A 144,179-nucleotide genomic window follows, 5' to 3' on the forward strand; every position below is an offset into this window, starting at 1 on the left:
TCACTGGCATTGAAAGCATCTTTGTAGGAGGTGTAGGTGGCTAATACATCTTTGTTTCTCCATGGTTCAAAAATTTACAGTAGAGCCATGTAGTACAGTTTTTTTGTGTTGAGGAGTTTTTAATGACAACTTCATCTGATTAATTAGGCTGTGTTTGGTAAGTTTCACCAGGCTGCCTTCACAACTTTCCACTCTGTATCTACCTTCTTCCTCATTTGGTTTAATGTTGTTTTTGTATGCAAAATGTTGGGCTATCTGGTACATGCACAAGTCTTCTAAAGTAATACACCTATTTGGGTAGTATGTGTCCAATAAGCTGTTCTTCAAAATATCCTGGCTGTTGGTAAAGCTTTTTGGTATTGCTTGTATGTCTTTCTATGATTTAAGTACTCTTTTTCTGGATGCTGCAGGACCAAGGCTTAGCCACACTATGTTGTCAGATTTCCCTTGCCAGGTAAATGGTCAGCGGCCTTATAGCTGCCACATTCTCTACGGGACAGCATTTTAATGCAAAAGCTGTACAATTTCTGTGCCATTGTTTTGTCAGAGGATATGTCAGAGGATATGTCCTCCCATAGGTCTTTGAGCTCTGTTTTCTCTGCTTTGGTTAAATGGGCGGTGACATATTGTGCAACTGCAGTGGAATTGTCTGCAATCAACTGCACATCAACATTGGCATTCCATAGGAGGGCAATAATGACATTGTAATCATTGATGTACCTTGATGCTTCACTCATTTTTATACAGTTTGTGTTCTTAGGAGATTTTCCTTTCACCCTGTATCGAACTGAAGACATGAAGCTGTTTTACTTGGCCTGTTGTTGAAAGTGGTCTAGGGAAACCAAAGCAGCATTTGGAGTAGTATTTGCCTCCGTTCTTATATTTGCGTCAACAATACTTGCCACACGTCTTTGGAATTCGAAAATCTGTGCTTGTAGGTCACTATGTATACTTTCTGAAGGAATTTCACAAATTACATATTTGTGAATGAACTGCAAAACAGTTTCATCACTCTCCTCACCAAATTTAGGAGCATTTATAATCCACAAAAGCATGTGGATGTGTGGTGCTCCTCTTGCTTGATATTATTTTCTCCAAAAGAAGTGTGCCACTTCTCTGAGGAGAGGAAGTGCTTTATTGCAAATGAACTGCAGCATGGCAAGTAAGCGATGATGAAAGTAGCATGAAACATTTACTGTATCGAGAGAGCAAAGCTCTCCTGGTGTTTTCATGTCTACACCTGTTTTGTTTTTGTTTGCTATGCGTAGGAAAGTGTGAAAGTCTTCCCATGCATACTTTGCACAACTTAAAGTGACAAACCATGTGGGTGGTCCAAGGTTAAGTAGCATACACCATACATCTGCGTGCCGTCAGAACCAGTACTCTTTCGTACCATGCATGTTTGCCTAGAGATTTGTCATACTTGACTGTAAAACTTTGTTCTTCTATTGCACCTTTTGAAGTAGCTGTGTAGCAGAGATGTTTTGAAAATGGGAATCTGTTTTTAATGTGTGGGCAACTCCATAACATAGCATTGCCAGTTCACTTTCAAAGAGCAGGTGGAATATGTATTCCATGTTTTGTCTAAATCAGGAATTAAGAATACATTCGTAAACAGCAGTATTATGATGCTGTTATTTGTGTGCCTCTTTCATCATATCTTCCACCTTTCAACCTTTTCCAGCTTGTGCTTCCACATTTTTTCCCATGTACTGATTGCCGCTCCTTTGGCTTGCTGCATTTGATATTTTTCAAGTGCATCGCCTATGGTGTCTTTGGAGTGCAGTGGGTGAATTGTGTAGTGGTCTAAACTATTGGAGGCTGCACTAGGAACGAGACATTCAAATTGGCCAGTTGTTGAGGAGTCCTGAATTATTTCAGGTGTTTGTCTCAGGTTTTCTTGAACATTTATTTCCTTGTAGTATTCATTGTTTTCTTTAAGGTATTGCAACGCGTCCCTAACTTTGGTTAAGTCCACTAGTTGCTGTCAATTTTTTTTGTCTTTTGTAGGTTCACCATTTACCAGGATAATCAAAGATTCTTGTATTGGCCTTTGCATTTGTAGAGTGTCTACATTTTCTTTGAGATCTAATGGTAAATAAACTACTTTATCACAAATGCCTCTCAGTAATTCCGTGGGAGGCAATTTTGCAGGTTTTGGTTGAAGTCGTATTTTTGCTTGCAATGGGTGGACTGTTTGGATTATAATGGTCTCATACAAAGTAAGCTGCTGCAGTGCGTTTGACAGTGGAAATAGTTGCAAATTATTACTAATTGCCCGTGAAGGTCTTTGCTTATTGTCAAGGTTTACAGTGTAGTATGTGCACATTATGGAGGTGTTCGTAATTTCCTATTTATTTTCAGCTATAAGGTAGAGAGGTATTTGAAACCATTGGGATTCCTCATTGCCTTCTATTTTCTGCATTATATATATAGTTTTAGTGCTTTTTCTATAAAAAGTTCTATGACACACACACATATTTGGTTTGGCATTTCAGCAGATGACATTTTGAAGTTTTGTATTTCTTTTCTGTATGTGTGATATAAAAAGTTGATAGCTGCACTGTTGTCTGAAAATGCTGGAGTTTGTAAGTGCTCTTCAGTTCCACAATATTTCCTTTGGATGTGCTCTATTTCATCGAGCACTTTTTGGCTGTACCATATAGGAGAATATCATTTAAATTTGGAGTGCTAAAGCTAGACTTTTTGCATAGTACAGTTTGAAAGGTGGGTTGCTAACATTTTGAAACAGTGGAAGGTGCTTTTACAAGCAGGTCCAGAAATACAGGCTAAGGAATGTCCTTGTATTCCAGTGTAGTTGCGCACTGGACAGGAGTCCATAGTTTGTAGTATTTTTATTTTTATTTTGTCATTGCCTTTGACATACTGATTGAGGAATTGCTGCAAAGATTTAATTAAGCATTGGCAAACGTTACACATTGATGTGCAAGGCCATTTGTAGGTGAGGTGTGTTGCTTTGGTGGAATGCAGAGTGACATGTAAGTTTGATGGGCATATTTCTGAAAGCAGTGTTTCACCCATTATGGTATTGTGTACCTTTTCATACCCCTGTCCACTCCAATTTAATGCAATTTGGCTTGTTTGTTCTTGTTTGTACGATTCTTCATTGAAGTATGGCTCTGTGCTGTTGGTGTGACTCCACTCACCTGTACAGATGTGGCCAAAGGTATCTATGCTGACACTGTGTTTGTTTTGAAGTAGTGCTTGCAATTTATCAATTAATCTTGTAAGTGGTTTCATTCTGTTTAAAATTACTATAAACAACTTCCGTTTCACGCTCATTGCACTGTCTACAAGAACTTCTATAATGTCTTTTCTTCGGTAGGTTTTGAGGGTTGAGCATGATTTCTGCCCTCTATTTATAAGGTTCTGAAGCACTCTGAGGTGGAACATTTTTTGTAAAATTACTTTTTAAGAATGCGTGCTTGTGGTTACATTACCATGTGTACGTGCTCTCTTAACAGTAGTGTGCGTTGCACTGTACTTAGTGGTTTTCTTTTTATTCTCACATTTTGATAGATAAACTACACTGTCTTTACTGGTAGATGCAACCATTTTCCTTAATAACTGTATTACCTCTTCTCCTTCAACTTTCTGTTCACGTTCAGCTTGCAGTGCATGGCTACTTTCTGTGCTTTTAGGTTGCGTGACTCTCTTTCTGTGTTGCTTTCTAAAGAGTTACAGTTTGGTAGGTATTGTGTGGTAGCTGTTGGCAAAGAAAGGGAAGTGTGGGTGTGCAAAAATTGAAATGTTTATGTGTGCATTGTGCAAGAGTGGGTCGATAGGAGGGTAGGCATTTAACTGGAAGTGTGTCACTGTGCAGTGGTGTCTAACTTTCAGTTGGGGACAGTATCTGTAGAGGTGTCATCAGTAACAATGAAGTACATACTGGTGGATGGCCGCACATCTATGTGCTAAAACACAACAATAGTGTATTCTTCGAGTAAGACATACACCATATGCTGGTATTGTACTTTGTTACTTGCTGAGTGTAGGTTTATTGCAGGCTGTATTTTGAAATGCACACTCCAGTGGCTTTCTGGAGAGAGGTGGGTACTTCACCTGTATAAGAAGATGGTAACAAAATATGTTGGCTAATGGCATAGTGCTTACATTTGTGTAATACATTCTTCAAACCTATAGAGGGATGTCTTGGCAGAAAGAGTAAGTGTGTGTGTGTATAAATGGAAGGCTTATGATATGAATGGGCACTTGGGAGCATAAGCATCTTTCTTAAGGGGTAGGTGGGTTATTTGGGAGTGTATTGTATGACTTGCTATGAAACACATATGTGTAGACCTATTTACTTTCAAAATGCAGTACTTCACATTGTGGAAGGATGACAAAAAGGTGTGGAAAGATGTACAGAGTGCAAAGCAGAATGTTTTTGTGTTTGCATTTGTATGTACTCTGCATATGTATGCTTGCTACATGAGTGCAGGCATTGCTTTTGGGCTTAATTTCCTTATGCATATTTATGAATATTACTGTTGTGAATGCACACATACATTTTTGTATTGCTTAACTACTGTTGTTATCTATGACTTACAACAGGAAACTGTTGTTATGCTTGCAATGTATGCACTTGGCTTAGTTTGGTGGGAAAGGCTGTTTGATCATTTTGTGTGCGATTTTTACAAATTTGATAGGAGGTGCGTTAATCACGGAAAGCATTGTAAAATTGACAAAACAAAAGAACAGAATAACCATTTTCATATATCGATGGGTGTTATGGGCAAATGGCAACTTTGCCACCACCTACCACTGTAGGAGCCATTTAATGGTAGGTGATTGGAGAAATAACAGAACAAATTTTGAGTATGTTATGGAGATTCACTGCTAGGTACCCTGTTGCTACTAACTTATAATACAGTTGCCACTGTACTGTACAAAAAATAGTAATACCTACTAGGTGTGGTGATGGGTAGCGATGCCGATGTATGTGGGTGCAGATCTCGTAGATCATTTTCCAGTACTTTCCTGTGCAGGTGCTTTTGATTTAAAGGACATTTGACCTCTGCGTGTTTACGGTTGGTATGGACTGTTCAATAGAAATGCTAGCGTTACATGCACAATTCTTGGATGTAATTGGTGGATGCGTAAGTAATAGTTTAACAGTAGCCAATCAGGGAGTGCTGGTAAAAGAGTACTAGAAAGGGAAGAAGGACTGGCACTGCTTTCCTGGGGATGCGGACCTCACATATTTGGGCAAAGCGCATGTGCTGCATGCTGTCCTTCTTAATGTGCTTGTCATGGAAATGGGACTAAGGATTATCGATTCTGGTGTATGTATGCTTTTCTGTTCAATGCTAGGATGTTCTTCTGTGCCCATGAGAACCGTAGTGCTTCTAGTCTGACGTTTGTCAGTGGCATTGATTTTTTTTTCCCCTATTGAAATTAGTCATCTGTTGCACTATGTACAATGTATGCTGCAGACACTTGTGAAGTAATGTAAGGAGGAAAAGCAGAGAGCAATCCCTAACAAGGAGATCACGAAAAGGTGTTTGTTTACACGTCGCTTTAGCAAAATTAGAACAAAACACTTTTCACAATTCCACCTACACGCCCATTTTCTATGATGCCTAAAAGGTGTTTGTGCAGCCCCCCACACAGGGCAATATGTTTGCGAAAGTCGCGCCATTTGGAGGTGCACACGTGCTACATCTGGGTCTTTTTAGGGTGGCTGCAATAGATATGGGACTGTGCAGAAGTTGGGATTGGTCAATATGATTTCCTGGGTGTGGTGTGTAGCAACAGATTGGGCTAGAAAGTGTGTTTGCAAATAGGAGTGGAGATGGCTATGGGTATGGTTGTGCCATTCAGTAGGCAGACTATATGGCTTTTGGGTGACTCCTGGATACTTTGGGTAAACGTTTATGCAGAACACTGTGCACTTGCAGCACACCTTGGGTTCCATAATGTTGACGTGCACTGGCATGGAATCTGTGGGATGAAGTGGGTCCATGTGGGTCTGGTTTGTGCCAGTTTGGTGACGCTCGCTCATTCAGACATTATTATTGTTCATTGTGGAGGGAATAGTTTAGTGCATGTTAGCAGCATTTCACTGCAGTTTGCAATGAAGGAGACATTTCAGCAACTCATGGAAATGTTTCCAAATTCACAAACCTTTTTTACTCATATTTCCCAGAGACAGATATGGCTGCGTTCTTCGTCTTGTGGGTCACAAATTGGGAAAGCGCGATGCAATGGGAACAAGGCTGTTTGTGCTTTTTTTTGGCATGTTCCCCTTCCACAATGAAAACGTTACGTTTCGTAGTACCAACATTTTTCGTTCAGATGGTGTCAGGGATGAGGGTAAACAAAGACAAGGACAAGGGAAACATAAAGGTATGGTGGGGGCTGTTATGCCTGGGTTTGCTTTAGGAACTTTATCCAAGAAGATGCAGCCTTATAAGAGACTGCTTTGCCCCTTGTGCAGGAAAGCAGCCTCTAAAAACTACATTGCCCAGTAGAAGGTGCTCCCTGGCTACAAGTCCCAGCATGCTCTCGGCCTATTTGGACCAATTGGGAGCCGAGCCGGGCATGGCACACAAAGGCTAATGCGCAAGCCCCGAGGCACGGGGCTTGTGCTTGAGACTTCACAGGGAGAGGATGTGCGGACCAGAGCTCCTGAGAAATCACTTGCGAGGGGCCCAGCCCCACCAGAGCAGCATCCCAACCCCTTGCCTTTGCAAGATAAGGGCCTTTCTATTCTGGAATCGGCGAGGGACCTGGGGAAATCGCAGGGGGCCATTGTTTACCCATCCAAAGCCCCTGTGCATCCAAATTGAGATAGCTGGACGTACTTTCAGTGCCACAGTACAGCGCTTACATTTTTGCTGGGAAATTGAAGTATACAACTTTCCATACAATCTTATGTGTGTTTCTGCCTCCTGGAACCTAAGGCCAAGGGGCACATGAGGCAAAAACACAGCTGATAGCATATGTCTGCGGGGGTCTGAAGAAAGACCGCTCATCGGAATTTAGTAGAAGTGGTCACGCCGCCTGGAGTCTGAGGAAAAGTTCACCTGTGGTGGATTTTGAACTTTGGTGCATGTTTTCTAACTTTGGCGCAACCATCCACGTGCGGTACCGCCCACGGATGGGAGAACATTGTATGCTATGTGTTGTATGTATGTGAGTGTGGCATGAGAATGAATGCTTACAAACTCTGAGGACATACACTAATATTTGTCCTTTCTTTTAGCTTGGACCAGCTGTTGAACTCTACGGACGTGCCATAGGACTTGACAGCCCTACCACGGACAGGACACTAAAAGCCAGAGCTAAATCTGCATGCTGAGTTGTAATGTTTACCTTGATTTAGACTGATCTGTGTGCAAATATGATGACTCAGGGTTAGCTAGTGAGGGTGCTATCTTTTATGCAATACGGTGCTAATGTGAAGCAGCTAACATTGTAACATTGTAACAAGTATACCCTGAACAAAAGTGTGCAACTATCAACCCTTCCCTAAATTCCACTGTCCTAACCACAACCTCTACCTCACCCTCAATCCAGTTTTCCTAACTTCCCTCTACCCATCCAACCATCGATACCCTAACCCTCCTTCCCTGCTCTGGTCAAGGAAGTCTGTGTAATCTCTGACTTGCAGACTCCACGACCACAGTGGGAGTGGTGGTATCGCGTCGCTCCTGCGCCTTGGACCCGTGCAGATGTAGTTTATCTGACTGGTGCTGGCAATGAGCTGTTTCTGCGTGATATCCAAAATGCAGTGCATCACTTCCTGCAAGTCTAGCACACATTTTCCCTGTGGTTGTTCACTACTTCCAATGTTGCAAACACAACCAGCACAAAAAGGCTCTTTTCAGAGCCACCACTTTGTTTTGTAAATGTGTACAAAGCTTTTCCCGGACACCCCCTGCCCATTGTTGCCATCTCTGTACGCGATGCTCATAGGCTGCGCCACCGCACGTATGCTTTACTTCAACAGTGCAAGGTGGCTCTGATAAGAGACTTTTTGTCCTCCCAACCCCCTTCTGACACGCCACAAAAGCCAGCAATAGAAGGGAGATTTGGCAAAAGGTACCTATCACAGGGGTAAGAACTCGTACATTGAGAGTAGAAGATGTGGGGTGCACCTCACTTGGCTAGGGGGCACTCTTTGTCCTGTTCCTGGACCAAAGCCTCAAAAGCACTTAGAAAATGTTCCCCCCTACATAGTACCGTGTTACAGTATATGCACAATACAGTGACCTTTTGAAAGGTACGGGGTTGTTGCAGTGCGTATGTCCTTCAAGGCTTCTTGTGGGACGTGGTGGCCCACTGGAGTGTCCCTTGGTGTGGCAGGAGCAAATGCAGAGGATGCTGTAGAGGAAACAACCCTCCAAACAGCTGCCTGGTGGTTCGTTTTCAGGTGCTGCCGCATGGAGGTGGTACCGTAGCTGCACAAACCAGGTTTTCCGTGACTGAGTACTATGCTGCACTCAGTACATTTTGCCTGGTTTGCATGTGATTTTGGCACATCTCCAATGGTGCTAAATAGTTTCTACACCCACGACTCTCGCTGGCTGCAGGCAATGGGGATTCCTTCTACTTTATTCTCGTTTCCTTTATGATGGCCTTCCACATTATGACCCCTGTTCCCTTGCTCAGGACCTTTGGAAGGAGGTGTTGGTGGTAAGGGTGTGGGTGCTCCTGAGTCAGAGGTAGTAGCAGAAGTCTGGTGGCCATTACTTGGAGAGGTACTTTGCAGGCACACTCTTTGTGAGAAAGCAATTTCTGCACGAACCAATGTCCACCACTGCTCTTCTCTGGAAATCCAAACAGGGATTGCAGCACACTTGTGGGGTGTGCCCTTTTACAGGAGTGTTGTGGAGCATGTGCCACCGCAAAGTGGGCCTAAGTGTTTCCCTACAATACCTACATGCAGAAGGAAGAGTGTAGGATCTCTATAAGGGTGCACTCTCTCTGTAACACTCCATACATTGGAGAAAATTGTCCTCTTCGATGTGCACAGATCTGGCTCATGTCCGCTAAATAAGAGACCACACGCAGCTTTGTTCCTTTACCATGGTGACATTGTCATTGTTCTCCATTTGGACGCCTGTCTGCGGATGTATTTTGGCTGTAATACATTGTGGCCATGGATACTCTTGCCATCCCCTGACTACTTAAATGTACGGCACACATGCATTGAATATTTATACATAATCTTGGTGTGAGCACCTTACAGTAGGTGGAATGTTTACGCGCAAAGGTACTCGCAGGTTGTGGGTGAGCGCTTCCACCTACAACAACTACATCACCGGTTTCTTTGCATATCATGACCAGGGACAGTGTTACCAGGCGTCACAGGACGAGATACGCATGTGCGCAGTCGTGTGATCGAGAAACATACAGTCCTTCAACTATTTACAGGAGGTTCTGTGCATTCAAACATGGGGCCCGTACTGGTGTCTTATGGATGCTTTCATTGTCAAAGCGCATAGGGCATCCAGGTGCAGCAGTCATACGTCTCCTCCATTTTCCTCACTTGCAATCATCCCCACTAGTGCTGTGCCCTTCACACTTACAATGGCCTTCTTAAAACAAAGGAAAAGGCACATATACAATCAGTACACATTTACATATCAATGTTTATTAGCAGACATTCATAGACACTATTCGAAAAGGGAAGGGGGACCAGAAACAGTTACATATACTGGGGATTTTGCTATTTCAACAAGCTGCTGGTGCAGGGAAGATGGGATTGAGGTCTCATTGGAGAATCTCTTATGACACGCAATTTGCAGGGATGGGGGGCTGGGAAATGGGGAAGGTGGGCATGTGCAAGTCGGGCAGCAGTATCTTATTTTCCCCATAATATGTTCTTCTACAAACATTTTCAAGGCGGCAAATTGGAGGAGCAATTCAACAATTTTGGCATCCAGGCGGTGTACTTTTATATGTCCAGCGTTTACTTCAGTTTAGGTGCCCATATGTTGCTGTGCAAAAGGTGCCGCTTCTGGTGTACTTGTTTGTATTCACATATGTTCTGTTAAAGGACAACAAATATGTGTAATTTACATGAAACACTACATTTTAATTGTCTTACTCTTGCCACCACGTCCCCTACCTGTGGGTTTACTATGCTCACTAATTTCATCATACCGGAAATTCTCCTCCAGCCATTCTTGGGTGCTTGCCCTTGAGTAACTCTTTCCCTTTTCACAGTGCGGCCGGTTCCAATGGGGCTATCGTCCTCACTCATTTCTTCATGAGGAAAATTCTCCTCCAGCCATTCTAGGGTGGTAGCCATTGCTGCACACAAACAGAAAGCATCATGCTTTCCTACTATTGAACACTACCGGGCCCAATTACAGGTCAGCAATATATAGTGGGCCAATGCTGAATACAACTGATCCCGGCAAACTTTTGACGGACTTGCCATTCCATCTCATAATGGACATGTGCAAGAGACTAGTGTCTCGCAGTGACATGCACTCACGGCAACGCTACAGGACAGCGGGCCGGTACATGCGCACTCGCCAGTCATAACAACACTACTCCTGATGCGCATGCGCACTCAGCACAGGCGTGTATAGCTCGGCTGATTTTAGTTCCCCAGCCTGAACGCAGCAATCCAGTCGCAAAATGCATACGCGGCCCTACACGCCAGCCTACAGTGAGCCCGGGACCTAAATACCAGGTAAATACTTTCCCCTACTTGGTCACACAATACAGACCCTTTCCTCACCAGTTAACCTAACGGGCGCACTCATCTCGTTTCTCTCATAGGACGACTACAGACAATAACGGAAACTATCACCCAGCCACCATTACGTGCTGGTCCACACTTTAGTGTACAGTTGCAAAACCAACCGGCACCCTGCGCACTTCCTGAGACTCTTCGCGCAGCTACAACCTAGCTAGGTGAGCACATGCCTTCCTGGTACACTTGGGTAAATATCTTTCTGTTATTGACCTCCACTAACAGTAATCTTACCCAGAACTACATGTTCTTTGATTCTTGCAGCCATCCACAGCCGGCTGCCAGAAGACCAAACCACTTAGCATCTCATGCCATTCATGTGCCACAGTAACTTCAGATCCTGACAGATCTGCACCCCCCAAGGTCAGTCCCGTGTCTTCCTTGTCCTTGATTTTATAGTGGTGTACCACACTCACGGAAAATATTATGTCTTGTTTTTTAAACAAAAGTTTTTAACTTTCCACTCAGTCACTAATGGAGTCCCCCTGTCTCTATTTTTAGGGAGACCTACCCCCAGGCCCTAGATGAAGGCTCTAAGCCGAAACGTCTCACCGACCAGTACCTCAATACTTCGCCTGGTCCCAACATCTTCTTTGATCTATATCTATACGTCGACCACTTGTTAGGTCACCCTCCAGCCTGGATACACATAACCCAAAGTTTTTCCATTTATTGCTTTTGTTTTGGTTGTTATGTATGTTCTACATGCTAATCACTTGTCACTTTAAGTGGTGGTTACACAGTGTTTCTTTTAAACTCTATCTTGTCTTGCAAAATTATTTTGCCATAAACAGCTGCTTGAGGAAAAGTTAAGACTAAGAATTAACCGTTTTGCAAACTCTGTATTTGTGATTGAACCTCTTGCAGTTTCTAACTGTTCTTTTCAACAAAATACCTTTTTTCTCAAAAAATTAATGATGCATGATTAATAAATGCATCCAGCAGCAAAATAAATTTAAAAAGCTGACAGATCGATATCTATTTGTGTCTGAAATTCCTTCCTGTGCGTTTTCACATTTAAAGTGTTTTTGTACCTCTCTTGACATAATAGAAATAACCTAGGCCTACTTTAGTCCAATAGTAGTCTCCAGAAAACGTTATACGTCAGAACAGACCCCCATTGTTGACCAAGCATTTCTAGCCCATTGTTCTGCTGTAGTCGGGCTATCCCTTCAGTTACCACCACCAATTACAACATAAACTTGCGTGTACTCACCACGTTGCAGTGACGTTCTGCTCTCGGTAGTGGATGTCTCAACCTCTGCCTGTTCGTCCTTTGTTCGATTGTGAATCAGGTGTGCGGTAACATTGATGAAGGCAAATGTCACTTCTGTTGTTGGTGCTTTCCATTATGCTACATACCCAATGCCTCTGCGCTCTTTTTTTTTGCGAAAGTACAGATTTTGTACAGCTACTGCATTTTCCCTTCCCATTCACGCACTTGCTGCTTTTTCTATATGTTTTTTTATATTTGCTGCATGTTACCACTTTTTATGACCACCCCTCACTTCCTCTGCACATTGGACTCCACCCGATGTCCGCAAACAAACGTAGTTTTCCCAACCACTGTGACTATTAGTATAGAGCCACCGGCTTCAGTATGCTGTACAGTACATCTATACAAACTAAGCGTATCTTGTTAAAAAGTAATGGAATTTAGTGAAAGAAACATTATTAAAGAGACCCTATGGTTTGGTTGCGCTACTAAAACCCTATCACCTTTTCTGAAAAAACTATGATAAAACAATATTATGGTTGAAGCTCTCTACTAAAAACCTATAGAATTCACTAACAAAAAAAAAATGTTAAAGGGATGTTATGGTTAAGTTGCACTGCTAAAAACATTTCCCCTTTATTGAAAAAACTAGCCTAAAGCAGCATTATGGTTAAAGTGCCCTACTAAAAACCTGTGAAATTCACTAAAAAAAGCCTTGTTAAAGGGACGTTATGGTTAAGTTGCACTACTAAAAAACCTATGAAATTCAATGGAAAAACATTGCTACAGGGACGTTATGGTTACAGGTAAAACCGAAAAACCCCAGAAATTTGCCAGTTATGGTAAGGTACGCAACCATAACTCGTGCTACCACTGTGCACTGCAAGGAGTAACACCCATGACCTCAAAGATGACATCACAAATGTCATTGTCAGTTTTCATCAAGACCACTCGGTTGCAAAGCTACTTGGAAAATGGTGTGTGCCATGATAATGTAATTTAAAGTTACGTATACATTTATTTTCAGTTGATTCTGCATGTAGAGTTTCATTTCAGTTAATGGTTCATGTAAACATCTGACTGGGACGCTTAGGATTGAAGAATTCCATTATCTCAGCACAGATGAACTTTATGGTCACCCAGAGTTCATGACAGTTCAGGGACCTCGTGGAAGCAAGTCACTCTGATGTATGGTTTCTGAAACTAGCTCTTCCCACCAGGTTACAACCTCCCAGAATTAACTGGCTAAGGTGATTTTCATTTCCTCTGAATGTATATAGATCTATTTGTTAGGTAATTTTCTCCTGATAAAAGTAAATATAGATGGGTGCATCTCGTTAATCACAGGCCTTTATCATCCAGATGACCACCTCATGAATATTTGTCCCTTGCCAGTTTTTGTTTTCCAATGCAATATGACCAACAATTACCTTGTCATGGGACTTCACTAAAAACTATTTTTGGCCAAGCCATTTTAGGACCATGCTATTTGTAATACAGATAAACCAAATGCATGTGCAATTTCTAACACTCTAACATTTATGTATGTGTACAGTAACAGTGCAATTTGGAAATCTACTGCTGTTGAAGAAAATAAAGTGCATTACCATTCAATTATTGCTGACACACACCCTGAATGAGATACACATTACAGAATTGAAACAGCGTTCATTTTCAAGTTATTTTTTTTTAAGATGCTAAGCATTCTGATTGAGTGGCATTAGATTGTCTTAATTTATATAAACAATGCTGAGATTTCATTTGAACTGCAAGGAAACATGTTCCAGATGATTGGCAGAACAAAACACCAGGCCCTGCTGTGTTTTTATCGGTTACACACCATTTTCCATTGAATTGTCTATCATAGTGTCAATCTGCACATCACATACTCTGCACTTCTTGTACATAAATGAGGAAAAAGTACACCATACATAAATACAAGCAGGCATTATTTCAGCTCTTCACGCTCTTATTCAGCTGAACTCTGTTTTTGTTGAATTTACCCCGACAAGGTCAATCTTCTGTACCATCTTGCCAAGGTGAGGAATTGAAAAGACAGCCGCCATGACATTTCATTAACATTATACAAATTTTTACAGTATCCCCACTACACATCTATTTTGAAACCCAAAACTATGGGTTAGGACCAACGTTTAGATTTGACGACATGAGTTTTCTGAGATTTTATCTGTACTGTCTGGCATCTGGCTTCTGGTGGTTTGTAAGTTCACATTAACACAGATATCCAAGGTGATTTTTCTGTTTGATTAACAGATATCATGACATTCCCTTATATGTCCACAAGCACATCTCCAAATGTTTTAGTTTTAGTTCTGCCTGCCACCCACTTGGCAGTCATTTAGGTTCATATGAATCATCTTCATCAAGCTAGAAGCCATCTAATATTTGACATGGAATTCAGAGCTGAAATAAATGAAGGAGCAGTTATTTTCTTCTACACTTTAAGCCAGTTGTTATGATGAACTTTTGATATCTTCAAGTAATCTCCTTACTGCAAAATAGCTAAGACTATATAACAAATCTGTGACCCTACTGGGTCTATGCCAACTCACCAGGAACGTGTTCACAGCAGTATGCAGAAGCATCAACACTTGGTCAATCACTTAAAATGTTTTTTAGCACGCCTTGGCATAATAAAGATATTTTTTATTGTGTCTTGGATTTCCGGAATCTTTTGGTGTACTAGATCCATACCCATGTCCATCCCTTCTCTGGTGGTCTGTACAAAGTAGGAGGTGTACAATACAATATCTTCTACAGTATACAATTTCTCCTTCAGCATGTTCAAGACATTTCAGGGTTCCTAGACATGAACGAGGCTCAATGGGGATGAGCAGTTCCCAGACATATACGGGCTCAAAAGGAGAGGAGCCTGTAGAGGCCTGTGGAGTATTCCTCACAGTAGACAAAGGCAAGGGAAGTATTCATCCTCATTCATATCTTCCTCCACCAACTTTCAGAAGAGGTACTTCAAAAGCTGTTTATTCTGTCAACTAATCCATACAACTGAGACCTGAGCATGGTCATGAGTTTTGCCATGAACCTGGACACATGTTCTGTAAGCATCTCTTCGTGAAACAAGGTACTTAAGTATTTTTGAGTAGTGTTATTGTACTGGGTAAAAACCTCTGATAGCAATGTGGACAATGTGTATCTAGTTCCCACTTTGAAAGATCTCTGTGGTTCCATAATGTCCATACCCAAGTGTTAGAATTGTAGTTCTGCAATGGGTTGATATTGTAAAGTGGTCCTCCTGTCTAAAGTCATGGACCTGAGTTTTTGGTGACAAGACTTCCCCGCCCACATCACATTATGTTCTGCTCTATAAAGGACACCCTTTCCATCAAAACAATAAGTGCTGGTCCGATTTTAGCCCTCTACCACATAGATTGTCTATTCAAAGGCATACCAAAGGGAGGGGGCATATAGTTAAAGTAGGGCAAATTCAGGGAAATGTGGAAAAGGAAATAAGGGTTCAAATTTGGGACTGAGTATAGGTCTAGAGTGAGATGACTTAAACCCCTTTTCTTCTTCCTCACTCTCTTCCAGCCCTGCAACCTTCTCTAAATCATTGCATGAAAATAAAATGAAGTGTTGCATAAAATGTTTCAAATTCCAATAACATAACATGTCACCATCTGTGCAAGCTTGTCTCCATCTTGTACCGCATACACTTCCTTTCCATGATTGAAGAACAATGCTTAAACAATAACCTGATAATGCTAATCAATCATACCATTTCCCATATCCATGCCATATTTTTGTCTAGTTCTGACTTTGCAACCCCTCTACACATTTCCTTAGGGAATAGTACACTTATACCAGAGGAAATGATTGCCCAGCCACTAGCCAGGAGATGGAAGATGAGGCTGTCTAGATTTAAATAGTCCAATCCTGCAGTGCCTTATAAAGCACACCTTCCATACTGTAGGCCTTGCCAGCAGAGGAATGCCAGCTAGTCTGTCATCAGTCTAAGTCCCAAAGGGCCTACCAGCACGCTGTCCTATTAGTCTGGCCTGTGATCTGGGTCTGGGGTCTTCCGTCTTCATCCTGTTTGGAAACCTGTCTCTGTTCCTCAACAGCTTCACTATATCTACTTCATAAATGCCTAATGGGGTGACTCTTGTAAATCCTAGATTCTCCCCTTCCCGCTTCCTCCTTTCTAGCTCCTTGATTCTCCACCACATGTATACACCTTCAATCATTCCTTACACACATCCCTCAGTGTGCAGGTTGTGTCAACTCCTAAGCCACCTTTCGGTTTTCAGTTATATGAAAATTGCCTGCAGGTAGCTTTTGCTGAGAAGTGTTTTCCTGCATCTAGTTTTTGGGCTGTTGCCAACTTTCTACCATGCCGTCAATCCCTCTGACCATGTTGTGCAAGGGACACCCCCACAATCCCCACCCATTGGCACCCAACCTGTCTCCACCCCAACCCCATTCTAACATTTTGCTGCTCCACCAAGCTCTTCCTGAATATGGCAAATGGGCATACAGCAATCCCAACAATGTGTGGTGCAACCAAAGTGGCCAGATGGGAAATTGCATGCATTTCTACTCCTCTGAGAGCCTCACTCTAATCTTTCCGATTTCCTTCACTATCTCCTCAACCCCCCTCTTCATTTGTTAACATCTCCCTGCCCCCTTCCTTACACTTTTCCAACCTCCAGAGTTATGCAGACGACACATACCTCTTCTTCAGACTCCCTGCTGACCCTCTTGCACCCTACCATCATCCCTCACTGCCTATCTGCCATCCAGTCCTGCTGCACCTCCAATTATCTCTGCCGCAATGCCTGTAACACTGAGATCCTTCTCATTGGGACCCCTGCTACTCCCTCTTCCCCTCACTCTGGCCTTCCTCCTTGGGCTCTCCCTGTGCCTTCCAACTGAAACCAGAAAACTTGGAGTCATCTTCAACACCTCTCTCTCCTTTCTCCCTCACACTCAGGACATTGCCAAGAAGTCCAACTATCAGCTCTTACTTCTCAAAGGAATTTTACCTTTTCTCACTTTCCCTCAGAGGCTCAATTTGACTCAAGCCTTGGTTCTCTCTAGACTTGACTGCTGTAACAGCTTCTTCATGAATCTTCCCTTTTCCACTCTGCAACCCCTCCATCTTATCCAGAATAGGGAAGTGAGACTTATCCTTGGCCGTAAGGCCAGGGGCCGCATCTCTCCTGCACTAAAAAGTCTTCACTGGCTCCCGGTTGCTGCACAGATTATATTCAAATCCCTCTGCATCATCCACAAGGCTGTATGGGCCCGGGGACCACACTATCTTCAACATTAGCTCACTAAATACTCTCCCTCTAGACCACTTCGCTCCTCTGGCCTCAACTCTTTGTGTGTGAAACATTTTGCTAAACAGAGGACAGGGGGCGCTCACTTTCCTCTGCGGGCTCCTTCCTTTGGAATAGCCTCCCCCTTCGCCTTGAGCAGAATCTTCTCAAATTCCAGAATCTCCTTAAGACTTTCCTCTTTTCCTCCTCGTTTCCTTCTTCTCCCCACTGCTAATCCCACAGTTGCTGAATCGGTGTCTTTGGCCCTTATGCCTCCTCGGGGCCTTGACCTTCCACAACAATTCTTCCTAGCTTCTGTCTATCCACAGCACAATACATCTGCACACCCCCCACTCTGGAGGCTCACACTTACACCTCCAGTGGCCCAGGCCATGTAGCACTCAACATCCCTAGCACTTCAGCTATGGCTCACCCACGAGCTCCGACTCACCAACACTTACCCCTTTTCCCTACCATTTCTGCACTTGCATATTCTGAATACTCACAAGGCATAGTAGGTTTTTCTCTCTTCCTCTTCCCCCTCAGATCTTAAATGTTGTGTTGTAATGTATTCCCCACCCTCACTCCCTCCCTGCCCTCTGGGTGCTTTGAAACAGTATTTTATTAATGTATAAGCGCCTAACAAGCAAACAATAAATACATACAAATAAATCACATCCTCTGGGCACTTTTCTCCTCTTGTGTTTTTCCACTTCTTCCAGGTGACCACCTCCTCCTTCATTTTAGTTACCACATTCCTTATCTTTGCCATCATCTACCAATCTCCTTCCCTTTGCAGCTGTTTTTTTTTCTCTAAACATGTTCACTATTGTCCTTTATTTTTCTATTTGTTATTAATATACTTATAGCCAATTTGACTTTGTATTTACATGTTTAACACACAAATGAATAAGCATAAGAACCATACAACAAAAATCTGTACAAAAGTCATTTATATCATTGTTTTAAACAGAACTAAAATCTCAAAATATGTCTAATAAAATGTAAACAATGGATACAACCACTACAGTTTCATTATTGTTTAAGGCAAAACATCTAAAACCTCCAAAAACCTTCTGGTAGAATTTGATCTAGTGAAAGATACAATTCATGTCATTACCTCCCATTAGCATATTACATAGACTTGGCATTCCTCTCCATGTAACATAGTATTATATGATTTGATGTACTGATTCCTAAGGGTACTCAAACTTACAGTCTTTCATAATATGCTCAGACGATTCAATGACCATTTCACCACATAGTCTACATGATCGATTAGACCATGCTATACCGAGTTTAGCACCTTCGATATCTAACACTCTAGAAACATTACATTTGAAAAGCAAATATTGACTAATGATAGTGCTACTCGGATATGCGTCTATGTAAATAGGCACCTGCTTCTGTACCATCCAGTAATGGATGAAAGAGCCACTGTTTACATTTGATGCCAGGAGTGCCATATTGTCATGATCTCTGCTTCCAAAAGATCAGGACTTGCCAGACTCCCTTGGAAGCAGACCCATGACCCCGGTTCCGAGTGCCAGCCAGTCCCAATTGGGACCTTTTGGACCCTTCCTGGCGCCAGTGGCACCAGGCTCATAAAGATGCCCAGTCCCAGCGCTGGAAGCGCCGGGCTCATAATGCTTGGGTGGACTTACCTGCAGCAGACCATGCTGCTTACTTACCTGCCAGTTGAACCCCTGATCCTCTTCTGTTTGGGACTACTTTTCCTGTTGGGTGGGGCAGGAGCCACTCCCTAGGTTCAGAACACTGGAACTCTTCTGGAAAGCAGGAACTCTTTTCTTAGGCGTGGCTGTGGAAGGAGACATCTAAGCACTACAGGAGGCTATTTAAACCACACCCGATGGATGAATCTTGCTTTGCGTTATTCTGCATTCTCTGCAGCAGAATGCTCATCGTGTCTTCTGCTTCTGATCCTGGGCCTAAGGGAACAAAGGCTTACCATCCTGGAATCCAGTCTTCAGCAGCACCTGTAAAGACAAAGAAAGAACAGGTTAGCACTACGGTCTTCAGTGGCAGCGCATCTCTTACCTGGTCCATCGGCTGTCACCAACGCCTCGCGCTGCATTCCGGCATCTGAAAGACAAAGGCTTACCTACTCTTTGCATGCTCCGGAGGCCTTCGGCGCTGCATCCCGCATCTGAAAGACAAAAGAAGGTGCGTTTAAAGACATTGGGCAACTTTATTACTCAAGTGCCATTACTCCTTCCCACGCCGAATCCAGTGGGTATTCCAGCACCCTTCAGCTTCTCTAAAGCTCCGAACTTGTACCTGCAAGATAAAAGGGACAGTTAGTGCGCATCGTGAAGCAGGCTACAAGCGCTTACTTACGTGCTTCCAGGCGCTTCTATTCCTCACGCGGGTTCGATCCTCAACTCTCATCAGCCCGCCATCCGCCGTCGCCGGAACCCTGCAAAACAAGAGATATCATTACAAAAGACTTTTAAGACATTTGAAGTGCCCAGAACTTACCGTTCGTGCAGTTAAAGACGGACAGCAGTCCTCTGAGGTCAAGAGGCCTGCACCCTTATCCAGTGAAGAAACTGGTTACGGCACCCTGCCCCGAGGCAGATTGAGAGCTCGGCGTTCACTTACCTAAGACATCTTACTCTTCGAGTCAGACATACAGTGCACAGAGGTCCAGCCCAAAGAGCCAACCGTGTGTTACACATCACCTTTGAAGATACGGCATTCACCCAGTCAAGACCGGCGCCTCTGCGGGAATCAGGTGAGCGTTACACATATTCACCTCTTTACTGTGTTCACTTAGTCGCCTCACCCATTTCTTTTGTGTTAACAGGGTAACTCTGTCTGTGGTTACTCCAAATTCAGCCACCAACCTTACATAATAGGTTAAAAGCTTCCCCATGAGCCCAGATCTTTCATAGTTATCTGTATTTCTAACTGCAGAGACATATTCAACCATTATGGTGTTATTGTTGAGGCACAACAATTTTCCTTAGCACATGACAGCTATGTTTTCCGATACTGCAATCACACTTACGTGGTCAAATTAACATCTATATATTCAACAGGTAATGAATTGGGCATTCTGAGAAACAGTCTCAGTATTTTGCCTATGAGAGTCTTCATGTGGGTCTCATATTGTTCGCCCCACTCCTCAACTCCATACAACATACATGGTACAATTAGCAGAATATAACAACATGATGGTCCTGATCAAACAACTAGCTTGCCTACCAATGAATTTACTTAGCACATGTGTAATTCTCATGCAACTGGCCTGCGTCTCCTTTCAGTGTGAAGCCCAGTTTAGCTTGTCATCGACTATGACACCCACATATTTGTAGGTATTAACCAAGTCCACAGGTTTGCTATCTATATGCTAACTCTTGGGTACTTTACTTTTTCTATTACCCGTGAATGTCATTATTTGGGTTTTACAAATATTGATGTGAGGGCAATTTGTCCTGGAGAAGGTGCTCAGCACAACCAGCATACGTTGTAATCCATGTGATGTGTGGTCTAATAATAGCAGGTTATGAGCATAGCTGAGGCAACCTATACTCATTGATCCGACTTTCACAGGGGTACCAGCACAGTTGTGAAAAGCTTCAGCTAGGTCAGCTAAATGAAGGTTAAATAAGGTGGATGCCAAAATGCAGCTCTGTTTGACATCGCTAAAAGTCGGGAGCAGACAGGATAGTCTACCTTGACCATTCAATCGGATTCTGCCACTTGTGTCACAACGCAGATTCATGATCATGGTTAACAGACCTTAAGAAATGTTCCATTCACCATTTGGTCCAGAGTCGATTCCTCATGACCATGTCAAATACTGCACTGACGTCTATATAATCTTCATATATTGGCAGGTGCCATTCAGACCATGCATATTGCAAAGCTGATACCAAAATCCAATTTGATTAGATGGTAGGATGTTAGCCTCTGCTATGCATTGGTTAAGCTCATTCATCAACACTCTTGCAAATATTTTTGCTTGGATATCCAGCATTGCAAGAATTCAATAGTTGCTTGGATCTTTCTAGCAGCCTTTCTTATAAACAGGTAAGATGTTACTTTCTCTCCATGTATTAGGCACTTGACGATATTTCCCAATATGTTCAAATAAGTAATACAGTGCCTGAGCCCAATGACCTGGCGACATCCTCTTACTAGACCATTACATGTTCCATCTGGTCCAGCAGCCTAAGAAGTGTGTACCTTCCCAAAGATCTTCGTAATATCTGCGACTGAGGATTTAAATTTCCATATTACCTTGATATTAGGATCAACAGAATCTATTGAAACTGTAAATCCCAGTATGTTCCCTAAATACCTCCTCAGACACGTTATTAATTGGGAGATCCTTCTTCACTGCCTCCATAATTACTTTCCAGATACCAGTGTTATTATTGTTTTTGGTATGCTTTGCTATTTGCATCCGAATATCATTTTCACAGTGTATGCAGTGCCCTCTCAGACATCTCCGATGTGCTGTTTTTTTTTTTTTGTATTTAATCAAAATTAGATTTTTACAAAAGTGGAAGAAGAGGAACTTTCTTTCTTTGTCATCAACTGAAGAGAAATAGTCTTCCGTCTCCTATGTAAGAAAAATGTTCAACAAACAACAACGTCATGTTGGTCGAAGGTTTCGAATTCATGGTTTTTCCGGATTTTCTCCAAGGCAATGGCTATTTGCATGGAGGCCGTTATTAGCCAGCTTGTTTTAGCACCCGTGATCAAACGGTTCCACCATACATTGTGATTGATGATATAGGAAGATGATTTGACTATGTGGCCAAGGTAGGCTTCTCTTTCGTGATTAATCGAAGGGCATGCCATCAGAAGATGTTTAATAGTTTCTATTGTTTTTGGGTCTTTACAAAGTCTGCAGGATTTTACCTTGGATGCGGTCCAAATTGCCAAAACTTCTTGTGTCGGGAGAACATTTACGCGGGCTTTAAGTAGGGTTCTCATAAGACTTTTGTTCGGATATCTCAGACAATAGTCCATAGATTGCTTTAGTTTGTTGCAAATTGGTGGCAGATGGATTAATAGCTTGTTAGCAATTGCACTGTCATTTGTTCTTATCCAATCCAACCATTCCATTTTTGATTTTATTCGCATGGGATTCCGAATTAATTCCTCTTCTGAGCAGGCTATTTCTTGTAGCATAAGTTTTTGTTTCTCTGCCCATTTGGTAAGGGATTTGTTGGTTCCCTTCGATATTTCTTCAGAAATCATTTTATAAATTTCCAGACTATCTTGATCCCGCAATTTTCTGTAGAGCTGAATCGTGCTCTGTGCAACAACCGCCTCCAAGGAGAGCAGCCCGAGTTCGCGCCTTATCGGCGCCACTGCTGTCGATTTGGGCAGTCCTAAAGATGTTCTCCAAATAAAACCTTCTAACTTCAACCAGAGGGTCGTTGGAATGGAAAGATTAGCGTCCATGCCGTATGTCAAGGCTGGCACTATTTTGGACCTGTAGAATTGAATTGCAGGAAGAAGACTGAATTTACCATACTTTCTATCTACTGCACATAGTTGTGCTGTCAGATTTTTGGTTTTAGACCACAACATTTTTTGCATGCTGAGAGATTTTTTTGAACTGTCAATGGTTATTCCCAGGTATTTAAAAGAGGGTACTGTTTCAATTTGTGATTGATTCAGAAACCACTTCGACGTATCCTTTTTCTTACGACCTAGCTTTTCGAGGGTCAAAATTTTCGTTTTAGAGTTGTTTATTTCCAAGTTATTTTCTTCCATGTATTTTTGCAGGTTGTCCAGTTGGCGTTGGAGACCCACCTGCGTCTGGTCTAGAATAATGAGGTTGCCTGCGTAGAAAAGTCTCGCAACCATAGTAGTTCCTATTTTTGGCGGAAACGATCTGATAGATTCTTGTGAGTTTTGAAAATCTCCGAGGAAAGAGATAAAAAGGGCTGGTGCCAGAGGGCAGCCTTGTTTGACTCCTCGATTTGAATTTATAGGCTTGGAGAGAAGGCCACTGTTGTTTAACCTGATCGATATTTGGGTGTCCGTATGCAAAGCCATGATGGGATCGAGGATCTGGCTAGGGCAATTCCACTTGTTCAGTTTGAGCCACAATTTGTCTCTGTCAACTCTGTCAAACGCTTGAGACAGATCGACAAAGGCAAGGTAGATTTTCGGTGAACCAAGCAGAACTTTTTCTTTTAAGATGTTAAGAATCATTAGATTGGCTGCAGTGCTGGTGTTTTTTTGGAAGACGGTTTGAAGTGGATCCATAGCTGGCGATGTTATTGTCCAGTTCCGAAAGTGTTTCAACAGAGAAGTGGCGAAGACTTTTCCAATAACATCTAGTAAAGCGATTGGGCGGTAATTAGATGGATCTTCCCTCGTACCCTTTTTAAATATCGGTACGATAATTGCTCGCGTCCAGGAACTTGGAATTATCCTTCGTTCCATACACTGATTGAAAATCAGGCTCAGGGCTGAAGACCATTCTTCTGGATGTTGCTTCAAGTCGGTATTTGCCAGCCCGTCCGGTCCCGGTGCACGTGAGGGTTTCAGTTTCATGATAATTTCCTTGATATCGTCAATATCGGATAAGTCCACCCAGTTGGCTTTGGCTTTAAGTGGTGGGTGTACCCTCTCAGTATCAGAAGGAGGATGATCAAATAGTTTGTGGAAATGGTTAAACCACCTGTCTTCCGACACGGCATTTGTCATTGAAGAAATCGAGTTAGATTTCGTATCGTTAATCAATTTCCAGAATTCCCTCGTTTTTTTGTTGGCCATGGTTGTGATCATGCTTTCCGCATCCGCTTGATAGAGTGACACTCTGTTACTTCTAAGCCACTGTTTATACGATCTGAGCTCCAATCGGTATGCTTCCCATATATTAGGAGAGTTCATCATAGATGCTTCTTTTTTTAGTTTCCTTAAATGGCGCCGTCTAAGCACTAGAGCCCGATTATAAATATGGGTAGAGTTCTCTGGTCGATTAGTCCCTCCTTTCCGAGGTTTTTTGTATTGCAGAAGTAAGGAGATGTAGCTGCTCTTATATGTTTCTTCTTTGGCTTTGGTATCCCTAGTGAGCGCTACATAATCTTTAGTCAAACATTTAACGTCGTTTGCAGTCATGCGCAAACGAGAGAGCTGGATGTTTGGCTCAACCTTTGAGTAGTAAAATTGCTGATCACATCTCTTCGTTCTGCATGTGAGATGTAGCAGGTTGTGGTCACTTTTTTCCGTTCTAGTTACTTCAAAGGAAACAATGGTCGAATAGATATTTTCTGCAACAAAAATATAATCCAAGGTTGCTGAAGATTGCTCCCGCTCCTATGTAGGAATAGTAGGATGGTTACACGAGTTCGCCACATTGCGTAAGTTTTTGGAGATCATTAGCTCGAGCCACGTTGTGCCTCTTTCAGATGAAGGCGTTGAGTCAGTTGTTTTTAGACAATTACAGTTCAGATCGCTGCAGATGAGAATATTCGAGGTTTTATATTCAATCATAATTTCATCGATGGTCTTTGTGGCTTCATCACAAAATTTAGCAGTAGACATTCTTTGAGGGTTCCAGTATGTATTAATAATTGCCCAGATCTCGGAGTCATTTTCGTAGGTTGTTCTTACAAGCACTCCCAAGAAGGCATAGGTAGCAACAACTGTCTTCAGTAGTTGGAGGGTGGCCCCAGACCGGAGGACGGTCTACCGAAAGGCCCTTGTAGCGCTGGCGAGATCGCAATAGTGTAGCCATCAAGTGCAGGTTTATTCAAAAGCCACGTTTCCTGAAGGCAAATAATGTCATGGATTCCCAAGTTGTAACTGCCAATTTTAGTAAGGTGCGTATGACCTCTCGTGTTCCATGATGCTATGGAGATTATAGCATTTGTTTGGACTTGATGTATAAGTTCGGGGCGCCGATGAAAAGAGGAGGCTCCCCTTGTTTGCTGCTATTTCTTTTGTCCCGGAGTAAAAGCATTACGAAGCCAGGACCACGTGTCCTTAGTCGATGTGCCATGTCGATGTGGAGCGGACTGGGCTGCATCTTGTTTGGGTCGTGGGGTATGTCTTGGAGAAGGACGTCGTTGGTTTAGGTAGCGCGCGGAGTCCGTTGGCGAAGATGATCTTCTGTAATCTTTCCAGTTTTTTATGTCCTTTCTGTCCATCTTTCTCTCTATTGCCTGGTGGTAAGGCCTTGAATGGGCAGATCTAGATTGTACTAACCCCGACGTTTTAGTTTCATAGGAGACTCATTTTTCCCAGCGCGACAGTGTTCTTTCCCGTCTTTTTGATCTGTATAAATCTTCAGTCTGTGATTTATATCTGTATTTTTTTTTTGCTGCCGGGGTTTTGTTACTTTCCAACTGGCTCTTGATGGTTTTTTGAGGTGTGATCTCTGTGAGGATGAAACCTTCTTGTGCCACTTTTGCGTAGGCTTCTTGAGGAACTGCTTGAAGCGCTGAGTTCCTAATATGAAGATAGGCCTTCGCTTGATTATTTCTGTGGTACGGCTCAATGAGCGTAAAATCGTCAGATTTAAGAGTGTTAAGTATGTCGACCCGTTTGAGGATTTTGAGGACGGATCTCCTATTCAAGATCATATAGTAGTCTTCAGCTGGTTTTTGTTCAATCTTGAAGAGTCGCACTGAATCGAGGATTTTTTCGTTGGCTCTTACAAAAGTTTCCTGTTGGTATTTAGGTTGAGCTAGTTTTTCCTTATTGGATGGTGATCTACTTGAGATGGGAGAGTTGGTGGATTTTAGTTTTTCGTAAAGTTGATCAATACTCAGATCCTTCGCCTGTTTGGGATCGTTCTTACCCTTGTCAACATGGCTAAGTATAGGCGTATTTCTTTCTTCTTTTTTTGATGAGGATTTGGTTTTATCGGAATGTCTGTTGAAGTCTCCCGTCGCGGTATCAGACTCAGTGATTTCTATTAAATCCTCATGTTGAGAGACATCTATCAGTGAACTTTGGCAAATGAACTCCTCGACAGAACGAGGCGATTGGATGGGCTGGTTTACGTCAATAGAGCCATTTTCGTGTTCCATTTCTTTATCTGTTGTGAGAATTTTTGTCTCTTTAGAGATTTCCTTGGAGGTAGATGGTTGCTCTATTGTTGATTCAAACTGTCTCTTGGCTGAGTCTGGTACTGAAGTTTTTGTTAACTTCAGTAGAGGTTGGTTAGAAGATGTAGATTGCGTTTTTTTGGAATTTATTTTTGTGAGCACAGTTTTAACAGACTCCGCTTTTCTATAAGGAGATTTAATTTTTTCGTTAAGAAAGAGCGGGGCTGTTTTTGTATGATGTATTTGCGCTGAGGTCGAGATTTCTTTCTCAGCCAGTGGACTTTTTCCAGGATTAGCCGTTTGTAACAGCCGTAGTTTTTCCTCGAGGATTGATAACTTCAGGTCCCAAGTTTCTCTGTGATTCTTATTAGTTTGCTCCAAGGCGGTGATAAATCCTTCTACGAAAATCAGTTTTGTGTGCATCATTGCCGACACCGTGATGCTGTCTTTTAATGAATCGTTAATGTTTTCGTAAAGTTTCCCAAAAGGAGCTAAGGATATTGTGATCGCCGACATAATGGTTGCTAGGTCATTTTTTTTTTAAGGGGAGTCTTTTGGGTTAGGAGGGATTATTTCACTAAGTCTCCTGTTCCTTAATGGCGAACGAGGACGTGGGGATGTGAATGAAGATTGTTCCTGAGAGAATATACATTCATCTGTTTGAGGGAGCTGTTCTTGATTTTTAGGTTTTTGTATTTGTTTCTCCCACGAGGATTGAGGCTCTGGTTGTAGCTCCGCCGGATGTTGGTTACTTAGATCTTGAGGACATTGTGGTACATTACCACTGTCAAGTTTTTTTTCCGGAGGTAGTACGATGGTTTGGGGCAGCAATCCACCAATTTGCTCTTTTCCTTTCGCAGATGTAGGAGGTTTGGTATTATTTCGAGCCTCCGTTGGGCCTAAGTTGATCAAACTTAGAGGCGATAATTGAACAGGTTTCCGTAAATCGGAGATAGGATTTTGGATGTTTTCGTTTAGAGTTGGTTGAGTATTTCTTACCTTGGTTATCGTAGGAGGAATTTCTTTATTTTGTGAATTGACTATGTCGGGATCCTTTTTGTTGGTGTCTACTGAATCCGTTGTTTTTTTAGCATATGGAGAGGTTTTTCTTGCTTTAGTTGCAGGCGGGAGGTCTTGTATAGCTTCCAAGATTTCTGCATCCGAGAGTTCGTTGACTTCATCCAGTTTTCTTTTGCATTGTTTTTTAAAGAAATCCTTTAGCGCTGAAGATAGCAATGGACGAGGTAGAGTTTTTTTCCCTGAGTCTTTTTTCTTATATTTCTTTTTAAGGTTTGATATTTTTTTAGGTTGGGCATCATGATTTGGGATTTTAGCAATTACTTTTGGTGCGGGAAATTCTGAGGCCATTTCTTCCGCTATTCCCTCGATGTGTTCCTTTGAAGTGATTGTATTGTCTACTTTAGGTGGTCCGGGCGCCGAGGGATTTTTGGGTCCTGGATAAGTACCCACGTTGTTTTTCCTTTGTGGGCTCTTTAAAGGGGAAAGTTCACTGTTGGCGTGGATTTGGGCTATAATTGAGACCGGCGACCGGTGTATATCGAGCGTTTTCATGGCTGTTGGCGGGCTCTTATAGGGCTCTGTTAAATCAATTGTGGGCTCCTTTACTATAACGGAAGATGTCGCTAATGAAGACAAGGCATTGCCATGAGGAGAAATCGTCGGAGGCCTACCTTGGGGCTGAGCCTCTGAGTCCGTGATGTCGCCTTCGGTGCCAGACTGGAAGATCTCATGTTGCCCCGCCCCCTCTCGACCGATCACCCAACCTGCGAGCACGGGTGTAGACGCCGGCGGTCCTCCGACCGCCGAATCGACTGCATCTCTAGCCACCGTCGGGGCCTGGCGGGAGGGCTGAACAGACTGGATGCCGATACAGGAAGAGGAGGAGGAAGTCGGGCCCCGCAGGGCCAAAGGCAAAGGGACTGGAAAGAGAGACACATCCTGGCGTCCCGACAAGTCCGCGGGGCCATCCACGCCACAACCCCCCACAGCTGGTGAGCCGCCAGAATCCAAGGTAAACGCGTCTTGGTTTATTGCGGGGTACTGAGGGGTCGGTAGAGAGTAGTCTGCTTCTGAAGTTTTTAAATCCTTGGTAGCACTGGAAGCCGGCTTCGTTGGTGAGCCAGAGGATACATGTGGCAAATGTGGCGAATATAACGAAAAGCTGCTCCCACTCCCGCTCCTGCTAAAGGGGTTTTTAAAATCGAAGCATATTTTCGAGGGTACCGTGGTGTCGCCAGGACTTTCACTAGCCACCGGTGTCAACGTAATAATCCTTGATGCCCTTGGTTTCATTCCAGATGGTTTCGCCGCCGCCGCCATCGCACCAGGAATTTTGAAGTTACTTCTAAGGAGTCTTTGCTCCGGAGTGGACTCTGAACTTACTTCTTGCAGTTCTTGGGGTTCTTGGAGTGTAGAGAGCGTAGGCTCTTCGCTGGATCCGAGAGGTTTCATCGTAGGTGGGTTGCGAACCGCGGACATGACCGCGGACTGCCTCTACCTCGCCTCTAGCTCCCCTCACCGCTCCGCTCAGATCACCGGTGTATGTGGGTCCACCCACTACTGAAAGAGTAGAGAGAGTAAAGAGACTGCCGATGACTGCCTCTATCTCGCCTCTAGCTCCGCTCGCCGCTCCGCTCAGATCACCGGTGTATGTGGGTCCACCCACTACTGAAAGAGTAGCAGTATTAGAGACGTTGCTTCTGCAAGCTTGTCTAAGTCTTGAAGAGGAAGTAGATGATTCTGCTCCAACCCCAGCCTTCTTAGGTCATGGAAGCAAATATGTAATGTTTTCAACATTTTAATTTGCTTAGCTATACCACAAGCGGTGTTTGCCCCCACTACAGCGGACTGTGCTTCTGTAATGTCATAACAAAGTCTCCTTTTGGCTACTTGTATTCTGTGGTCGTAGCCATGCCCTTTATCATGACCTTTACTCCATCATTCACATGGGCTCTTCCTCTTTCATGTTTGTTTGCTCACATCCTTAATATCGGAGCTTAATGCTGAAAAATCTTTTATCGGGTCAGGTCCGATATAATGCTGCATTGTTCACCATTGCTGGGTTAGTTCCCTTTCAGCCACCAGCCTTGCTTTATCTAAGTTTGTATTATGCCACTGCACTCGTTTTCACCATAGTTATGAACTATATCACCATTTTTATCATTTTGTTCACTTTGCAGCTTGGTGATTAACCTCACACAGATTGGCATGTGATCACTCTCTTCCCTTATGAGTATGGCCATATCTTCTGCAAGATACAATGCTTTCTGATTGGCAAATAGGTAATCAATAGTAGATGCTTTTTGAACATCTCCTGGCCTTTGTCCATTAAGCGTAGTGAGGTTATGAGCATATAAAATGCCTGCCCAGGCTTTGCCCTGCGGGTTAAAGGCAATATTATTATGTTCAGCAGACTCATGCAGATTTAGGAATCCTTCCAATGGTGTTCCCATCTTGGCGTTGAAATCACCAACCAACCAAATTGGAAGGCATTGATCAAGTTTTCTCAATATGCTTTTACTGCCGCAACATTGCACGTATTGGCCACTGCATTGGGTGGATCACAGATGTTAATAATGACCATCTCACTAATACTCGGGAAATCACAGGTAATCTTAACAAATTGTACCATGGGGTAGGCCCACTGGATTCGACTATTCTCCATGGATGCCAAACAGAGACAAGTAGCCCCCCTTTAGGTCTCCCAATAGGACCTTTTGGAGCCAGAATCTGTGACGTACTTCTATCATCTACCTCATATGTTTCTGTCATCCAAGTTTCTTGCAGCTCAACCATGCTAAAATAATGTATATTTGCATGATGTGTGAACCGCCCAGTATTGCATGAGCAAAACATTCTATTGTCACCGTAACGTTTGCAGAAAGTTAGCTTTAAAGACCTTTGGCAGCCACTGCCAGTACCCACCAGACTTCTCAACACCATTATGATTTAAATTATCATTCCATTCTCTACATCCACTTTGTGCTCTCTAAGATCTGACCTCAGAATGTGTATTGATGCCTTGCTTATTTCATGCTACTTCTCTTCAGACCGCATGCTGCTTTTCAGTGTTCATAGCTGTTATCTCACATGCATACCCGTATCTAAAGATGTAATTTTCATATTTCAGAATATATTTCAAGATGGTTTCAGGCATAAACCAAAAGATATTGTCATGCTTTCATCAAGTAATTGATCTACTATCCGTATATCCTCTCTGGTTATTCCTCTAAGCGGAAACACAATAGGTAACACTTTCAGCAAAGCCGCTCTGTTTAAGGGGGGATGCCATTCAGTTCCTCCAATGGCTGTCAATTGCAGCAGGTTTACCCTTTAACTAGAGCGTCCATAAATGCACAACCAATATTTTCATGTCTCATAGTGTCAACAAGCGTTTTGGCATGAGTTTGCCGGATATCGTCCTCAACTATCTCCACAATGTCACCATGGTCAATATGTGCACAATTTGTTTCCACCATACCATTTGGGTCCTGAAAGAGGCACTGTACATCCTCCAGGACACAGTATTTTACTCCAGGACAGGCTCTTTGTTTTTTTTTCTTTTTCCGTGCTTTGCACACAGCTACCAGGCTCTCTTTTTAGCCATTCTCACCCATTTTGCCACAATCATTGCCTGATCCAACCATATAATTTCGGATGGCATTGGATGATTGTGCTTCACACATCTAAATCACATCTTGTTGGTCTGCACAATGATGACTTTTTGTTGTTTGAGCATTTTGTTGCACACACCCTTTGTTTTTCATTTTAATCCTCCCTCCTTGGGCTTTTTTTCTGTCCCTCCCTTACTATTCCGATTGTGTGCACTACTCGCGTCTTCAAATTCAACATCAATTGGTGCCATATCACTCTCATACACAAAACACGCATTTTTGAACCTAGAGGTGGTCCAATTGGTACCATTACCACCTGTGACATTGTCTTTTTACCTTATTTCCCCGTTTCACAGCCCACTTTCCTCCCTAAGTCCATCATTTGAACAGGCTGGATATGTTTTGCTAGCTAAACCCCCCACCTCGCCACTTCTGGTGTTAAAGACAGTGCCTTCAGCCTGCTCAGACTCACTAGTTATTATTCCAACATTTACATTAGGTCTTGCGGTCCCTTGAACTCTAAGTGTCTTTCTTCCTATGTGAATGCTTTTGTGCAATAAGAATAACACAACATCTATCTTCTTCTCAAATCTCTCGCCTCTTTCGGGTAGTGTGGTGAGCAGGTTTTCAAACACGGCAAACATGGCCATGGAAGTGATGCTACTACCACTACGCCCATGACTAGTGTCCAGTTCATTTATGGTGATTATATTGGTCGCCACCGGCACCGCTCGAAATTCCAAGAGTGTCCGCTTTTCACAGGCTCCCTCACCCCCTCACCCACATAGTAAGGTGACAATAAATCCTTGCAGTAAAGAAGTCTGGGTTTCTTAGTGGATCTCTGCATCACATTCACATTGATACTGCTTGCTCACATGTTGTGCATCGTGCCTAAGCAGTGCAGTGGGTGCTAGTATTATTGTCGTTGGCAGGTTCTCCAGCACCCAGTCCACCAGACATTCGTCCACACACCTACTTCCAGTATGGCTAACATAGACCTGTTTCCTATCATTCAGATCCATAGAGGTTTAATCCAGAGCAACTCATGCCATTTAAATCTGTACTACTAGACAGTTTACTGATGTGTATCCATTCAATCTTGCGTCATTCATTATGCAGCCACCAATCGCACCAGTCGCATCAGCAACTGCTTGAACAGGGGTATCTTGCCTAAAATGCATGGCTATATCAGGCTCACTGTTGTCTGCTCCCACTTTATGTACTATCACCACGTCCTGTCTCTTCTACACACAGGTCTGACTTGATGGACATTCTAATTAAGTACCAGCTTTCTCAACAGCTCTATCACCACCTCATGTCTCTTATACACACAGGTCTGACGTGATGCACATTCTAATTCTGTATCAGCTTTCTCAACAGCTGTATCGCCAGCTCATGTCTCTTATGCACACAGGTCAGACTTGATGCACATTCTAATTCAGTACCAGCTTTCTCAACAGCTCTATCGCCACCTCATGTCTCTTATACACACAGGTCTGACGTGATGCACATTCTAATTCTGTACCAGCTTTCTCAACAGCTCTATCGCCAGCTCATGTCTCTTATGCACACAGGTCGGACTTGATGCACATTCTAATTCAGTACCAGCTTTCTCAACAGCTCTATCACCACCTCATGTCTCTTATGCACACAGGTCGGACTTGATACACATTCTAATTCAGTACCAGCTTTCTCAACAGCTCTATCACCACCTCATGTCTCTTATACACACAGGTCTGACGTGATGCACATTCTAATTCTGTACCAGCTTTCTCAACAGCTCTATCACCAGCTCATGTCTCTTATGCACACATGTCTGACTTGATGCACATTCTAATTCAGTACCAGCTTTCTCAACAGCTCTATCACCAGCTCATGTCTCTTATGCACACAGGTCTGACTTGATGCATATTCTAATTCTGTACCAGCTTTCTCAACAGCTCTAGTACCACTACTCATCGTATTAAACACTCTTTTCAATAGTCTAGTACCTACATATTGTAGGGATCCATTCCGTGCTTCCACAATTTGCTGTATGGCAATTTCTTCATCAATTGCATTTAGCCCACACTGCCCATTAGTTCCAACTCTTGCACCATCACGTTTAGTGTAGTAATTGGTAATCCGGGTGGACTTTGATATTTTTTCATCCCCTAGTGCAACAATGGTTTTGGTGTACAGGTCCTACGGTGGTACAGTGGATACACACACTTGCAAGTACACACTATGGCTTGCCATGTACCAGAGCCAATCTCACTCCTAGTTGTGGTCGCAGGGTCCAGCACCATGTTGTGCATAATGTCACTTGTCTCCACAGCTATCTGACCGCACTCAAAAATCATCAAACTTGTTGCCCTTGAGTACCCTAGGCAGCACTACAGTCAGAGGGAAACCCCAATGTGTTTTCCCAACGGGGGTGGGGGAGAAGGCAGTTTAGTGAGACGTTTCACACAATTTCAAATCTCAGGCTCTCCAGTGAACAAATGAACAAACAAACATATACCCCTGCTCTCACCAACCCATCACGACGACACAATATAAATGGAGCCTGTGTACTAGTGTACTAGATCAGCCAACAGTAGGTCCCTTTAAGGTTTATTCTAACGTTCCAATCTGATTTAATGCTAGCATTAATACCAGTATGTTCTGTGACACACTGTATGCAACAGATTTGCCACAACAGCTACAACAGCTAGACACTGCATGCATGACATATGACATTAGCACAGGTTACGCCCTGATTATGAGTTGGCACACTCAAATATTTATCACAGGTTGCTCATAGGTCACACATCAATATCAATACCAATATTAATCACTAACAGCACATCGAGCCTCACCCCCTCACCCAGCAAACAGCACGTCTGGTGCACTTCCGGATGCAGACGCGCAGATGCGCGTGGCTGTGTCCCTAAGTAGTACACTTCCTGATTGGTGGGCGTGGCCACCGTGTATCTATGAATGAATACATAGAAAGGCTATATTAGGGAGTAGAACTTCCAGGTCATATGGATAGTATACGTGTCTTTGGAGGTGCAGCTTATAATTCATGTCCACCTTTTTGCTTCACGATTGCAGCAGGGTTCTCACAACACGTCCCAGCAGCTCAGACAGCTCCTCAGCGAGCAGCACTTCCGGTGCAGTTCCGTTTCTGCGTGTGCAGATGCACGGGTCCATGTACACTTCCCGATTGGTAGGCAGGGTACAGTGTATCTTTTTGCTTCACAATAGCAGCAGGGTTCTCCCGAGCAGCTCAGACAGATCCTCAGCAAACAGCACTTCTGGTGCACTTCCTTTATGATCCCACCCTGCTCTCGGGTCCCTTTTCTAATCTTGACCTCCAGCTTATCTTTCTCTCCTCCAACTCCAAACATGCCTACAATGCTCTGCTGTTTGCCTCCTACCATCACTACCACTCAAGTGGTTCTCCTTACTTTTATAGCAGTTGGGCCCCACCCACATTAACTATCTCTTCCCAACCTCATCGATTATTAGTTCCTAACCAGCATTTATAGTTTTATATTTTTGGGAACTTACACACCACTGTTTAGCCCTGCCCCCTTTGGACCTGCAAGACGAACCAATCCTTTATCAAAGTCAGTTGCCTTTTTGATTCTCCAATCTGCACATATTTCAAGAAGTGGGGCTGCTTCGAAAGTACAACAGAGTTCAACGCCTGCATGCCGCACTGCTCTTCAGTAAACACTTTAAGAAGAACACTTGCTTTCTAATATCGTGTGGCTTGCGTACCTGCACTGTCTCTCGGGTGCAGTATCTCCCACCTGATACCTATGTCAGGCTAGAACCTCTATTGTGAGGCCTGCTGCACTGAACAAAACATGATTGCTCAACTCCTAATTTTGCAATGTTGGTGGTCTGCCATTGAATTTCACGTTTTCATGGGAAGCATTCCTACCTAACTAGGGATGGGGTCTCATCCTGTGGGTATACCTTGGTAATGGTATCTGCCCTGGACATCTTAATATACAGACTTCCCAGGTGCCTGCAGGGTTAGGGTGCTCTCTTAAAGGGATAGGCGGAAACTTGTAATACATGTGACAATCCCTGTCCACATGAGAGATGTGTTGTGCGGCAAGCCATATGTTGCTTTCCACTTTGCCCCCCAATGATCAAAATCACTTATCAGGTGGCAGAACTTGTCTACATGACCCCACCCCCCCTTCAGCCAAAGTGTCGAAAAATGGGGGAGAAAATTACAAATATGTAATATATTTAAAAGTGTGTCTCTAATTGCCGATACACTGAAATAAAACATGTCATCACGATGTTGATGGGCTGCTTTATTTTGCTGGAAACAAGAGTAATTGGGGCAGAGACATGCTCAGATTTAGGAATGATTTTTCCAATTGTGACGAATCAACTTCCGTGGTACCAGTGGTTCAAGGCTGAAGATCAGTTTCTAAACCGTCAATCAGCCCTGCACCTCTAATGCACTAGAAGCGATCCGAACAGATAGGAACAACAAGCAAATTATAAAGCTCTTTGTCCGATTGGGATAACGTGTACTCAATGGCAAGCTTATCTCCAAAAGGTCACGGACCGTTGGCTAGTTGCAACACAGCAACAATACAATTATTACTCAATGATAAAAGGAATGTATAGTCAAGGTTTTATTAAATATATCTACTTTATTAATCACAAAAGACAGTCTAATAACACTACGAAATACAACCCACTCTGTAAAGGAATGCACAGGACAGGCAGTTTAAAGAAGGATAAGGGATGCACTCTGGATACTGACTGGAGGGTAGTCAGCATGGTTAATAACCACAACAGTTTGTTAAGGTTTCTATGCATTAGCACAAAGGTGGAAAAGGTGTCTCTAGGGGCCTTCTGGGAAGGACAAGGGGTGAGAACCACAATGTACCAATGCTGTAGGTGTTTTTGGTACTCAACAGGGTCGAGTCGGGCACTTTGCAGGCTTCTGACACAGAGTTTGAGAAGGGAGTCATCTCTGGGTATCAGGCAGCAAGACGGTTCGGCAAGTGAAGCTGGATGACAAGCTGCAGGTTGGCCTGCACGGTGGCTTGGGATCAGGAATCATAGTTTCAGTGCTTATCGGCCATTCTGAAGCACTGCTCGAGACATCTTGGTTTTCTTCAAGCTACAGCTGCTTGACAACAGTCAGCATTGCCATCACTTGCAGATCGAAGAACTCGACTGGCTTGAAAAAATGTCCATTAAGGCGGATGTCTGTGGATTCTTGTTGAGACACTTCTCCCAGCTTCTTCAATGGGCTCATGTCGTCCTTTAAGGCAGAGTGCCAATAGCTGTGGAGTGGGTTGCAGGCAGCTGCTTTGTCCTTGGTTGCAGGATCATAGACCTTCTGACACTCTCTATGCAGGAAGATTATGCATAGCCTAGCAGAGCACCTTGTGTGCTGGCTGGGTACCAGTTCAGGAATGGCAGGATATCCTTTGAGTTCTGAATCTCCCTCTTTTCCATGGGAGATGTTTAGTAGAGGGATCTTGTTTCCCTCTTTGGATATCCTGGTTTTCTTTCACTGGTGGAAGATGTAAGGCAGACAGTACTTTCAGGCAGGGTCCTAAATTGAGTTCTTCTTTGTCTACTTCTGGTGAAGTCTTCAGATGATCTGCCAAACGAGGAGCTCCAGTCCTCATTTAGAGCTAAGTGGACCACCGTGATTGATATAGGCTTAGCCTACCTTGGTGAACCAATACCAATAATTGTGTATATGCTTGAGGTCAAACCCAGAGCGCTTTGCAACAAGAAAAGGTAATGGGGTAATACAGAAACAAAGAGTGTCCCAGAACCGATTTGGCAGAAACCTTCTCTCAACAGAAAGTGCTCTTGGCTCACTCTCTTGTGCTACTATTTCCCACCCATCTTCCATCTTCTGTGATCAAAAAGTGTCTCTGGTTAATGGATTTACCTGTCTTCCTTGAAGATGCTGAGGGAACAGACACTCTGGCACCTGCAAACCACATTCTGGTATCTTATGAATGGGGTCCACTTAGCGGGGGTCGTCTACTGCAACAGACATGTTAGTTCACTGTCATTAATACTGAGAGACGGGAGCTGGCTTTAGCATGACACAATTACATATGAAAGATTTGTTGGGTTTCCTGTCCTTTGTTATCCTCTGTAGCCAAGGGGCCTGTTTGGCGTACCCTCTGTTGGAATGCTAATCATTGCCACCAGCTGCAGACCTAACAAAAGAACAGGGCATTCCCATGGAGCCTTTGTAAGTTAATCAGGCTGACCATGGCTGGGAGAAATGTTGGTCCTCCCGCTTCCTTTAATGACATTGTACCCTCCTTGGCTGTCGCCTTCCAACTAAATATGACAGCAATGAACTTTGCCTGTAGATGGTTGCCATTCTGGAGTAAACAGGTCTATGCTTTTGTGATGGTGTGAGCATAGGGAAATGTGTGTGGATTAGCCCCACACATTTTCATGAGGCTGTTCTACCATCATTCCATTCAATATAAGCCCAGTCGAGCGCACGCTCACCATGCGGATGTTCGAATTCCTCACCCCAATGGACATGAAAGATAAGGCAGAAGACGTCCTGCATCGCATCGACTCTCAGTATCTGTCACATCCATATAATCTTGATATGTCATTCCCACGAATTGCTATATATTGGTATACTTTTTTTTGTATTGGTCCAACTTTTGCACACCTACAGAAGTAACATTTTTAAAAATGTACAAATGAAGATGCGATGTTTTCTAAGAGTGCTAATTTTAATAACCTACAATCTTTGCACTGCATCGTAATGGCTTTCACACCAAAAGTACGCTCATGACTCATGAATGATTATTTCATGAAAGTGTAGAGGATAAAGCATCATCCATAATTGTATCTTCTACAATGAAAACAAAATTTAGCCCAGTAGCCGGGAGGAGAGGGCAAGAGCCTTCTCTCCCTAACCCCCTTGCCACTGCAGAACACGGAGTAGCCTCAACAGCAGGCCACATACAAATTGGTGAGATAGGGAGCTCCGACGGGCGTCTGGAATCTCATTATTATTATTTGTGTAATCTCGCAAATAAGCATTCTATTAGTGCAAACAAAGCGTTTCAGCTTCAGAACCAACACACAGCCGGTGTCACAGCCATCCACGCTACAAGGCACCATTACCGACAACGTGCTCAATGGCCGTGCCAGGCAACAACATCATTTTATGAGGCATCCTTGAATTCCAGCACCACAGTTTCTGATTGGCTGCCTGCTGTTATTTATTGCCCCAATCCGAACAGGGAGCTGGAAGCCAGGCTTTCGGGGAAGGGCCACGGAAAAGGGCCTGTCTATGCCTGTCTAGGCCAGTCTTTCCATCTACTAACAAGACTGTAAGTACATTTTGACTTTTCCCATCTGTTCTATGGGATTCATCTGCGGCCTCGCTGGCACGTACGTACCCCGCGTGTACAGAGCCCACGCCTTCTAGGAACCTTGCCTAACGTCACACTGTCATCCTGTTTGGCCAACAGACATTGCAACATGAGCCTAAACATCCTGCATTGCACTTGGAACCATATTGAGATCAGCCACTGTGATAAGTATTGCGTTGTACTTAGTACTGCCCATATGACCTGCTTGAAAAATGATCACACAGCTACTACCCAAACAATCATCCTGCACTGTGGGACATTATTGATTTGTACTTCTATCTGTATCTGCTAAGTAACCTGCATGAACCAATGTTGCCCAACAATATACATTGCCGGCCTTGACTTCCAACTAACTCAGTTGCATCTTCCAACCGTGCACGCATGCTCAAATTTTGTCCCATACATAAAGAATCCGCAGTCTGCTTCCTTCCTAGCCGCTCCTTTTGTCTGCTGTATGTCACATCTAGCCTTATCACACTACCCAGGTAAACGAGCAAGTATACAAGGCACACTTGCAACTGACTTGCCCCACTGCACGTGTGCTCCCCACGTGATTTGCACCATTGTATTTGTTCTATGCTGAACTACTCCTTTGCATTCTATGTGTCTGCTAGTGCTTGCCTCAAATAGACATAGCTGACTGTTGCTTGCCATGCACGCCAGATTAAAATTGCCTCTTGTGTACGCTAATAGAGACTAGTGCATCTCAAATAGACATAGCTGACTTTTGCTTGCAATGTACTCCGGCTTAAAATTGCCTCTCTTGTAGAGATTAGTGAGTCTCAGTCATTTCCACTTAATAGTGACCCGTATGTACCTAACTTAAATGTCTGACATCATAGCACCTCTCATCTAATGCCTATTTATAGCGCGCCTCGCTGTTTTTTTGAGGTAACAATTTGAACACCGCTGCATGATCCATTTGACCCAATCTGTTTTGCCCTCTCTTAGATTACACTCCACTATGTACATTCCTTACTTACTTTGATGCTCCCCTCTGCTACTCTGTATTGTAACATCTCTGGCCTCAACACTCACCTATTACTGCAGTGCTCTGCCAACCCAGTACACCTTTATTGAAAAATTGAAGTCCACTATGCTATGCTCAGTCAGCCACCGTGGTTCTAACCTGCCACCACTCCAGAGTGCACCCCCCACCTCCTGTCCATCTATCAGCCAGAAGTACAGCATCAGCACGCCAAACATACCCACGATACTACCCTTCAAACACTACCTGAACACCCCCGCGCTATGGCTGGTACACTTTGCAGCCAAACCTACACCTAATCAATCATGCGCCCTACACCTCAGGAACTTCAGATCAGGCTCCAGATTCACCCGCGCAGCCTGTCACTCTCTCAACCTCAATAATACATCGAAATCACCTCTTACATTAAGCATCCCGTCACACAGAACCAATCCTGCAGGTACCAAAAAAAGAGCACTTGTGGTCATGCCTAACATCAACACAAGTCAACCCTACTCCTCTAAAGAAACTTACACTAAGGGTGCCCTTGTTAATTCTAGGTCTCTCCCCGCTCACGCCTTGGATATTGCAGATCTCATCACAACCCAAGATTAAGATTTCTTAGCTATTATGGAGACCTGGTTACACGCAGCCTCAGGACCCCTACTATCACTAGCCATTCCTAGCGATTATTCTATCCTTAGATGTGACCGCAATACCAACCAATAGAAAGGCGGTTGTGTTGCCTTTATTCATAAAAGAACCCTTGATCTTAGAATCATCCCCAATCAACAGATCCCCTCAGCAGAGCTACTGACGGTAAAATTACCCATTTCACCTAACCAAACCACCACCCTGCATTTCATCTATAGGCCACAATGACCTGCCACCACCTTTGCTGAGGATATTACATCCATCCTAGCAGATACAACTAAGACCAACTCACAAATTATCCTATTAGGGGATTTCAATCTGGGTTTCTAAGACCTGTAAGATTAATTGGCGTGTTTTGGGAGCACAGAGCACAGCACCACTGCACAGGATTAATGTATAGCATATTCTTATTTATGCAGCACCACTGCATGGGTTTGGTGCATTGCTATGATGCAATTGTTTCAATCTATATGTTGCCAGTGCAACCTATGGACATGTAAATGAAGACAGGCTACACAGGTAAAAAACAAACCATTTTCTCATTTTAAAAGCACACATTTTTCACATTCAAAATGCACACCATTTTATCACCTGAAATTCCTCTGTTGCAAGAGATACATTTGAGAATTAATAAACTAACCTCATTAACAAAACTAACCTGATCTTAACTTCTTAATAATATGATGTGTTCTCCACTGCAAAATGAGGCAGACTCTGAAAGTCATTTTAAACACGCATCCAGATTTTGTTTTCTCTGTGCTGCTTTGTCCACAGTATTTGCAGGAAGCAAAGATTTGAATAAGCAGGAAATCAGTTTTGTTACAGTTGCTTACTGTAAAAGATTTCTATTGTGTGCAGAAGGAGGATAGGACATAGGGGATTCATATTGGACAAGCATCATATTAGAGGCTGTAACCAAGTTTTCCTGTAGAATTTGGGGGAAGGAGAGAGGCAGAATACATTTTACACAGCTCGGGGAAAGACCTGACTTGTGGCTGGGGAGTTCCTGATTGAAAAAGCAGATCCCAGCTGCACTGCTGCAGAGACTGGGAATTCCAGACAATAATCCCCGGTTTGAGTAACAGCAGATGCCTGTTCTCACTGGGGGTGCTTTAAGAGGGAATTGCCACATCCAGAAGGCGACCAGCCGAAGAATTTCACATGCTGAACAGATTAGGTAATTATACATTGCAAAGTACGGGGGCAGTGTGCATGAGTGCGACACTATTCAGTCAGTGTAGAAGAAAGAATTCCAGTGTTTTATCAACATGTTTAATGTTGCGACTGTTCTCGTCACCCTCTTCTCATTTTGTTACAGATAATGTTGACTGTGTTATTTCATTTATTTCTGTAAAAAGAGTAAGATCGTGTTTAAATGCAATTTTTATAATACACAAAAATATCACAAAGCAGACGGGTAGTGTGTCTTATTTTCTCTTTCCTTTGTGCATTTACCATTACAGTGCTAATGATGTGGGTAGATGTTTAGACAGTGCAATTGTCATTTTTAAGGTAGCTAAAAATAAGACTTGGCTGCAGCTGTGTGCACGATTTCATTCAGTATGAGCAATTATAAATAACTGTGTGTGTGAAATAGCCTGCTGAAGGTAAATGAGTCAGCAGAAATAGAGACCTGGGACATAGTTTACTATTGTATATAAAATAGTGAGTGTTGTACCACATGTTAGCTTGCTGTTGTAAATAATTCAGTGAGAATTGCCCATGGTGGCACACTAAAAATGAAAATGTGGTATTTCTGAAAGGTAGGCCTGAGGTCTCTCTAGTGATCACACGAACAATCTAAACAAAAATAAGGGGTTCTGGATATTGGGGCCACAAATAAAACAAAGGAATTATGCTCACCAAAAATACACCAACCACGCATACCAACCACGCATATCAACTAAATATGTCTGTGTACTGAAATAATGCATATCCACCGTGTTATTATTATACCTAACCTAATCTGAGAACAAGTAATGATTGTTGCTAAATTATTTTGGCGGTTAGAAAATAGCACCAGGCCCCAAATCTACACAAAATACCCAACAGACCCCAATGACCTCAAAGCACTAGACATTTACCAGTACCCTAACTGACTTAGGTTTTTCCTATTTCATCTTTGAACCTACCCATAACAAGGGGAGAACCCTTGATTGGCTGGTCGACCTAAACTGCAGTATCAATCTAGTGGCAGACTCACCCTGCGCTTGGTCTCACCATCAGACAATTACCTTCAACATCACAGCCAAAGATGAATGTTCAAGACAGGACATTGCACCTCCAATTTGTACAAGAATTAAAAGACACATAACAAGGGAAAAACTACTCCCCCTCATCCTATCCATATTAAACAAAGCTTCACTGGCATTTAGAGACCCTACAGTCTTAGTGGATACTTACAATGATACCATCTTCAAAGCAATTGTCTCCATAGCCCCTATTAAACTGCAGAAACCTAAAACTTGTGCGCAGCTCAACTCGTGGTTCACGCCTCAATGGAGAGTGCTACGCAAATAGAAAAGAAACTCTGAAGCCAGCTGGAAATGTCACCCCTCTGATGCCAACAAGGACATTCTCATTATAGCATCCCTTAATTATAAAGAGGCAATCTTCCAAGCAAAAAATAAATACCTACAACAAGAGTATCCTGCAAGCTGAATCCAATACTAGAGAGATTTTCAAGAGACTCAAAGAACTTGAAACTCCAACCACGCCTCCTGACACCTGTAGCAAAGACACAAAAAGCACTCTTTGTCAAAATCTCAACACTCCAATCCAAAATCAGTGCCAAAAAAAGTAGCCTTCATTTTGACTCGCAGCCTAATTCCCCCTGTGGAAAAACTACCCATATCCTTCACACCCATAAACCCGTCAGCTTTTCACCTCTATTTCAGAGGTTGAAAACATCAGCAAACTTAAACCCTCCAATTGCCAGGGCGACACATGCCCAGCTCCCATCATTAAGGAGGCTTTCCATGAACTAGCTTCGTTTATCACTGCCCTAATAAACACTTCATTCAGCACAGGCATCATCCCAGATAACCATAAGGATTCATGGGTTATCCCCCACCTCAGAAAACCATCCTTAGACCCGAGTATACCTACTAATCACAGGCCCATCACCACTGTACCTTTTTTGCTTAAAATTCTGGACCGCGCTGCTTATTTGCAGATCCAGGACTATCTGGAATCTAATAATCTCCTTGGCCTCAGACAATCTGGCTTCCGTCCCAGGCACAGAACAGAAACTGCCCTCATCAATTTAAAAACACAAATTGAGGATCTGAAAGATAATGGAAAGCTTGCCCTCCTATTACTACTAGACTTATAAAAAAGCTTTTGATTTGGTGAACCATCAAATTCTCTGCCGACACCTTAAATCGGCAGCCCACTTTACAAACAAAGCCACCACCTGGATTAAATCCTTTTTGGCCAATAGATCCATGAGGGTCTTCTCCCCTTCTGCTGCCGCTGAACCATCTCCAGTCCTCTGCGGGGTCCCTCAAGGATCTTGTGTTTCACCTACACTCTACAATTTGTTCACAAAACCGCTCTTTGATATTCTTGACTCTCTGGGTGTCACCTACACTAATTACGCAGATGACACCCAGATACTCATCCCCATCACTGGAGACCACATTGTGGACACCAAAGCCTTAAACGATATTTATCAGATCATCCAGGCTTGGATGGCACAACACAAGCTCTGTCTTAATGATGATAAGATGTAGCTCCTCATCCTCGGCTCCCACCACCGATTTAGCATGTTAGACCCTATCTTCAAATCTTTTATCATTGATGGCAACACCATCAAGGTTTCTAATGATACAAAAACCGTAGGCATCTATCTTGACTCCACTTTATCTCTTTCAAGACAAACTAATGCCGTTATCTCAGCATCCGCCTACATGTGCAAACTCATCACAGCCTGCAACCCTTTCCTTACCACAGATAACTGCATCATCCTTGCCAGAACCATTATTATGTCTAAATTGGACTATTGCGATGCCCTCTATTTTGGGACTAGTCAACAAAACCTAAGCAAGCTCCAGGTCACCCAAAACAATGCCATCAGGCCTGCTTTAAATGTTCCCAGGAACCAGCACATATCGCACACCAGACACAACCTACGTTGGCTTTCAGTAGCCCAAATAGTATCCCTTAAAACTCTTGCTCTCATGCACAAATGAATGGCCAACCAGCCTCCTAGCTACCTGGCGAGCCGGTTCACACCATCCGGCCAGCTGTCCTCAGAGAGTAGCCCAAGCTCACTGTCTCTCCCTACCTAGGTTCAAGCTACAGAAATCGGGTGGGGTCAGTTTCCTAGTCCTTGCCACCAAACTGTGGAATTCGGTTCCCAAATCACTTATATCTGAATCCTCCATCCACTCCTTCAAGATCAAAGCCAAATTGTTGCTCATTTCTCAAGACACCCACAACCTCCACTCAGCATCGCAGCCTTAATGCAACTACAAATGACCAGGTACTCTTGATTTAATTATCCATGAACTCTGAATGTAAATATATTGTACATTCCTTGTTAGTATTTTGTAATTTATACTATGTCTATTTGATCTACTGTTTTTGATGATTGTTATGTCACAGTATCCTAAAATATGCGCCCAGATGCCTTCGGGCTTCGCACTATACAAATAAAGAAATACAAGTACAAGACATGTAATGCATGTGCTGGGCATGCCAATCTAAGACAAATGTTTCAGTTAGCCCAAGTCAGTGGGCTGTGAGTTTAGGGTTCTAATTTCACTGCTGCCAAAAAGCAATGGGTTATCTCTCCTCTTCTCTCATTCACATCTGGTTTGGGATCAGGGTACGAGTATCGCCACCTTCGATACATGGATCTCCCTTCTACCGCTATTCCATTTATTTGCTGACCCCCTTGCACTTGTTTGATTGATTTTCTCATTTCATATAAGTGACCCCCAACCACTCCTTATGTATACACTTTGCAAGGTGATCCAGCAATGCCAAGAAGGACATGGTAAGATTAGCTGGTACCTTGATGTGTTGCTTTGATTTTCAACAACGGGACCTCATGTTCAGGTCAGGGCTCTGTTCTTCTTGAACAGCGCTTTCCTTCAAACTCAGCAAATCTCGACAAGCCCTTGGCCCAGTGGGTCACCACTGTTTGTTGTATCCTTCCCATGTGTAGTATTTCTGTGAAATTCACGACATCCAGGAGCAGAGCAAAGCCCCACACATTCACGTATATAGTGCACAGTATTAGTCAGTCTGTATTATACCACTAAATAGCGAGTGCATATCTTTAATTTAAAACATGGCATGCTCTACAATCCAGCAGGATCATACTTTCACAGAAACGATTCAGTAACCAACCTATCGTGTGGACTGATATGAACGAGAGCAAATGCCATGAGTATTTGCCTTCCTCAGAAATGTGTTTGCTACTTGAGTCAACATTTAGCAAAAGAACACAAACGAGACACTGGCATTTGAACTTTGATGACTATTTAGATGTGTATTTCCAAATAATGGGAGGGCCTCGGCTTCCATCGAGGCGTGTCTAACTGTTGCCTGAGATAGTTGTATCATTGCCAGCTCTTAAACCAACTTATGATCCGATTGGGAAAAAAAGCCCAGTGCCTGGACTATTGTTGCCAAATGTTCAGAAAGATTTTTTTTTTTTGAGGTATTCCTTTTCTGAGCAAAAATGTAGACTATTTGAAAGGATTTCTATGACATAATATTTTTAGCCTATTTTATAGCGAACATTTCGTTTCATACAGAGACACATCCAGACATGTTTTATTATTCCGAAAGAGGAGGCACAGAAGAAGATTACAATATGCCATATGAAATAGAGGAGGTGACAAGTCAACCTCTTTTATGATTCACTTTCAATGATTGCACATCATGAAAGGCTCTGCTACGATTCACTGCATAAAAACGGAGCAGGCATGAAGGTGCCCTCCGCAGAGAAGCCCTTGTGCATACCTTCCCCACTGCAGCTGGCGAAGCGGCCACCATGGATCCAGGACTTTAAAGAAGGTGGGAGATGAGAGGGTCCGCCATGGCAGGTTCTTTGCAGAGCCTGGAATTGGTCCCATCACTTCGCAGTGCCTTTCATCTTATGCTCTTTGTCTCCTTCTCAATGGCAGGATGGTTTCGCCGGATAATTGCTGCCGAGAATCCTTGGGAATATAAAAGCATTGTCAAAGCTGGAGGTTCTCAAAAGTGTGGCGAGAGAATAGAGCAACAGTGATCCGGATGTGGCCTATGACTTAATGTAAAACTCGTGCGCACATTTGCAATACATTTTCCATAAGCTTCATTTTTTTCCCTCAAATTATACATCTCTATTTTATGTAGTCATTTTACAGAAAGGGGTTAAGATTTTGAAAAGTGGAGAGTGATGACATCCAGTCTTGTTTGTCCTGTGTATAAAGTCTCTTGAACTTCTCACCCACCCACCAATGGATCACAATGCGAGCCGTCGCTGAATTCACCTAGGAAGCCGCCTACTCGTCAGTCCTATTATACATGATTTTCCCACTTAAACAGGGCTTAATTCTAAGGTGATATAATGCAAAAAAACCATGAAAATATGCCTGGCCAATGTTTGAGTAAATTTGCTAATGTTTGAACTACATTAAGCACACCGAAACCAAGAGGAAACAGGACAAAGGAGAAGATACATTATTTATTTAGCATTTTTATGTGGTACAAACCTAACTCAAAAGAGAAACAGTGCAGCTAAATGTGGCATTACAGTGGTAGTAATTCCTTATCACCACATTTCAGCAACACCGAACAAAGGGCCTCATTATAAGTGACCCAGTCCGGAAATAAAGGTGCCAGTAACAAGTTACCAGCAGTTTATCTGGACCAGGTCACTGCAAGTCTGCCGGTAGGGGCACTGAACTACCCGCAGGCCTGACCTGCCGGGAGTTCAGGCCCCTACTGGTGGGTTTTTCACTGAAGCACCGGCATTGTTAACAACTGTGCCGAAGCGTCAGGGTTTCCACTCCCATGGAGTACTATGGGACTACATGGGAATGGGAACTTACTTTACCGCTGCCACCTGTGATATCCCTTTAGCACCGGGATGTTTGGCAGCAGTAACAGTAATACAAGGTAACAAGCAACCTGATAATGAGGCCCAATGTGTTTGGTGGTAAGGTGAAACATTTACTTCCAGCAATCTTCCACCTTAGCACCAAAAATCAGCAACATTACGGTGGCAGAATTACTATCAGGGGCAACTCTGCCAAAATCCCCATGATGTCATATGCACTCCAATAATGGGCAATTCCACCGCCCTACCACCACTTTTAATATTGTGGTAAACCAATGAGACAAAGTCATGGTAACAGTAATCAAGGCTGGCTGTAATTTGGCAGATTTACCACTGAATTACCACCAAACTTGTAATGAAGCCCAATATGTTTTAAATATGGTACAAAACATTGAAAATGCTCACATATATAGTTTTAAGCCAACAACTAAAAAAATAATATCATTTAAAAAATCCAATACAAAATTAATCAGAACCAACAAATTAGAAGAACTACAGAATTTAACCAATTGTCTCCTTCTAAAGGGGACCTTTTTTAAAAAAATATTCCTAAAAACAAATATGGAGGCACAGAAGTCCGATTGGCATGGAATTCCATACTATAGGGCCCCCAAACCTCCCCTCCCCCACCTATTTGTAACTATACCCGATCCCCCCGTCCCCGTAGCTGCCTTTGCCCACGACCACAAAAAAAATTATATGAACTTTTTTGTTATTATTTACACGTGTAAAATGCATGCTTTGAAAAGCCTGACAATGAAAGGACGTTGTACTGTAGAGAGGAGCCATGTACCCCCACCCAAAGCTCTGCTCACTTTTTCCCTATATGTTGGGTGCCAGAGTGTGAGATCCATGCAGTACCAGTGAAAAATACTTATACTGAAAAGAATCATAGAAGTAAGGTACACATTGAAGAGGAAACCATATATGCACTCACAACAATATGATGGCCATCTGAATGAAATCCCGGATGAAGTGTGAAAATGAGCAAGAAAGAAGATTGGTGACGTCTTGCAAAGCAGAGCTGACACATCCAGAAAAGAGGCAAGAGGTTGAAGAACATAGACATTCTATAGGATCTAAGTGGGAGGTGTTAAAGATGAGCAACATTTCGGGCTTAAGATGAAGATGCTCATTCTACATAAACGATGAAGAACATGCAAAGTCATTTTACAATTGTACAGATGCAGTAACGCAAGCAGACAAAGTATTCTTAAGGCAGACAGCGTAGTAAATAGATTGCGGCGATGTGCCAATGTATATGCATAGGTATGTATTGATACGGATGTTCCGCAAAGCACATTAGCAGAGTCTGGAGCCCATAAACAGAAAGGTTTTTTCAGCAGTTGGAAAACTATTTAATGATGGAGGCAAATTCAAGAAAGGCTTGGCTGCCCCAGCACCAAGAAGTCAAGGCCATGGTGAGCCTGAATGTTCATGCAGAAGCTACAAAACATGTGGAAAGAACAAACTCCTGTCTGAGGTGCGGTGCAAGAACATTGAAGACGTCAGAAGTTCATCATTTAATAGTATTTTAAATAAAGAAAAGCTCTGAAACATGGTCTCCAGTCACATGGTCGGATGAAAATAGATACTAGGCCTCATTACAAGTATGGCGGTGAGGCAACAACGGAGCTGATATTGCTACCGGCACCGTTGCTACCGTACCGCCATACTCAGAGTTCTGCTCGCGGGTGACCTTGCAGCCAACAGGTCTGACCTGGTGGACATACCGGCACCCGCAAGCAGAACATGATAGTAGAACCGGTACCATGATAAATGGTACCATTATTAATGGTACCGCTGCTACCACCCTCCCCATTCCCATTGAGCCCTAAGTGGCACAAGTGGGAATCGGGATGTACTGGCCGGGCACCCGTGAAAGGTAATTACCGGGTCCGGCTGGGCCGGAATAGCTCGACAATTGCCCATTCACAGGTGCTGGACTGGGATGCGAGTTTGGAGGTAGCCTTGCCGGTAGAACCGGTAAGGCTACCTCCAACCTCGTAATGAGGCCCACTGAGTTAAGCTACATCGAAACCAAGAGACAAAGTATGCCTATACTCCCTTTTATTCTCAGGCACGGAGAACATTTCCAAGGCCAATGTTAAAAGGCTACTTGACTGGCAGACAGCAAGAGTGAAGATAGATGACAGGCTAATTAGGTTGGAAGCTGTGGACAAGACCAGCGCACCAGCACCTGTGTGCCAGCCTGCGTGTTGCTAGTGTGTGTGGAATATTGCAGAGGGGTATGAGGGTGCCAACCAATTATAAAGGGCCACTTAATAGAGAGCCCTATAGTTTGTATACCAAATAGGACTTCATGTATCTGATGACATTCATAGTGACTTGCACTAGAGGAGGGTTCAGTTGCCCACCTGATGCTAGAGACCTAATCACTTTCCCTGACAAGTATGGAACGTACACCTAGATGTTCCCTCTAAGCCTATCACTTTCCCAAGTAGATGTTTGTAGTTTGCCACGTAAATTGATGTCAGTGATGACAAGTTTTTACTATATAAGTTGTGTTTTTTTATGAAACTCGCTGAGTGAGAAGATTGAGCGTGTTTGTTGATGTTAGTTATACTCCCTGTTTTCGAAAATTGAAAATAAAACAGACTTACTTTGCCAACTTCCTGTGTCAGTCGGATAATTGATGTTTGAGTATATTCTGCATCCGCATCTATCTCAAAGTATTGCTACCTTTTCTTAAAGGGCCTTGTGTTGGGTACACTGGTTAACGTGGTAGCAGAGAGATGATCGTTCATGACCCATCGACCAAGTAGGCTTTTACAAGTCTCGAAATATCGAATGTCCTCTGCCATTTAGCTGGAGGAACATGAAGCACCCTGTAGATAACAGCCAGTAGTAAAAACTTGCAAGTAACTAAAGCAATAGGTGAAACGGGTCCTTCTTTCATGGAATCCCCTCCCGGTTTCTACAGGCAGCTGAGCGGACTCAAGGTTGAAGCGGCTGATTGAGGAGGAGACGATCTTGATGGTCAGAAGCTGAAAACGCAAATGGTGAGTAGACTGAGAGAGAGGGCAAATGATGAATGAGCACAGAGTGGGGAAAGTGATAACAGGATAACGAGGAAAGAGTAACGGAGGGTTGGTTGGGGTGTTTTGCTTTAAGGACAAAGAACGTCATAATTTAAGGTATATGGCCAAGGACTGATCCATATAATAAGCCCAGTATCCTACGTCAAGGATGTTTACAAGGAGTTGTTTTAAATTCCAAGTGGCCATACCTAGGCTAGGAATGATCAAGGATCATTACAGAGAACAAATCATACTCCGATCAGAGTCATTATTAGGGGCGAGAGTAGCCACGAGGAGCATTGACGGAAGTGTATGTGGGCCAGCCAGTGTGTCACTATGTCTGTCTGTCTGTATATTTTAGGTGTTGTATGTGGTAAAGCAATGAAGAAATACTGAAGAACGAAAAATAATAGATTGTGGTAAAAGGCTGAAATCTGATTATTTATTTAGTTAACTGATGGTGTTCATTGAATATATAGATCTAAGTAAAGATAAACACAGAGGTTTGGAGCTGCAATGATTTGTGCACGCTCATATTGTATTATTTTTTCTGAAACGTATTTATCTGTGTAAAATAATGGTAAGTATTGACACTCTTTTGTGACTAGTCATGATGGAGGATTTTACTCTGCTTATTCACTTATACACTTGTGCAAACAGCTGCCAAAATACACACCCAAGCTTAAGCAGTACAGTGCAGAATGGGTTAAGGGCACAGCACATAAAATGTTCAAGCCAGGCCACAAGGGGGATCACTGTCCAATGCAGTTTTGCAACATATGATGACATACTTGCACGCAGCGTACACAGGAAAAACGCTAGACAATAGGTTAGCTAGCTCGGGAAGATGTACCAGTAGGTAAGGGAAGACCGGCCTCCTGACTACTGGATGCTTAACCAGTGTAAAGAGGGTGGTGTTGACCCTTCTGCTCCCTCTACCGCGGCTCAAGTAAATTGCGATAATACGAACGATGAAGGAATATATTCTTTAAGAGAACTTAAGGCAGCGACAGGGTACAGTAATCCGACATATGAGCTGCCTGCATGTCGTAGCAACGAGAGTCCAGAAAAGACTCCAGAAAGGGATGTGATCTCTAAAGTCCCATGGGACAAAGAGAGAAGTGAATGACCAGGTATGTCTCCAGATATAGAAAGAGAAATAAAGAGATGGAAAGGGGAGAAAGACAAAGCTGATGAAGTAGTGCTCATACCTAAGAAATGGAGTGGTGGTCAGATATTGCTTAAACTTGATGGCAAGAACATTAAGGAAGTAAGGCAAAGGGAAGATCAGGACAAACAAGATACAAACGACAGAGAATGAGAGGAATGGTTAAAAGAAGACACGGCTAAAAGAAAGAATAGACAAAGACAGGAACAACTTTATCAAGATGAACAGTTGAGAAAGCAGGAGAGAGCAGAGGAGCAGAGGAAGCATGACAACAGACAAAAAGCAATCTAAGAACGAGAAAAGAGAAGAGAAGAAGAAGAAGAGCAGAAATTAATAGATAAAAGAATGCAAAGACGAAGAGATAAAGAACTGCATAGAGCAAATGAGAGAAGAGAGGTAGAATGACAGGAAGAGGAAAGGGTTAGGGAGGAAGCAAAGAAACTAAGAGAGTTTGATGAGGAAATGGAACGAAAGAGAAGGCAAATAACATGCAACATTAATCGCATGGAGAAAGAGTTAATGGAACCTAAACCAGTAGTGGCATGGGAGTACATAGAGGAGTTCTTCCCAACATGAGAACCAATGCCAGGTCCCTCTAGAGTAGACTTAGAACATCATTTTGATATAGGAGCTATTGGAGACAGAATTGAGAAGGCTTATCAAGAGATGAGGACAAAAAGTGAATCGAGAAATAAAGGGTAAGATGATCAATTTAAAGTGGCACAGTTGTGAGGCAAAAAGGGGTGTCTGTTCAGCCTCGAACATAGAGCTTTGTCTTTGGACAAACTAACTTTAAACATAGATGAGGAAGAGGGAATTCGCACTAATTGGGGACAAGATATGTCACCTTCAGTGAGGAGGAGGGCTTTAATGCATGTGGTCTCGAGGGGTGTTCTCTGACACATAAGGAACTAAGATGGTTGGATCTGGACGTACCTAAATCGATCACACCAGAATGGCTGGCACAGCCAGTTCAACCTACAAGGTGACCTCTTAGTGAGAGGGGGGACTCCCCACCCTATGTGAGCAGGCTAAGGTCATTACTAGGAAGAAGACGGTGTGGAACCATTTTCCCTGTTATTGACAGGCAGAATATGGGAAACAATTGCGATTTTGGGATTTTGCAGTTCCCCTTGTTAGAAAAATGAGGGGCCAGACCACAGTATATACCGTGGCCCCAGATGGATACATATAATTTAAGGTGTAAACTCCTGAGTCTGACATCTATGAATGGATCTATGAATTAGAGAAAATGACAGGAGAAAATACACTCGCTCTAGGGGATGTTAAGGGTCTTCTAGCAGCTATACTTGGGGAAAGGGCTGATGACATTTGGTCGAGAGCAGGATACACAAGTGTCAATGCACAGAACACAGCGCATGATGCAGTGCTGTTTAATAACTGTAAAAGTACATGGACAGCTCAAGAAGCTGGTGGGTATGGAGGCGAAACCATGGCCAGAAATACAGCTGAGCATTGTGCATCATTGACAATTGTTTCAGGAGAAAAATCCAAAGAGAGATGCGCTAGGAAGAGGTGGCTAAGCAAGTACAGAAGAAGCTATCAAAGTATGCTATAGAAGGGGCGATGTTAACTAGTGGAGAAGGAACAGGATCACAGCAAGCAGCAGGCATGCTGCAGGTGAATAACCAATGGCAGTTCGATCAAGGAGGGAACAGATTTCTACCAAGAGGTAGGGGAAGCTTCTGCAGAAGAGAAGGCTTTCAGAATAATCAAGGACATTTTCAAAGTAACCAAGGTGGGTTTCAGACTATGCAGAATGATAATCAAGGCATGCAGGGAGGACAAATCAGAATATTCCCTCCTGTATGTTGGACATGTGGAATGACAGGACACACAGCATGAACATGTGGGAGCCAAGGGTATGAACAGAATGGCCTGTTCTCAAGAGGGGGGACCGCTTATCTGCCTGAATACAGTCCACAAAGTAGGGACGGTTTGCCCAAGATCAGACAGTGTATCAAGCATAAGCGCCGACAATGCAACAGGTTTTTCAGCCACAGCAAGCAACATTGAATCCACCACACGGGCAGTCACAGCACACACCCATGGAGATATAGCAGAGCACAAACACAGGACAATTTCTGACTCCTAGAATAGAGGGTGTCACTTTCGAGGGTGGGAATCCTTTCACGGACACTGGAATAAGTATGTACCCACAATAGGGCGGCTCACTGGGTGACTTGATGTGTTCAGTACTATCTGTGACTCCCAATCCTCAAGAGGACCTGAGGGTTGATATCACTATAGGAGGCAAATCCTTTTCATTTTTATTAGACACAGGAGTGACTCGCTTATGCATACGAGAAGGAACATGTTCATTATCGGGTAATGCCATGAATGCTCAAGGGTTCTCAGGAGTGACAAGTAGAGTTCCATTTACTGGGAGATTGCCAGTCTCTATAGGAGAATGTCATTTGTCTGTCCCATTGTTGTATTCAAGGCAGACGCCAGTTAATATACTGGGCTGAGATTTAATGGTGAAACTAAACATGACAATTTCTTTCACTGATGAATGCATAGTGTGTTCAACATCAGGAATACATTATTTAAATGTGGGCAAATTTATCACAGCATTTACAGGACAAATATCCATACGAGGAGCATCGTTAGAACCAGAAGTGTTTCACTATGGGGTACGCATTTTGTTAACATGGCTGTCTGGTATAGTGGGAAAGACTATGAGAATACCTGATGAATTTCTCTTTAGGCCAGAGATTCTCATGGACGAAGAGGGGGGACGGTTGTTCCCCTTAGATTTACAGGCAGATGTAATGTGAGGAGTATTGGCTATGCTCATAGGATTTGATGATGACGGCAGATCATGGAGCACAGTGATTGCTATTGGAGAGGGTTACAGATTGACTGACATTACTGATGAGAACAATTCAGAGATGACCCATCTGATGACAAAGTAGTATTTGAGATGAGCATTACATATTGGGTTAGGGCAGAAAGACGCCAGGTTCCCCAGAAAATGATGATAGTATGACAGCGTCCCGCATTTTGTTTTAATGAAGATTTGGCGAAAGTGCCAGTTTCTTTATGGACTATGTGCCCCTATGACGTAGGCCTGTTAAAGGGGGTTGGGAAGTTAAGATTAAACTGAAGCCAGGAGCAATTTTGCCTTGAGCAAGGCAGTATCCCATGTCTCAAGAGGCAGACAGGGGTATTTTAAAGACAATATCCTCCATGATGGATCAGGGCATTTTCGTGACATCAGAGTCACCATGCAAAACCACAGTCTACCCTATCAAAAAATCTAAGGGGGGTTGTGGCCTTTGATTCAAGATATGAGGCTGATTAACCAGATTGTAGAGGCCGTGTTCCCTCTCGTTCCTAAGCTGGCAACGATCTTATATAGTATCCCTGTTAAGGTGTGGTATTTCACTGTGATTGATTTGAAAAATGCATTTTCTCAATAAAAATTCTCATTATCTGATATCATTTACGTTTCATTTACGTTTCATCCAATTAAGCTGAATAGCACAAGATTGCCCCAACGGTATTATGAGTCTCCATCTGCAGATGGACTCAAGCAATGTTGATTTCCAAGTGTTGTGCTGCAATACGTAGGTGATATTTTGGTCTGTATCATATTAGAAGAAGAGTGCAGACGAAAGGATATAAAGTGGAATAAGAGAAATGTCAGTATTGTCAAGAAGAAGTGTTTTACATAGGTCAGTTAATCTCACATGAAGAGAAGAGAGTTACATGCGAAAGGGCTGAGGCAATTTTGAAAATCTCAAAACTGCACACGATGAGGCAAATGCAACCATTTTTGGGATTGTGCAATTATGTCAGAGCATGGGTATTTGATTATAGTTCATACTCAAGACACTTGTTGCAGGCCCTGAAAAAGGCACAGGTGAATCAAGAAAAGATTGTATGACTAATGAAATGGAGGAAGGGTTTGATAAGTTAAAAAAGGCAATTTGCACAGCTCCAGTTTTAGGGATTCCCAATTATTCTGAGGAATTATTTTTATTTTTGCACACAAATGGAACAGTCATGACAGCAGTGCTTACGCAGAGAGCTACTTTGGGCTACAATCCTCTAGCACATTACAGTGGTATTTTCGACCCCCTAATCCCTTGTGAACAATCATTGGTAGCCGCCACGTTCGCTATTGAGAATTCTGACAGCATAGTAATGGGGTGTTCCATGACTCTATTTGTTGAACATGCTTTGATTGCTGTTTTGGAGAAACCTAAAGGCACACTGACATCTCAAAGAGCTTCTGCATATGAGGTGGTTATATCGGATCCGGCAATTAAAATAGTTAGATGTAAAACGGTGAACCCTGCCACGTTTGTAGCTAAAACAATGGCAGAGGACAAGCAAGTCCACGACTGCACGAATAATGAGGAATTTTGTGATGAGATCCCAAGGGTGAAGGAAAATGCTCCAGCAGCTGGGGAGATTTTCTTTATTGATGGTTCTTCAAAGATCGATCAAACTGATTGACAAGGGTATTCAGTTGCTGCTGTGGAAAAGCGCACGGCTAATGGGGAATTCGAAGTAAAGACAAGTGTACGACTACTGTCCCACTTTTCAGCACAAGCTGCAGAATTAGTGGCGCTGGTTGTCACGCTCGAGAACAGCACAGACCAGGAAGTGACCATGTACAGTGACTCCGCCAATGTGACATCAACAGTACACGCAGGGCTAGCAAGCTGGAAAAGGAGGTGTTATCTCAGAGCGGACGGCACTCCAGTGCAACACACTGCCTTATTGGACAGACTTATTAAAGCACTACAACTCCCAGTAGCCATCACTGTAGTTAATTGTGCAGCACACACTAAGAGAGCAGACTTATTTTACATGGAAACCAGCCGCAGATGAAGAGGCAAACAGAGTTGCATATTCACCTGATATAATGAGCTTTGATTTGCCTGATATAAAAGAGAGAATGGCAGTGATGATGATTGTGAATGAAAGCTTTAAACATTTGTCAAAAACTCAATTGATGGAAGTTCAAGATGGAGCCCCAAAGGATGTGAACGATCTGCAGACACGGACGGGTTGTTCTTTATCCCCTCAGAGGCACTTTGGTGACAGGACAGCACTAGTAAACCAGTGATGCCTGTAGCCTTCTTAAGGGTGGCATTGGAACAGCTACACTACCCTGCACATGTCAATAGGGAGAGCCTTGCAGCAACCATTGCGGAGAACTTGTTTGTACCAAACCTGTTAGAACATGTTGCTTTTTATGTAGTAAATTGCATCATATGTCAAAAGTTTACTGCTGTGCACATGCTGAAAACAGTCAGAGGAGTTATTCCTCAACCAAATTGTCCTTTTCAGCATTTACATATTGACTATGTTGATATGCTGCAGGTCTGTAATGGATATAGGCATATGATAGTGGTGGTGTGCCCCTTCTCATGCACACATCCAAACGCCACTTGCGCTGCAAGGTTTTTAGGTCGAGAAGTGTTTCCTAGATGGGGAATATGTGAGGTGTTGAGATCAGATAATGGCCCCCATTTTGTGAATGAGGTTTTTGAACAAATGCGTTCATTATTGTGCATTAAGCATATGTCTTCTTCTGCTAATCACCTGCAAATGAATAGGATATGTGAGGGACTCAACGGTCTGCTCAAAGAGAGGATAGCTAAGTTAAAGCTAACAGAGAAAAAGGGATGGCTGCATTGCCTGACCCTTGCATTATATGCATTGAGGTAACAACCTGGCTCTGACCATCACCTCACACCCCACAAACTATTTACAGGGAGGTGAATGAGAACACTTCTAACCCCCTCCATCGAGGACTATCAGTGATGCCCAGGCAGCAGCTGAATTGTTAGGAGATGATCTGCATGCAAACTTAACATGTATGACCACATGTATCTCTGTCATTTCAGATCAAGTAAACTGGACGGGGTGTCGGTCTCAGAACATAGATGAAGACCATACAGCAACCGAACCTGAAGAATTACATCTTCTAAGACTTTTCCCAGGTGATAAAATCAAAAATTTCACACAAAAGTGGCACAGGCCCAGATTTAACGTGCTTTTGTAGTGAAGGACGTTACCCCATCGGCAATAAAGGTCTTAGGGAGACACGCTTGGATACACCTGGGAGATGTAAAAATCTTTGCTGGAGAGGCCAACATACCCCCACCGCATTCGGAAGCAAGCCACGGAAAAGAAGTTCAGCACGTGCAGACTAGATTGATGATGAGGAAAGAAGGAAGTAGAGACTGTCCAGTAGACAGAGGAAAAGTGTGGACATGGACTGTGATTCATTCAAGACACTCTTTGTAGCTGCTAAGCAAGGAATGAGAAAGCTATTATTCTTGAGATACAGGAGTTTTCTGACATTGGACTGTGAAGCATTGAGATATTTAAAAAGAAAAATGCCAAATCTCGAGTTCCTTTTTGACGACTGAAAGAGTGAACAGTTTCCCGACTCCCGACTCCTTTCTTACTGAGTTTCTCTGTAGAGGAGCCCATGGTGGTGTCTGATGGCATGACTTATTGGATCGTTCTTGCTGTTTTCCTCTTCATTCTTTGTGCATATCCTGCACTGGTAAGGAGAACTTGTGACATTCATTTGTTCTTGCAAGATCCTAAAAATTGTCCCATCGTGAGGAGGCTCCTCGCAGCCATCATTGAGCATGTCCTCCAGCTACCTGAGTATTGTACGAAAAGTACAGGTTGTCTGACGAGGACGCTCACAGACTGCTTGGAATGATCTTTTATTTTATGCTTCAATAGCATCCTATCTGGTTGGACAACAAACCAATACTTGTGTATTTCTGAGAGATCCCAGGAATCGACTTGCAATAAATTGGCTGATAGGCAAGATAGTCAAGCATATTCGTCTATTACCTGAGCATCTGATAAACCTGCAAAATAAAGGTTTTTTTTTCCTTCCTTAAAAGTAATCACAGGCAAGGTGGGAAATTAATAGCAATAATAATAATAATGTGGCAAACAACGAGAGAACATAGCAACGTGCGAGAATCCATTCTTGCTGGAGCTGGATGTATTGGTATATAATATATATATATATATATATATATATATATATATATATATATATATATATATATATATATTATATTTATCATTATTCTTCTGTTTGTCACGATACTCACTGTTTATTATGTTGGTCCAAATAGAGTAGTGGTTCCTGTGTATCTTCCTATGCAGCAGGAAGGTACAAATATAGCATTCCTATATGAAAGCCAAGACCCTATGTGATTATCCCTATACCAGTAGCACATGTAAAGACACCAGTTTCACTGACAAGTGTCCGTATGATTCCCCCAGTAAGGAGGAAATATGCTGATGTACTTCATGAGATGATCATAAGAGCTCACAAGGCAGGAAAGAGACCTAAGAGAAGTGCATGGGAGGATGATCATGAATTAAATGAGTACCTGGACAGCACATTTGGGGAACAACTTGTGGCTTCGGCATATGAAAGAGGTGGAAAGGAGGACCTCGGGGGAGGAGTGCTATGTGTGTGCACTCCTGCTTTACGCTATGGGAAACTCTAAGATATTGCTAGCCATTGAAATAGATGTTTAGACAGCACATTGCCTATCTCACGTAGCACTCTGTCGGGCAAGAGATCAGTTCAAGAGCCGAACAGCATTTTTGGTATGGGCAACAGAATGTTCTGCTCCAGACGAAGATGATTATGTTCAAGACTCAAAGGCAAGGGCAAGGACATTCACCAGAAATCATGTGATAAGACATGACCAGCCTGGAGTGTAAGGAGCTAAAATCAAATGGGAAGTAAACAGAAGACTTCAAAGCCTAGGAAAAACTGCAGAAGAAATTCAAAGATGGAGAGAAAGAGGCCAGATGCAGATCTGGCGATCAGTACTTTATCCAATTGGCTGGGAGGAAGGTGTGGTTCCTTCCACCAAGGAAATTTGAAAATTGTCTGATGTACATGAGACATCATGTACATCAGATTTTTTGCATCAAATCATGTAAAATCATCATGTAAAATCACATCATGTACATCAGATATAGAGACATCATGTACATTTCTCAGATTTGAAAAAATGGTCTGACAGATTTTCTGTCTCACAATTTCATTTCTCATATTTCATGTCTCAGATTTTATGTACTGATAAACTTGTCTGACAGAATTCATGTCTGATATAATGTCTGATCCTGTGCAACCCCTCATGAGAAGTGCCAGTTTTGCACAAACACTTGACTTCTGCACATACGTGCAATGTGTCCTGTCATTCCACATGTCTAACATACAGGAGGTCTCCTAACTTGCCCTCCCGTCATGCATTAATTATCGTTCTGTGTGTTTTGAAATCCACTTTGATTATTCTGGAAATGTCCCTGATTATTCTGGAAGCCTCTGCCTTGGAGGCCTCCCCTACATTATGGTATGAATCCATTATTACTTTGATCAAACTGCCTTTGTATATTCACCTATAACATGCCTGTAGTTTGCTGCGAACCTGACCCTTCCCCATTAGTCAACATCGCCTTTTTTATGGCATATTTTGACAATTTATTTGCACTCATTTTGCTTCTTCACCTTTCCTAGCATCATCTTTCTGTTGATTTTTCTCCTTCAGTAATCTGCAATAATGTGCAATGGTCAGCTGTATTTCTGACCATGGCTTTGCTTCCATGTGCACCATTTTTTTATCTGCTTCTGTACTTGCTCTGGCAACCCTTTACATAATATACGGTAGAACACAGACATAGATTCTCCCCAAGGTTTGTGAGTCTCCAGGCTACATTTCTCCTGAAAATTCTGAATGTAAATAAGAGGATCATCCCCTTCCTGCATCTCTTTTATAATTATAGCTCCCATATCTGACATGTCCGGATATAGCACTCTGAGCGCTTTCCAGACTGCCGCTCTTTAGTTATTAAATGGTGCTCCATCATGAGCCGTGTTCTGCATAGTGACACTTAAGCATCCTGCTCTTGAACAAACATTGTCTGCTCTTCCCCAAGAATAGCGGCTAGAAGACTGTTAATGTCTTCTATAGGTACCGTGTTTCCTTCTGTCATTTTCTCTAACCCATATATCCATTTCCCAGTGCCAGAAGTTAAACTCAGGAATTTACAACTTAAATTATCTTTATCCATTTGTGGCCAAGGTATATTCTGCGGCCTGGCTCCCCCTTTCTCTAACATGGGAAACTGTGAAATCACAAACTCACACTCATCCCCCATCGTCTGTCTGTTCATAACAGGGAGAATGGCTCTGCACCATCTTCTTCCTGGCAGTGACCTTAACCTGCTCACATAAGCTGGCGAGTCCCCCCTCTCACCATGGGATCGCCATCTCGGTCTATTTAGTCGCACCAGGGATTCTGACGCCCTCAATTTGGGTAGATCTAGATCTGATCATCTCACTTCTTTGACTGTCTAAGGACACCCCTCCCCTTGTGATCACATGCACTAGCACCCTACTTCAATTGAAAGGTTTCCCCTTCTTGGTCTGACATATTTTTTGTCCCTAACTAATGTGGCTCTCACCTTTCCAGTCTCTATTTTAAATCAACCTGTCCTTACACAAGGCTCTATGCTTGAGGCAGAACAAGCCTCCTATGTTTAGATCTGTCCGTCCTGCATATTCTTGGCTTTCATGTGTGCTTACAATGTGTGCTCTGTCGTCTCATAGATATAATGCACAAGAGGAGTTCTTCTGATTAGCCCTGTTTGCACATTCATCATTCTGCAAATTTCTGAAATCTATCTTGTTTTTTTTCTGCAAACCATCTCATCCTTTGAAATCTGTTCCCTTTCCTTTTGAGAGTACATTCATCCCTTCCTTAACCCATCTGGCGCTTAATTATTTTCCCATGGCCCGCCGATTGATTGCTGCATTCCCAACTTTCTTCAGCACTAGCCAGCCTTGACTTTCACAGACTTTCCTCAAGACTGCCCAGAATGTGCGATAACTACTGCATCCTTCTTTGGTGATCTCACCGGTACCCCTAGTTGTTCCCAAAATGCTTTCATATCTACTTCAAACTGTTTTTTTGCTATTGACCACAGTAAAATATAATTACAGTTCCCTACTCTCGCATTTCATTTTTAACAAAACATCTCAATATTTAAAAATACGCATATTTCTGCTCTTCCTATTTTTCCCTAAAGATTACTAATTGTTTGTATTTTCCACATCAGCTGTCATGCTAACTGTAAAAACAAAAGGATCCTGCATGTGTGTGTGCGCATGTGTGCAAGCATGCATTGTCTGTAGTGTACTGATTGCCTATACTTCCATACAATCACCTGTGTACCTTTGCATATGTGTGTGCCCTGTGCATGAGTGCGGGTGTGCATGCATGCAATGGTGTACAAGTGTGTGTGTATGTGTTTGCATTCTCTGTTATGTCAGTGCATCGGTAGAAAGAGTGGGTGAGGGGGGTCTTCTTTTTTGTTAAAGGGGGGCTTGACTCAGGAAGGCGGTTTTAGCATAAGGAACAGAAAGAGAGTTAGAAGCTACCCCAGGTCAACCGTATATAGTAGGCAGGTCTAGGTTAGCAGGGAAGTAGTGTTTAATAATTAGTTATTGAGGGTCACAAGTAGTTGTAGAATTTTATTATACAAAAGAAAACACAAGAAAAACAACTTTGAAGATATCGCATATGAGCTTCATTTAGCTTATAATGGACAGTGAAACTAGTAAAAAATAATAAAAAACTGTTGCTAACATCACAGTTGTGTTAAGTGAGGGTTAGTAGCATAAGTGTATTGTATTTGTTCCAAATACTACTGTCAGACTTAGTAGTATGATATTACTATCAGACTTAGTAGTATATTACATATCATACTACTAAGTCTGACAGTAGTATTTGGAACAAATACGATACACTTATGCTACTAACCCTCACTTAACACAACTGTGATGTTAACAAGAGTGTTTTTATTATTTTTTACTTGTTTCACTGTCCATTATAAGCTAAATGAAGCTCATATGTGATATCTTCGAAGTTGTTTTTCTTGTGTTTTCATTTGTAAAATAAAATTGAATTTGTTTTTCTACAACTACTTGTGACCCTCAATAACTAGTTATTAAACACTAGTTCCCTGCTAACCTAGACCTACCTACTATATATGGTTGACCTGGGGTAGCTTCTGACTCTCTTTCTGTTCCTTATGTCAGTGCATCTACATGAATGCTTACCCATGTCAATAAAGCTTGTGAGCATTTCTTTCAGAGACCCTTACAAATGCTACTTTTTTTTCAAAAGACAATGTATTTCCTTATACATTTCTGTCATTTCCCAAAGCTATTTACTGTGCCTAGTTCAAATACCATCTACTTAGCAGATTGGTCTGTTTTCTGCCACAATTTGCACACAAATTACATTTTGAATCTCGGCTACACTTGTGATCTTGGACACATTATTTTCAATTTTGTCCTCAAATGTCCTCAAATTTTACAGATATAATATACAGTACTGGAAACATTGCTCCCTCACTTGACACCTGTCTACTGTATTGTAAATGTATGTTAGTAGAACCTTTTGAATTTGCATGTATTGTACTTCAGGCTATCATTGCAGTGCAATATTTCTCTATTCCCATCTTCCAGTCTTCTCCTCATTCTGATTGCCTAAAGCATTCTTCTGTTTCCTTTTGGCAATCTGTCTCCTTTCCTCTTCACGGCGCAAAAAAAATCTGTTTAATGTCTAATTTCCTTCTTTTTCGCAAAGCTATTTGCCACACATAAAATCAGCAATTCTTAACATGTGCCCAACAATAAAAACATTTATCACTATTTCATCAGGATGACTTAGCCAATCTTTTTACACTAAGAAACAGATTATATAATTGTCAAACAATATCTCGGTGTGGCTCTCCCTAACCTACACATGGCTTCACTGCTGTGAACAGCCTTAAAACATAAAGGCAATACATTAAACTATTCAATCCTCCTTCAGTCTAAAAACATCAGCTTTTTCAACATACTGATAACTAAGGAGTTAACTTGCTTCGTTCAAAGACAAGGGCTTCTCTCACATCTGTTGGTTTCACCATTATTCATTTTCATTTCTTTCGTGCACACTGCCTGTGTTGCGCTTTACTCAGAAAAACTGCTACTGTGGACATAAATTACCTCACCTTACTGTGTCAGCTGTTATCTCCTAATCCTTTAAGCAAACACTGTCCACTTTCATCAGCGCAATCTATCTTGGCCAACTGCCAAGCTATGCTCTTCACTGTTTTACTTTTTAAGAGAATATCTTTAGTCTCCAAAATTCTCATGTGCTGCCATTTTATTATCTGTACTTTTTTAAACAAGAAAGGAATGCATTGGCACAATTACAGCCCTCTCCACTCCAGACTATACAGTCAACAGATCAAGCTGCTATTTTTTTCACATCTTGTCAAGTCTTACCTGGACTTTATTTTGCAATAAACTAGTGCAGTTTTTTGCCGTGCAAAGTTAATTAAGTTCCTAAAGGTGTTAACTACATAAATACAAGAGATTAACCCTTCGACTCCTAGGGGGTAATTCATAGAAATCAGCGCACAAGTGGCGCACGTGGCTGGCGCACAGTGTGCGCCTGATTGCGGACTGCGCCAGACACGTGCGCCAAAATCCATTTCCGCGCACAGCGTATTCATGGATTCTAACATCCATAACGATCCATGGCGCACAGTGGCGCAGCAAAGCTGCAGCAGCGCCAGTTACACCCCCAGCCCCGCCCCATGTGCCATGAACAGCACACAAATCCCGTACATGGCGCACAGGCCAGTGGACCAGCATACAGCCCCCCAACCACAAAAACGTTTTGTAAAACTCTCCGTGCACCCCTCCGAATACACGAACCCCGCACGCAGCAGGGTGCGTGTGGAGAATCAAACACGATAGGCCTTGTGCGAGCGGGGTACATGTATTTCAGGGGTGCGCATGGAGAATCACGTGCGTGGAGAATCACACGCGACAGGCCTTGCGCGAGCGGGGTACATGTATTTCGGTGGTGCGTGTGGAGAATCACATGTGACAGGCCTTGTGCGAGTGGGGTACGTGTATTTTGGGAGTGCACGTGGAGAATCACACGCAACAGGCCTTGTGCAAGCGGGGTACATGTATTTCTGTGCATGGAGAATCACACGCGACAGGCCTTGTGCGAGCGGGGTACGTGTATTTTGGGGGTGCGCATGGAGAATCAAACGCGACAGGCCTTGTTCGAGCGGGGTATGTGTATTTGGGGGTGCGTGTGGAGAATCACACGTGACACGCCTTGTGCGAGTGGGGTATGTGTATTTCGAGGGTGCGCATGGAGAAGCACACACGACAGGCCCTGTGCGAGCGGGGTACATGCATTTCGAGGGTGCGCATGGAGAATCACACGCGACATGCCTTTTGTGTGCATGGTATGTGTATTTTGGGGGTGCGCGTGGAGAATCACACGCGATAGGCATTTTATGTGCATGGTATGTGTATTTCGGGGGTGCGCATGGAGAATCACATGCGATAGGCCTTGTGCAAGTGGGGTACATGTATTTCTGAGGAGCCCGTGGAGAATCACACACGACAGGCCTTGTGCGAGCGAGGTATGTGTATTTCGGGGGTGCGCATGGAGAATCTCACGCGATAGGCCCTGTGCGAGCAAGGTACGTGTATTTTGGGTGTGCGCATGGAGAATCACACACGACAGGCCTTGTGCGAGCTGGGTACGTGTTTTCTGAGGGGTGCACAGGGAGTTCCAAATGTGATTTTGCAGTGTGTGTCCTCCCAGGTGTGCCCTGTACCCCCTCCCCTGCAGCCAGCCCACACCACAGGGGTCTACCCTGCACCCCATGTCATGTCCCATAGTCAGCCCATCCACCCTGGGCATGCCCCCAGCCAGCCCATATGTCACGATGCACCAGTGAGCAGCGAGTCATGTCCCCTTGCACGCCCACCCACCCTGCATTGATGGGCACCTGCCAGCAGGCCCCGACTCATGTCCCCCAGCACACCCCACCCACCCTGCATTGATGGGCACCTGCCAGCAGGCCCCGACACATGTCCCCCTGAACCCCCACCCACCCTGGATTGACAGGCACCTGCCAGCAGGCCCAGACACATGTCCCCCTGCACCCCCATCCACCCTGCATTGACGGGCACCTGCCAACAGGCCCCGACACATGTCTCCCTGCACCCCAACCCACCCTGCATTGACGGGCACCTGCCAGCAGGCCCCGACTCATGTCCCCCTGCACCCCCACCCACCAAGCATTGACGGGCACCTGCCAGCAGGCCCTGACTCATGTCCCCCTGCAACCCCACCCACCCTGCATTGACGGGCACCTGCAAGCAGGCCCCGACACATGTCCCCACCCAACATGTCATAAAGATGCACATTCATGGGCCTCATGTCTACCAAAATCCCACTGCACAGCACCCCAGTCCTGAGACACAATCAAGTTTCCCCTCCACCCCACACTGAAAGGCCTATTTCTAGTCACAAACCAAAATTCAACTATGCACATCAACACATGTCCGTCACACACACTGTGTGCCAGTGATTGTGCAAGCCCACATTGTAACATGCAGTAAACCAATGAGCAAATACTACACATGGAAGTAAGAAATCAAAATATATTGTGCACAAAATTAAGCAAATGGAATCAAAGCATGAAAATAATATTAATAAAAAAAGAAGAATGAATGTCCAAAAAATAAAATAAAAATAATGAAGTCACAATCCAAAGTCATCCAAAATAAAGTCAGTGAAAACTCCTTGTCCACCAAAGCAAATCCAAAGGAAACAGAAATTTCAAAATCCATTGATCAATGGCGAAGTAAGAAATCCACAGTCCAATTATGTACAGAGATTGAAACCAGGGTCCATGAGCCCAAATAATGAAATGAAACCTATAAAAAAAACCTACCTAACTAAGAACTATATACAAAAACGTGGGGCATTTTCCAAGCGTCCCAAAAGAAAAAAAAGAGAAAGGAAACCTAACACTAACTTACTATATACAATGGCGGCGAGCAAGTCCTACGACTTACTCTGTGATGTTGTGGGCCAGGGATTCATCGAACTCCATGTCTATCTCCTGGAGGCGGGCCTCTGCCCTGGCCCCGAGGTCTCGCAGGTATGCATCCATGGCCTGTTCCAACTCCCTGCGAGTTGCCTCGAGGCATTCAGCCCGCCTCAACGCCCGACACATGGAGAACTCCGCCCTGACCGTGGTGAGCCACGCCTCTACGCTGGCCCATCTGCAGCCACACGGAAGACACACCCATTCCAGGGTCCTCCTGCCCTCTGGCCGATGCCTGCCCCTCTGATGTTGTTGGCCCCGAGCCATCATTTGCTCCCACCTAGAGCCTGCTGCTGCTGCTGTTGTCCATGTGCCCTGTCCGATGATGCCTGCACATTCTCCACCCGCTGGTCTCCAGTTGTTGGGGGGTCCACCCCTGCTGGACCGCCGACTCCCGACTGTGGCAGGGATGGGATCTCCACCAAGCTGGCTGTGTTGGTCAAGCCAGGTCCACAGGGGACCCTGGTGGAATCTGGCCAGAAGACACCAGGGAGAACGACTGGCTCATAGTCTCCACAGAGGAGGAGAGGTCCGCCAGAGTGCGCAACACATGTAGGAACCCACCGACCATGGCCCCTCCCAACTGTGCCACACTGCCACACAGCTCTTCGTGATGGCGTGCGTGGTCCCCCCAGGAAGCATGCACTTCATCATGAATGACACACGTGCGCAACGCCAATCAGGACGGAGCCCATACGTCCTGGGACGGGGCATCCCTGCTGGAGCATGGTGGTGCAGTCACAGGGTCAGGGCAGCGACATGCACAGGCCCCACCGCTGTGACCTGTGCTGCCTCCTGACCCTGGCCCTGGACTGCACCACTTGTACAAGTCATACTACCCCCACCAGGCCCCATGTGCAGTTCAGTAGCGGGCTCCTTCTCCTCTGTGCAGACCACCAACCTGGATGTCTCTGCACCGTCTTCCTATTGCAAGCACCTGTGGGGGCTCACCCGGCCCTTCCGCTACAGTCGTAGTGGCAGACGGCGCACCAGTCCACTCGCTCCCGGATGATGGCAATTCCTGGGAGGGTGGCTGGGCCGTGCGTCGCCGCCCGGTGGAGCCATCCCCACCGCTTAGCTCCACAGCGCTGTCTCCGCCCTCTTCTTCACTCGACACTGCGTAGAGGGAGACATAAAACACAAGCATCAGGGTACTGTACAAAAGTCCCCTAGACAGGAAGCAATAACACATGAGTGGCACTGTCAAACATCACTTCCATCCTGTCCCTCCACAACACATGGGTCAATGCAGGCAACAAACATGGAGAAACAGGCACGGAGCATGCAATCAACATCAGCATCCATGTACAAGGCCCTCTATTGACATAAATGTTGCCTTTAAACTCACATGCATCATGGCTCACACTGATCCAATGCACACACATCGCCGGAGGGTCATGCATCATGGCTCGTACACCACAGACACAGTGGATACAAGGGTGACTAGACTGCATAGGTGAATCTACACATCGTCACGGACATGTGTCATGCATCCATGGCGTTTCAAAGTCACACACACGCTTCTCAGACACACACACATGTACACCATACATGTACATGAGTGCAGCACCCATCTCTCACCCCCCATCCATGTCCAAGAACAGGGACAGGCATGCATTCATGGGTGCATTCCGCATGCTGCTCCCCATGTTGCATTGGAACACATGCACCATCCATGTGGTTCACGCATTACTGGTCTCACATGCATTACCATGATGTCCCTGCACACACACATCCATACATGGCCTATGTCACACATACAGCCAAGTAGCTGACTACCAGCACACTGCAACATGCCCTGTTTCACACAGCAATGCATGGCCACTTACCGCTCAACTCCAGACGGGTCTTCCTCCGAAGGATCTGGGCATGGAGCGATAGGCTTATGCGTTCCAGGACCCTCATCTGGATGTTGGTCAGGCTGACCCGGCACCCCTCTGCATCATCTGCCATCGTGAGGCGCCGGGCCTTGTTGAGGGTCCTGGACCTGAATTCCTCCCAGCGCTTCCGGACGTGCTTGATGTTGTGGGTTGCCACCCCCTACGCATTGATGGCAACCACTACGTCCTTCCAGATCCTCTCCCGTCCTTCCTTGTTGGCGCGCGATGGTGTGAAGAGGGAATCATAATGCCCCAGAACTTGCTCCACCAGGACACCAACTTCCTTCTCACTGAAGCTGGTGGCCATCTGCCTCTCTGGCTGGGGGTCACCAGTGGTCTCGGATGGTGTTTGCCCCAATATGGTGACCCCCGAGGAAGGTGTGGGTGGGCAACTGGGTCCTGGGGCTAGGCTGTGGAGCGATGGTATCGCAGTCGGGAGTCTTCTGTTCCAGCAGGGGTGGACATATTGACGTGTTTCAAGGAACTCCAGGCAAGGTGAGAAGCACAAGGGGGCCGCACCGCACCCAACCTTCCACCAGGCCAGTATCACATGCATGCTAAGTAGCACCACTGACGGTGAGCTTGGGCAGATATTGGTGTTGAAGCGCACAGTACAGCTAAGATGCGTTGGTGGAATAATGGCTGGTTGATGGGAAAGTTGTCAGGGGCACATGCAGGGGCAGTGGCACATATCCTCTGGTCCACCATGGTCCATTGAGGCGGTTGTATTAGCCATGTAGCGTTCCAAGACAGAGAAATAAGCAGCTCACGGTGACAGACAGCGAGGGACAGACTCGTGTGCAGTGCATTTCATTTTCATGTTGAAATTGACACATGCACCACCTACTTTATTTGGGTTATGCTGGAACATGACTTGTACTGAAGTCGTACCTTGCTAAATGCGTCTGGCTGCTTTCCCAGGGAACATTGGATGTTGTGTGAATCTTGATAAATTGGTCTTCCATTTGCCACGCACCCAACGGTGCCTGACTTACTGCATTGACTGTGTATGAACCATCACGGGGGGAATCTTACATATGGATACGAAGCACCACACCAGATTGTTTGTTTGTAGAGTAGTTTGTTACTTTGGGGCATGTATGGTGCTGTGTGTGTGTGTGTTATGGGCACGCACAGATTAGTAACTCTGGCTCTCTTTGCAGCATTGAACTGCTCCTGTTACCGGACCTGAGAGTGTGCAGGCAGGAGGCCAGCACTCACCCCAGAGATAAGTTTCTCTTTGACTTCCATTTGAGTAATTTGGTACTATGTGCATGATGTACACGTTTGGTCTGATTGTGTTAATGTGATTAGTATATTTTTGTACATTCCCTACTTTCCCTTGTCCATCCTACTCCCCTCTCCTGCCCCTCATTCCGGTTATCCAGAATACCAATGCCTGTCCCGACTACATATCCCTGACCCTCCTTCCCCACCAGGGTCTCAGAGGCCTGTGTAAGTTTGACTTTGCAGGCACCCAGATCACCGGTGGATGTGGTTGGTTCGTGCAACTCCTGCGCCTGTACACGGGAGCTGTGACAGTACACATCAGTTCGTGGTGCATCATTGTATGTTATGTACCAAACATGGTACACATCCTGTTGTGACATTGTTTTACTGTGCTACCTTGGTTGTTCCATCATTGTGCTAGTACTTGTGCTTTGTGATGTACTGCTACTTCAAGTCATCTACTGGAAACTCTTCTGGTGTATTTTGGTGCCTGCATGCTTTTTGCTTGGCTTGTGTGTTTGCCTGCTTTGGGTTCTCTTTGATTTGGTATTTCTGTAAGTCAAGGTGGCCTCTGAGGGTGCTGGACACTTTTTACACGCAAGGTGGAAGATGGAGACAAAGGGGAAGGGTGATCCTGTGGCCAGGTAGACTTCAAGGAAGAAGGCTACATACCCCAGGCACAGTTGTTCAGTGGGTCATGGTGATATGTGAGGGAGGGGGGTATTTTGTTGTTGGACAGTTGCCTTGACCTACAGTGTGATGGGCACCCTGACATTGTAATTGTGGTATCCTATGTACATGATGTATTCTGCTGATCAATGCCTGTTCATGTGTTGTGTTTACCTTTCAGGTGTGAGGGGATAGTTGTGGTTTGACATGCTGGGGTGTACACATGGGCAATGTTCACATGTGATGTGTAGAGGACACTGATGGTCACTTGATTGCACATGCATGTATTGAGTGCATGTCCCTACTGACACACACACTCGCACTATGATCCATAACATGTACAACCACCCTTCCATGTCCACATGTGCACTCAGTTTGCCTTCTGGGGCCCACTGTGTCCCTGCAGCACATGATCTATGACCATTTGTGTATCCTCTACATGCGTGATTTGTTTTTTTATTTAGTTTGTCATTTTCATGTGATGCTCAAGGTGTGCATCACACACAATGGCTGGTCACTATGCTGTGTGCTGAGCAGTGTGTTGCAGGAGATGGACACAGCACACGGATTATGCAGTGTTGATTTTGCCATGCACAATGTGCATGTAAACAGGCATTCATTGTTATGTTCAAGCTAAAACTGTTGGTATGCATTTGGTTATGACTTGCTTTGTGTGGGAGGTTGTTGGTCAGTCATTTCATCTGATTCCATGTCAGGCATCAGTGTCTGACGCCACTTTACATTTTTCACATGTCAATGTGTACATTATTGGTACTGTGTTGGTGTTTTGCTATTGCTTGCCATGTCATGTTGTGGTTTTGGAGGCTTTGGGTGACATACCAGTGATTGTCATGGCCTGTTTTGCAGGTCTGTGTGGTACACACCTTGCATGTTACCTTTTGGTCACACAGGATTGGTTAGGTTTGAGTAGCTAGGGATGCACACAATGTGGCACTTCCATGGCAACATTCTCAGGGTGGTAAAGTTGTGACAGTTGACTATCTCTTTGTCATCATCGATTGTCACCTGGCATGTGCCAGGCCTATGTGCACTCTGCAGGGGTGGGAGTTTAGGTGAAAAATGTGGCCACAAGCTGGGTCCGGGCTGCCTCGCCACGTGCCCTATCCCCTCCCATGGGCAGCGCCTGTGCCTGTGGTTGGGGATGTGGGGGCACCACCATGTCCACTGGTATGCCCTGCCGTGTTGCAACATTGTGCAGGACACATGCTGCCACAATGATCCTGCACCTTACTGGGGGTGCATAGAGTAGCTTCCCGCCAGAGCGGTCAAGGGAGCGGAAGCGTGACTTGAGCACTCCGAATGTGCGCTCCACTATGCCTCTGGTTGCAATCTGGGCAGCGTTGTATCTTGCCTGGGGTGGTGTGGTGGGGTTCCGGATTGGCGTCATCATGTGGTTGCTCAGAGGGTAGGCACTGTCCTCTGGAGAGGTGATAATGGTTGTGATTATTGGGGTTTGTGTATTTGTCTGTGTGTGACATGCATGCATGTGCACGGGCATTTGTACTCACCTAGGAGCCATGTGTCACCATGCTGCCCAGCTTCCAGGGCCCGGCTCAGGGTGGATATTCTGTATATGAAACTGTCATCGGTGCAGCCAGGGTAGTTTGCATAGACAGAGGTGATGATTCCCTTGGCATCGCATACCACCTGCACGTTGATGGAATGCCAGTGCTTGCTGTTTCGGTAAATGTGCTCAGTGGTCCTAGGTGAACGTAGGGCCACATGGGTGCAATCTATGGCACCGAGCACTTTGGGGAAGTGTTCCACCCTGTAAAAGTCCTGGACAACGGCCTGTCTTTCTGCGGGTGTTCTGGGCATGTATATGTGCCTGCGGACTGAGCGGCGCGCATTCATGATTGCCATCAACTGGTGTAGGCAGCGTGACTGCGTGGCCTGTGAGACCTCCCCCCCACTATGGCAGTAGTCTGCTGAAATGACCCAGTGGCCAAAAAATGCAGGACACTGCGCATCTTCTCCAAGGGGCTCAATGTTTGGGAGCAGAGGGTGGGGGATGTAAGGTCATCTTCCCACTCCCTGACCAAGTCTAGGATGATATGAGGTGGAAACCTGTACCTGCCGTAGACCTGATCGTCAGGCATCCCAAAAAGGCTAGTCCGGGGGGAAAAAATGCGGGCCCTGGCTATTCTCCTCCTCCTGCTGTGTCCCACGATCAGTGCTGCGACAAATGGGGCATTCATTGTAGTGGTATATACGTGTTTGTTGTTTGTGCGCACTTTTATACTGTGCGCGGGGACGCTTACGCCTGCCTTCCTGTGGCGGAAGTGTTGATGCCTGTGCGCGGCTTTTAGCGTGCGCTTGTTTCCCATATTCCAATCCATGAATACGAGTTGTTCGCGTGCGTGTGAGCGTTCCGTGTATTTCCCTGCAGTACTTCCCCAGTCATGCCTTCTTTTTCACACGTTGTTCCCCATTGTGCGTTACACCCCGTGTCCCGCTCCCTTTTTGGTGTGTGCGCGGACGGTGTGCGCTGTCCCTGTGCGTGTCGCGCACAGTGGTTGGGTTGTTGCAATGACGTGTGTGTCTGTGTGCGCCACGCACAGATTTGGCGCACAACCAGTGGAAAACACGCGCAGCGACTTCCTTGAACCGCAGGCTTGCGCTTGCTTTCTCATGCTTGTGCCACCTTGCACCAGCTTGCGCTGGAATTTTCAGCACACGTTTGTTCCATGAATCGGCCCCCGAGTGTCTTCCTGCAGAAGAGATTTAAAGTGTCTGCTAATTTGGAAAACACAAATCATTTTTTCCACATCAAGCATACTTTCTCTGCTCTTCGTTCTTGAGAAGCGAGTTCTATCATTCAACAATTTCTGGCAAGGCAGGAATGTGTTCTGTTCATTGATATAAAATGAACTCTCTGTCTGCCAGAATCCCGCAAATGAGGCTCTAGGTATGGTTCCTTCTATTACTTCTTTACGACGCAGGACACTGGGCGTACTCTATTGTGGCTCCTTTCCTCACAATTTCTCAATTGCTTGGCCTATCCTCAAGTCAACTACTTAATAATTTGATTGCTTGGCCTCTCCTCAAGTCAATCCCTTAATATCTTGATTGCTTGGCCTCTCCTCAAGTCAATCACTTAATACCTCGACGCTCATCGTCCTGAGTTGTTTTCACCCCAACCCCCGTTACTTCTTCTAAGCTACTATTTCTACACTCTTTAAAACATTGATTTACCCAAAATCAAAAACACATTTTTATAAAGACTCACCAAAAATAATCCTTCAAAAAAAATTACTTTTATAAGAGGGGGTCCCTCCAAGGATTTCTAAAAAAGGCCCCCCAAAAATGGCCCCTCAAAATGGTCCCCCAAAACTGCCCACCCAACATTTCCCAAAGATGGTAGCCCAAATATTGCTTCCCCAATCCACAGGTGCATAGTCATTCTCCCATGCTATCAGGTCTGGGAGTCCCCTCTCTTTAAATGATGTGCAGACATCTGCCGTTTGCCCCACCATCTCGCTCTCTCCCAGTCCTGATGGTATGTACCTTATATCTAGGTCCTTGGCCCTAGAGAGAGAGTCCGATCATAGTTCTCTGGATCATCAGTCCTCATCTCAGGGTCCCACCTGAAGGGTGCCAAGGGTTCTGGATGACCCAGCACCCTCCCTAGGGTCTTGACATCTCTCTGGGTCTAGGAAGGCATTAAGAGGACCAGGTATGGAAGCAGGCAAAAGAACTCAGCCTGAATTTTTTAAAACATATTTATTCCTGGGGTACAGCAGGGCAAGACACGGCAGTCATCATACATCAGGGCTCCAGAGATCTCAGCTACGCCCTAATTTTGCCTCCTTTTATATGCTTTTCATTTGGCTCAGCTCGCTGTTTATGATGCAGTTTACTTTCATAGGTTTAGGCACTCCAAGACAAGCCCCTTCCCCTTCTAGGGTTGGTTGACTGAAATGTCACTCGCGAAGTACTTATGTCATACCTGTGCATGTAAATAATTAAAATTGTGTGTGATACACTCAACCTTTGCAGTGAATCCTTTCAAGTACCAGGAGAGAACTTTTCTAACATCAATCCTGAGATATTTTTAGCAAGTAACATCATATCTCTCTGTCACAGAAACCCAAGTATGGGCATCAGCTGTGTGCCTTCTCTGTGAACTCAGCAATTGTTGCTAGTTTGACCAGATGTCTGTACTCTTATTACCTTCCCTTGATCACTACATGGCTTCCCCGGCCTTTCACTGTCAAGATTACAAACGAGAAGTCCAGACATTATGTCCTTGGCTACTGAACTCTCACTGAACTTCCATGAGGTAATTATATAATTATTTCTGACATGACTTGCAAAAGTCCACCATTTTTTATCCAGCATCCATCTTTGCCTGAGAGTTTGCCTGACCTCGTCCTACTCAAAATGGCTGATCAAATTACAAAATACCTGACCAACCTATTTTTACTCAAAACTTGGTACCTGCTCAGTATCAAATCTAGTTTGTTTGATGATTTATGATAAACATGCACTACTTAACATATTCTCTACTGTGCACGACATTCAAAACCCACAAAATAGATAGCATTTGAAGCGCTTTTCTGAAAGGCACTACATTTTCTGATTTTCGCAATATTAGAGCCATTGATCAACCCAACAAGTTATCTACATTTGGTTTGAGGGGGATGGGGGATAACTTCTATAAAGTCAGTTTGAGGGGGAGGGAAGCTACCCCCTGTACATGTACGAGGGTGCCAACCAATTATAGAGGGCCACATAATAGAGAGCCCTATAGTTTGTATAACCAATAGGACGTTGTGTATTTGATGACGTTCATAGTGACTTGCGCTAGAGGAGGGCTTATATGCCCACCTGATGTTAGAGACCCAAACACTTTCCCTAAGAAGTATACCAGATGTTCAATCTAAGCCTATCACTTCCCAAGTAAGTTTTTGTAGTTTGCCGCGTAGATTGACGTCAGTGATTACAAGTTTTTACTACACAAGCTGTATTTGTCATATAACTGGCTAAGTGAGAAGATTGAGCGTGTTTGCTGATGTTCGTTATACTCCTTGTTTTAGACAATTGAAAATAAAGCAGACTTACTTTACCAACTACTTGAGTAAGTCTGATTATTGATGTTTGATTATATTCTGCATCCTCATCTATCTTAAAGTATTGTTACCTCGTCTTAAAGAGCCTTGTGTTGGGTACACGAGTACACCGGTTCAGTACCATTATTCTCCCCTCCCCTCCTTGACTTCAAAAAGACCTTTTTCGAGGCTAATGGGCAGTTAATGGGGAGGTTTGACCTTAAGGTAATTTCTGCTAACTATGTTATCTGCAAGTATCGCAATTCTAATCTCACTCCCAACATTTCTTTGAATGTTTAACTGAAACACCAGGCCTGTCCTGCTAACGTGCCCCACCAAAGAGCCTTTGGTCATAGGCTCAGCTCTTAGAGAAAAACAAGTTGCATCCACATTTCTGAAAGGCTAGCATTTTATATTAACAAAATGTGTTTCCATGTAACTTTCAGAACTGCAACTGGGCCTGTTATTCACAATACAATCTTTCTGTTATACTATATTGGAGCAGAGGTATATTCATTTTTAGTCTTATTCACGCATTTGCCCCAGTTACGATAGGAATCCACTGTTCACTTCTACAAAATCAAATAGTCCTTTCTCTTTACCCACTATCATTTTTTATGATGAAAATAAGTATTTTTAGTAGTAACAAATGCAAAATGCTTGACTTCACTTTGGATTACTGGATCACTGTATTGCGCTGCATAGAAGTCAATGGGCCTCATTAGGACCCAGGCGGTAAGGGGTTTACGCCGGCCTAAACCTTGCCGACCCTTACCGCCTGAGTATGAGTTCCCTTAGCGCCATGGCGGATCTAACACCTGCTTTTAGCAGGCGTTAAAATCCATGGCGCTAAGGGACCTTGTTGTTAATTACGCCACCGTAATTTACGGTGGCGTAATTAACGCCTTCCCCACTCCCATTATGCCCTATGGGGCAAAAATGGGAATGGGGAAGGGTAAATGGGGATTGGGGACTTACCGCCCCGCCAAGGTCGGAATGGGACGGTAAGTCCGCCAACCACCATGGCGGAGTTGGCAGCTTAGCCCCATGGACCATGGTGCTGATAGCGCCATGGTCCTCCGCCAAGGTCCTAATGAGGGCCAATGTCACATGCTGCTATCTGTCTTTTTAAGTTGAAATTGTAACTTTTCATATTTTAGGAAAACAGAATTTTCGGCCGCATGTGCTTTATTTTTTCATGCACCAGGCACATTTAGTAATTTTAAGCTCTCAGGCCTATTTTCCTTCACTTGAGAACCTGTCCATTTTAGTAGAGTTGAAATAGGCCCATGTTTGTCCTTCACTAGTCCTTATGTCAGCGAACTATGTTTTGAACTGGCCTGTATTTTCCAATGGGTCTTAACATCAGCCAGCTTCCCTCTCAGAATAGGGGCCCAGCTTGGCCTCTCAATCTCTGTCACTCTGGGGCTGTAGTTTAGCCCACAAAATGGTGAAACTGAAATTTGATCTCAGTCTGCAATTTCAGCAATATACCACATTAGTACTTGGCTGGTATGTGTGGCAGACCCCAACTAGGGGGCATTACCAGACAGTAATCCCGCAGCCCTGATCATCCTCAGGGCTGGAGTCCGCCATTTTCTCCACTGTCAAAAAAGGTGTTACCCGTTCCCTCCCCCATCCCCTTTTGCCTTAGATTTTCCTCCCCCTCCCAACCCACTTACCATCTTATTTTTGGTTCTTTTTGCGAATAGACACGGCAGGAACACTTCTGTCCCCAGCGTGTCTGCTCCCCAACTACGTGTAGTCCCTTCTCCCGTTCCATGTTGAGCATTTTTGTGTTTACTTTATTTGCAATATTTGTAATGGCCCCCATGGAAAGGGAGAAGGGACTACCTGTAATGCCCCCTAGGCTAGTGGCCTATTGCCTAATTGCTTGCCAGTTCGTTTTGTACAGGCAGTTTGAATTATTTCTGAATGTTTGGCAATCATGAACTGAAATAGTACTGTTTTTTAGAACTGCCTTGAGAAGTACATTAGGAAAATAAAGCAGCACCCTTCTATCATTGGTTGCATCAGCAACTTCTTCCACTTTCGATTGTTGAAAGTTGAAGATACCAAGGTATCTTCAGATGATTTTGAGGATATATTTCCCCTTCTAATAATCATGGGTGTGGTTTGCTTCCTGCTCTCTTTGAGTCCAAAAAAACAAGCATCAAAGTGTGAGATTTGGTTCCCCATCTCAGCCCAAATAAAAAAAAACCTGTTAATGTGTGTGTGTGATTTGGTTTCTGCTATCTTGCACCTGAAAGAATCATGCATGCGTTCATGGGATTTGGTTTCCCTTCTCCTAAGCTCAAATAATAATGTGTCAATGTCATCATCTCTTGCACATACAATCTCACCTGTGTATGACTATGTTGCGTCTCCTGCCGCTAAAACACTGGATTTTTGTGAGACTAGAGACTGAGTAGATTAACTCAGTGACCACATTTCTCCCATCTCAGATAATATAGATCCCAAAACCAATGCGTTCACATAGAAAGCTGCTTCCGTTTGACCTTGTTCATACAATTTAAACATACAACATGATACATTTGAAAGTGCAAAAATAGCTAGTGAATTAAAAAACCTTTCTAATATCCACATATGTATTATTAGAAAATAATTCAAGCTAGAGAAACATATGATATGGCCTGTCATTTAAAACACGCCTGTACACAAGAGTTTCCCAGTCAACTATGCACCAGCCAACAATCCCAATGCATATTACCCTCAACGTATGTCATTAACTTTCATGGTTTCATGATTCATGTGTACATTAATTGCTATACATTGTGTAGTATGTTTCTTATCTTTACTGTACATGTGCTTGATGCAATTCATGCTGTAGACAGTGGCTACCACACTTTGCCTGTGAAAGTCGCACTGATGGTGTGATTTCTGATGCACGTCTCTGACATGGTCCAGTCATGACATGCCTGAAGAGACACACACAGGGGAATTTCAAGCATTAATCAAGTGTTTTCTGCCCTTTGTGCAGGGGGATGAGCTTCCAGACCACCTATGCCAGCAGACATGGCCCATTGGACCTTTGGAAGCTGGACATGTTCGGTGGTGCAGACATGCGCATGTGTGTGCAAGCAGAGCCACAGGGATTGCGCTCATACATCCAAAAGAAGCTGACGTGTTTCAAGGAACTCCAGGCAAGGTGAGAAGCACAAGGGGGCCGCACCGCACCCAACCTTCCACCAGGCCAGTATCACATGCATGCTAAGTAGCACCACTGACGGTGAGCTTGGGCAGATATTGGTGTTGAAGCGCACAGTACAGCTAAGATGCGTTGGTGGAATAATGGCTGGTTGATGGGAAAGTTGTCAGGGGCACATGCAGGGGCAGTGGCACATATCCTCTGGTCCACCATGGTCCATTGAGGCGGTTGTATTAGCCATGTAGCGTTCCAAGACAGAGAAATAAGCAGCTCACGGTGACAGACAGCGAGGGACAGACTCGTGTGCAGTGCATTTCATTTTCATGTTGAAATTGACACATGCACCACCTACTTTATTTGGGTTATGCTGGAACATGACTTGTACTGAAGTCGTACCTTGCTAAATGCGTCTGGCTGCTTTCCCAGGGAACATTGGATGTTGTGTGAATCTTGACAAATTGGTCTTCCATTTGCCACGCACCCAACGGTGCCTGACTTACTGCATTGACTGTGTATGAACCATCACGGGGGGAATCTTACATATGGATACGAAGCACCACACCAGATTGTTTGTTTGTAGAGTAGTTTGTTACTTTGGGGCATGTATGGTGCTGTGTGTGTGTGTGTTATGGGCACGCACAGATTAGTAACTCTGGCTCTCTTTGCAGCATTGAACTGCTCCTGTTACCGGACCTGAGAGTGTGCAGGCAGGAGGCCAGCACTCACCCCAGAGATAAGTTTCTCTTTGACTTCCATTTGAGTAATTTGGTACTATGTGCATGATGTACACGTTTGGTCTGATTGTGTTAATGTGATTAGTATATTTTTGTACATTCCCTACTTTCCCTTGTCCATCCTACTCCCCTCTCCTGCCCCTCATTCCGGTTATCCAGAATACCAATGCCTGTCCCGACTACATATCCCTGACCCTCCTTCCCCACCAGGGTCTCAGAGGCCTGTGTAAGTTTGACTTTGCAGGCACCCAGATCACCGGTGGATGTGGTTGGTTCGTGCAACTCCTGCGCCTGTACACGGGAGCTGTGACAGTACACATCAGTTCGTGGTGCATCATTGTATATTATGTACCAAACATGGTACACATCCTGTTGTGACATTGTTTTACTGTGCTACCTTGGTTGTTCCATCATTGTGCTAGTACTTGTGCTTTGTGATGTACTGCTACTTCAAGTCATCTACTGGAAACTCTTCTGGTGTATTTTGGTGCCTGCATGCTTTTTGCTTGGCTTGTGTGTTTGCCTGCTTTGGGTTCTCTTTGATTTGGTATTTCTGCAAGACAAGGTGGCCTCTGAGGGTGCTGGACACTTTTTACACGCAAGGTGGAAGATGGAGACAAAGGGGAAGGGTGATCCTGTGGCCAGGTAGACTTCAAGGAAGAAGGCTACATACCCCAGGCACAGTTGTTCAGTGGGTCATGGTGATATGTGAGGGAGGGGGGTATTTTGTTGTTGGACAGTTGCCTTGACCTACAGTGTGATGGGCACCCTGACATTGTAATTGTGGTATCCTATGTACATGATGTATTCTGCTGATCAATGCCTGTTCATGTGTTGTGTTTACCTTTCAGGTGTGAGGGGATAGTTGTGGTTTGACATGCTGGGGTGTACACATGGGCAATGTTCACATGTGATGTGTAGAGGACACTGATGGTCACTTGATTGCACATGCATGTATTGAGTGCATGTCCCTACTGACACACACACTCGCACTATGATCCATAACATGTACAACCACCCTTCCATGTCCACATGTGCACTCAGTTTGCCTTCTGGGGCCCACTGTGTCCCTGCAGCACATGATCTATGACCATTTGTGTATCCTCTACATGCGTGATTTGTTTTTTTATTTAGTTTGTCATTTTCATGTGATGCTCAAGGTGTGCATCACACACAATGGCTGGTCACTATGCTGTGTGCTGAGCAGTGTGTTGCAGGAGATGGACACAGCACACGGATTATGCAGTGTTGATTTTGCCATGCACAATGTGCATGTAAACAGGCATTCATTGTTATGTTCAAGCTAAAACTGTTGGTATGCATTTGGGTATGACTTGCTTTGTGTGGGAGGTTGTTGGTCAGTCATTTCATCTGATTCCATGTCAGGCATCAGTGTCTGACGCCACTTTACATTTTTCACATGTCAATGTGTACATTATTGGTACTGTGTTGGTGTTTTGCTATTGCTTGCCATGTCATGTTGTGGTTTTGGAGGCTTTGGGTGACATACCAGTGATTGTCATGGCCTGTTTTGCAGGTCTGTGTGGTACACACCTTGCATGTTACCTTTTGGTCACACAGGATTGGTTAGGTTTGAGTAGCTAGGGATGCACACAATGTGGCACTTCCATGGCAACATTCTCAGGGTGGTAAAGTTGTGACAGTTGACTGTCTCTTTGTCATCATCGATTGTCACCTGGCATGTGCCAGGCCTATGTGCACTCTGCAGGGGTGGGAGTTTAGGTGAAAAATGTGGCCACAAGCTGGGTCCGGGCTGCCTCGCCACGTGCCCTATCCCCTCCCATGGGCAGCGCCTGTGCCTGTGGTTGGGGATGTGGGGGCACCACCATGTCCACTGGTATGCCCTGCCGTGTTGCAACATTGTGCAGGACACATGCTGCCACAATGATCCTGCACACTACTGGGGGTGCATAGAGTAGCTTCCCGCCAGAGCGGTCAAGGGAGCGGAAGCGTGACTTGAGCACTCCGAATGTGCGCTCCACTATGCCTCTGGTTGCAATCTGGGCAGCGTTGTATCTTGCCTGGGGTGGTGTGGTGGGGTTCCGGATTGGCATCATCATGTGGTTGCTCAGAGGGTAGGCACTGTCCTCTGGAGAGGTGATAATGGTTGTGATTATTGGGGTTTGTGTATTTGTCTGTGTGTGACATGCATGCATGTGCACGGGCATTTGTACTCACCTAGGAGCCATGTGTCACCATGCTGCCCAGCTTCCAGGGCCCGGCTCAGGGTGTATATTCTGTATATGAAACTGTCATCGGTGCAGCCAGGGTAGTTTGCATAGACAGAGGTGATGATTCCCTTGGCATCGCATACCACCTGCACGTTGATGGAATGCCAGTGCTTGCTGTTTCGGTAAATGTGCTCAGTGGTCCTAGGTGAACGTAGGGCCACATGGGTGCAATCTATGGCACCGAGCACTTTGGGGAAGTGTTCCACCCTGTAAAAGTCCTGGACAACGGCCTGTCTTTCTGCGGGTGTTCTGGGCATGTATATGTGCCTGCGGACTGAGCGGCGCGCAGTCATGATTGCCATCAACTGGTGTAGGCAGCGTGACTGCGTGGCCTGTGAGACCTCCCCCCCACTATGGCAGTAGTCTGCTGAAATGACCCAGTGGCCAAAAAATGCAGGACACTGAGCATCTTCTCCAAGGGGCTCAATGTTTGGGAGCAGAGGGTGGGGGATGTAAGGTCATCTTCCCACTCCCTGACCAAGTCTAGGATGATATGAGGTGGAAACCTGTACCTGCCGTAGACCTGATCGTCAGGCATCCCAAAAAGGCTAGTCCGGGGGGAAAAAATGCAGGCCCTGGCTATTCTCCTCCTCCTGCTGTGTCCCACGATCAGTGCTGCGACAAATGGGGCATTCATTGTAGTGGTATATACGTGTTTGTTGTTTGTGCGCACTTTTATACTGTGCGCGGGGACGCTTACGCCTGCCTTCCTGTGGCGGAAGTGTTGATGCCTGTGCGCGGCTTTTAGCGTGCGCTTGTTTCCCATATTCCAATCCATGAATACGAGTTGTTCGCGTGCGTGTGAGCGTTCCGTGTATTTCCCTGCAGTACTTCCCCAGTCATGCCTTCTTTTTCACACGTTGTTCCCCATTGTGCGTTACACCCCGTGTCCCGCTCCCTTTTTGGTGTGTGCGCGGACGGTGTGCGCTGTCCCTGTGCGTGTCGCGCACAGTGGTTGGGTTGTTGCAATGACGTGTGTGTCTGTGTGCGCCACGCACAGATTTGGCGCACAACCAGTGGAAAACACGCGCAGCGACTTCCTTGAACCGCAGGCTTGCGCTTGCTTTCTCATGCTTGTGCCACCTTGCACCAGCTTGCGCTGGAATTTTCAGCGCACGTTTGTTCCATGAATCGGCCCCCGAGTGTCTTCCTGCAGAAGAGATTTAAAGTGTCTGCTAATTTGGAAAACACAAATCATTTTTTCCACATCAAGCATACTTTCTCTGCTCTTCGTTCTTGAGAAGCGAGTTCTATCATTCAACAATTTCTGGCAAGGCAGGAATGTGTTCTGTTCATTGATATAAAATGAACTCTCTGTCTGCCAGAATCCCGCAAATGAGGCTCTAGGTATGGTTCCTTCTATTACTTCTTTACGACGCAGGACACTGGGCGTACTCTATTGTGGCTCCTTTCCTCACAATTTCTCAATTGCTTGGCCTATCCTCAAGTCAACTACTTAATAATTTGATTGCTTGGCCTCTCCTCAAGTCAATCCCTTAATATCTTGATTGCTTGGCCTCTCCTCAAGTCAATCACTTAATACCTCGACGCTCATCGTCCTGAGTTGTTTTCACCCCAACCCCCGTTACTTCTTCTAAGCTACTATTTCTACACTCTTTAAAACATTGATTTACCCAAAATCAAAAACACATTTTTATAAAGACTCACCAAAAATAATCCTTCAAAAAAAATTACTTTTATAAGAGGGGGTCCCTCCAAGGATTTCTAAAAAAGGCCCCCCAAAAATGGCCCCTCAAAATGGTCCCCCAAAACTGCCCACCCAACATTTCCCAAAGATGGTAGCCCAAATATTGCTTCCCCAATCCACAGGTGCATAGTCATTCTCCCATGCTATCAGGTCTGGGAGTCCCCTCTCTTTAAATGATGTGCAGACATCTGCCGTTTGCCCCACCATCTCGCTCTCTCCCAGTCCTGATGGTATGTACCTTATATCTAGGTCCTTGGCCCTAGAGAGAGAGTCCGATCATAGTTCTCTGGATCATCAGTCCTCATCTCAGGGTCCCACCTGAAGGGTGCCAAGGGTTCTGGATGACCCAGCACCCTCCCTAGGGTCTTGACATCTCTCTGGGTCTAGGAAGGCATTAAGAGGACCAGGTATGGAAGCAGGCAAAAGAACTCAGCCTGAATTTTTTAAAACATATTTATTCCTGGGGTACAGCAGGGCAAGACACGGCAGTCATCATACATCAGGGCTCCAGAGATCTCAGCTACGCCCTAATTTTGCCTCCTTTTATATGCTTTTCATTTGGCTCAGCTCGCTGTTTATGATGCAGTTTACTTTCATAGGTTTAGGCACTCCAAGACAAGCCCCTTCCCCTTCTAGGGTTGGTTGACTGAAATGTCACTCGCGAAGTACTTATGTCATACCTGTGCATGTAAATAATTAAAATTGTGTGTGATACACTCAACCTTTGCAGTGAATCCTTTCAAGTACCAGGAGAGAACTTTTCTAACATCAATCCTGAGATATTTTTAGCAAGTAACATCATATCTCTCTGTCACAGAAACCCAAGTATGGGCATCAGCTGTGTGCCTTCTCTGTGAACTCAGCAATTGTTGCTAGTTTGACCAGATGTCTGTACTCTTATTACCTTCCCTTGATCACTACATGGCTTCCCCGGCCTTTCACTGTCAAGATTACAAACGAGAAGTCCAGACATTATGTCCTTGGCTACTGAACTCTCACTGAACTTCCATGAGGTAATTATATAATTATTTCTGACATGACTTGCAAAAGTCCACCATTTTTTATCCAGCATCCATCTTTGCCTGAGAGTTTGCCTGACCTCGTCCTACTCAAAATGGCTGATCAAATTACAAAATACCTGACCAACCTATTTTTACTCAAAACTTGGTACCTGCTCAGTATCAAATCTAGTTTGTTTGATGATTTATGATAAACATGCACTACTTAACATATTCTCTACTGTGCACGACATTCAAAACCCACAAAATAGATAGCATTTGAAGCGCTTTTCTGAAAGGCACTACATTTTCTGATTTTCGCAATATTAGAGCCATTGATCAACCCAACAAGTTATCTACATTTGGTTTGAGGGGGATGGGGGATAACTTCTATAAAGTCAGTTTGAGGGGGAGGGAAGCTACCCCCTGTACATGTACGAGGGTGCCAACCAATTATAGAGGGCCACATAATAGAGAGCCCTATAGTTTGTATAACCAATAGGACGTTGTGTATTTGATGACGTTCATAGTGACTTGCGCTAGAGGAGGGCTTATATGCCCACCTGATGTTAGAGACCCAAACACTTTCCCTAAGAAGTATACCAGATGTTCAATCTAAGCCTATCACTTCCCAAGTAAGTTTTTGTAGTTTGCCGCGTAGATTGACGTCAGTGATTACAAGTTTTTACTACACAAGCTGTATTTGTCATATAACTGGCTAAGTGAGAAGATTGAGCGTGTTTGCTGATGTTCGTTATACTCCTTGTTTTAGACAATTGAAAATAAAGCAGACTTACTTTACCAACTACTTGAGTAAGTCTGATTATTGATGTTTGATTATATTCTGCATCCTCATCTATCTTAAAGTATTGTTACCTCGTCTTAAAGAGCCTTGTGTTGGGTACACGAGTACACCGGTTCAGTACCATTATTCTCCCCTCCCCTCCTTGACTTCAAAAAGACCTTTTTCGAGGCTAATGGGCAGTTAATGGGGAGGTTTGACCTTAAGGTAATTTCTGCTAACTATGTTATCTGCAAGTATCGCAATTCTAATCTCACTCCCAACATTTCTTTGAATGTTTAACTGAAACACCAGGCCTGTCCTGCTAACGTGCCCCACCAAAGAGCCTTTGGTCATAGGCTCAGCTCTTAGAGAAAAACAAGTTGCATCCACATTTCTGAAAGGCTAGCATTTTATATTAACAAAATGTGTTTCCATGTAACTTTCAGAACTGCAACTGGGCCTGTTATTCACAATACAATCTTTCTGTTATACTATATTGGAGCAGAGGTATATTCATTTTTAGTCTTATTCACGCATTTGCCCCAGTTACGATAGGAATCCACTGTTCACTTCTACAAAATCAAATAGTCCTTTCTCTTTACCCACTATCATTTTTTATGATGAAAATAAGTATTTTTAGTAGTAACAAATGCAAAATGCTTGACTTCACTTTGGATTACTGGATCACTGTATTGCGCTGCATAGAAGTCAATGGGCCTCATTAGGACCCAGGCGGTAAGGGGTTTACGCCGGCCTAAACCTTGCCGACCCTTACCGCCTGAGTATGAGTTCCCTTAGCGCCATGGCGGATCTAACACCTGCTTTTAGCAGGCGTTAAAATCCATGGCGCTAAGGGACCTTGTTGTTAATTACGCCACCGTAATTTACGGTGGCGTAATTAACGCCTTCCCCACTCCCATTATGCCCTATGGGGCAAAAATGGGAATGGGGAAGGGTAAATGGGGATTGGGGACTTACCGCCCCGCCAAGGTCGGAATGGGACGGTAAGTCCGCCAACCACCATGGCGGAGTTGGCAGCTTAGCCCCATGGACCATGGTGCTGATAGCGCCATGGTCCTCCGCCAAGGTCCTAATGAGGGCCAATGTCACATGCTGCTATCTGTCTTTTTAAGTTGAAATTGTAACTTTTCATATTTTAGGAAAACAGAATTTTCGGCCGCATGTGCTTTATTTTTTCATGCACCAGGCACATTTAGTAATTTTAAGCTCTCAGGCCTATTTTCCTTCACTTGAGAACCTGTCCATTTTAGTAGAGTTGAAATAGGCCCATGTTTGTCCTTCACTAGTCCTTATGTCAGCGAACTATGTTTTGAACTGGCCTGTATTTTCCAATGGGTCTTAACATCAGCCAGCTTCCCTCTCAGAATAGGGGCCCAGCTTGGCCTCTCAATCTCTGTCACTCTGGGGCTGTAGTTTAGCCCACAAAATGGTGAAACTGAAATTTGATCTCAGTCTGCAATTTCAGCAATATACCACATTAGTACTTGGCTGGTATGTGTGGCAGACCCCAACTAGGGGGCATTACCAGACAGTAATCCCGCAGCCCTGATCATCCTCAGGGCTGGAGTCCGCCATTTTCTCCACTGTCAAAAAAGGTGTTACCCGTTCCCTCCCCCATCCCCTTTTGCCTTAGATTTTCCTCCCCCTCCCAACCCACTTACCATCTTATTTTTGGTTCTTTTTGCGAATAGACACGGCAGGAACACTTCTGTCCCCAGCGTGTCTGCTCCCCAACTACGTGTAGTCCCTTCTCCCGTTCCATGTTGAGCATTTTTGTGTTTACTTTATTTGCAATATTTGTAATGGCCCCCATGGAAAGGGAGAAGGGACTACCTGTAATGCCCCCTAGGCTAGTGGCCTATTGCCTAATTGCTTGCCAGTTCGTTTTGTACAGGCAGTTTGAATTATTTCTGAATGTTTGGCAATCATGAACTGAAATAGTACTGTTTTTTAGAACTGCCTTGAGAAGTACATTAGGAAAATAAAGCAGCACCCTTCTATCATTGGTTGCATCAGCAACTTCTTCCACTTTCGATTGTTGAAAGTTGAAGATACCAAGGTATCTTCAGATGATTTTGAGGATATATTTTCCCTTCTAATAATCATGGGTGTGGTTTGCTTCCTGCTCTCTTTGAGTCCAAAAAAACAAGCATCAAAGTGTGAGATTTGGTTCCCCATCTCAGCCCAAATAAAAAAAAACCTGTTAATGTGTGTGTGTGATTTGGTTTCTGCTATCTTGCACCTGAAAGAATCATGCATGCGTTCATGGGATTTGGTTTCCCTTCTCCTAAGCTCAAATAATAATGTGTCAATGTCATCATCTCTTGCACATACAATCTCACCTGTGTATGACTATGTTGCGTCTCCTGCCGCTAAAACACTGGATTTTTGTGAGACTAGAGACTGAGTAGATTAACTCAGTGACCACATTTCTCCCATCTCAGATAATATAGATCCCAAAACCAATGCGTTCACATAGAAAGCTGCTTCCGTTTGACCTTGTTCATACAATTTAAACATACAACATGATACATTTGAAAGTGCAAAAATAGCTAGTGAATTAAAAAACCTTTCTAATATCCACATATGTATTATTAGAAAATAATTCAAGCTAGAGAAACATATGATATGGCCTGTCATTTAAAACACGCCTGTACACAAGAGTTTCCCAGTCAACTATGCACCAGCCAACAATCCCAATGCATATTACCCTCAACGTATGTCATTAACTTTCATGGTTTCATGATTCATGTGTACATTAATTGCTATACATTGTGTAGTATGTTTCTTATCTTTACTGTACATGTGCTTGATGCAATTCATGCTGTAGACAGTGGCTACCACACTTTGCCTGTGAAAGTCGCACTGATGGTGTGATTTCTGATGCACGTCTCTGACATGGTCCAGTCATGACATGCCTGAAGAGACACACACAGGGGAATTTCAAGCATTAATCAAGTGTTTTCTGCCCTTTGTGCAGGGGGATGAGCTTCCAGACCACCTATGCCAGCAGACATGGCCCATTGGACCTTTGGAAGCTGGACATGTTCGGTGGTGCAGACATGCGCATGTGTGTGCAAGCAGAGCCACAGGGATTGTGCTCATACATCCAAAAGAAGCTGACGTGTTTCAAGGAACTCCAGGCAAGGTGAGAAGCACAAGGGGGCCGCACCGCACCCAACCTTCCACCAGGCCAGTATCACATGCATGCTAAGTAGCACCACTGACGGTGAGCTTGGGCAGATATTGGTGTTGAAGCGCACAGTACAGCTAAGATGCGTTGGTGGAATAATGGCTGGTTGATGGGAAAGTTGTCAGGGGCACATGCAGGGGCAGTGGCACATATCCTCTGGTCCACCATGGTCCATTGAGGCGGTTGTATTAGCCATGTAGCGTTCCAAGACAGAGAAATAAGCAGCTCACGGTGACAGACAGCGAGGGACAGACTCGTGTGCAGTGCATTTCATTTTCATGTTGAAATTGACACATGCACCACCTACTTTATTTGGGTTATGCTGGAACATGACTTGTACTGAAGTCGTACCTTGCTAAATGCGTCTGGCTGCTTTCCCAGGGAACATTGGATGTTGTGTGAATCTTGACAAATTGGTCTTCCATTTGCCACGCACCCAACGGTGCCTGACTTACTGCATTGACTGTGTATGAACCATCACGGGGGGAATCTTACATATGGATACGAAGCACCACACCAGATTGTTTGTTTGTAGAGTAGTTTGTTACTTTGGGGCATGTATGGTGCTGTGTGTGTGTGTGTTATGGGCACGCACAGATTAGTAACTCTGGCTCTCTTTGCAGCATTGAACTGCTCCTGTTACCGGACCTGAGAGTGTGCAGGCAGGAGGCCAGCACTCACCCCAGAGATAAGTTTCTCTTTGACTTCCATTTGAGTAATTTGGTACTATGTGCATGATGTACACGTTTGGTCTGATTGTGTTAATGTGATTAGTATATTTTTGTACATTCCCTACTTTCCCTTGTCCATCCTACTCCCCTCTCCTGCCCCTCATTCCGGTTATCCAGAATACCAATGCCTGTCCCGACTACATATCCCTGACCCTCCTTCCCCACCAGGGTCTCAGAGGCCTGTGTAAGTTTGACTTTGCAGGCACCCAGATCACCGGTGGATGTGGTTGGTTCGTGCAACTCCTGCGCCTGTACACGGGAGCTGTGACAGTACACATCAGTTCGTGGTGCATCATTGTATATTATGTACCAAACATGGTACACATCCTGTTGTGACATTGTTTTACTGTGCTACCTTGGTTGTTCCATCATTGTGCTAGTACTTGTGCTTTGTGATGTACTGCTACTTCAAGTCATCTACTGGAAACTCTTCTGGTGTATTTTGGTGCCTGCATGCTTTTTGCTTGGCTTGTGTGTTTGCCTGCTTTGGGTTCTCTTTGATTTGGTATTTCTGCAAGACAAGGTGGCCTCTGAGGGTGCTGGACACTTTTTACACGCAAGGTGGAAGATGGAGACAAAGGGGAAGGGTGATCCTGTGGCCAGGTAGACTTCAAGGAAGAAGGCTACATACCCCAGGCACAGTTGTTCAGTGGGTCATGGTGATATGTGAGGGAGGGGGGTATTTTGTTGTTGGACAGTTGCCTTGACCTACAGTGTGATGGGCACCCTGACATTGTAATTGTGGTATCCTATGTACATGATGTATTCTGCTGATCAATGCCTGTTCATGTGTTGTGTTTACCTTTCAGGTGTGAGGGGATAGTTGTGGTTTGACATGCTGGGGTGTACACATGGGCAATGTTCACATGTGATGTGTAGAGGACACTGATGGTCACTTGATTGCACATGCATGTATTGAGTGCATGTCCCTACTGACACACACACTCGCACTATGATCCATAACATGTACAACCACCCTTCCATGTCCACATGTGCACTCAGTTTGCCTTCTGGGGCCCACTGTGTCCCTGCAGCACATGATCTATGACCATTTGTGTATCCTCTACATGCGTGATTTGTTTTTTTATTTAGTTTGTCATTTTCATGTGATGCTCAAGGTGTGCATCACACACAATGGCTGGTCACTATGCTGTGTGCTGAGCAGTGTGTTGCAGGAGATGGACACAGCACACGGATTATGCAGTGTTGATTTTGCCATGCACAATGTGCATGTAAACAGGCATTCATTGTTATGTTCAAGCTAAAACTGTTGGTATGCATTTGGGTATGACTTGCTTTGTGTGGGAGGTTGTTGGTCAGTCATTTCATCTGATTCCATGTCAGGCATCAGTGTCTGACGCCACTTTACATTTTTCACATGTCAATGTGTACATTATTGGTACTGTGTTGGTGTTTTGCTATTGCTTGCCATGTCATGTTGTGGTTTTGGAGGCTTTGGGTGACATACCAGTGATTGTCATGGCCTGTTTTGCAGGTCTGTGTGGTACACACCTTGCATGTTACCTTTTGGTCACACAGGATTGGTTAGGTTTGAGTAGCTAGGGATGCACACAATGTGGCACTTCCATGGCAACATTCTCAGGGTGGTAAAGTTGTGACAGTTGACTGTCTCTTTGTCATCATCGATTGTCACCTGGCATGTGCCAGGCCTATGTGCACTCTGCAGGGGTGGGAGTTTAGGTGAAAAATGTGGCCACAAGCTGGGTCCGGGCTGCCTCGCCACATGCCCTATCCCCTCCCATGGGCAGCGCCTGTGCCTGTGGTTGGGGATGTGGGGGCACCACCATGTCCACTGGTATGCCCTGCCGTGTTGCAACATTGTGCAGGACACATGCTGCCACAATGATCCTGCACACTACTGGGGGTGCATAGAGTAGCTTCCCGCCAGAGCGGTCAAGGGAGCGGAAGCGTGACTTGAGCACTCCGAATGTGCGCTCCACTATGCCTCTGGTTGCAATCTGGGCAGCGTTGTATCTTGCCTGGGGTGGTGTGGTGGGGTTCCGGATTGGCATCATCATGTGGTTGCTCAGAGGGTAGGCACTGTCCTCTGGAGAGGTGATAATGGTTGTGATTATTGGGGTTTGTGTATTTGTCTGTGTGTGACATGCATGCATGTGCACGGGCATTTGTACTCACCTAGGAGCCATGTGTCACCATGCTGCCCAGCTTCCAGGGCCCGGCTCAGGGTGTATATTCTGTATATGAAACTGTCATCGGTGCAGCCAGGGTAGTTTGCATAGACAGAGGTGATGATTCCCTTGGCATCGCATACCACCTGCACGTTGATGGAATGCCAGTGCTTGCTGTTTCGGTAAATGTGCTCAGTGGTCCTAGGTGAACGTAGGGCCACATGGGTGCAATCTATGGCACCGAGCACTTTGGGGAAGTGTTCCACCCTGTAAAAGTCCTGGACAACGGCCTGTCTTTCTGCGGGTGTTCTGGGCATGTATATGTGCCTGCGGACTGAGCGGCGCGCAGTCATGATTGCCATCAACTGGTGTAGGCAGCGTGACTGCGTGGCCTGTGAGACCTCCCCCCCACTATGGCAGTAGTCTGCTGAAATGACCCAGTGGCCAAAAAATGCAGGACACTGAGCATCTTCTCCAAGGGGCTCAATGTTTGGGAGCAGAGGGTGGGGGATGTAAGGTCATCTTCCCACTCCCTGACCAAGTCTAGGATGATATGAGGTGGAAACCTGTACCTGCCGTAGACCTGATCGTCAGGCATCCCAAAAAGGCTAGTCCGGGGGGAAAAAATGCAGGCCCTGGCTATTCTCCTCCTCCTGCTGTGTCCCACGATCAGTGCTGCGACAAATGGGGCATTCATTGTAGTGGTATATACGTGTTTGTTGTTTGTGCGCACTTTTATACTGTGCGCGGGGACGCTTACGCCTGCCTTCCTGTGGCGGAAGTGTTGATGCCTGTGCGCGGCTTTTAGCGTGCGCTTGTTTCCCATATTCCAATCCATGAATACGAGTTGTTCGCGTGCGTGTGAGCGTTCCGTGTATTTCCCTGCAGTACTTCCCCAGTCATGCCTTCTTTTTCACACGTTGTTCCCCATTGTGCGTTACACCCCGTGTCCCGCTCCCTTTTTGGTGTGTGCGCGGACGGTGTGCGCTGTCCCTGTGCGTGTCGCGCACAGTGGTTGGGTTGTTGCAATGACGTGTGTGTCTGTGTGCGCCACGCACAGATTTGGCGCACAACCAGTGGAAAACACGCGCAGCGACTTCCTTGAACCGCAGGCTTGCGCTTGCTTTCTCATGCTTGTGCCACCTTGCACCAGCTTGCGCTGGAATTTTCAGCGCACGTTTGTTCCATGAATCGGCCCCCGAGTGTCTTCCTGCAGAAGAGATTTAAAGTGTCTGCTAATTTGGAAAACACAAATCATTTTTTCCACATCAAGCATACTTTCTCTGCTCTTCGTTCTTGAGAAGCGAGTTCTATCATTCAACAATTTCTGGCAAGGCAGGAATGTGTTCTGTTCATTGATATAAAATGAACTCTCTGTCTGCCAGAATCCCGCAAATGAGGCTCTAGGTATGGTTCCTTCTATTACTTCTTTACGACGCAGGACACTGGGCGTACTCTATTGTGGCTCCTTTCCTCACAATTTCTCAATTGCTTGGCCTATCCTCAAGTCAACTACTTAATAATTTGATTGCTTGGCCTCTCCTCAAGTCAATCCCTTAATATCTTGATTGCTTGGCCTCTCCTCAAGTCAATCACTTAATACCTCGACGCTCATCGTCCTGAGTTGTTTTCACCCCAACCCCCGTTACTTCTTCTAAGCTACTATTTCTACACTCTTTAAAACATTGATTTACCCAAAATCAAAAACACATTTTTATAAAGACTCACCAAAAATAATCCTTCAAAAAAAATTACTTTTATAAGAGGGGGTCCCTCCAAGGATTTCTAAAAAAGGCCCCCCAAAAATGGCCCCTCAAAATGGTCCCCCAAAACTGCCCACCCAACATTTCCCAAAGATGGTAGCCCAAATATTGCTTCCCCAATCCACAGGTGCATAGTCATTCTCCCATGCTATCAGGTCTGGGAGTCCCCTCTCTTTAAATGATGTGCAGACATCTGCCGTTTGCCCCACCATCTCGCTCTCTCCCAGTCCTGATGGTATGTACCTTATATCTAGGTCCTTGGCCCTAGAGAGAGAGTCCGATCATAGTTCTCTGGATCATCAGTCCTCATCTCAGGGTCCCACCTGAAGGGTGCCAAGGGTTCTGGATGACCCAGCACCCTCCCTAGGGTCTTGACATCTCTCTGGGTCTAGGAAGGCATTAAGAGGACCAGGTATGGAAGCAGGCAAAAGAACTCAGCCTGAATTTTTTAAAACATATTTATTCCTGGGGTACAGCAGGGCAAGACACGGCAGTCATCATACATCAGGGCTCCAGAGATCTCAGCTACGCCCTAATTTTGCCTCCTTTTATATGCTTTTCATTTGGCTCAGCTCGCTGTTTATGATGCAGTTTACTTTCATAGGTTTAGGCACTCCAAGACAAGCCCCTTCCCCTTCTAGGGTTGGTTGACTGAAATGTCACTCGCGAAGTACTTATGTCATACCTGTGCATGTAAATAATTAAAATTGTGTGTGATACACTCAACCTTTGCAGTGAATCCTTTCAAGTACCAGGAGAGAACTTTTCTAACATCAATCCTGAGATATTTTTAGCAAGTAACATCATATCTCTCTGTCACAGAAACCCAAGTATGGGCATCAGCTGTGTGCCTTCTCTGTGAACTCAGCAATTGTTGCTAGTTTGACCAGATGTCTGTACTCTTATTACCTTCCCTTGATCACTACATGGCTTCCCCGGCCTTTCACTGTCAAGATTACAAACGAGAAGTCCAGACATTATGTCCTTGGCTACTGAACTCTCACTGAACTTCCATGAGGTAATTATATAATTATTTCTGACATGACTTGCAAAAGTCCACCATTTTTTATCCAGCATCCATCTTTGCCTGAGAGTTTGCCTGACCTCGTCCTACTCAAAATGGCTGATCAAATTACAAAATACCTGACCAACCTATTTTTACTCAAAACTTGGTACCTGCTCAGTATCAAATCTAGTTTGTTTGATGATTTATGATAAACATGCACTACTTAACATATTCTCTACTGTGCACGACATTCAAAACCCACAAAATAGATAGCATTTGAAGCGCTTTTCTGAAAGGCACTACATTTTCTGATTTTCGCAATATTAGAGCCATTGATCAACCCAACAAGTTATCTACATTTGGTTTGAGGGGGATGGGGGATAACTTCTATAAAGTCAGTTTGAGGGGGAGGGAAGCTACCCCCTGTACATGTACGAGGGTGCCAACCAATTATAGAGGGCCACATAATAGAGAGCCCTATAGTTTGTATAACCAATAGGACGTTGTGTATTTGATGACGTTCATAGTGACTTGCGCTAGAGGAGGGCTTATATGCCCACCTGATGTTAGAGACCCAAACACTTTCCCTAAGAAGTATACCAGATGTTCCATCTAAGCCTATCACTTCCCAAGTAAGTTTTTGTAGTTTGCCGCGTAGATTGACGTCAGTGATTACAAGTTTTTACTACACAAGCTGTATTTGTCATATAACTGGCTAAGTGAGAAGATTGAGCGTGTTTGCTGATGTTCGTTATACTCCTTGTTTTAGACAATTGAAAATAAAGCAGACTTACTTTACCAACTACTTGAGTAAGTCTGATTATTGATGTTTGATTATATTCTGCATCCTCATCTATCTTAAAGTATTGTTACCTCGTCTTAAAGAGCCTTGTGTTGGGTACACGAGTACACCGGTTCAGTACCATTATTCTCCCCTCCCCTCCTTGACTTCAAAAAGACCTTTTTCGAGGCTAATGGGCAGTTAATGGGGAGGTTTGACCTTAAGGTAATTTCTGCTAACTATGTTATCTGCAAGTATCGCAATTCTAATCTCACTCCCAACATTTCTTTGAATGTTTAACTGAAACACCAGGCCTGTCCTGCTAACGTGCCCCACCAAAGAGCCTTTGGTCATAGGCTCAGCTCTTAGAGAAAAACAAGTTGCATCCACATTTCTGAAAGGCTAGCATTTTATATTAACAAAATGTGTTTCCATGTAACTTTCAGAACTGCAACTGGGCCTGTTATTCACAATACAATCTTTCTGTTATACTATATTGGAGCAGAGGTATATTCATTTTTAGTCTTATTCACGCATTTGCCCCAGTTACGATAGGAATCCACTGTTCACTTCTACAAAATCAAATAGTCCTTTCTCTTTACCCACTATCATTTTTTATGATGAAAATAAGTATTTTTAGTAGTAACAAATGCAAAATGCTTGACTTCACTTTGGATTACTGGATCACTGTATTGCGCTGCATAGAAGTCAATGGGCCTCATTAGGACCCAGGCGGTAAGGGGTTTACGCCGGCCTAAACCTTGCCGACCCTTACCGCCTGAGTATGAGTTCCCTTAGCGCCATGGCGGATCTAACACCTGCTTTTAGCAGGCGTTAAAATCCATGGCGCTAAGGGACCTTGTTGTTAATTACGCCACCGTAATTTACGGTGGCGTAATTAACGCCTTCCCCACTCCCATTATGCCCTATGGGGCAAAAATGGGAATGGGGAAGGGTAAATGGGGATTGGGGACTTACCGCCCCGCCAAGGTCGGAATGGGGCGGTAAGTCCGCCAACCACCATGGCGGAGTTGGCAGCTTAGCCCCATGGACCATGGTGCTGATAGCGCCATGGTTCTCCGCCAAGGTCCTAATGAGGGCCAATGTCACATGCTGCTATCTGTCTTTTTAAGTTGAAATTGTAACTTTTCATATTTTAGGAAAACAGAATTTTCGGCCGCATGTGCTTTATTTTTTCATGCACCAGGCACATTTAGTAATTTTAAGCTCTCAGGCCTATTTTCCTTCACTTGAGAACCTGTCCATTTTAGTAGAGTTGAAATAGGCCCATGTTTGTCCTTCACTAGTCCTTATGTCAGAGAACTATGTTTTGAACTGGCCTGTATTTTCCAATGGGTCTTAACATCAGCCAGCTTCCCTCTCAGAATAGGGGCCCAGCTTGGCCTCTCAATCTCTGTCACTCTGGGGCTGTAGTTTAGCCCACAAAATGGTGAAACTGAAATTTGATCTCAGTCTGCAATTTCAGCAATATACCACATTAGTACTTGGCTGGTATGTGTGGCAGACCCCAACTAGGGGGCATTACCAGACAGTAATCCCGCAGCCCTGATCATCCTCAGGGCTGGAGTCCGCCATTTTCTCCACTGTCAAAAAAGGTGTTACCCGTTCCCTCCCCCATCCCCTTTTGCCTTAGATTTTCCTCCCCCTCCCAACCCACTTACCATCTTATTTTTGGTTCTTTTTGCAAATAGACACGGCAGGAACACTTCTGTCCCCAGCGTGTCTGCTCCCCAACTACGTGTAGTCCCTTCTCCCGTTCCATGTTGAGCATTTTTGTGTTTACTTTATTTGCAATATTTGTAATGGCCCCCATGGAAAGGGAGAAGGGACTACCTGTAATGCCCCCTAGGCTAGTGGCCTATTGCCTAATTGCTTGCCAGTTCGTTTTGTACAGGCAGTTTGAATTATTTCTGAATGTTTGGCAATCATGAACTGAAATAGTACTGTTTTTTAGAACTGCCTTGAGAAGTACATTAGGAAAATAAAGCAGCACCCTTCTATCATTGGTTGCATCAGCAACTTCTTCCACTTTCGATTGTTGAAAGTTGAAGATACCAAGGTATCTTCAGATGATTTTGAGGATATATTTCCCCTTCTAATAATCATGGGTGTGGTTTGCTTCCTGCTCTCTTTGAGTCCAAAAAAACAAGCATCAAAGTGTGAGATTTGGTTCCCCATCTCAGCCCAAATAAAAAAAAACCTGTTAATGTGTGTGTGTGATTTGGTTTCTGCTATCTTGCACCTGAAAGAATCATGCATGCGTTCATGGGATTTGGTTTCCCTTCTCCTAAGCTCAAATAATAATGTGTCAATGTCATCATCTCTTGCACATACAATCTCACCTGTGTATGACTATGTTGCGTCTCCTGCCGCTAAAACACTGGATTTTTGTGAGACTAGAGACTGAGTAGATTAACTCAGTGACCACATTTCTCCCATCTCAGATAATATAGATCCCAAAACCAATGCGTTCACATAGAAAGCTGCTTCCGTTTGACCTTGTTCATACAATTTAAACATACAACATGATACATTTGAAAGTGCAAAAATAGCTAGTGAATTAAAAAACCTTTCTAATATCCACATATGTATTATTAGAAAATAATTCAAGCTAGAGAAACATATGATATGGCCTGTCATTTAAAACACGCCTGTACACAAGAGTTTCCCAGTCAACTATGCACCAGCCAACAATCCCAATGCATATTACCCTCAACGTATGTCATTAACTTTCCAAATTCGTTCATCACTCCACATACATTAGTATTTTGTATACTAATGTCTGATCATTAGAAATTATATTTTAATCTGGCATGTTGCAATACTTACATCTGATTCGTAGAACTTTCTTCAGGGTTTTTTGGACAAACATTTGTACTTCCTAGGGTGTTGAAATCCTGGATTATTGAATATACTTATGTCGTTCTCTGTGATGTCAAAATGGCATTCCCTTAATTCATTTTAAGGTATGTAATAAAAAATGCTGCCCTTAACTGATCTTCATCACCGTACCTTTGATTGATAAGTGTTTTCCCTACCTCTTCATGGTCCTGGATTGACTGGTAGAAGAAACCTCTGCATTATTCAGTATGCCTTTGTTGGTAAAACAACCATGGGGAAAGGTGGGACATGTTAATAGAAACATTTCTCTATACCTCATGAAAGTGCCTACACATTGATAACTGTCCCCAAAAATTATCTCTGATTACCAATCACTTTACAATGTAATGTACAATAACGTTCCTTTCTTCCCGTTTATTGTGTTAATGCTTGGCTGATGTAGTGGTGGTTCCCTTTAACTATGTGTGCTGCATGTTGGGGTTCATAGATTACACCCATGCTTTGTGGTACATTTGAAAACGTCTACACATGGTAAATTGAAAAAAGGGAGAATGCGAGCAAGAGAAAGAGGTCGGGAGAGAGACAGAATGTTGTCCCTTTCTGCCTAACATCGTATTTATCTAAGAGGGGCCTGGGAAACCATTCAACAACCTTGACCACTTTGTGAATCACCTTAATTTCCCCTCTTGAGCCACTGCTTGGTATTAACGTGTCCCATTCCTCTCTGTGACTCTGCATCATAGGAAAACTGTTCAGTTTTAAAACCAGCAATGCTGTCATTATGTAAGGGACACACTTGTTCAAAGCCTAATTGAACACCTGTCTCTGAGTGATCCTCTAAACCTACCGCCAGGGATCGATGTGATGTCAGGGGCATTCAATCTACCAGCGCTTTGATGTCATACCAATGATATATAGAGTGCTATATGAATGCCAAATAACATAACATAACATGATGAGAACACAAATTACCTTTGAATGAACACACTGAGGTTCTTAGCGATTTAAAACCAAGAAAACGAATGAGCAAACAAGATCCAGGGAAATTCATAAAAAGGGTGTGTGGTTTAACTTAGACTTGAACGAGCCCATTCAGGTGTGTGAAACCTAGGAGCATAGTGCAACAACATGTGACAAGTGTTATGACTGGGGTATTCCAATAGTATAAGTGACTAGTAACTAATGCACCTATTCCAACTTTACACTTTCACAGGGACATGAATGGACCAATCCTCTACCTAGAATGGTGAATATGGTCGTAAAAAGTAGAGGAATGGTAAACAGAAAAAAAAAAAAAAAAAGTAGTGGAACACCGCCCCTGACATCACCTACGCTCTCCCCTGCCGAGAGCACAGTTCCACTACATTTTTCGGTATACTTCTACCACTGCCTACCTCTCATGTGCCTTTGAGCTAACATTTTTCCTACGCCTCTAAACAGCCTGCGTCCCTTACTTTCTCTGCCTCCACTCTTATACTTCTTCCATCATAGACACCTCCCAAACATATCTGAAAGTACCACCTACCTGTATTAAAAAAATGTCTAATAATGATGATCCTTAATCTGTGTAAGTCCACCCATCTACTCCCCCCGTGATTGTTCCAAATACTGCCACCCACAACCCAGTCAGAATGTCACTCAAATCAACCCATTGTAAGTAGCTCACTGTTTCCCGTCAAATCTCATATGCTATCTATTTGTATGTTCTTTTGCAATCAAAGAAATATTGCTCTTCATTCTATTTAAATAATAGAATTAAACACATTCAAAATATACAAATTCCTGTTCTAACACTAGGAATGAAGGATGTTGTGCTGTCCTGCCTGCTCTCCTATATAGCAAGGGGTTGATGTACTAACACTGCCCATGCATTGCCAAAAAATGATAATTTTATTTTTATATATAAACGACAATTGTGGCTTGGTTTTTAGTGTCAGTGGCATACAAGGGAGCAAGAGATTAAAAAAAGGGCCTCATTACGAGTCCGGGCAGTCCGGTAAAAAAAGTGCTGGTATCCGACCATACCAGCACTTTACCGGACCCCCAAACTATGGGAGTGCCAGTGTGGCACCTGGGTTACATCGCTGGAGGTAAGCCAGGCACCCTGCCGGATAAAAAAGCCTTTGTTACTGCCACCGGCATTTCCGTTGGCGGTAACAACGGCAAATCCCCTCATGGAGACCTATGAGACTCCATTAATGGGGATCAACATTATTCCACCGGCACCCGTAATCCGGCGGCAATGCCACCAGTCTGGATGCCGGTATCCTGGCGGCTCTACTGCCAGATACTGACATACTCGGAAGGACCCCAAAACTACGGTATACTCCCAACTCAAAATAACAACAAGGATCTGTGTGTGGCATCTGCTCTTCTGTGCAAAAGAAGTCAAGGATCAATGTGTGTGATGTTTGCTAATTGATGCTGACAAATCCTGGGTCAATGTCTGTGTTTTTACCCTTTTCCAAAGCAACATTATATCATGTGTCCCACACTGTGATTTGCTTTATCCTCTTTTCAGCCCAAAAACAAGAATGCCACTGTTTGTAACTAGTGGGCGCCTCCTGCAATCAAAACAACCACATTTCTACATGTGGCATACAGATTCCCTCTAGTGCACATTAAACCAAACAGCTATTCATCAACATGTTTGATATAGGGTCTCTATTCCTGCGCATCGATGGACAATGCGTGTGATTTTGTTTCCCCTATCCTGGGCAGAGAAACATCAAGAGTTGTGTTTGATTTAGATTCTACTCTCCAGTGCATATGTGTGTGATTTGGAATTCAATCTTTCTGCCCAGAAAATCACACTTAAATACCAAATAATGTTTTTTTTTCTCCTGTTCCCAAAATAACCATGCATCAATTAGTGTCATTTTAAACAGGTCAGTATGGTAAATCATGTCATATAAGCAATGTGTAATGCATGCATGGTCTGCTTTACCTCTCTGTCCAATGTTCCAGCACTGACAAGGAAGAAGAGTGGCACAGAGTGAAGGTACCCTTTGGCCATGCTGATCCCCTCCATCTTGTCAGTGGAATTCGTTTTTTTTAATCTGCCTTAGATGCTCATGCAGGCATATGCAAATGGATTCCTATTGAATGCACCACGGTATTGCACCAGTTCAAGACTAGGTGGATTGCTTAGGAATTGGTTAATAAATGTCACATGCAAAGCGTAAGAGAGCAAAACAAAAGGGAAAAGTGAGTTTGCAACGATTTTCTTTTTCCTTTTAGCCTCTGGTTTGTGAATCTTTAAAATAGCATGCAGGGGACCCAACAACACGTTGTTGTACACATGTTGGTGGTCCCTGAATGCAGTTAACATTTCTAATAAAATAAGACTGAATGGGCCTCATTATGACCCAGGCAGTAGCCATGCCTTTATTAATTTTTTACAGGGTCCCAGAAAAGGGCAGTAACCGGGTCATTCTGACCGTGGCGGACCCAGTAATTGCCTTTTTCTGGGCCCTGGTAAAAAATAATCCCCATTCCCATTTGAGCCCCATATGGCTCAATGGGAATAGGGAGCATGTTAACAATGGGCTCGTTAATGACGTGTTCTTAATATGCTGGGCCGCTCGCAGGACCCGCTAAGGACGTCTGGTAAAACCAGGCATCATGAGCGGGTCCCGCGAGTGGACCTCGTAATGAGGCAGCATGGGGTTAACAGCGCCGGCAGCTCTACCGGCGCCATTACTCCCTTACCGCCAGGGTCATAATGAGGCCCAACGTGTATTATTTGGATTCTGATCACTTGTGCAAAGAAAAACAACAAGAATCATACATCAGTCTGTTTGATGATGCCAGGTCTCCCATGCTCACAGGATTGTGCGACAACCTGTGTTTGTTTGCTGGTCGTTGGTTCCCTGAATGGCATGCTCCTATTCTGGAGTGTTTTGTTTAACACAAGTTTTCACACACATACTTTACATACCTACTGCAAGTGGAGCCTGATTTTTGCATTTTTTTTTAAGTTTCCATATCCGGCTTGCAGTGTTTTCTTTCAATCTCACTTCTTAATGTTTCAAGTAAGATGATTACCAAATTATTGATGTTAAGATTGGAAGTGTGGGCTATTCTCACTAATATCTTGTTGGATTTTTAAGTAGGTTTTAGGAAAGGTTTTTGCACTATAGATCATTGCATTTAGTATATTACTCTTATTGAGAAATATACTATGGTTATCAGGTCCTTTGTAAAAGTAGTTCAGTTTGTACAACCAAAAGGTTGACTACGAGATATGCTTTTTATTGTGGAGGGGAGAAATCTTATCTGGTTTCACATTTGACCTGTTTGGGTTCCCCAATTTATAGTAAATTTACCAAGGCCGCTGTTTGGGAATACCTTAGCAATACGATAAAGGAAATGAGTAATCAACTTGTTAACATTGATGGGACATTCGGATGCATGCCCTAAAATGTTAAAAGGGAAAGATATTTTATGAGGTAGAATTGTTTGACTATTCTGATCTAAATATGTTGTCGCTTTTTGAAGCCAAGTTATGGAGGAGACTATTAAACTTGACTAAAGCCCTTCCAGTGATTGCCATTCGATACAAACTGGGGTTGAATTCACTTAGGTGTAGTGGAATGTGGTGTTTCCTAATTTTCTTTGGCAAAATCCTGAAAGCTTCCCCAGGAACCTTGTATGAGGACTTGAACACAGAAGTGCTCCACCAATCTGAAGTTTGAATAGGTATGGCTATTACTAATTTTTCCACTGTGTATGACAAGTTATTGAATGACTTTGTACCTAACCAGGAAGAATTCATGTATCGGCCTAATCACACAAAAGTGCTTTTGGAACAATGGGACTGGCAAGCAACAATGGACAAAATGCATAACTATGCTTCCTTAGCTCAATTGGTTTATTGACTGTAAGAGGTTGGAGTTCTCCCCCATGTCTTTCAATCTATCTGGGAAAGGCAACCCGAGGATCTTTTTTGAGATTCAGGTGGAACTGTATCAGGACTAAGGAGATCCTATGAAAATATTAGATAATACCCTCAAAAGGCACTGTCTGCAGATTTTGTAAAGATCAAAATGAATCCTTGTATAACTTGATTGTTGAGTTTCCTTTGTTGCAAACAACTCATCTCAGATTTTCTGATCACTTTCTTAACCATAAGGCTGTTGTGGAGATAGACTTTTTCTGGAAAAGATGTCTGAGTGGAAGTGTAACGTCAGATGTGGCCGCACTGGTGGGTTTTATTGTAACTTTGATACTGGATTAAAATTAGATTGTTGATATGATCTTTTAATAATTTTAAACTTTATTCTATAAAAGCGTAGTCTTGGATTGGGTTTTAATATGTACTGATCAATCTCTTAAATATAATTTTCTATCCTTTTGTTCTTTTACATGTGGTTGGATTTGTGGATGTTTTTTTTAACTTAAATGAATTGTGCATTTTTTTAGTGTACTACTTTAACATTGCTAAAGGTTTTAATTGAACCAGTAACAATAAAATAGAATAATAAAATGCAATAAAGTAGCTTTTTTACATTTACCAAAATGTTTTATGACACCCTTGACAGGAATGCCTCATAGCGAAAACCCATACGGAGGTCCTCATTGCTGTGTTGCAATGGTTTCAATTGACTTCAGCTGTATGCTACTCTAGGAATAAAAATGATGCTTCCAAATGTGTAAAAAGTGTGTTAGACAAGGTTGTTTGTTTGCCCCTCTATTGTTTATTTTATTCATCTATGGTTTTAATATGTGTATTTATCCAATCATCAAGCACTAACTTAACCCGGATCATTTTAGATCTTTCAGCAGTGTTTGACTCTGCCAACTCTGATAATCATGCTCATGCTCATCTCATTTCAGCACCTGAACCATAAGGTGGCCTGCCATCTCTTCCAGTAGTAGCGCAGAGTGAATGCTGTCTTATCAGGACCATTTATGTCACCTGTCTTTGCAGCAGGGTTTGGTGCACCATAGTATTCAAACTTATCAGCCCTTCTTTGTATTGCTTCTCATGACTGCTTATTGCGAATTATTCACTCTTTTGTGATGGGCACAAATGTAGCTACAACCATGATACTCAGTCTTTAGATAAACTCAGTTCCTTTGCTCGAATTGCTCATGCCCCCTTTTCAACTGACTCTGAGCCATAGATTCTGGAATGGCCAACTACAATCTAAAATGTGTGTCTCAGAGACTACAATCACTGTTATGGGAACAACCTCAGCTAAAATGACACACAGAATCTGGACTTTATCTCTAGGCAACTGCCCCATATAGGTGGTAGCGGTAAAGAAGCTGGGCATGTGTGTTAATTCAAATCCGATGATGACACCACACATCACCAGAGTCAGTTAGTCAGTGTTGATTTGCCTAAAAATACTAAAAATGCCTATCCCATTCTGGCATGAATACATACACTCCTTTCAGTTTTGTTTGTAGTCACCTCACGAGCCGACTATGTTAACAGCATTTTTTCTCATACTGCCAGGTTAACTTGTGGACAACTTGCAACAATTACAACACAAGTGGACCACCTGGTAATTCATCTCAGCTGACGGGAGAAAAATGCTCCTTCCTTTTGCCCTTTGCACTGGTCTGATGCCAGTTTTATTTCATGTGTCATGCTTTCAAACCTCTTTGAATATGTCCTCGCTTTCATTTGTTATGGAATCATCTTCTAAAGGCCAAGCATGGAATCACTGCATCTCTCAGGACTTCATTCTTGTCCATCTGTCAATTAGGAAGCATGTAGGAAAGCAAAATCCATCCTGGCCCAGTCCTGTTGAAAACCATATCACTCACATGTTTACCTATGGTGGAATATTTCTATGTTCAGTAAAAAGCTAAAGACTTCTCTTTTCTGATACTAGTTTGCACCACAAAAGCAACACTGAAACAACTGCTAGTTCCAAGAAGCTATTGTGGCATAGCTCTTCATTAAAAAAAATTACGAATCCATAAAATATATTAACATGAATGTAACAAAAGGTGAATGTACCAATCAGATAGAAGGTCATTTGACAAGTGTGTCTCTGTATTGGGAACTTCCTCAGGCCTGTTTGGTTCCCGGACAAGTGTGTAGTGAGCAAGATTACCTGCTTGGAAGAAGACTGGTTTACTTTACTGCCAACGCAATTAAGGACAATGTAGAGTGAGTTGTCAGATGGAAATGAAAAGTGGAGAATGCACAACCATTGGGTATTTGTATTTATTTATTGCAGCATTAGATGTGCTTTCATTGTTTTTACAGAGCATGGAGTTTTGATCGGAGATGCTTTCTGCTGCAGGATATTGAGGTAGAATTGTCTCAATCCATCTGGTAAAAATCTCTGACCAGAAAATGGATCTGCAAGCTATGGGTGCTATTTTGAGTTTCGAGGGGGTGCTGATAACATATGCACAACTATTAAGTGTCTAGCCTTTCTCTAAAAAGTTCTAAGCAAAGTAAACTGATTAAGAAATGTGAGTAATGTTTGGTACAAGACTAGAAGAGGTTGAAAGGATCACAATGGTCCTCATTACGACATTGGCGGTAGGGGGTTAACAGGGCCGGCCCCGTTAACCCCCTACCGCCTCATTACAAGGTCTGCTCGCGGGACCCGCTAAGGACGCCTGGTAAAACCAGGCGTCCTTAGCGGGTCCCGCGAGCCGACCAGGATGCTAACAACGTGCCCGTCATTAATGGGCCCTTTGTTAGCATCGTCCCCATTCCCATTGAGCCCTATGGGGGCTGAAATGGGAATGAGGATGTACTGGGTCCAGGTTCCTTGAATGGGGAAATACCGGGCCCTCCAAGGTCGGAATCGCCTGGTATTTTCCCATTCAGGGAACCCAGACCCGGTACCCAGAATGGGGGTAGAAATGCTGCAAAAAGCGGTCGTAATGAGGCCCAATATCTCAGAGAGATTGCTAAAGGTTTCGGTTACAACACAAATTTAGTACAAATCAGTACCCACATTCTCCAAGGCACACTGAATCAAGGCTACTGCCTGTTATATGCCTGTTCGATGCCGTTCGACTGCCCCTGCCGGACCGGGCCACCTGTATGAGGTAACATTAAAAAAACGTCCGCCCCTACACCGAGGCACTGCATCTTTGCAAGACACCTCCGCCTGCCTATTATTCCTCATCTGGTACTCAGAGCTGTCGACCTGCATACTCAAGTACAATCTACCGCCTCAGAACTACTCACCTATGTATTACAATTGATGCTTGTATGCTCCCACTAACCCCCAATCACGAGGTATATGAACCTCCACTTCACCTAATGTCTACCATACATGCTCTGGTCCAACCACCTCCCAATCCGTGCCCCCCTTTATTCTGAAGCACTCAGCAACTTGTTCCCTGTATGTGCATTACCTTAGCTAAATGTGATATTGCCCACCATTGACTGTGTACTGCCTTGGCTAAATCGTACCTGCCTACTGCTGATTTCTACACTGTCTGAACCAAAGTGAACCTGCCTACTGTTATTTGTGCACTGCCATAGTTAAAAGTACACTTGCTCACTGCTGATTGTGTATTGCCCTAGCTGAATTCGGATTGTCTATTGTGGATTGCACTTACCTAGCCACCTTTTAAGGATTCTCACTTATGGTTTCTTCACCTTCAAGCCCTTCAGTTAGTCGAATTTTAACTGCATGCTGTTATATGTTAACCTAAGGCTCTTAATCATGTCTCCTTCTCTTTCACTTACAAGATCTGAATGTTTCCAAAGTCTGTAAACATCTTTCCATCTCTTCTACTCACTTTTAATGGGGAGGTGCTACAAAGTAGATGCGCCTCTGAGTTTCCCTTTTTAAAACTCTGATATATTATTGAATACATCAATCAATAAATAAATAAACATGAAAGCAGCATTTTCCTTTGTGGTATGTTCTTCTGGACATTTTCTCCATTTTAGGAGAAGGTGGTAGCATTTATTGAAGAAGTATACACATTGGCATGAAAACATGCTTGATGGATTGTTAACCGTGCAGGAGAATTAGAAGACTATCACCAAATGTATTGCTCACCATCTGGTGTTAACCAAGATTCACAGCAATCCCATGGATCTAGGTGAGGATTCCATAGTTCCTGCAGAAATGAGCAAAATCCATGAGAGACTGTTGATGATTAGAGACTAAGCAGGTGGAAGATATCCTCCATGAAAAACTTATAAAAGTAGTACATATATCATAAGGCCTACGCTCTAGATAATTTACTCCCATGGGTCATTCCATTAATATAACAGGGTTTAATTATCATTGCTTTAAAAGTTGTAGTGAGTTTGTAAAACAATACGAAGAGAGAATTCATGACTTGTTAAACATGTACTGAAACTACAGTTTGAAAACATTTACATTTTGGTGATTAATTATATTATATAAGCCGACCCTTGATATATTAGCCCCACCACAACAATCCCATCCCACAATGTGGGACAAGTACAGGCTGTTTTTAATTTGAATATTTTAAACAACAAATTAAAGGGGGTCTTGAGGAAGTTGCCCACAATATATCAAATACATGAAGGCAGCACTTAATCAGAAAAGAAACCACAACCTGCCTATTTTTGTTTCCCTGATGTTTTCATTCCAGTTCGCATAAACAGATCCACAATTGCAAGAAATAAGCCATAATTCAATTATGCTACCTGAGGTTCTTAATTCAAAATCACAAAAGCACAAACACCACAACTATATTTCTTGTTATAGTAACATAGCTTGTAAACATGGACCACCCCTAAGTACTTTTAATTGCAAATTGTGATTTAATACATTTTTGGGATATGACTCTAAATTCTGTGTGATTATTGTACTCACTTTTGATTTGTCTTTCAAAGTCCCAGGACAGGTAGCGGAATCAATAAACTTCAGTCAGCACCAACAATAAGGTCTCCCTTTCAGTTTGCCACCTTGCTCCCACAATACTTCTCAAGTAATCTAGTTTGGTCTTGGGAAAGGCCTCTGTATTCAGTCCAATCTAGAGAAGGCCTTTTAAAGCTGACTTGCCATCAGCTACTTACTTCTGAGGTCCCAAACAGATTTTATACTGTTGGACAGGAACTTTCTTAACTACATTTTTACAACGTTCTCTCTTTTTCCTATATATTTAGGCTCACATAACCTGCAAACTCCTCTCATGCAGCATTATTTAATGCAGCTTGTATTGATTCGACAGGGCATATGGTAGGTCCGCTTCACATACCCACACTGACTAGGTACATACACTTTGCTCTCATTTGACATGGGCATGCTCTCTTTTATAAGCATGTGTACCAGCTTCAAGATAGCCATGCACTCAGGAATAATGAATACAACTTGAACAGAAGTAACAAATTCCTTGTTTTGACATGTGATATAATCACAATTAAATATTCAGATTTGAAAGAATATTCAGAAACCGGACACATTCTCTTTGTTCTCGTAACCTCATGCATTACAGAGTTATTAAAACATGTGACTGAATTAAAAAGTCATACATTTTAATGTACACTTTAAGTGCATGTGATCCATGCTTTCCCACTGAAACTAAATCTGTATCTGCTTTTTTCATTCGGACCAAAGGTTACATAGTTGCAGCTGGAAATGTGTTTACCATGATTACTTCAGAAGAATTTCTTTTATTGCATATTTTAAAGGCGGCATTGTAATTCTTTCTAAATTAATGTGCATTTGTGTGTGGACTAAATCAATACCAAGAGAACCTCTGTTGATATAAACACAAATTGGTCATCCAATTCCTAGCTATGGCCTAATGCTTGGCCAAGGCCAAATGTTAGTGCATGTTCAAGGAATTTGCTTCTAAGAAGCCTCTTAATGGTCCGCCAGACACTGAACCTGTTGACCTTCCAATCACCTTAGAAATACAATATTATGGATTAGGACTGAAACCCCCAATAAAAGGTTTTCATTTAGTTTATTTTTTGTAATGTGGAAACAAGACATTTGGCTTTAAGTAAAGACAGATCTGTCATTAACCATTTGATGCCTTGATCAAAGGGATAGATAATAATAGATCTGGAAGTTACCAGTTTCAAAAGTGTTGACTTTTGCATAAGCATACATTTTGAGGTAAACCAGAGTTCACTGCTTAAAGCTGTTTGAGATATGCTTTGCCCCATGTAATTGACTTGAGCTATTACATCATTTTTACTCAAAATGACAATCTGGCAATACATATTTTTTGTTCATAAATATAATAAACCTTTCATATGATTTGAAATAACTTTCTTTGCATTATTTCTTTGCAGATTACTAACATTAAAGTTTCACAGATCCGGATATTGACTTTTACATGAGAGCATAAATCCAGAAGCTCCTTTGCATTACCTAATTTCGTTTTCATTAAAGTCTACACCATATCAAGTGTTCTCTTCTTTTTGCTTGTATATCATTTAACATTTATTAAATGATATTTCAGTGTAAAGCAATTCTAATTTTCCATTATTTTATAGAAAACATTGCATTCAATCAAATAAGTCCTGCAAAAAAATAGTGTTTTCTCTTGATTAAGAATGCAAGTGGATAACTGTAATAATATGAGGCTATGACATTTACCTGTGTACCTATTTGTGGTTATTTCTTTTTTCATAGACCTCTTCAGTTTTTGGTATGTCCAATCTAGATTCAGTGGAGATGCTAAACAATGTCAGGTTTATGCAGAAAATGTTGTTTTCATCTCACAGTACTTGATTGGGCTCCAAGGATGAATACTCTGCACCAATCCTCATTTCAGTAGTTATGGGTTATCAATTAACATCAATGAAACAAAAGTGAGAACAATCAACCAAGGAGTCAACTTCTTTCACTTTATTCTAAGAAGCATTTTATTAGACATTGTTCATGACTTAAAATATCACCTGTGCAACTTCCAACACTTTTGTGAAGGTAAACAAAGTGTTTGTATCTTTGCAATGTTGGAGTTGGTAGACAGACAGTGATTTAGTGTTATGTTTGCACAAACAATATGTAATGGATATATGTTTTTGAAACAATTATAGTTATTGTCTCCTATTTAATAAATTGAGAGGATGGTTATGGTAGCTGGTGCTCTGAAAACAAAAGTTCAAAGATGAATTATTGACCTTGTTTTTTTTTTCCATTGAAGCCTGTGACAGTAGATCACCCTACTTTGGAAAAGTGACTGTACACTACTAAAATTAAGCTTAGCCTTGCTTTGAGTTGACATATGTGGTCTGCTTGTAAAAAACATCTCCCCTAAAATATATATGTTTTTTGGAGTGGAACAATCCACATCATTAAACCAATGCCTGTAGATTTATTGAGAGTTGAGGGCAACTTCTGATGTCATGAGTTAAAAGGTCTTTATTTATATTGGATATATAAAGTGACAATGGGGCTGTTTCATCAGAGGTCCTATCTTGAAGTACTAAATAAATAATGTAAATAAATAGGTAAGTATAACAATTTTGTCAAAAGTGTGGGATACCTCTTGGCTATGAACTTAAAGCAGAACCAACCAAGATAGGATCTGTTATGGAATTACTAAACATATCCCATTATAAACCACTTGCAGAGTGTGATTACAAAATCGGCAAATGGTTAATAATAAATGCAACCATATATTGGAATTGGGCCTAGGAAAATTATACTAATGCCAGTCTTCTTAAAGAAACCTTATCCACTGGCTTATTAAGAATGATGTGAAAACGAAATCCTTCAGGTTTCCACTGGCGGAAAAGGACATCATTTAAGTTTTCATTGTTTGGCTATTCACCAGTGGATTCCCTGATCAAAGTTGACAGATTGTAGATAGGTATGTTTTCCAAAGGTGGACAATCTGACTGTTGCCTGATGTGGAAAAGGGGATTAGCGGATTGTCCGTCTTCAGAAGTGCCAGATAGTCGACATTCTGCAAGCTTTCCTCCTGGGATCCACTGGTGGAAAGCAAAGGGCCTAACTAGAAAAAAAAGTTGCAAAAATAACACAAAACCTTAGCACGACCGAATATTGCGCCGTACAAAAGTATTACATGGTGGGTTGATTCACAGAATAAAGTCTGTGCAAAATTCACCTGTGCAAATGAAAAACTGTAGAGCCATAAGCACCTACAAAATGCTCCCAGTGGCAGACAGAGATTGGACATAGGCCCACATTGCATCACGACGGGAAGTGATAAACCGGGTGATGCATGGTGCAAACATGCAGAATGCCTGAATGAATGCTCCAATTAATTACCAGTAAACGTCATTACTCTTAGTCCTACTCATGCTTGTCAAAGTACTTACTCTATGAAGGTGCTTGATCTTCTGACAAAACCCTTCATCAAAAATGTTTTTAACCCCACCCCCTCATAGCCAGGACAATATAGCACTATCAAAAACACCCACATCCAAGCACACTCCACCAACATCTGGCCAACATTAGTCCAAGAGTGGACTGCACAACCATTTGAAGGAGAAACTAAAGGCATTTGAAAGGGCTGCCATGGTCAGAGGGTGAAAAATAAGCATCAGGACATATACTCAGCAAAGAAGCAGGAAAGGAGGCTGAGGCTACTAAGTCCCTGACTCCCACTGTGGTCTATAATTAATGAACTCTAGTAACTGTGGACAGCATAGACCCCTGAACAAAGGGGCCATACTGAAGACCTGCTACTTAGCAACCCATGCCTTAAAACAAACAAAATGTTGTCTGGCCCAATAAACTGCAGTCCCTAGAGCTGCACATCAGGTGGACTGAAGAAACAGACATTTGTAAGAGTTCACCTCAGATCTTTGCACTCTAAAATACCCTACCTCTTAAAAAGAAGTGAATGCACATTGTCATTAAACCAAGTTTATTTTCACAGTGGCCACTGGGAGAGGGGCTTGACAACTCCATGAACATTGAACTAACCTGAGTCTCTCCTCAACAACAGTACAGGTACAGTATTTATACATTTCCAGAACACTTAACACACTCCCACATTTACCTCATGTTCCCTTGCACGTCATTACTCAAAATACAAATAGGTTGTCCCTATACAAGGACATTTATTCCCTACAAGCCCATTGGCTACATTTCACTGCTGCAACATTCCCTTGAAAATACAATTTTCATTAAACTGCAAATACAAGCCCAACCCTCTTCTTTAGTTTTTCCCTGCAAGACACACAACCCTAACATGGTATACACTACTGTTTGAGTACAGCTTCCACTCTGTCACAGACCTGCAAATGCTATATCTGACAAGCATTGTTTTATGTTTGGACACATTTGTGAGGCTAAGGACCTCATTACAAGTATGGAGGTAGCCATGCTGCCTAAAGCGGCATCGCTACCTCCATACCAGGTTCCAGGTCCGAGTCCCGCAAAAGGGGACTTACTGGGCCATTCCGACCTTGGAGGGTCCGGTAAATCCCTTTTGCGGGACCCGGACCCAGTACATCCCCATTCCCATTTAGGCCCTCATAGAGCTGAATTTGAATGGGGAGGATGCTAACAACGGGCCCATTAATGACAGGCCCATTGTTAGCATCCTGGACTGCTAGCGGGACCCGCTAAGGATGCCTAGTCTGACCAGGTGTTGCTTAGCGGGTCCTGCAGCAGTCCTCGTAATAGGGCAGCCCGTAATGAACGGTTCTGGTCCCATACCGGCACTGTTCATTACGTGGCCGCCTGTCTCCTAATGAGGCCCTAAGAGTTAACAAAAGGCTCCTTAAATTATGCACTAACTAATTTCTCCACACTCTGACACTCTAGATATGTATTCTTGGTGTTTCTCTCACCTGTCCATCGTACACAACCATACAATTAATCTGTCCTCTGCTATTCCATTTAACCTTCTCATAGGCCCATGATCATGTTTGCTGCCAGTCACTGTGACGAATACACTTCCGGGGCACCAGTGGTCCAGGGATGAATATTGGTTTCTAAACCATCAATCAGCCTTAAAGTTCTCCAGAAGGGATCTGAACAGATTGGAAACACAAGCATATTATAAACCTCCTTGTCCATTTTGGTAATGTGGACGGAGTGGCAGGCTTATTTCCGAAAGGTGGTGGATAATTGGTTAGTTGCAGCACAGTGAAAATACAATTATTGTCCAATGATAAAAGGGACTGTCCCGTCAAGCTTTTATTAAAATATGTGCTGTATTATTATCACAACAGACAGTTCGAGCACACTATGAAATACAAACCACCCTTTTAAGGAATGCAGAGGATAGGTTTTCAAAGAAGGAACAGGGATGCACTCTGGATACTGAAAGGAGGGTAGTCGGTATAATGATTAATTACAATAGTTAAAGGATACTTAGTTTCAATGCAAAGAGAGCCACAGGTAATCAAATGTCACTAGGGGCCTTTGGAGAAATACCAGGGGGACAGAAACACAATGTACCTTGTGCTGGAGGAGTTCTTGGTGCTCGACAGGATAAAGTCAGTTTCAGGGCCTTTGCTGCTTCTGTGACAGAGTTCAAGATGGGGGACAGCTGCAAGGTATCAGGATACAGGAAGTTCAAAGAGCGAAGCTGGACAGACAGCTACAAGCTGGCCTACACAGCAACTCAGGGTCAGGAATAGTTGTCCCAGTGCTGGTTGGCAGTCTGAAGCACTGGTTGAGAGTCTCTAATGGCTTTAGCGACTGCAACATAACAACAGTCAGCGGTTCCGTTGGTTGCACTTCAAGTGGGTTGACTGGCTCGAATAAATGTCCTTTAGGGCAGACATCAGAAGATGTTTGACGATGCACTCCATCTAGCTTCTTCTCTGGGACTGTGTCATCCTTTAAGGGAGACGCCCAAAGGTGAGTAGGGTGTTGCAAACAGTTGCCTTTTCTTTGGTTTGGTTCAGCCATTCTCTGGTACTTCCCATCTAGGAATCTTGCTGCAGAGCATAGTAGGGCACACTGTGTACTGGATTGGTTCCATTTCTGGAGCTAATGGAGGGTCCTCTGGATTCTGTATCACCGTCTGTTCCATGGAAGATGCTTAGGGGAGGGATCCTGCTTCCCTCTGGAGGTCCAGGACTTCCTTCACTGGCAGAAGCTGTAAGGGAGACTGCACCTTCAGCCATGGGTCCACTGATGAGTTATTCTTTCTGCTGCTGGTAAAAGCTTCAGATAATCTGACAAGAGAGGGGCCACGACCCCCTTTTGAAGCCAAATGGACCACAGGGATTGGTGTAGGCCAAGCCTACCTTAACAAACCAATCCCGGATACCCACAAACAATCTCCCGTATGTGTGATGTCATAACCAGAGTGATTTGCAACAGAAAAGGTAAAGGGGTAAAAACATGTAATACTAAGTCCCACCCATCTTCCTGTCTTTTGTGGATCAAAGGGTCTCTCTGGTAAATGGAGCTCTCTGTGGTTCCTGATTAAAGCAGAAAGTGTCCCTTGAAGCTGCAGCGTGACTAGACATTCAGGCTCCGTCAAACCACATACTTGTACCTTCTGAATAGGTTTCCTCTGCAGAATGACTACTGTAAACACGCAGTCCCAAACATGACATTTCACTGTTAATTGATACTGAGGATCAGAGGTGGCTTTAGGTTGACACAATGTAGATGAAAGGGTTTTGGGGTTTCCTGTCTCCTTTGCTAGCCTCTGCAACCTGGCCCCATGTGGGCCTGTTTGAATTAAACTCTGATTAGTATGTGAATGCTGCCACCAGCGGCAGGGCTCAACAATATGGCATGGTGGATGCATGGAGACTTTGTTAGTTTGTTAGGCTAACTATGGCAGGGGGAAGGTTTGGCCCTCCCCCTTCTGGAGATGCATTGTGTATGCCACTTGTCAGATCCCAACTAAATATGACAAGGGGGTCTGTGCCTGTAGGCTGTGTCCACCCAGTGGATACAGGTCTATGTGTATGTTGTGTGGTGAACACAGAGGAAATGTGTGCGGATTAACACCACACATTGTCCAGAGGTTGATCTACCATTATTTAATTTCACTTAAAATTTCAAAACAGCCCAAGCAAGCAAACACCCACCAACTCTGTCATAAATGTAGCCACTACCCCCCAGATTGAAAGTACTAGGTGGTCAACACTTCCCTAGCCACTGCTTAACAATTTTCCAGGCCGAAAACCCTAGGTCTGTGCTCTTCATTCTATTTCAGGTCCACATAGCTGTCCCCATCCTGTTTCAGCTGTCACGCTGCCAACCGATACCCCTTCCCTCAGCCAGCCAGTTTCCAGACCGAATGTGTGCATTTATTTTTATGTACATGTACTGAAATGACCCCAATGGGGTTCCATTAAAAAGATGTTATTCATATAATTATTATTATTATTATTATGGTCTTTATTTATCACTGACCTAGCTTTGAGAAGCAACAGAGCACTTTACAGCGGTATACAACAATACAGATACATATCGGAGAGCTTTACAGAGGTATGCAACAGTACACATGCATAACGGAGCACTTTTTAGAGGTAACAACAGAGCAGATATACAGCAGGGGGTAGGATACAGATGGGCATCGATGATGGGTACAGCTGTAGCGGGTGGCGGGGAGGAGAGAGGTGGGCAGCGTCTAGCGAGTCAGGTTGCACGAGGGGTAACTTGATGGTCAAGATGTTAAGGAGGAGCGATTCCTTGAAGAGGTGGGTCTTGAGTTCTATTTTGAATTGTAGGAGCATTGGGGCGAGACTGATGCTGGCAGGGTGGAGGTGCCATAGTCTTGGTTCGTAGGCAGAGAAGGCTTGATTTCTCATCCTTCTATTTTTGCAGCAGCAGATTTCAAGTCACCACATGTCCTGGCTTCTGGCGGTGCACTGTCTGCCAGTGGTGATGAGTGTATCTGCAAGATAGCTGTGTCACTGGAGCACGACTTCCTTATCGATGAAGCAGCAAGACATGAAGGTGATTCATGCATGCAGTGGGAGCCAGTGAAGGTTGATGAGGACCGGGGTGATGTGGTCCTATTTGCATAGACCCTTGATGAGCAATGCGGCCGTGTGTAGGACACTTCTCAGGGGCACAAAGGAGGATGATGGGAATCTTTCGAGGGGTACATTGCCTCCACCAGGTGGGATAGGACCAGTGCTTGTACGGTGTATCTAAAGCTGTCCGGAGGGAGGAAGAGCTTGATGTTCCACAGCAGTGAGAGCTGATACCAAGCTGTAAGAGTTTTCTTAGCTATGTGTGTCTTGAGAGTGAGAGCTGTTTGTCAATTTTTGAACCTGAGGGTATTGGCACAGGAGGTGAGCTCCTGTGTGAAGCCCTCAGGGTTTATAGTTAACAGCCAGGTCTGTATGTCTGGCTGTTCTGTGTAGTAGGTGAGGAGTAGGAATTTGGTGTTGGAGGGGTTGAGCTACAAGTATACTGGATCAGCGAGTCAGGTTTGAGCCTATGGATGTCCTTGAAGAGTCAGTCTTGAGGAATAGCTGTGTGTCATCTGCGTATTGATGGGTGTGTATCATGTGTGTTGCTAGGAGGGCTCCCAGTGGCTCCATGTATAGATTGAAGTTCACTGGTGAGAAGATGGAACCCTGGGGGACACCAGAGGTGATGGGTAGCATTGGAGATCTAGAGGCATCCATTTGAACAAACTGCTGGTGGGTGGTGCGGTAGGACTTGAACCAGCATAAAACAAGGTTGCTAATTCCCCTGCACTGATGTAGGGTGTCCATAAGGGTCTGGTTGTCTACTGTGCTCAGTTAGAACCAGGAGGCATAGGTGGCCATCATCAAGGATGTTTAGGGCATTGACAACCACCTATATGGTTGCTCTCTCCATGCTGCATCTGGGTCTGAACCTGGATTGCTAGATTTGGAAGAGATTGTAGGTGTCGATGTGTTGCTGCAGTTGTACGGCTACAGCTTTCTCAATGCTCTTACCTAGGAAGGGAAGATGGGTGATGGGGGGATAGTTACCTAGGTTGTTGGGACCCATAGTGGGGTTCTTTATTTTAAGGGTAGATGGGAAAGTACCTTGATTTACAGAGCTCTTGAGGATCTAGAGGTAGGGACAGAGAACTTCTGCTGGGAGGGTCTTGAGGATGGATACTGGGAAGACGTCATCTGTGTATGATGTGGCTTTGAGGGCAGCCAGGGTTTCCACCAGGTCATCTGTCGATAGTTTCTTGAATGTTGTCCAGGGTGTGGAGATTTCACGAGGGGTGGGTCTGTGGATGTAGAGCTGGTGTCTATGTGTTGGCAAATCTTGTTGATTTTGTCAATGAAGGAGGTTTTGATGGCAGTGGATTTTTCAATGGAAAAGAAGTTTGGTGCCATGCTTGACATTAAACTTCTGTGCTTTGCATCTCATGATGCTATGGTACTATGTTGCACAATGTGCTCCCATATTATATCCTCACAATTTATGTTTTTTTCTGTACCTCCTAGAGCCTTGTTTTTCTCTTTTAACATTTAGACTTGGCTGGTGGCAGTGGTATCTACCCTAACTTTTCTACCATGATTATACTTTATAAACGTGGTATTGTTTTAGGCTATTATATTAGCCTCAAACATAAACCCTCTTGACCAAATACTCTTTCTTTTGGCTTCAGTCAGGTTTATTCGCCATTTCTTTTTGTTAAAGTCCTTCTTAAAGTGTTTTACTGTGCGCGGCAAACCAGGTTTGCCTTTTCTGTTCACTGCCTTTTGGCGGGCTTCTGCCCAGAAGCCCTCCTCAGGGCACCTGGGTGCCTAGGTGGGCTGAATGTGAGGGAGGGGTGTAGTCACCCCCTGCACAGGGTATCCTAGGAAACCCAAGTCGCACTTTATCATGATTGGCTGAGGTGGTTGTCCGGGCTGGACAACCCCCCTGCTGCGTGATTGACAGCCAGGCTGTGTGAATGGGGGATTTTCACATAAAAGGCAGGACTCTGGGGCTGGAAGTCAGAGTCGCCACTGGAACTACAAGGAACTGAAGAGAAGCGGAGAAGAAGTTGGCTGCTGCAACTACCCCGTCCCGGTGAAGCCCTGCTGCAGTCCTGAGCTCTTTACCCTTCAACGACCAGAGAAGATCCAGTCCAGAGTCTTCTTCCCTTGAGCCTGGTGGGGTCAACCAGCTCATCTTCCACAGTCAGAGGATCCTCTTCGTGGTCGAAATCGCTGCACACTGCTGTAGTGGTCCGGATAGCCATCTGAAGAGCCTCTACATTTTTAAAGGAGCGCACCTTTTATTCACCGTTGCTGCTGCTGGCTTCATCCCTGTGTGGTGCAGACCCCTCTAGACGTCCTCCTTCTTGCCGAAGCTCCAGGAACTGTGGGTCTGCAGGAAACTACCAGGAACAACTGCCGTGGCACCAACTTCTCCATTAAATAAGGTACTGTGTTCTGCTTTGAGGAACTAGGGTGAATCCCTTTTCTCCTCCTCCAAAGCTTGTCCTTGTCTTCCCTCCTTCTTATAACTTTTGCTTCCTCTAAAGACAATATCCAAGTACTCCTGGCAACGTTGAATCTTGAACTGTCTGACTGTGTGACCCTCGACAACATGAACCCGGTTCCACTTGACACTGGCTCCGGCCTATTGACTCTTGTGTTTTCTGTCAGTGAGTGTTCTCTGATTCTGTCTGCCTTGAAAAAAGTATTGCATATGATTTTTGCCCCCAACTCTCCCTGGTTAGCCCAGGTGCTAAATGTGTTTTTACCCCGGTAACATTTCCTGCCGCGGATACGCATTTCTTTAATACGACCGAGCTGTCAAAAAGTGATCGCATGTGTATCCCCGGTAACGTCTTTTGTTTCACAACACCGGTCTGCCAAAACAGAAGGTACTTACCTTGAGTTATTCTGTGCCAAGAGAATTGGTTGTTTGTAGTGTATTTTACGTGTGGTTTTGAATTTATAGAAGTGTTGTGTTTTACAGATGGTTTAAAAATAAATGTACTTTTTACCTGAAACATTGAGTCAGTCTTTGCTTGAGTCACAGTAATTGTGGTCCCTTTGTGTAATCTCTGCTACTGCTCATATACTGTTGAGATAATCCTGGCTGCTCCGCTACTGCTACCACTTTAACATAGTAGTACAGGCTTGTACCAAAGGTGAACTTGTAAAACCACTTGTAGTCTTAGTTGTGTGTAGTGGTCCCTAAGGGCACTGCACAGGATTCTGCTTAACACTGGTGTACAGCGGTGAGGATTTGGAAGTAGGGTGATTACACTTAGAGTGCTGCTATTGCTTGGGTTCAAACTACCACAAGGCTAAACACCACTAATTCTATTTAACTGCTAATTCATGTAAAATATGGAAAACTACAGTGAAGAGGGTCTCTTAAACTATACTGTTGAGGTTCTGAGAACCATGTGTAGAGAAAAGAATCTCTCTGGTAAAGGAAACAAATCTGAACTGGTTGCAAAGTTAATGGGAAAACTAAGTCTGGAGAGTGGGTCAGAAGGGCCTACCTCTCCAGCAAATGTGGATACTGATGTTTCTGATTCTGAGAGTGTTACTTTAGAAGAAGTAGATGAGTCCTTGTTAGGAAACCCTACAACTCCTTTGCCTGCTCAGAAAGCACAACCTCTGTCCACAGGTACGCTTACTCCTGAGTTTATTGCACTTGAGAAAATGAGACTTGAATTGGAAGTGAAACGTATTGATGCACAAACTGCCATGAAACATCAAGAGTTAAGGCTCAGAGAAATGGAGCTGAACCATGAAATAGAAATGAAGAAATTGTCTTTAGAAAATGCTTCTCTCCCAGAGACTTTTAGGTCTTCCAGCCCTAAGAGACCCTGTATGCCAAAGGAGATGATTGGTATGTATGAGACTAAACTTGATGTTTTGGATTGGTTAGCAATGTTTTAGTACAATCCTGAGATTCAAGGTATCTCAGGGAATCAGTTGATTCCTTGGCTTTTCTCTAGGCTTCCCCCTGTTGCAAGTGATGCGGTAATGGAGTTGGGGGAGGAGGAAAAGCGGGATTATGAGTAAAGCTAGAATTAATAGCTATATTTGGGAAGACCCCTTCCCAGTATCTTAAGAGGTTTAGAACCCTCAAAAAGCATGATGGTACCCCTTGGGCTACCTGGGTGTGTGAATGTTTGAAAAACTTAGATGGTTGGGTTAAGGGTTACAAAGTGAACACTTATGAAGGTTTGAGGAATCTTGTAATGTTGGAGTCTATTTTTGATGTCTGCTCTCCTGAGCTTAGACAGCACTTGACTGATTCAAAGGAGATAGATCCTAAGAAGTTAGCTAAGGCTGCTGACTTGTGGGTTGCCAACAGGGCTACTCACAAGGATTCTGGGGCAACTCAGAAAAAGGAAGAGGGAAAGCAGTCAAAGAAAGACAACAAAGAGAATTCCAATCATTCCAATCCAACAGAGGGCCACAAACATAACCAGGATAAGCCACAAGGGAAACCAAATCAGGCTAGTGTACCATCTGGTCCCAAACCATATGGAGGTCAGAACAAATCCCCATTCCAGAAAGCATTTGGAATATGTTTTGTTTGTGGGTTAACTGACCATGTGAAAGGAGATCCCAGAGTAAGGGTAGACCTTCAGGGGGCCACACTGTCTCCTTAACCTTCTCCCAGGAGGATGAAGTACCTATAGCCAGTGGAAACTTTCAGTGACTAGCTGATGAGCCAATGAGAGTCTTGGCTAGTGTTTCTTTAGTGTCCTTGGGTCTTTGGGAACAACAGAACTTAGATGTCTATAACTCAATACCAGATAATACTAAAGAGTATTACAAAGATAGTGTTCTTGTGAATGGTCAGGAATCCCCTGCCATCAGAGACACTGGAGCCAGCATAACTGTTGTTGATGAATGTTTTTCAAGGTGGAGGATGTTGTTAAGGCACCCAAACACCTAACCAAGTTAGCTGGAGGCCCTGTGCAAATGGTTCCCCAGTTACCAGCTCTCATCCAGTGTAATGACATGACTGTCAGAATACATGTAAGTGTGCAAAATAACGTACCTGGGAGGGTCCTGCTGAGTAACGACCTTAAAACTCTTGGAGTTGTGTCTAGTATCCCCAGGCCACCCAGCAGAAGGAAGCAGGAGCTCAAAAGGTCTGCAAGGGAGAGGACCTTGAGAGGCTCTCCTGGGGACATGATAGAGGAAACTATCACCCCAAGTGCACAGGACTTACTTACTGCTATTGCAGGTCAGAAAGAGACAAAAGGGAAACCTAAGTCTACCAGCAAGAAACCAGCAAGCACTCCTGTGCCCAGAAGGACATCTCCAAGACTGTCCAAAGTCACATCAGTGACTCCTCCACCAGCTGAGTCTGAGTGTGAGGTTCAACTAGATACTGAGGAATCAGATCTAGAAAAAGATCTTACCCTAGTTGGAGATATTGACCCCGTTGACCATCCTAAACTGCAGTCTTTACTGGCAGAAGGTGGACCCAACAGGGCAGACTTCTGCAGAGGACAAAGAGAGTGTCCTGCTCTTGAAGGTCTTCACCTACAGGCAGCTTCTCAGCTCGATGAGAAAGAGTCTGGAAAGTATAGGTTGCACAGGGAAGATGGCCTCTTCTACAGTGAACCGACTGAGTCAACCCCTGGAGACTGCAAAAGACTTGTAGTACCTCTAGTGAACCGAATGCAGTTCCTGCGTTAGCCCACAAGATACTTTTGGCTGGTCACTTAACTTTTAAGAAGACTAAGGAAAGGCTCACTCTTTACTTCTACTGGCCTAAGATGGGTTCAGAAGTAGACAAATTCTGCAAGAGCTGACACACTTACCAAACCTCTGGCAAGAGTGGAGCCAAGAATGTGGCACCCTTGGTGCCTCTCCCAGTGGTGGGAGTTCCTTTTGAGAGGGTTGGGATTGACATTGTTGGTCCTCTTGACCCTCCCACATCTTCAGGTAACAGTTTTATCCTGGTTGTGGTGGATCATGCTACTAGGTATCCTGAAGCAATACCTATGAGGACTGTTACGGCTCAGGCTGTGGCTAAGGCCCTACTTGGTATTTTTACCAGAGTAGGTTTTCCTAAGGAGGTGATATCTGACAGGGGATCACATTTTATGTCCCACTACATGCAAGCCATGTGGAAAACCTGTGGAGTCACCTACAAGTTCTCAACTGCCTAACATCCCCAAACCAATGGATTGGTGGAGAGGTTTAACAGAACTATGAAGACCATGATAGGTGCTTTAGAAGAACCCCTTAAAAGAAAGTGGGACGTTCTACTGCCATGCCTTCTCTTTGCATATAGAGAAGTCCCTCAGGTGGGAGTAGGTTACAGTCCCTTCAAACTTCTTTATGACCATCCAGTCAGAGGTCCATTGGCCCTGATTAAGGAGGGGTTGGAGAGTGCTCCTTCCCCCAAGCCAGTCAGAATGACTGACTATGTGATAGGTCTCCGGAGAAGAATGTCACACATGATGGCAGAGGCAAGTGATAACTTGAGGGCTGGTCAAGCTCTGGTCAAGCATTGGCATGACCAGAAGGCTAACATGGTTGAGTTTACTCAAGACTAGCTTGTTCTTGTTATGGTCCCAACAAGGCAGAGGGCTTTGCAGGACAAATGGATAGGACCCTTCAAAGTTGAGGGTAAACTTGGAGAGGTGAACTATCTGGTGGACTTAGGCAATCCTAAGCAGGCTCCCAGAGTCTTTCACACCAACCGTTTAAAGGCTTATGTCTCTAGACCTGACATAGGAGCTTTGCTTCTAGCTTCAGCTCAGGAGGAGGAAGAGAGTGAACCTCTGCCTGACCTCCTCAGAGGCTCACCTTTAGATGAGCAAGTGGGAGGAGTTAATCTCTCTTCCAGTCTCACATCTGACCAGCAGGATGAGTGCAAATTGCTGTTAAATCAGGTTGCCTCCATGTTCTCACTTTCACCAGGCTTGACCCCTTGGGGCCAGCATGATATACTCATTGGTGACTGTCTGCCTGTCAAAAGAAGGGGGTACAGAATGTCAGACAATGTAAGAACCCATATAAGGAATGAGGTCAACAAGATGCTTGATCTCGGGGTTGTAGAACCCTCTACTAGCCCTTGGTCTAGCCCAGTTGTGCTTGGACCAAAGGCAGGATCCAAGGAGTTGAGATTCTGCGTGGACTATAGAGCTCTAAATGCAGTCACCAAGACTGATGCCCATCCGTTGCCTAGGACAGATGAGCTGGTGGACAAACTTGGTGCAGCCAAGTACCTCAGCACATTTGACCTAACGTCAGGCTATTGGCAAATAGCCCTGACAGACCATGCCAAGGAGAAAACTCCATTCTCCACCCCTGCTGGCCACTACCAATTCCAGGTAATGGCGTTTGGAATAAAGAATGCACCTGCTACATTTCAGAGGATGGTCAATCAAGTTCTGAATGGGATGGAAGACTTCTGCATGGCATACTTGGATGGCATTTCAGTGTTCAGCCCTACATGGAAAGAAAATATTGAACACCTAGGATATGTATTGCAGGCTCTGGAACAGGCCCATCTGACCATAAAGGCAAGCAAATGTCAAATTGGTCAGAGTACAGTGGTCTACCTTGGACATGAGGTAGGAGGAGGTGAAATAAGGCCATTGCCTAGCAAAGTACAAACTGTACAAAACTGGGCCACCCCTACTACTCAAATCCAAGTGAGAGCCTTCTTAGGTCTCACTGGGTATTACAGGAACTTCATAGAGAACTATGGGACCATAGCTTCTCCCTTGAATGTCATCTCCTCTCCCAAATTCCGTAAAAACATCAAGTGGGATGAGGATTGCAATCAAGCTTTTGAAGGTCTAAAGAAAGCCCTTGGTCAAGCTCCAGTCCTAAGAGCTCCTGACTACCACCAACCCTTCATTGTACAAACTGATGCTTCCAATGTAGGTATAGGTGCAGTCCTTAGTCAACTGGACGAGAAAGGTAGGGAACATCCCATGTGTTTGATCATCAGGAAGTTAAAGGATCCTGAGACAAGGTGGGCAACAATAGAAAGAGAATGTTTTGCTATTGTGTGGTCACTGAAAAGGTTTAGACCATACTTGTATGGATCTACCTTCACTATTCAAACTGACCACCAACCCTTGAGATGGCTGATGCAAATGAAAGGGAAACACCCAAAGTTACTCAGATGGTCAATCTGCCTACAAGGATTTGATTTTTCTGTCGAGCACAGAGCAGGAAGTCACCACCAAAATGCTGATGGTCTCTCTAGGATGTTTATAAACGACTAGAGGTATGAGATCCATCCAGTAGTGGATTAAATCCTCCTGTCCCTTAGTCTGGGGGGGGGCAAGTGTTAGGGAGAATTCTCATTTTATGGCTAATTTCCCTTACCTAATGAGTCCCCCAGCAGCTTTGCTGGATTTCTGGAGTTATTTTTTTTTCACTTGGTAAGAGTGTGAGCTTTTCCCCACTCTTACCCATATTTTGCCATGTGTATTTCATCTGTTTTTGTGATTGTGGACTCTGGAGTACACCACTTCAGTAGCCCCCTTTGTGTGTTACACAGCACCTTCAGTGCAGTGGCACAGGGTTGTCTTTTAGACTTCCCACTGACTCCTTTTTTGGGGATGACTACTGTCCCCCAGAAAAGGGTAAAGTTGCCATTAACTTTACCTAGTCATTTTTATCCGCAGATCCAGTACACCCCATCTTACATGGAGTACTGGAAAGGGTTAATCCTTAGCCCTTTTTCTCTGTACCTCCTAGAGCCTTGTTTTGCTCTTTTAACATGTTGGGTGTCTTGACCCACGTTCAAGTTATTATGCTGCAACATTTGGTGCTGTGGGCTTAGAAAATCCAAGATGACGGAAAAGTCCAGATTTGCACCAGAATCCAGGAGAACTGCGCCGTTTTGCGCACACCAAAATGGTCCCCTGACCTGCCACCCACCAGTGCAAAGAAAGATGGTTCTGTTCAAAATCCGTTTTTATTAATGTCAAAAATTGCTAAGATCATGGGCCCGAAACCACCAAACAAAAATCCAACTCTGGTTGAGTGTTTTACTTTACTCTACTGCAGATCCACATCAATGCCATGTCAAGCAAGGATCATATACTATCAAGTAAAAATCCTTTCTTTTTGAAATGTATTAATTCAAGACAGCTGTCAAAAATAGGAGCAGTCCCGGCATTGGACCCTAACCAGTGCTAGCGATCTAAACTCTTATAGGAGAACTGTATTTCAGGAGTTGCAAAAGGATACTGAGCTAGCTGGGACTTAAAAGGCTTGCTGATTAATGAAAAATCTTAACACTTGCTTTCCCAGAATGCAGTCTGATTCAATTAACAGTTCAGAGACCCACACAACAGCCCAGGATATCACATGGCCCTGTTGATTGAGAGGGAGGAGTTTCCCCTGCAGCCAGCAGGACACAACACAATAGACCCTTTCAATTGAATAGAAATGCAGATTAGGGTGTAACTGTCCACAGCTGCCCTGCCAGGAAGGAGAGGCCTGTGATCTCTGACTCACCAAGTTCTGTGGGGCAGGCCAGACTGGTATGTGAATGCAATTAAGGTAAAATGTATGTTTGATTAAATTGCTTATAAAATCTTGTATTAAGCTCACAGAAATGTACAATTTGGGGGTCCTTAATATGGAAAATGCCCTCACGATTTGAGACCGAACTCCACTTTGTGTGGTGTTCTAGGACCAAACCCCGCTATGTATTAATATTGCAGACACTGTGTTTAGGATAGAGACATAGTAATTTCCAGTAATATGCTCAGGGAAGGGGTGCAGGTCTTTGTAAATTTTGAGGAAAAACCAATATGGCGAAAGTCACTAAAAGAACAAAATGTTGCCATTTTTGAACCCAGGCTCTTAGGGAGATCAGAGTTAGGCAAGAGTGTATCTTAAATTAATCTGTAATATGTGTATGTCATTTCAACGACGTATGTATCTGGGAAACCTGTTAGTTATGAAAAATTCATTTTCTAAGTAAAAGCAAAGGGGCATTTCTTCAATAGATTGTAAAATGATGACTCACTCTGACTCACTCTGACACACTATCCCTTCTCAAATCAGGTCACAGAGAATCCTTGACCTATCAAATCATGAGAGGGTTGGGCATGCAGAATGAGCCGACCCACCCACTTTCAAAACACATAAAAAGAGACCGCTTTGGACAGACAAGAGACTCACAAGAGACTCACTTTCCATTTTCTTGCGAAGCACTCTGCCGGACTAGACAATATCCAGAAGGACCATCTCCAGAACTTAGAATCCAGACTTCAGAACTTTTTCAGCAGGCCTCAAAATCTTTTGCAAATTATTCAAACAGCCGGGCGAGCTGTTTGATTCTGGCTACAACCTTGGGCCAGAACCATATCCAGACCCAGAAAGCAGAGCTGTATCCAGAACCGGTAGCAGACCCAGAAAGCAGTGCTGTATCCAGAGAGACCAGAACCAGAGAGGCCAGACCGCTGTAAAGTGCCGCTAGCATACCCAGACCAGATCGCTGTGAGCAGAACCAGTACCAGAAACCGCCGGAGTCCAGTCCAAACCTGACCAGACCTTGACGGCCTATTTCAAAATTAGGTGTGAGTACTCAGCTAGAACTGTGCCAGAACCAATCTCTTAGTCTAAAATAATCTGATTTAAAACATTTGAACCTGTCCAGAACTGCATCATAGAAATCGTGTGTTCATTCTGTCATTTCAAAGCTGTAAAAGTGTCATTTTGTCATTCTGAAGTTTACTTTCATTTCGAGAAACACAAAATTGTCCGTATCTCTGGGACCGCGTGTGCTAGGAACGGGATCTAACTTTCATTTTAAAGCTAAGATTCTAAGCTTTCGAACACAACTTTCTACTCCTTATAGTATTTCTGTAATCGCGCTCGACGCACTCTGAAAAAGTGCCGCGATTTACGATTTGGTCCAATTAGCTCCTGTCAAAATAGCCGCTTTTGCTTGAACTGCTAAAATTCGTTTTCAACCTGTTAATCCCTCATTGAGCATCGCAAGTGTGACTTGAACTAATCTTAAATAGCTATCACCTACCCTGAACCTCCTATAGGGAATTAAAAGCATTTTTAGCATATTTTACTTCATTGCCACCACATTTAAAAGGATTTGCCCGCTTTAAAATCATATCTGTTTTCCTCTAAGCTCGCTGGGGGGAACTGGATCTTTGTATTGCATTTTGTTTGTATTCCTGAAAATTGTGTGCTCTTCTTCCATCTCCTTATATTGCATAGGGGGGGAGTGAATTGCCACCAGGGGAAAAGGGAAGATATTATCTCTTGTGAAACCCTATCAGTTTATTTCTGTACGGCATTCTTTCCATTATTGTTTTTCCTTGAAACCATAAAAGCATTCTCAGTTACCTTTTCCTTCCTATACCAACTCCTAAGTAATTAAATAAGCGTACAATTGTAATATTATCCATTGTTGATCACTGTTATATTCTTAAGTGTGATATCAAATATTAATTTATTATGAAAGTGTGATATATATATATATATATATATATATATATATATATATATATATATATATATATATATATTGTTTAATTTTTCCAATAAATCTTTTAAATTGCAAAACACACCTACTTCTTGGCCAGTGAGGTCAGGGGGATTCAAAGAGAGGGGTGTTATATAAGGGTTTATCATCCAGAGTATAACTTGTCATAAAAATATATAAATAAGGGCTTTTCTTGTGCATCCCAGACGAGGCACTGACTTAGTGGGATTGCTGAATTGAAGTCACTTGACAGATTGGGGGCTCGAGCCGGGAATTCTGGATTAGATCTATCACTTGTGCAGATTAATACAGTGTGCTAACTGACAGAATACATAAATCCTGTGGATCACGACGCCGTGTTACACTGTAAAAACACCCCTCAAAGGAACGCTCTAAGGAAACGGTCTGTTTTGCAAAATAAAATACAAACTTCTGTAAGTCAGGAAGGAAATCAATTTCCAAAATGACGACTTTGTTAGATATCAAAATAGCCAGAGAACACTTCTTACATAAGCTATTGTGAGAGGTGAGTGGGCTCATCAGGACCAGGCGGTCTGGTTGCAGGCAATCGCACCCCAGATCACGGAAACAGGGTCAGATATATGGAGAGATCAGGGTCCCTTACATGTGGCCCTGAGTGAACTATATATGGCCCCTAAGGCCAAGATTGAGCACAACAAGATTGCAAGGGTAGCGGCATATTTATATATATATATATATGGGAGCCATACAGGACAAATGTGCTGAAGGCCAAGATCTGGCAAATAGGCAACTGATGGCATTAGAGAAGGCCCAATCTGACCTGGTCTCTTCCGAGCAGAGGCTGCATAGGAGCCAGGAGTCAGAAAATTATAGTAGGCAGAATTCTTTAAAATAAAAGAGGATATGGGTATCCTGCAACAGGAAAAGTCTGACCAGGATACCAGATTTCTGGCCTTGCAGAACGAGTACCAAGACGGTTTGGACGCCCTACTGCAGAGCCAGAAAAAGCTGGAGCAACAACTGAACTTCAAAAGGGCATGCGCAGAGCAGGTAGTCACCCTGCAAAGCCACCTAGATAGGGAGACGACAGAGAGCAATAAACTGATTCTGAAAAGACCTGGATACCCAGACAGATTTTGTGGAAGAGCGCCAGAGAGCTGGTGCCTTTCAAAGGGAGAGGGATGACCTGGCGGCACAGATGCAGGCTCTTAGTCAGGAAAGGGACACCTTAGGCCAGGAATTCTGCCAATTAAAAGGAAAAATTGAAGAAAATCACCTGGCCCTCCAGGGGCTGGGTGACCTCCAAAAAGAGCATCAGGACTTGCTAGTGCACACCAGGAGGGTGGAAGATGCTCTGGCCAGAAAGGAGCAGGCCAGTAGGGATGGGACTCATGAGGTAACCCTCCTGCAGCAATGACTGGCCCAGTACTCCAGGACCAATCAGGAGGCACAGAGAGAAAATGAGGCTCCATATCAGCACAATGATAGGCTCCAGCAACAGGGAGTCATGCAGGAGAAACTGATAGTGTCTAGTAAGGCCTTAACTGAGGAACTGAAAGCGCAGGCTCTTGCATTGCAACAGGGAGCAGGGGCTGACAGAGATGAAGTTAGCTGGGAAAGGGAAACACCTGAGCATAACCTCAGGAGCCCTAGTACCAGAGGCCTTCATCTCTCCCAGTCCTTGGATCTGCCACTCCCACGTCCCCTGGCGCACATGAGCACAGGGCCACAGGGATAGCAGATTACCATCCAGCCAAAAGTATGGGGCTCATAGGCCAGTACCACCCAGGAATGGATGGGCGGGCATCCGGGTATGGGCACCCAAGCACAGTGCAATTTAGTGGAGAACCCCAGGAGAGTAGGCCCACTAAAGGCATCCTAAACACCTCTGCCCAGTTAGGTCAGTGGGGGGTACCCATCAAATCCTGGCAGCAAGGAGGGATCTGAAGACTCCACTGAGCGGCCCAGGACACAGGAGACCAGGTCCCCACATTCTGCCAGCCATTTCCAGGCTCGCAGAATCCGGGAAAACCTGGAAGATCAGACGGGCACCTCTGGGAGCAGTGCTTCTGAGTCAGAGGATGAATGGACCAGGGTTACCCGAACCAAAAAGGCTAATAAGGCAAAAAAGGGCCTTGCTTAAGGACCCCTTAAAACAGATTAAGGCAATAAGGAGTGTCATCACCCCTTATCACACGAACGCCAAGTATTCTGTTTGGGAACACTTGGAGCTTTATGAGAAAATGATGGAGAGTTTCCATTTGAAGGACAGCAGTAGCTGCATTCAGTATGTCAAGTGGACATTCTCCCCGGAATACTCCAGTTTCTTTGCGGGGCTGGAGGACCAAAACCATTCAAGATGGTCCACATATAGGGCGGCCATCTTGAAACATTTTTCTGTTCACCAGAATCCTCAAGAGACTTGCAAGGCAGCCTACAATTTGCAATGTGGGAGGATCAGGCCCCACAAGAATTTGTGCAGGAGTTAAAGCGTGCTTTTGCGCAGACTACAAAAAGGGTGCGCACGGACAGTAAAAAATGTGTTAATACGTTTTTCCATGACTTACCCAAAAACATAATGACCCTGCTCATGAGAGACTTTCACGAGAAAATATCTTTAGACTGGGTCATTGAGCAAGCCACCCGCATCTATGAGGTGCAGGAACCGGTAGAAAATAAGAATCAGCCCAAAAACCCCAAAACCACCAGCACACCTGCTGCTGCCAAGGTGGCAGAGGTAAAGGTTGCCCCCATTTTAGATTTGGAGATGGGGGGCCTAAAAACCTGCCTGCACCGAATAATTCAAAGCCCAGAAGGCCCTCGGGCCAGTCACAGACAGGGAGTCAAGGAGGTAGTCCTACAAATGGGGTCCCTCACTCCCCTCATTATGTAAGTCCCCGCTACAAGGGAAACCGACCCATCCTGGGTTATGTGTGGACTCCTCCAGCCCAAGGGGGGGGATTCAGCCAAGCACCTGACCCAGGGAACTTCCCTCCTAACTTCCCACAGGAGGGCAGAAATTCCCCAAATCCTGGGCAGAACTTTTTCCCCAGGTATCCACCCAACTTCCAGCCCCAAAATCATCCATCCTTCTTTCCCCACTTCCCTGAGCCCAGACCACCTAATCCGGGAGAGGGGAGGCCAAGGGTGGGGGGTACCCAAATCTTCCCATCCCGGGATACTACCAGAGAAGGGATAGCTACCCTTCCCGGGATCAGCCCAGGGGAGAAAATAGAACCCCGGATCAGCCTGAGCGGGTTTCCCAACTTGAGCGCCAGGTCCAGAATATGGCACAGGAGCTGGGTCGCGTGCTAAGGGCTCAGCAGAACCCTCAGATGGGCATGCCGGCACAGAATGCACCAAACTCTGGGCCTGGTGCTCCAGAACAAGGAAGGGGGCAGCACCCCGATAACCCACCGGTTCAAAGGGAGGAGGCACAAGGGGAAGGGGGGTGTAAAGCCTTGGAGGAAGCTTCCTTCCCCATTTGTAAAAAGCCCCTGGAAGCCCAGGAACCAGAAACAAAATCTCCTACCCCAGAAAGTCTGCCACCCAAGGAGCAGAGAGGAGGTAGGAGGAATAAAGGACCTAAACAGACCCATTTTGTGGAGGAGGTACAGATCTTCCAATTTGAGGGAGAGGGATCCCAAGAGGAATCCTGGGGAAAGGATCTTCTCCTTCAGAAATGGGGTAACTCCTCCCAAGGAAAAATGGGTCCCAAGGGATTCCAATCCAGACTGGGTAGATGTGGGGATTGAGCTGTTGCCACCCATCATCCTATTCTAGATCCAACATTACCGAAAACCCCTGGTTCAAACCCATCCTGGTGACTGCCTCCAAAAAGGGGGGGGGGCGGCCCAGAACCGGAACCAGGGGAACCTAAAACCGAATCAATAGACTGGGTAGATGTGGGGATCGAGCTGTTGCCGCCCATCATCCTATCCCAGAACCAACAATACCAAAAACCCCTGGTCCAAACCCATCCTGGTGACTGCCTCCAAAAAGAGGGGGGCGGCCCAGAACCGGAACCAGGGGAACCCAAAACCATATCCAGTTGCCAACTTTTTCTTTCAGATTCCCGAGACTCTCCACAGAATTTTGCCCAGATCTCTTCTCTCTCAATGTCCAAAACCAGAAAGTTAGCCCACCAGTTGTCCAAAAATGTGCATTATCTGTGTCCCCTTGAGGTGAAGGAGGGAAGATACTATGCCCCGGTACAAGTACAGGGGCAGGTACAATGTTGGCACTGATGGACACTGGATCCCAAGCTATCCTTCTGTCCAAAAGGGCCTTTGATTAACTAAATGCAGGAAGGGGGGAGAATTACCATATTCCTCTCACCTCTCTTCCTGGACAACTTCAGAACTTTGACGGGAAGGAAATTCCCGTCGAGGGGACTGCAGATTTGGACATTAAAATTGGGCGACACAAGGTGAAACACCCGGTCATAGTAGAGACTCCAGAGGGCATCCCTTGTTTACTAGGGAATGACCTCCTGAGAAGGTTGTCACCCCTAATAGTTTGCGTAAACAAGGTCCTCTGGACCCAGACTAGCCGACCAATAAAATTAAAGCAGAGTGTCAACCATGTTAGTTTAAACGGCACCTGCCACATGGTTGAACAAAAATCTGACCAAGTAGAAGTCCACTTCCAGAATAACCAAATTCCAGACGTGACAGTAATAGCAGTAGGACAACAGACTGGTGATGGGGGGTCCTCTCTATTTCTGAAAATTAACCTTCCTTCCAGTTTAAGGTGGTATTCCACACTCGAAGGAAACACTCTGAAATTCTTTACTAATCCACAATCAGAAACTCCCACTCCTATAGTCCAGAAAGATGTGAAATCAGCTCAGAGCCTGGCTGATGTTCAGCAAATTGGAGAGCAGTTGTTCATCCCTGTTCAGTTAAATGAAGGGAAGGACTCTGTTCTCGCCCGAGTGTGTGTGAACAACGGTAAGTGCTTCATCAGCGAAGCCATGTTCCGCCAGCTCCAAAAAGATCCAGCCATTCCCACATTCAGGTGTATGCTCAAAATCTCCATTGGCAACAAGAGCATAGTCCATAATTGTTGGGTCATGCGAGACGTCACTGCCGCCTTTTACTTAGGCAGTGACATTCTCAATCGCTTTGCCATTAGTTTGGACCTAATAAACGTCAAACCTTGGCCCCGATTAGCGGATAATCCCATGGGCTTTGATGATCCAGAAAAAGCATTTAGGTCAGCTCAATTGCTACCTTATGCAGTTGAAATTTAGGTTAAAGAGGAAGTCACCATCCCAGAAAGGACCCGACAATTCTCCCTGGAAATGCAAGTTAAAAGAGGACAAACATTGAAAAACCCTGATGCTTATATGCATCTAAATGCTTTTCTCCAACAGCAAGGGTTGGGGGTAAACCCTACACCATTAGTCAATATAGAACATGACACCATTCCAATAGAGGTGGATAACAGCGACTTAAAGAGTATTACTCTAGCCGCGGGCACCATTATTGGAATGGCGGTTGATGACCGACATTTCTCCATTGATTTAGGAAATGAACTGTTAGGACTAATCCCCAAGGACTGTTTTGACAGTGACGGTGATGACAACACAACGCCAGACAGGATCTTTACCAGGCACGGGGGGAACTTCCTGGTGTACACTTCCTGCCCTTATGGTAAGGAAGATGTGACTTGTGACTTCAGGAGGGATGAGGTAATTTTCCAGGTCCATGAGGGCTGCCTTTCCCACCTGAAGCCTCCAGTCCAAATCAGCACTCTGACCAGGGACTTCTCCACCCAGCTGGAGGAGGCCGCTAAGATAGCAAAACCAGAAGCCTTTCCAGGCTTCAGGCAGATGGTGGAAGAGAGAGTCAACCTAGCTGACGCCTGTGTGACTCTGGAGCAGAAGCAAAAGTTGAAACAAGTTTTCTTGGATTTTCAAGATCTCTTTGCGGTAGACTCATATGACTGTGGTCGCACCGACATCCACACAACAACAATTCCCACGGACCCTGGCATGAGTCCAGTGTTTGTGAAGCAATATCGCTTGCCTCTCGCATCAATGGAGTCCCTTACTGAAATAATTAAGAACCTTGAGTCCTGTGGGATAATACGTCCAGTTCACAGCACCTTCAATAATCCGGTGCTGGGAATATTGAAGCCAAACGGCCAGTGGAGACTCTGCGCCGACCTTAGGGAGCTCAACAAATGGGCCCATACTTCCTGATGGCCTCTTCCCTACATTGACCAAGGGCTGGCCCAGGTTCAGGGGTCACAGGTATTCACTGCAATAGACCTGACCAATGGATACTGGGCCGTGCCTGTCAGTAGGGAGGACCAATAAAAAACTGGCTTTTACCTTTGGGGGCCAGCAGTACACATGGACCCGGACTCCCTTCGGATACCTCAACTCCGGCAATGAGTTCAACATTTTCCTATACAAGGCCATGCCCGACCTGGGTGCGAGGGGTAACCTGGCTTATGTAGATGATGTCCTCATCAAAAGTTCAACTGTGTAGGAACATATAGCGGAGATCCGTTATGTTCTGACCCTGTTGAGGGCCGCCGGAGCAAAACTTTCCTTTCAGAAAGCACAGTGGTGTAGAACCTGTGTTAATTTCTTGGGGCATGATATTACTCCTCAGGGTCTCTGTCCCGAGGAAAAGAAAGTGGAAGCACTCCAGAAACTGAAAGACCCCACACCTCTGCGGGAACTAAGGAGCCTCCTTGGACTGATTAATTACAGCAGAAAATTCATTGAGGGCTACGCAGAGATCACCAGACCCCTGATTCATCTCTTGAAGGGGGGGGTAAAGTAGGAATGGGGTTCAGAACAATCTGAGGCAGTAAGACAGCTCAAAAGAAGCCTCTCATAAGCGCCCTGCCTAGCTTACCCTGTCAGAAACAAGGAGTTTTTCCTGGAGACAGTGTTCTCTAATACGTGCTTGATGGCAGTATTATACCAAAAGCATGACAAGGTCAATAAGGTAATCTCCTATGTGAGCAAAACTTTATCCTCTGTGGAGGAAAAATTCAACGATTGTGAGAAGGCACTCCTGGCAATGGTGTGGGCATTGAAGAATAACCGCCCGTTCATCCAGGGGGAACACATCATAGTGGAGACTCCACACCAGCCTCTGCAATATCTCCAAAGTGACAGAATCCGGGCCGGAAATGTGAATAATTCCTGAATTACTTCCTGGATTCTGTCAATGCAAGGCTTTCCTGTGGAGGTCAGATATGGCCAAAACAAGAAGAGTCCCCTCGCGCAAGGTCTGGCTGACTTGCATGATTCTGCCAGAGAAAACTGTCTCGAGGACGAAAGTCTAAAAATCAAGGACAACATGGAGGCATACCTTAATTCCCCACACAAAGTCTTTGAAGAAGACAAGTGTGAGGGAATGCCCACTGTCTATGTGGATGGATGCTCTTACCATGTTGACAACAACGAGGAAAAAGAACTTGTGGCCGGCATAGGGAATGCATGGGTGAAGGAGTCCCCAGAACCCTCCGCTGGGTACAAAATTGGTCCCCGAAGTAGTCAGGTGGCAGAGTTGATGGCTGTGCATCAAGCCATCCTCACTGCTGTCCAACATCGACTCCACGAACTGGTCATAATCACAGATTCAGTTTATGTACGGAACGGGTTAGTGGAGCACCTCGTTAATTGGAAAACCAGAGGCATGTTATGTGCTAATAACAAACCCTTGAAACATGGGAAGTTAATTCAAAACATTGATGATCTGGTCACCTCGAACGGGATGACCATCTACTGGAAAAAGATCAAGGGTCATTCCAAAGTAGAGGGACCAGACAAAACTGGAAATGACTTAGCTGATCAGCTGGCCAATACCGGTGCCACCCAAGGGGATCTAATAGAGATTGAGTCCCTATTGGGGGAAATCCAGGTCACTGCTATCACTAGATCCCAGATAAATGCTCACAATTATCTTTCAACTGCACAATGGAGTAAGGAGACCCCAGATGCCGATTTGATTTTGGCTCAAAAAGGGGATCCAATAAGTGGTAAGTTTTACCAACACATTGAGGACCCTGAGAACTTTCTCCTGATGGATACCTATTACGTTGGGAAAGAGGACCTTAGAGTGTTGATGAAATGTCCAAAAATGTTCCGAATCCAAGATGGTTTGTTGGTAAGGAAATCCCAAGCTGGCCATGATCAGTGGGTGGTCCCTACCTCATTCCGAAGCCTGATGTTACGTCACGCCAATGATGCGACCACCGCCGGTCATAGGGGGTTTCACACAACACTTGAGATCTTAAGAGAGTTTACATACTGGCCACACATGGGGCAGGACCTCGACCAATACTTGAAGGGGTGTCTTGTGTGTGCACAATTTCAGCCAACATCCCTCACACACCGTCCGCCTCTCCAAAAGAGGGGGATGACACAGCCATTGTCAGATTTGCAAATCGACTTCATAGGCCCCGTGATTCGCTCCTCTAGGGGAAATAAGTACATGTTGACGGTGACATGCTTATTTACTAAATGGGTGGAATGTATCCCGGCCCCAAACTGCAAGGCAGAAACAGCAGCTGCCCTGATGATCAACCACATCTTTTTGCGTTTTGGTCTACCCCAAAGGATTGAGTCAGACAGAGGTAGCCATTTTACCAGCGAAGTAATAACTAAGATGTGGGAGATACTGGGGGCTAAAAGGAAGCTACATATTGCTTACCGGCCAGCCTCTTCTGGTGCAGTGGAGAGATACAACAGAACCATAGTGAGCATCTTAAAAAAGTTTGTGGCAGATTCTGGGCCAAGTTGGGATATCCAATTACCTCTGGTCCTAATGGCCATCAGATCTACCCCTTCATCTGCAACTAAAATGTCACCGTTTGAGCTGATGACTGAACGCAAGATGCTGCTTCCCCAGCATTTGCTCTACAGGACCCAAGAGCAGACATTGATCAATGCCTCCACAATTCATGAGTATGTGGAGAATTTGAGGAAACACCTCCAACATGCTTTTGCCTATGCTCAGCGGAATCTAGAAAGATCAGCCGAGAGTATGAAAATGCATTACGATTTGAAAACTACCATGAGAGAATACAATGTGGGCGACTGGGTCTATCTATACAATTTCCAGAGGAACCGAGCCAAACAGCGAAAATCTCTGCCTACATGGAAGGGACCCTTTGAAATTATAGACAAAATCTCCCCAGTTGCCTACAAAATCCGCATCCCCAAAGGTAGTTTGGCAGAAGGGGAAGACAGGTGGGTCCATATAAATCAGTTAAAGTGTTGCCATCCCAGGCACACTCTGCAGCAACTGGAGGAGTCCTCTGCAATACCAGAGGGGGCCGCTCCAGAGTAATTCAGTTCCAACCGTAAAATATCCCACATATAGTCTCTAAAATATTATGATTCTTGAATGCGAATGTCTTCTGATTATATCTTGTTTTTTTAAAATAAGAATGTAAATGTCTATTGATTTATAAAATGTATATGCCGCCCCACTATATCAATAGTGGGGGAGAAATGTCTACGAATAGGTATTGCCGCTTTGCTTTGTCATCCTAGGAGAAAGGAAACCTGGAGACTGACCACGGAAGATGACCTGGGGACCGGGAGCAAAAATCTGAGGGGCCCGTGGTACCGCCCAATACTCCCATCAGGACCGGCGAGGAGAACCTATCGATCCACCCTGATTGAGGAAAAGATGCTGAACTTTGTCATCTGCGGAATCGGAAGAAGATGATGCGGACATCCCAGCGCGTGGATCAAAACATCCTTTGCACCCGACTGCCCCTCGACTCGAAATCAAAGTGCAGTCGGCCGGGGGGGCTTGTTGGGTGTCTTGACCCATGTTCAAGTTATTATGCTGCAACATTTGGTGCTGTGGGCTTAGAAAATCCAAGATGGCGGAAAAGCCCACATTTGCGCCAGAATCCAGGAGAACCGCGCTGTTTTGCGCACACCAAAAATTTCCCCTGACCTGCCATCCACCAGTGCAAAGAAAGATGGTTCTGTTCAAAATCCGTTTTTATTAATGTCAAAAATTGCTAAAATCATGGGCCCGAAACCACCAAACAAAAATCCAACTCTGGTTGAGTGTTTTACTTTACTCTACTGCAGATCCACATCAATGCCATGTCAAGCAAGGATCATATACTATCAAGTAAAATCCTTTCTTTTTGAAATGTATTAATTCAAGACAGCTGTCAAAAATAGGTGCAGTATTGGCATTGGACACTAACCGGCGCTAGCGATCTAAACTCTGATAGGAGAACTGTATTTCAGGAGTTGCAAATGGATCCTGAGCTAGCTGGGCCTTCAAAGGCTTGCTGATTAATGAAAATTCTTAACATCTGCTTTCCCGGAAGGCAGTCTGATTCAATTAACAGTTCAGAGACCCACACAACAGCCCAGGATATCACATGGCCCTGTTGATTGAGAGGGAGGAGATTCCCCTGCAGCCTGCAGGACACAACACAATAAACCCTTTCAATTGAATAGAAATGCAGATTAGGGTGTAACTGTCCACAGCTGCCCTGCCAGGAAGGAGAGGCCTGTGATCTCTGACTCATCAAGTTCTGGGGGGCGGGCCAGACTGGTATGTGAATTCAATTAAGGGCAAATATATGTTTGATTAAATTTCTTATAAAATCTTGTATTAAGCTCACAGAAATGTACAATTTGGGGGTCCTTAATATGGAAAATGCCCTCACGATTTGAGACCGAACTCCACTTTGTGCGGTGTTCTGGGACCGAACCCCGCTATTTATTAATATTGCAGACACTGTGTTTAGGATAGAGGCATAGTAATTTCCAGTAAAATGCTCAGGGAAGGGGAGCAGGTCTGTGTAAGTTTTGAGGAAAAACCAATATGGCGAAAGTCACTAAAAAGCACAAAATGTTGCCATTTTTGAACCCAGGCTCTTAGGGAGATCAGAGTTGGGCAAGAGTGTATCTTAAGTTAATCTGTGATATGTGTATGTCATTTCAACGACGTGTGTACCTGGGAAACCTGTTAGTTATGAAAAATTAATTTTCTAAGTAAAAGCAAAGGGGCGTTTCTTCAATAGATTGTAAAATGATGACTCACTCTGACTCACTCTGACACACTATCCCTTCTCAAATCAGGTCACAGAGAATCCTTGACCTATCAAATCATGAGAGGGTTGGGCATGCAGAATGAGCCGACCCACCCACTTTCAAAACACATAAAAAGAGACCGCTTTGGACAGGCAAGAGACTCACTTTCCATTTTCTTGCGAAGCACTCTGCCGGACTAGACAATATCCAGAAGGACCATCTCCAGAACTTAGAATCCAGACTTCAGAACTTTATCAGCAGGTCTCAAAATCTTTTGCAAATTATTCAAACAGCCGGGCGAGCTGTTTGATTCTGGCTACAACCTTGGGCCAGAACCATATCCAGACCCAGAAAGCAGAGCTGTATCCAGAACCGGTAGCAGACCCAGAAAGCAGTGCTGTATCCAGAGAGACCAGAACCAGAGAGACCAGACCGCTGTGAAGTGCCGCTAGCAGACCCAGACCAGATCGCTGTGAGCAGAACCAGTACCAGAAACCGCCCGTAGTCTAGTCCAAACCTGACCAGACCTTGACGGCCTATTTCAAAATTAGGTGTGAGTACTCAGCTAGAACTGTGCCAGAACCAATCTCTTAGTCTAAAATAATCTGATTTAAAACATTTGAACCTGTCCAGAACTGCATCATAGGAATCGTGTGTTCATTCTGTCATTTCAAAGCTGTAAAAGTGTCATTTTGTCATTCTGATGTTTACTTTCATTTCGAGAAACTATCTCTACAAAATTGTCCGTATCTCTGGGACCGCGTGTGCTAGGAACGAGATTTAACTTTTATTTTAAAGCTAAGATTCTTAGCTTTCCAACAAGCCTAAAACGTTCTATTCCTTATAGTTTTTCCGTAATAGCGCTCGGCGCACTCAGACTAAGAGCCGCGATTTGCGATTTGGTCCAATTAGCTCCTGTCAAAATAGCCACTTTTGCTTGAACTGCTAAAATTTGTTTTCAACCTGCTAATCCCTCATTGAGCATCGCAAGTGTGACTTGAACTAATCCTAAAGAGCTATCACCAACCCTGAACCTCCTATAGGGAATTAAAAACATTTTTAGCATATTTTACTTCATTGCCACCACATTTAAAAGGATTTGCCTGCTTTAAAATCATACCTGTTTTCCTCTAAGCTCGCTGGGGGGAACTGGATCTTTGTATTGCATTTTGTTTGTATTCCTGAAAATTGTGTGCTCTTCTTCCATCTCCTTATATTGCATAGGGGGGGAGTGAATTGCCACCAGGGGAAAAGGGAACATATTATCTCTTGTGAAACCCTATCAGTTTATTTCTGTACGGCATTCTTTCCATCATTGTTTTTCCTTGAAACCATAAAAGCATTCTCAGTTACCTTTTCCTTCCTATACCAACTCCTAAGTAATTAAATAAGCGTACAATTGTAATATTATCCATTGTTGATCACTGTCATATTCTTAAGTGTGATATCAAATATTGATTTATTATAAAAGTGTGATATATATATATTGTTTCATTTTTACAATAAATCTTTTAAATTGCAAAACACACCTACTTCTTGGCTCAGTGAGGTCAGGGGGATTCAAAGAGAGGGGCGTTATATAAGGGTTTATCATCCAGAGTTTAACTTGTCATAAAAATATATAAATAAGGGCTTCCCTTGGGCGTCCCAGACGAGGCACTGACTTAGTGGGATTGCTGAATTGAAGTCACTTGACAAACATTTAGACTTGGCTGGTGGCAGTGGTATCCACCCTTACTTTTCTACCGCAATTATACTATATAAACGTGGTATTGTTTTAGGCTATTATATTAGCCTCGAACATAAACCCTCTTGACCAAATACTCTTTCTTTTGGCTCCGGTCGGGTTTATTCACCATTTCTTTTTTTTAAAGTCCTTCTTGTGTTGTACTTTACACAGCAAACCAGGTTTGCTTTCTTTGTTCACCGTCTTTTGGTGGGCTTCAGCCCAGAAGCCCTCCTCTGGGCGCCTGGGTGTCTAGGTGGGCCGAATGTGAGGGAGGGGTGTAGTCACCCCCTGGACAGGGAATCCTAGGAAGCCCAAGTTGCACTTTGCCATGATTGCCTAAGGTGGTTGTCCAGGCTGTTCAACCCCCCTGCTGCGTGATTGACAGCCAGGCTGTGTGAATGGGGGATTTTCGCATAAAAGGCAGGACTCTTGGGCTCGAAATCAGAGTCGCCACTGGAACTACAAGGAACCGAAGAGAAGCGGAGAAGAAGTCGTTTGCTGCAACTACCCCGTCCCGGTGAAGACCTGCTGCAGTCCTGAGCTTTCTACCCTTTGACGATCAGGGAAGATCCAGTCGGGAGTCTTCTTCCCTTGTGCCTGGTGGGGTCAACCAACTCATCTTCCACAGCCAGGGATCCTCTTTGTGGTCGAAATTGCTGCTCACTGCTGTAGTGGTCCGGATAGCCATCTGAAGAGCCTCTACTGTTTTACATGTGGTTTTGAATTTATAGAAGTGTTGTTTTTTACAGATGGTTTAAAAATAAATGTACTTATATTTTTTTACCTGAAACCTTGAGTCAGTGTTTGCTTGAGTCACAGTAATTGTGGTCCCTTTGTGTAATCTCTGCTACTGCTCATATACTCTTGAGATAAGCCTGGCTGCTCCGCTACTGCTACCACTTTAACATAGTAGTACAGGCTTGTACCAAAGCTGAACTTACCACTTGTAGTCTTAATTGTGTGTAGTGGTCCCTAAGGGCACTGCACAGGATTCTGCCTAACAATGGGTCACAAGGTGCAAGGTAAGCAAAGATACAGTTTGTGATACTGCACCTACAAATGACAAGTGTTTCTCTGGAACCACATAGATGGGCACATGCACTGTAGTCAAACTGCACACACCCACCCGGCAGGAGGAGGTTGTCGATGGAAATTTGTTCCACAACTCCATGCAGTGTCTAGTTTCCTGCAGCCAGGTCTGAGGTGTCAGAAATGAGAGGCGGACACAAAGTGGTAATCTTCTCAACATCTGCCATTTTATCAACAGAAAAGGGTTTGGATAAAGGCCCTACTTTCCCTATCCGAAAGTGAATGTACTTTCCTATGAAACTAACGCAGGCTGACCTTGTGTCCAAACTAAATCTGACCCTCACACTAACATATACAATCAAAAGGTGCAAAGTCAATGTTTCTAATTTCAATTCAATACAAATTTACAAAAACATAAACATATAACTCCAACACAATAGGCCTCATTACAAGGTGGCGGTCCCATAATGAATGGTGTCGGTACAGGACCAGCACCGTTCATTACGGGCTGCCCGATTACGAGGTCCCCTAGTGGGACCTGGAACAGACGTCTAGTAAAACCAGATGTCCTTTCTGGGTCCAGCGAGGGGACCAAGGAGCTAATAACGGGCCCGTTACCAACAGGCCCGTTATTAGCTCCATCCCCATTCCCATTGAGCCCTATGGGGACTCAAATGAGACTGGGGAATGGTTCTGTGCATGAGGAATTACCGGGTCCTCCAAGGTCAGAATGACCCGGTAATTCCTCATTCACAGACCCCGGTATTGGAGCCGGTATGGAGGCAGCCATGGTGCTAATAGCACCATGGCTGCCTCCATACTCGTAATGAGGCCCAATCATTCTTGTGTCCAGGGGGTAGCTCCCTTCCCCTGAATTACTTCAGGAAAATCATTCAAACTGTTCTATTTCAATAATTGTCTATTAAAGGCAATGACAAAGTCTCACTTTCCTCAGGGTGGCAAAACAAATGTTTCTTCCACAAAACTGGTTGAAATATAACAAAGAGAATGTTTCTCATAGTTTTTTTCAGGATGGAAAAACAGAATGGGCCTCATTACGAGGTATGCCGGTAGCCATGCCGCTATTGGCGGCATGGCTGCGGCAAAACCGCATCCGTGTCCGTGTCCTCGGAATGAGGACTTACCGGACCATTCCGAGTTCGGATGGCCCGGTAATTCCTCACTCGTGGACACGGACACGGTTCATCCCCATTCCCATTTCAGCCCCCATAGGGCTGAATGGGAATGGGAGAGGGAGTAAACAACGAGCCATAACGAGATGGCCCGTTGTTTGCTCCCTCTTCCCCTCGCGGGACCCGGTATGCACGCCTGGTTTTCCCAGGCGTGCTTAACGTGTCCCGCGAGGGGACCTCGTAATGTGGCGGAACGGGTTGAACGGCGCCGCAGTCTTTTACGGCACCGTTTAACCCGTTCCGCCAGGGTCGTAATGAGGCCCAATGTCTTTTTCAATATTGGTTGAAGTATGGCAAAAGGAAAGTCTTTTCTAATTCACTGGTTGACCAAATGTTCAATTAAACAACAACTTGAAATGACAACATATTCTCTTTAACAGACACGTTCAAAAAGGGTTTTCTGGTATACTCTCCTGCCAGGAAACTTCTTAACTGAATCTCTCAATATCCTGGATTACTCTCCTGCCAGGAATAGAGTTTTGTTTGAAATACTTAAACGGTTCTGAATAACGACAACATGCAATAAAAAACTCTGGGATCAAGGGATCATCCTCACAAGAAAGGGAAGAGCACCACTTCTCTCCTGTTGGAGTCACCGCTCCCCCTTGACCACCATCTCTGCCATTTTGATTCACCCTCAGAATACCACCCCTAGGGTCAGGATCAGGTAGCGGCTGCAATCCCCTGGACACATGTGAGGAGACTTTAAGCTGGGGATCAGTGATGACTCTGCAAGATTCAACACACAGGTCAGAAAGGCATATTATGAGACTGCAGTTTCCTTTCGTGCCCACATGGCACTGTGCCATTTCCCTTAAAACTTGGAGCTGATTTTTATCAGATTTTCCTGGCTCCTTGAGCCATGTCAAACATCTCATATGACGGTTCCAGATATTTCCACAATGTTCATTGATTTGCGCTACCTTTTCTTCAGTGTTGTCCTTCATTACACCAGCTTTATAACTCTTCACCGCTTGCTCCCATCGGTTATCTATGAGAATAGATCCTTCGATATTCAGTTATGCTCATTTGGTACAATGTACATTATTTTCATGTTTATTAACATCTTTCATAGGAATGTGCCGTGAGTGAGGGAGCTCAGGGTGATTGCCAGTTAATGGAAGACTGCTGCATCTGGAATGATCAGGAGTATGGATGCAGGGAGGATGGTAGCCATGAACAATTCATTTGTGCAGTTGATGACTCATGTGCATATGGATGGACACAGAATAGCCACTACATGATGGCACATCCCGTGCTATTTGAATACTACGTGGACAACTGTGTGCATTTGATATGGACACACTGCATGCAATGCATTATGGGCCCAAAAATAATCTCACTTTGTTGCATTATTTACCTATAGTTCCAGTGCATCATTTGCACATTCCACTGAACATCTCTTAACTTGTTATAGCACACACCTACCTAAGGTGGTCATGGATGGTTACTCCTTCTCTACTGATGCCTCCATTGTAAAGTATAAGTCCTTACACTTAATGCCTTAAGTGTACGAGGCTGTGGAAGTGCAAGGCTACAGTGTGGGTTGGCACAAAGTTGCAAGGTGTTTCAAAAACATGACTGCATAATGTGTGGATGTTGCTGAGGTCTACCCTGACTGCCAAAACTTAAAAGTGACTGAATGATCCCAATGCTTTTTTGCTCCCTTACCCATGGCTGCAGGTGACTGGGGTGGTGTGACTCATGTGAAAATCAATTGCAATATTCACCTACAAGGACAACATCATTGGAAAGCCATGAGAGAGTGTTTAGGGAGTTTATGAGGAGGGAGGGATTGGACCTTAAATGTGTGTTGACTCTATTGTGTACTGTGTCTGGTTACGAATGGTAAAAATGCATTGGACACACTTCCTTCAGGCAATTTTTTACAGAATTGCCAAAATCATGGAAGTTAGTGAGGTTGAAGGTTTTGGTGTGCATTAGAGACATTGGGGTGAGCAAGTTTGTGAAGTCTATAAATGAAAATTAACTGTCCTTGGGTGGGATTGACATGACTTTCAAGCTGACTGTTTCTGTAGATGAAAGCTGGAAACCGCCACAGGCTAGTGTAAACAAGCCAGTGGTATTGAGGTACTGTAGGGTGCATGTACACGACCATAATAAATTAGGGGGATACCTCTCACCATGTTCCTTGGATGGACTGAACATAATAAGCAGCAGCCAAAGTGGATGAGGCCCTCTGACCTGTGGGTGTATGTGGGTGACATACAGGTGTCATCAATGAAGGAGGAAAGCTTGTGTGATGGTGTCATCTTGCCAACATGTGTGTCATGTACTTCAGTGCATGTAGGGGAACTTCACTCCTCATGTAGTCAGGGCAGTTGTAGTGCATATGTGTCCTGGGGTGGGGGGCGTAATCAGATGTCCATGATTTATTCGGTGAGCAGCAACATCAACAATTAATGCAGATTGTGTGTCCGGCCTGCAGGGAGACAAAGGGTGTGTTGACATAATTACAGGGTAATAAAAAAGTGATGGGTCGTGTTTCATTTGGATTGTGCAAATACAACAATGAGAAGTGCAGGGGGAAGGGAGAGGGGCTAGTTCATGGGAGAACGAAGGGGGAAGTGTGGTCAGGGCAACAGGCTCTGGGTAAGGGCATAGAGGGAAACACTGCTTTTGGAAGTGCATGGAGACAGGGGAGCTGTAGGAGTTGCAATTGCAGCCAATACGTGTGAGGTAGGCCAGGAGGCGTTGCAAGAATGACTGGTCATGGAGGAGCCTGGTACCCAGTGAGGCT

This window comes from Ambystoma mexicanum, chromosome 11, assembly GCF_040938575.1.
Source record: "Ambystoma mexicanum isolate Mex_15411 chromosome 11, UKY_AmexF1_1, whole genome shotgun sequence".
Lineage (NCBI taxonomy): Eukaryota > Metazoa > Chordata > Amphibia > Caudata > Ambystomatidae > Ambystoma > Ambystoma mexicanum.